Genomic DNA, 144,179 nt, shown 5'->3' on the forward strand with positions numbered 1-144,179 from the left:
CAAAAAAGACTAGGGAAAAAGAATATAGTGTCAAAAACAACAAATCAAAACAAATTAATTTTCGAATTTTTTTGACGAATTTTTGGAGTTATTTTTTTATTTTTGAATAGATAAATTTCAAGACTTAGATTTGTGAAAACAAACCTAAACCTAGCCTCTGATACCAAATGATAAGATTCCGATTGGGGATGAATCTAATCGAAATCAAATGCGGAATTCAAACAACACAAAAGTAAGATAGGTAAGAAATAATAAATGAGAAAGGAAGAAAGAAGTTCTAATTGAATTCACAATCAACCAAGGAGAAGAAAAACTTGAATTCAAAAATAAACAACTCAATTGAAACCACAAATAAACAATCTCAAGTGAAAGCAAAATCAAGAAGTTCTAAATCAACAATGGAAATCAACCCATCACTAATCTAGATGTAGCTACACTAAACTAGACTAACCTAAAGGGAATTCCCCCTTAAACTACACTTTTTAAAGAGTTTCTTCATTCAAGATCCAAAATCTCATTTTCAAATTAAAAGACTACTATTTATACTAAGAAAATAAAGAAGACACTTTCTTCTATAATTTTACCCTTAATGAGATAAGGGTCTTGTTTGATTGTCTTCTTTTGTGAATTCTTGAATTTATGAGATGCTCATTTGCACATATGGCCTCTTTCTTCTTTCAAGAATTTTCACATATTATATGTCTTTATTTGATGTCCATCAAGCTCCACTACAACTTTCGTTTGATCTATGCTATCCACGCCGTTATCACGGTGCAAGTCAAATTCTAGCATACAAAACTGATAGACCAGCAGTAGAATTTTGAAGTTCGACATTTGAAGAATGTAGTATTTTTTGTCCCCAACTGTTTGATTGAAGAAAACAATTTTTTTTTACAAATCGAACAGCTTTAGTCGATCTGGAGGCTTTTCCATTCATCTGTTCTGCCACGATAAATGGAAAAATTAATAGCACTCAAGAATTTGTCAAGAGTATTAGCTAAACCAAGAGAAGCTCATTTAGATGCTCTTTTTTCAGTTTCTCCATCTCAGTTTTATTACTTGTTTATGGAGCTCTGTGTGGAAATATTTCAGGAATAACCACATAAATCTAACACTACCTCAGATTATGAATGGGAAGGCATTTCTATAAACATCACTGAGACACCATGCAAGTAAAAGACATTCAAGGCTGGAGCATTTAGCTAAGCTAGGTCAAGAAGTCTAAGGTGCCGTTTGGCCCAAGTTCCCAAATATTCTTGGCAAGTTATTTTTTCGTGAAGTTACACAAGGCGTTTGGCCACAAATTTTTTCAAATTTTGGTGAGGTTTCAAAAAAATATTATTTTGTATCTGTTAATTCTAAAAACACCATAAGTTTGTGTTATCATTTTATAATGAACATGTTCCGTTAAGAAAATACTTTATAACATAATTGATAACAATCAACAACAACAAAATAACAACATGGACAAGAGCAATATATTAATCAAATTAAAAATAAATTATTCTTTTTTTACAATATTGTCACTCAAACTATTTTTTTCCGGAGAGGTAATAACAAACTATTCTTTTATAAATTATTTCCGCATTGTAGGAACAATCTCTTCCCAATAAATTTTCATTTCTAGATCAGATGACCGAGAAGACGAAGCAATGAAATGAGTTGATAGATAAATATGTAGTTGAAATTAATAAATGATGGGTGTTTTATAAAATATAAAAGTTTGGAGAATTTTAAAATATTTGTCAAGTAATGACAAATTATTTGAACAAACATTAGTTTCCAAGAATTTTTCAAGTTTCAGGGCCAAATGCTTACTAAATTTTTCAGTACAAAAATAATTCATGAACAACTTCAAAAGATATGACATTACCTCACTATGAATAGGGAGACACTCCTACAAACATCACTGAGCCACTATACAAGTAAAAGATATTCAGGCCTGACAATTTTTAAGTACGGATGGTAGGAGAAGACACTTATAGGAAGGCTTTTTGAGTGATTTTACTGTACACCACGTTACGAGGGGTGTTTAGATTGACTTTTTTTAAGTGACTTATAAATTAAAAATCAAAAATTATAAGCCGAAAACACCCAATTTTTGTCTTTTTTTGTACTTCTAAGCTTTAAAAAAGTACTTAGAAGTATTTTTTGTATTACCCAAACACTTTCAAAACTTAAAAAAAACTTAAAAGTTAAAAAATATTATAAAAATAAGCGAATCCAAACACCCACTAAGTTGACTGATATGCGTACATAGCCGTAGCCCGTATGATAGCCCAATGTAATCATTTAAAACAGAACAAAAAACGCCTGGAAATACAAACTTGCCCTTGGTGAAGCACATGTCATTAGATGGTACCTCTAATTTAGAATTCGTATAAGAGTAAAATATGGAGAGTATAACATCCACGACTCTACCTGTGACAATAATATATCTATTTATCAAAAATATATCTAAATATATCATGAGGGAACTTCAAGGAGTGTTAGAGAATCTAGGACATCAAAACTAACAAGAAAGATGGTAAACTAAGAATCTGTAATGAATTGCAAGTATCCATCATGAATTGCAAGGTGGCAGAACATTTCTTCAAATAGTTTGGTAGTGATAAAGTCTGCTTGTATATATCCAAAAAAGAAAACAAGAAAAGAAAAAAAAAATGTTGTATTCCTAATTAAGTAGTACTCATTATCACAACACACAAGCTATATACTAATCAATGCTGCTATACTCTTTACTCAACTGTGGGGCAAATACTTAAACTTGAATCCAAATGCCATTTTGACACCTCAATTTAAGTTTGTTCCCATTGAACGGTATAGTCATACAGTGGGTCAATCTAAAACAATGGGTAAGTACTAAGAAGACTTGCTATAACAATAAAATTGAAAATAAAAATTAAGGCATGTTTGTAATTATAAAATTGGAGTGAGGCATATATTTTACCTTTAGAACATGTAGTCATACTTCAGTTTGTTGGCTTTTTAAAGAAACAAATGTTATATGGACATGTTTACAGCACATTCTGTTTGCATGTTTGATATGCCTCTGTGTTCCACCCCTGAGTTCCTGCCTTGGCATTTTGAATCCGTAGACTGGCTGACAATTGTTGAATGAGTTTTTTAACTACTATATTTACATACTGCTGTTATTGGGCTTACTTATTGGTTTCCATTTCTCTTTAGTTATAGCTATTTAAGCATTTAATGATCCCTTGAACGGTTCCGCTCATTATTGGTAGGTATCAAATTTTAGAACTCAATTGACGCAATATGTATGAAGAACAGTTATTTTGAATAGTTTATCACAAGGCAACCACCAAAATGAGATTTTTCACATAATAAACCTGACTATGGGGACAACAGGCCAAATCGCACAAAGGAGAAACCATCAATAACCAAATTCGAGCAAGATTCAACATCAAACAGACGAAGAGAACTCAAATCAAAACATGAAAGATAAATCAAGGAAAAATCTTGATCAGGTTTAAAAAGCCTCACAGAAAGATAGACGGAAGGAAGACAATCTAGCAGGGCAAACCTTAAATATGCCCATTTGATTTCTTTAATCAATCAAGCAGAAGCTTGCTCAGCACTTTCATCAAACACTCCATCTACAACCTGAAACCATCATAATTAAATCCGACCAAAAGACAAGATAAAACACAGTAAGAGAACAACAAATCAAACCACCAGACCCAAAAACAAAGCAATCACTTAAGAGAACACGCAAACGATAAACCCAGAAGATGAAGGAGATGTGTACCAGCGAGGAGATGAAGCAAAAGCAAGTAAAATCGATGAAAATAATGAGAAGTGTTTAAGGCGTCTTTATCTATAACCAGACTATTATGCAGAAAGCAGGGCACCAATTGAACGAAGATAAGGCAAGAAATGACTATATTGCCCCTGTGAGGAAGCAGGCATGTCGACCACCAACAGCTTGCTTGTAGAGGCTTCTATATAGTAGTAGTTTTGTTCACATTGTTAACTATATATCGTGTAGAATCCCAAAGAGGAAAGGACTTCCATTTCGTTGACAAACTGTTGGTCAAAAAACCTAGAGATGAAGAATCTGGATCCACAAAAGATGGTCATCCACTAACAAGCAGTTTCAAAGCCAGAATCAATCTCAAAATAGCTGCAAGAATCAAACTGTTGGAGAAATTAATTAAATAGGCAATTAGGTTATTGGATAAAAAGATGGAAGGGTTCCACACCCAGTTCTAAAGCCTAAAGCTAACATTTTCTGGTAGCAGTCTAAGATTACATAACGGCTCAAAATTACTGTGAATTATATTTTCTACATCGGAAAATGATGTGCATTGCTTTCTAATATCCACTGTGAAGCTATGTTTACAGCAGCTTCTGTCCAGAGAGACAAACCAGCTCCCATATCTTCACAGTCCCATCATCACTAGCCGAAGCAAGAAGCCTCCTATCCTGCATGATTGACAGAAGAACGTAAACAGACTGCAGCATTTGTTTAACCAAAGAGAATCTTGTTTTCATACTGTGAGGGACATAGAAATGAAACTCAAATATGCAATAATTCATCCTTCTAGCCTCTACATAAAACAGTTTAAGACTGAATATTTGAGAACACAACTGAAGACAAACATTTCGTCTCCTTGAAAACCCTTCCAACAATCATTGCAGTGCCTAAAATATTTGAGATCCCCAACACGAATTGTCAGCTCTGATACATTTACACATTGGTCTACGGAAAGTGAAGAAACACTGAGGTTCACAAATATTTATCAGGTCCAAAGTTAAATCCTATTATGTGTTCCCAGTATGTCAACATTGTAATGTGTAATACCATCCCACCGCACAATAACCCAAGGCTCTATTTAGAATTGTGGATTTGAAAGTCAAGAGTCAAACAGAATACTGGTCAGACATCAAATTCATACATCACAGATAAAACATGATCTTAATAAGCTTTTTTCAATGTAACATGTCTGAATTTAGGTGACACTTGTCTTAAGTACAATAAGACTGCTATACGAAACAAGCAGGTTACTGCAAGAGCAAGCAGCAACACAGGATACATTGGAAAGGCCAGACATTAGTTACACTTCAACATGGCAATTAAACAAGGGATTGATGGACAACAGATTATCATCCCTAACACACTGAAGAAATTTTCAGGTGATCTTGGCTTCTCGTAAAAAATAAATCATCTTGCAGCAGAGACTAATACAGAGTTACAGCAACAACAGAAGAACAAGTAAATGTCAAAAATCCGGTCATTCTGATATTCCATTGACTTACCCCAGAGTTCCATTGCACAGAATTTACATCCATTTCATGAGCCTTCTCTTTCTTTAGAAGTAGTTTAAATGTAGGTCCCTCAACCTGCCATCAGACGTATCGTTATTTGGATAAGGCAGACACAGTATAATTGTTATGCCAAAGAAAAGTTGGAAGAGGTGATAATAGAAGACTTGCAGTAGTTATATATAGACAACATTAATATGACCTTTTAGAATTATAATACAGTTAATGGAGGTCAGTTTTTCAGTTTTTTCAGCTGTCTCGAATGGATTTTCTACTCAACCTGATTAAACATATTTTGTTTTCCTAACAATGTATCAAAATCTAACAAAGATATTCAAGTGGATAGATGATTGGGCCAGAAGAACCAAGTCGGGATCCAAGTACTGTCCTAAGCAGTTATCAGGATCCTTTACTGTAATCTTCTCTTTTCTCCCCATTTTTTTTATACATTGCCGGAGTTTGTGGCAGCTTGCCGGCACCTCGACTAGTCTATCAGGCAGCCTATTCAACACGCAAGAACATGCTGCCAAGGTAATCCAGCCCAGCAAGCCTGGAGTCAATGGGAACACACCTAGTGTTGTAGATGGGATTCGAACCTGAAATCTCCATGTTGTTATTCCCATTTCCCATGTAACTAGGACATTGTCATCTGCTCATTAGCCTGAAAAACTTGAAAATTGTAAAAAAAAAAAAAAAATTGTGGTCCTCTGAGCTATTTCTTTTCTTATATGACAGATCCACCTGAATTGTATTTACTAATTAATGATATTTAAACAGGGAGCTTGAGGTAGCCAAATGAAGGCTCACCTCTGTCGGTCAATCCACAGAGACCCAACAACTAGAAAAAGAATAAAAAGGAAGCCACTGTAGTTACTTCCTTCCCAAGAAATAAAGAACCCACAAAAACTCAAGAAGTCAATACTTTTAGTAAGGAACCACATAGTAGAGAGTGAACCAATGACTTTCTTGAAGAACACCCGCTCCCACAAGAAATTGAGTGAATAGGAGAAGGGTTGAGGAGAACAGAGCATAAAATTCACCACTGTGCTAGATATCAGTGTCGGAGCCACATGTATTCAAGGGGTGTCAATTGACACCCCTTAGTCGGAGAATTACACTGTGTGGCTAGGTTAAAAAAAATAATTTATGTACTTGTACCATATATCAACTCCCCTTGGCTTCTTCGTGGGTTTACTACTTTAAATTTTGACATCCCTTAGTGAATTCTTGGCTGCGTCACTAGTAGATATCAAATCTGGAATACATGATTATATTAAAAGAAATAGGGATAACGAAGGTTTTTCAATACCTCATTGTCATTATTCTCAACAAATAAACATATAGCGTCATCAGCTGCTCCACTGGCAATTATTCCTTCCCTGACATTTTAGCATATTAAGTATGTTAGCCTGTAGGATTACAGGGAAGAAAAGACAAATTATCACAACTACAAGCCCTCATTACTGAAAATTTCATATAATGTTGACAAAAGCCCCAGAGGCAATTAAGGTAATAACATGCATACAAGTCCTGATAAAAGAGATCAAACACAATATCTAGACAGACAAGACACAAGCTATATAACTCTTGATTATAGAAAAAAGATGTAATAGATTTTATTGATCCCCCCAACCCAACAACACACTCTTTTTAAGAAAAAGGTCAAAAGAAAACCTTATCAAAGAAAGGTAATATTAGGGATTTCAAAAAGGAAAAACATACATTAGCATGAACATGATAAGAAAATAGATATAGAGCCTGTTTGGATTGGCTGAATTTAAGTAGCTTTTAAGCTTCAAGTGCTGGAGTTAATTTATATTGCATAAAAATAATTAGTTATGATAAACAAGTTAACAAATTAATCAAAGCAAAACAGTTTTTAAGCTAAAATAACACAAAAGCAATAAGTTGGGCAACCCCAACTTATTGCTTTTGGTTTAAAAGCACTTGACTTAAAAGTTACTCTGAATTTTGCTAAACACTCCAAAAAACTGAAAAGAACTTAAAGCAACTTTATGCCCATCCAAACAGGATCATAGAGTAGCTACCTTGACCAATGAACTGAGAAAATTGTCCTATCATGATATCCAGATAGAGTGCAGACATGTTTCCTGACAAGCACAAAAAGGAGATGGTTGCTAATCAGGAGTTGGCAAACATAGTAACTACTGAGAAATGTTGTAATAATTAAGTGAATGAAAGTATCCTCTCTATAACAGTTTAAGCTTTTATACGAGATGGCCATTCGACTTTAACATGGTGTTCAAGTCTCACCACCACCCATTATTTTTTTTTTAAAAGAGAGAATTTCCACACACTTGGCCATGAAAAAGAATCAAGCCCGCATATTAAGGACATAATTAATTAAATAAAAGCATGCTTTATCTAACAGCTTAAACTTTTAGATTAGATGGTCACACACTTCAACAAGAGCAACTACATCGAACATGGTTCACCAATCGAATGAGGACCATTCTTGGCGTGAGGAAAAATTTAAACAAACCAATAAATGTTGTCTTAACTGAACAAAAATCATTGTCCACCTAATGCATTAATTGATATTCAAATTATATATACCCTTTCTTTTGGAAACAAATCAGCATTATTTAATATTTATACAAAGGGGATTTACTGGAGTCTACATGTCTAAGTAGAGGCTGAATCGTGTAAAACTGAGCATGTTGTTGCTTAATTACATTGCCCGGGGATAAATAAGGATGGCTCATTAAGGCACCCCGCTACAGTACCTTATACGAAAAAATATCTTTTAACGTTTTGGTTTAGCATATAAAAGCAAATACTTCTAAACTACAAACATTAACAAACTAGAGGAAGATAAAAGTCATGAAACTGTAGAGATCATACACCAGTTGTCAAACAAGAGCCATAAAGCTTTAATATCTTGCATACTTGATTACTAGTAGGCGTTCGGATATGCAATTTGGAGCTCAAATTTGAAATTTTTGATTTGATATTAACGTTCGTTATGGCATTTAAACAAACTTCAACTTCAATTTCAAATCATGATTTCAAATCTTAAACTTCTTAAAAGTAGGATTTTACTTCCAAGTTTGAGATTTCAAATTTTAAAAAAATTTAAAACTTGATCCATAAGTTTATATTTTGCAAAACAAAAACATAATTTTAAATTTTGCAAAATAAAACTCATGCTCGACGTGAAGAGATTGTCCATACCATACAAGAGGGGAGGATTATATTAAAAATAGCTAGTTCTTACTATTGTTGATTTATTGGACCAACGGATTTTTGTAAAACCATGTGTATTTTAACATTTGTAATTGCAAGCATTTATTTTATATATAAAAGGAACACAGAGATATATGATTTATTAATGCGGCTCTTCCAATACTTTGTTTATGAACTATGGTTTGCTCATTTGGGAAGATTGTATAAGTGTTTGGGAAAGTTTTGATAATTTTTACAAAATTGTGGGGCTATCATGTTTACGAGAAAAAGTACCAACTTTTGAGATCCAAATTGCATGTCCAAACAAAATTTGAACTTCAAATTAACCTGATTTCAAACCAATCATGGACAAACGGCCCTTAGTTCACAAGGTGCAGTTTGATACCAATCCTGATTTATGTTGTGCCACTCCATATCTTATGGATGAATCAACTATATAGGATAGCATTATGCTTAGAAAAGGGAGGATAATGTCACACTTACCAAGGTGCATTTTGATGCAAATCCTGCATTTTGTCGATGTCACTCCATATCTTAATGGTAAGGTCATCACTGAAAGTCACAGAATTCAATGTAAAGTCTATTTCAGTAGCAACTGTAACAACAATCCTATTCAAGATACACCAGAGACTTCAGAGCATATATTTTAAAACAAATTCAGCAAAAAGAGAAACATACCTGCAAGAAACCATTTTGCCTCCACTAGAATCGAAAGAGAGAGACCAGACGGTAGATGTATGTCCACTGAAAGTTCAACCATGTAGTGACATAAGCTCCCAAAACATCTTAAAGCAAAATTACTAAGTCGTATGTCCATTCCCTAATAGGCCACATGCTGATATTTTAGGACAATGAGGAAATATGAAAAAACAGTAAAAGAGCAGTCAAGACAGCACAAATTTGAGAGCGGAACTCTTAAATGCCTGAATCATTCCATTGACATGGGAACATATGGACCCCTTTTAACTGTCAGTAGGATGAGTGCAAGAGTATACACAAAAGTTTTTTTCAAGTGAATTCTGACACTCTAAAACAGCAATCCAACATATGACTTATATGAAGTTTCCACTTTCCAAAATAGTCGCACAATGAAAGGTTTGTCGGGAGAAGAGATATATTTACACACTATCTAGACACAAAAAAATGAACTATATATCACCAAAAGGGAAAATAACCGAGGGATCACAAACATCTTTTTAATCCAATCAACTGGTGGTGGCCAGAATTACTGAATAAACCTTAAACCATTTATCATACAACATTATTCTCTGTCATTTCTGAGCAAACTCGTAAGAGAAGCTCGAAAGAAGATATTTCAACTTTTCAGTATCCACATAGTCTCCCCACCCATAAATAAAAAATTCCATGAAATCAAGGATTATTTAGTAAATGAATGTCACAGCTAACTCTTCCTGTGTTTCTTTACATCAAGAAAGGACTCTCGGCTTGTTGACACAATTTTCTTCAAATCCTCATATATGCAAACTTCTTTAGGACTGTAAAATTAGGTCTTGGACTCACACCCTAAAAGCTAGCTCGAAGAGAGGAGGACTGTCCAAGCCTTATAAGGAGTCCACCCATCTCATTAATCACCAATGTGGGAGTTTAGTCATTTTTTAACGCCACAACTCAACCTAGTGCTTAGCATCTGGTGCGTGGGCAATTTTAATTTCGGGGATCCAACATTGGGTGAGATGGGTCCTGCTCTGATACCATGTAAAATTAGGTCTTGGCCTAACTCACACCCCAAAAGCTAGCTTGAAGGGAGGAGGATTGCCCAAGCATTATGAGGAGTCCACCCATCTCATGAATTACCAATGTAAGACTTTTGAAGTTGCTGAAGAGGTATATACAGAGCAACCACCAGGATTTGTTGCTCAGGGGAAGTCTATACTAGTTTGTAATCGCCATCGATCCCTCTATGGTCTCAAGCAGTCTCTCAGAGTATGGTTTGGTCATTTCGAGTTGTTGTCCAACATTTTGGAATGATCCGAACAGAAGTTGATCACTCTGTATTCTATAGGCATTCATCTCTTGGCAAACATACCTTTTTAATTGTTTATGTTGATGATATTGTTATCACAAGAGATGATCATGAAGGTATTGCTCAACTCAAATAACACCTCTCAAGTCACTTTCAGACGAAGGATTTGGGCAAGCTGAAATATTTTCTAGATATTGAAATGGCACAGTCTGGCCATGGTATTGCTATTACACAAAGGAAATATGCCTTAGACATTTTGGAAGGCGCTGGTATGTTGGATTGCAAACATGTGGACAGTCCCATGGATCCAAATACTAAGCTTATTGCAGGACAGGGGGAGCCTCTAAAAGATCCTAGCAGATATCGAAGACTTGTTCGCAAACTCAACTATCTTACGATCACGCAATCAGACATCTCATTTGTTAATAGTATAGTTAGCCAGTTTTTGCAATCACCTTGTGATAGTCGCTAGAATGCAGTGATTCGCATCCTGCGATATATCAAAAGCTCTCCATAACAAGGTTTATTGTATGAAAATAAGGGACACACCAACATTGTTGGATATTCAGATGTAGATTGGGCAGGATCTCCTCCTGACAGGCGGTCCACTTCAGGTTATTGTTCTAATTGGAAGCAATCTAATATCTTGAAAAAGTAAAAAACAAGTTGTCTTAGCTAGATCAAGCACAGAGGGAGAGTATCGAGCGATAGCACTAGCCAGTAGCGGAGCCATGATTTCTGTGAAGGAGGTTCGAAGTATAAATAAGTAAACACGTAAAAATTACAAGATGAAAAATGGGGCAATTGGGAGGAAATAGTAATCTTAACCCCCTAAATTTAACTTGCCTTATCATGTCACGTTGAGGTTCTTCCTACTTTTTACCCTGCTCCATCAAGCCTTTTTATATTTCTTCTGCTTTTTTTTTGGTAGTGTTCTACTTCACTTTGAACTTTTTTTAAATTCTGAATTAGTACCCATTCAATCATATGTTATTTTAAAAATCACCAAGATTCTTTAAAAAGGTGCAAGAATTGAGTTACTAATATTATAATGTATATTCAGAAGATAAATAACTGACATCGTCGATATTTTAGTTCATTTAATTCAATTTACTAGGTTAGTCATTTGTAAAAAAGACAAATGATCAATAAATCAAATAAGTTTAGTTTAGTTTTCATTTTTTTAGAATCAAATCGAAAAAAATAAGAAAGAAATACTATAAATAAAGAAAAAAATCAAATAAATAGATTTTGTTAAAAGAATATTCACGACTTTTAAATTCCTTCATTCGACTAATTTTAATTTACTTTATTTTATATAATATTTTTTCCAACTCAATTCAAATTTAATAATAATTCATCATTTTTTAAAAGAATTTCTACGAGTTAGTACATGGGAAGAGAGTTTTGTAGAAGCAAAATGAGCAATATGAATAAGAAGAATAAAACACAAAAATTATCAAATATGTGTAATAAATTTAAACAAAGACAAATTGAGAAAAAAATAGCATAAAGAGAAAAACAATGAAAAACAAAAATAATAAAGTTTTACATTGAACCCCAAAACAATGAGGCCTTTCATTAGGTTGGGAATCTGAGCCCAAAACCTGAGCCCATCTCAACCTTTCCAAAGCACAAAAAAGGTGGAAAAATATTGCATACAGTGGGAATCGAACACGGACCATTTCGGTCAGCAACGAACCTCTTAGCCGCTGAACCATGTGTCTCCTTAATTTTAAGGGAGTTCATTTTGATATATATACTCATAAAACCAGAATTGACCTTATATAAACATTGTAATTTTTCGTCGAGAGAGTTCGGTTGAATCCCCTGATCTCCATGTAGCTCCGCCCCTGGCACTAGCTACATGTGAGCTTATATGGTTGAGACAACTTCTACAAGAATTGAAGATAGGAGCAGTTGAACCGATTACATTGATTTGTGATAACCAAGTTGTACTACATATCGCTTCTAATGTCGTGTTTCATGAAAGAACGAAGCGCATTGAGATAGATTGTCACTTCATTCAAGAGAAAATTGAGTCCTGATACATCGCACGAGTTTTGTCAACTCAAAAGATCAGCTAGCGAATATTTTCACAAAATCACTCTGAGGATCCAAAATTGACTATATTTGTGGCAAACTAGGAGCATATGACTTATATGCTCCAACTTGAGGAAGAGTGTTAATTATGGTATAATTGGATAGTGCAGATATGAGAATATCTAAATATGAGAATATTCCCTAATCCCTTTAATTAAGCAGTAGGAGATTATGTAATATTTTATTAGTTTCTTTCGTAATTTACTTCATCTTCTTTCTGTTAGAATAGCAATAGGAACAAGAACAAGAATAATATATACAATCCTACTTAAAATATGAATAGGAATAAAAATAGTATATAGAATCCTACCTAGAAAAGGATTGTATTGTAGTGTCTTAATAGAAAAAGGAGTCTAATGTAGTGTCTATAAATAGGTCTCAATGTAATAATGTAGACACACAATTCAACAATATTCTTCTCCAATATTTCTCACATGGTATCAGAGCCTCTACGATCTTGGTATAGAATCAAAGAGCTTCCGCTGCCAGCGTACGGCTATTAACCATAAATGTTGTCCGTCTTGCCAATGATTATGTTAGCAAAAATTGGGTCACCGTGTAGCTTTTCGGTAACTATTTTCTCATATCTAATTTGTCTAGCATCGTGTCATTTTTTCGATGACTACTTTCTCATATCCGATCTGTGTAGCACTATCCATCTTTACGGTGACTACTTTTTTATATCTAATTTGTGTAGCACCGTGCCACCTTTCGGTGACCACTTTCTCATATTTGATTTGTGTAGCATCGTGCATCTCTCCGGACTACTTCTCATATTTAATTTGCATAGTATCGTGCATTCTTCCTGACTACTTTCTCATATCTGAGTTGCATAGCACCATACGTCTTTCTAGTGACTTCTCTGATCTGATTTGCATAGTCTCGTATGTCTTTTCGGTAACTCCTCAGATCTGATTTGTGTAGGATCGTGCCATCATTCCGACCCTACCCATAGAATTCTTTCACAGTAGGGTCGTGCCATCATTCTAACTCTACCCATATAATTTTATTTCTCAAATTGTGACCACTTTCAGCCATCTAATCTAAGGGCGGAGCTATGTGGAGTTGAGGGGGTTACAATGTATATATAAGGTCAATTTCTGATTTTCTGAGTATATATATTAAAATGAACCCCCTTAAAACTAAAGAGAGGCATAGCTCAGTGGCAAAGGGGTTCATTGTTGACCAAAATGGTCCGAGTTCAATTCCCATGGCATGGAATATATTTGTATCTGTTTTTGCTTTGGGAAAGGCTGAGAATGGGCTCAAGTTTTAGGCTCAGAATCCCAACCCAATGAAAGGTCTCATTGTTTTTGGGTCCAATGTAAAGCTTTAATTTTCATTGTTTTTCTCTGTATGCTATTTCTTTTTCTCAATTTGTCTTTGTTTAAATTTATTAGACACATTTTTGATAATTTTTGTGTTTTATTCTTCTTATTCATATTGCTCATTTTGCTTCTACAAAACTCTCTTCCCATCTACTAACTCGTAGAAACTCTTTTAAAAAATGATGAATTATTATTAAATTTGAATTGAGTTAGAAAAAATATTATATAAAATAAAGTAAATTAAAATTAATCGAATGAAGAAATTTAAAGTCATGAATATTCTTTTAACAAAATTTATTTAATTGACTTTTTTCTTAATTTTATAGTATTTCTTTCGTATTTTTTTCAATTCGATTCTAAAAAAATGTAAACTCAACTAATCTTATTTGATTTATTCATCATTTGTCTTTTTTACAAATGATTAACCTAGTAAATTGAATTAAATGAACTAAAAATCGACGATGTCATTTATTTATCTCCTAAATATACATTATAATATTAATAACTCAATTCTTACACTTTATTAAATAATCTTAGTGATTTTTAAAGTAACATATGATTAAATGGGCACTAATTCAAAATATAAAAAAAGTTCAAAATGAAGTAGAACACTACAAAAAAAAGCACAAGATATATAAAAAAGCTCGATGGAGCAGGATAAAATCAGGAAGAACCTACATGTGGCATGATAAGACAAGTTAAATTTAGCGGGTTACGATTGTTATTTACCCCCCCCCCCCCCATCTTGCTCCATATTTTATCTTGTAATTTTCACGCATTTACTTCTTTATACTTCAAACCCCCTTCACAGAAATCTTGGCTCCGCCACTGATCAAATCTAATACTCCGACGCATGAGCATGTTCCACCAGTTTTTTAGTGACTTTCTTGTTTAATATAGACTCATTTATTGATTCCAAGACGATTCATATATTTTATACCATATTTTGAGCACTTTTCGGCGACCGCTGCACTATGAAGAAGTCTATATGGAGCAACCATCTAATTCTGTTGCTCAGGGGAAGTTTAGTAGCCTTTTATGTCAATTATATAATTCAGTCTATGGTATGAAACAGTCTTCTCAAGCTTGGTTTGGGAAGTTCAACTTAAGGAATTTATCACTCTGTGTTTTATCGACATTATGCATCAAATTCAGTATTTCATGAGAAAACTAAGCACATTGAGATTGACTGTCAATTTTGCGAAGTCGAGTGATCAACTTGCAAATATCTCACTGAGCCCCTCATTGATCCTCGTATTAATTACATTTGTAACAAGCTAGGTACATATGACTTGTATGCACCAGCTTGAGGGAGAGTGTTAGAATAGGAATAGAAATAGGAATAAGAATAATATATATATTCCTACTTAAAATAGGAATAGGAATAAATAGTATATAGAATCCTACTTAGAAAAGGATTGTATTGTAGTGTCCTAGTTGAAAAAGGAGCCTAATATAGTGTCTACTAGGTCTCAATGTAATAATTTAAACATACAATTCAATAACAAACTTCTCCAATATTTCTCACACTTCCCTTATTTACATTATCTGTAACAGTTATTTAATCCCATCAACTTGAGGGAATGATCAAGCAATTCCATTCCCAATATCTCTTCTTTTTCTTCTAATTTCTTAAGGACAAACATCACTCTAAGAAACTCAAAAAATTTGGAAACGTGGGCCTAAACAAGTCCACGTGCTCTAATGCATGCAAGTATTCATCCATGTTAAGACACCTATCCAACTACTTCTCCATCTCTTTCCCCCAAATATTTACCGAAAAAGGATTCATAAGTAGTTGTTATGTCCTTCCAGAGCTGGGTAAGTGATCTTCAAGGGAAGTTCATATTGAATCTTATGATGAGATCTTCTTAAATGATGGAGATCTCTTATAAACTTCTTTGTAAATTACCAAGCAAGATTTCAGAAGTTTTCATCTGAAGCTTTCACATATGCAGTAGGCATAAAATGGCTCGCAGAATATTAACTATAGGTCTGAAATCTCATACAGATTAACAAGTATTTCCCTATTTCAAACCTCGCATCCAAGGCGAGAATCATACCTCAAGGATCGTACACAGGGCCGCTTGCAGCCAAAGCAAGAATCATACCTTGCATCCAAATTGAGAATCATACCTCTCACGCCATCACCACTCTTGCTTACGTGCATGCCACTATTCCACAATTATCAATTTAACAAAGGTCTCTTTTTATATACTTACATAAGATCTCACTTTAACAAGGCTACCCAATCCATACATGTTATTTCATAACCTCTAATGGTAGAACTTTATTTCCTTTTGCCTAATTATCAATCTAGGGCCTTTCGAAAACAACCTCTTAACCCTGCAAGAGGTAGGGGTAAGGTCTGAGTACACTCCACCCTTCCTAGACCTCACTTGTGGAATCACACTGGTATGTTGTTGTTGTTGACTAATAACCAATCATTTAAGAGTTTTTCACGTATACAGATTCATGAACCAAAGTCTAAAAGAATAAATGAGTCAACATCATATTGCTAGCACTTATAATCATAAACATGGAATTATGACATATACCGGAACTCATCCATATCTTCCACCTGTAATCTTTCTTTATTAACCAAAATCATTTTTTAAAACAACTTCTAAAAATAATCTAAAATTTTCACTTCCAAATAGCACCTCTCCCTTATGTTTTCTGATGAAGTCCTTTCCCATCTGTTTATTCCTAAAATATTTAAAACCTATGATCCCACATATTCCGCAAATGATCACTAGAAAGTTCTCATTCTCAAAACTTGTTAATTTTGGACAGAGGGGGCACGAATAACCTAAATTGAATTGGCTACATATTACACACTAAGAAAGTCACCTCATTTCAATAAAATACGATTAATCTACATAAAAGGAAAGGCCTTACTACACTAAGAATCCACATTGATGAAAAAATTTAAGTGTTCAATTTTTTCTCCTCTAGCAAATACAATAAATTCAAGATTCACTTTTTTTATAACGGTGGTCTAAGCCGACTTGTGCACACCTCGAATAGTCACCGGGTACTTATCGCCTCCTGCCAATACAGGTGCTAGGGAACTCTACTTACTAAGACTTTGCCATTTGGAAAAAATTATCAATTTTTTTTTGAAACTGGTAACATGTATTATTCAGCATTAAGGGTATGCTGGCCACCTCCAAAAGTGTGCTTAAATTATCTAGTGTTTTTTGAATGGGATATGAATCCTGATCTCCAAGATTTTCACCCACTCCACTCCATTGACTACATGACCAAACTCTTGGGTGCAATTAATTTAAGATTCTGTTTTTCCCAATAAAGACTCTTACCTATTAGATTCACCCAAAGTTTGAATACAATGCCAATCATCACTATCGCCATTCTCTACCCAAACCTGCAGTTTCAAGCACCACTAGAGATTAGATATTATAACTTACATATGAAAGAACAACAAGTTGACTACCAATTCTATACCTTACATGTAATAGGGGTATGAAAAGCATGCTAGAATCTCTCTAAACAAAAACAGAGAGAGATGGGAGGCGGGATGAAAAGTTAAACCTTAAACATACCTTAATGGTGTTATCATAACTACATGAGAACAAAGTATCCATAGATGGATTCCATTGAACCATCTTAACATCTTGTGTGTGTCCTTGTAACACTGAAACACAGTCAAACTCATTTCCAGGCAACACTTCCCATATCCAAACCGACTTATCTCGTCCACATGTCGCGAGCAGTGAGCCTGAATTATTCCAAGAAACGCTTTTCACTTCATTGTCATGACCCTGAACATTATCCATGTAAGAAAAATAAGAAGGCAGACGAGTTAAGTAGATTTATTGCTCATTAAAGGAAATGAAAAAGTCAAATATAAAAGTTAATGTAAATTAGAATCACAAAGCAATATCAGACAAATTAAAGGATTCCATTTAAGCACAACTCCACAGGTAACAAATTTTCTTATTCTATTGACAGATTTCTGAAATTTATGTTGTGATATGCATAAGATATTAACAGACAGACGATATTAGTTTTGCCTACGTTGTGGAGGTTATTGTTAGAGCTGAGGTAATGAAAATGAAAGAGAGATGGAAGCCAAAAGGTAACTGTACCTCCAAAGTGGACACACACTCAAAGTCAACCCCAACATTTTCCCAAATAGCAGTGGTGGCATCAAAGCTAGCTGTTGCCATAAATTTGCCCGACGGTGACCATGCACATGATCTAACAGTCCGTGTATGTGTTTCCTCCAAAACAGCCTGCGAAATTTTCTTCAAATAGTCACTACAGCTTGGTTTTTATTCTTATAGGTTGAATGATCATTATAGCTAGAGGATGAAGGTCAATTTAATTTCTCGAGCATGGAAAGAGTGCTAGAGGAAGAAGAAAAAAGGAAAAAGGAAAAAATGTACACCTTGCTTTGTGACTACACAACCCCATGTGTGCTTTCCAATAAATTTAGTTATAACTATCATAAGTAAATAATAATTCTTAAAAAGAGAAACTTGCCAAATCTCAAAATCAAGATCAAAGAATTAAAGCAGCATCCAACACAACAGATTTGAAGCTGATACTCTCACAAGTAACTCCTTTGTCAATATAGTTCCAGTGCATATAAACTTCTTTCCATGCGAAGAATTAATTTCTAATACTTCATAATTTTTCTTTTTTCTTGGACAAAACTGATACTTCATAGTAATCAAGTTAATAACAAATTTTAATTTACTAATTACTAGAGAAAAATTGGATTCTAATTGCAGCTCCACTTTGTATCCAGATGATCGTAGTGCACAATTCCAGATTGTCAAACACTAATATTAACTTTCGCTTTGATAAAGTATTAGTTTGCCGTGCTATATCAACCAGAAAGTGATATATTCATGCCAATAATGTTTTGTCTATTCCAACATAGAATTTCTTTCCTACTACTAATTATAGCATTGATCGGAATTTCAAAATTAGCAAAAGCTTCGATTATGCTTATCACCAGACAAAAACCAAACCTGACACTGGAAAGAGCCTGTGGAGTTCTCTTCCCAGATTCGTACGGTTTTATCGCCGCTGCAGGAAGCGAATACAGCTGGAACGCCATTGATCCCGGTAGCCGGTTTCCAAGCAACGCTCCAAACCTTGTCGGTGTGGCCTTCAAGCCTCTGAATCTCTCTCAGTTCAAAATCCTCGTCCCCGAAATTCATAGCAAAAACGGTGGAGCTGTGGTTGCAAACCTCTGTGTTGCCCAATTAAGTGGCGGAATAGACAGGTCGGATAGTACACGCGCCGCCGTGATTGGTAGAGGGTTTAGAGGACCGCGGAGTTGCAGCACTATAATTTTCGGCTTCCTCTTTGGTTGATGCGAAGAAGAGCTTCACTTGGTCGAATCTGTTTTTAAAGCTTGCAATAAACTAATAATTCACGCCGCTGTTTTCAATACTTTTCTTTTTCCTACAATTGATTATTTTCTTCCCTCTCTTTTGGTTTTGGTCAAGAGTGTGTGCAAAAAATCTAGGCATTACTTTGAAAAATTAGTTGGTTCTATACACACTTTATTTGAATGATTATTAGGTATTATTTTATAATTAGTTTATAAAGGTTAAATATATTTTAAAATAATTAATGTCACTATTTGATAAATATTCGAATAATAAATAATGTAATAAAAAAGAGAAATATAAATTAAGTTACGATTCTGATATTATCTATTCAGAAAAATTACTTAAAAAAAATTCCTGCTACAACAATTTGAAAATACTGATAAAAAAGACGAAAACATAAAAATTGATATGAAAAGTTTTACTAATTGTCAATCTAATTATCATAGTTTCATACTAAATTCAAGGATTCTTATAGCAATATTATTGGTTCAACCAACCATACTAAATCTACTCAATCATAAGTTACATAACGATCTTTTTGTATAAATGACTATATAATAAAAATAAATAAATAAATAAAAGTATGTTTGTAGTTTAATTAAGTTATGCATGAAATTCAAAAGTTAGAGATATTTTTTTTTATATTCAATGCTTGTAGCGACACTCTTCTAATGTATATTTATGTCGCATAAGATCCATCAACATTAAAATAATTATATTTAAACTATTATTCTTATAGAGAGAGTTGCTAGAAGAAAGAATTAAGTTGCGATAGTGAAACATTACCGTTAAGGTTATACTTTTACAATAAAAAATAAAAAGATTAAATACGTATCATAAAATGAGATGTAAAAGATAAGTCTTGATATCATTTAGGGACTTGTGTGATACTTACCTACTCCAATCATATAGAGATTATTAGAGAGTGACAAAGAAATAATTTTTTTTAAAAAGAACGTGTGCATGCAGTGTTGAATGTATAGAAAAACTATCAGAATTGGATAATTATTTTTTTTTAAATATACCGATTTCATAACTAGCTTACTATTCATTTCATTCATTTTTAGTTGTCATGATTTTCTTTTTGAGAGTCAAATAATATGAACTTTGACTAATATTTTAAGAAGTATTTTTTTGAACCGTGGATCGCCCATGAGGACCGACCCGATCCGAAGTTTTCTGAAATGAGATAAGCACAAAAATTAAAATTTGAAAGGGGTGGAAACAGTTACTGTGTAACTGTTCCAACATACACAATGTATCCCCTTGAATTTTTTGTGCTTAATCTCAAAAACAAAAGGACAGTGAACAGAAAAAAAAAGAAAAAAAAAGAGAAAAGAAAAAAAGAAAATATTTCTCCTTGAAATACTAATATTAAGACATTTGAGAAAAGACATTTAGTTTGTGACTTAACACTTTGTTTTCTTCTGATACAAAGTCAGATTTGGAGCAACTTTTTGAATTTCATTCTATTGGAGCAATCAAAGGTACACGAATCTTGTACCAACTATTGTTAAAGTAAAACATTAGTATCAGAGTCATATTAGGAAGAAGTGGATGTTCCACTACTTTTTCTTCCACTTATTTTCCCTTTTCCTTCCCACCCTCCATTGTCCCCCTACGTACCCTTTTTCCTTTCCTATAAATTGAGTAGTTTTACAGTGTAAATGGATATAGACAGATACATAAAAACTTTCTCTCATCTATTTTGCTTTCCTTTCAATTACTCTCTCCTCCTAATATTGTTAAATTAGTGTATTTTACAACACGTTATCAACACGAAGTTTTAATTTTCAGAAAATTAACTTTTATATCAGATATATCTACTGAAGAAAATTAATTTTCAGTTGTCTTTGTTATTTTAAAATTTAATTTTCATCATGTCAAACTTGTCAAAATTGGAGTTTGTGGCACTTGATATTTCTGGCAAAAATTATTTGTCATGGGTACTTGATGCTGAAATCCACCTTACCGCTAAGGGTCTTCGTGATGCAATAATTGAAGGAAATACAGCATCAAATCAGGATAAAGCAAAGGCTATGATTTTCCTTCGTCATTATCTAGATGAAAACCTGAAAATTGAATACTTGACAGTGAAAGATCCACTTGAATTGTGGAAAGACTTAAAAGGGAGGTATGACCACCTCAGGACAACGGTATTGCCAAGGGCTCGTTATGAATGGATGCACTTACGGTTTCAAGACTTTAAAACTGTAATTGAATATAATTATGATGTATTTAGAATAACTTCCTAATTAAAATTATGTGGGGAAACTATAAATGATGAGGACATGTTAGAAAAGACACTAACTACTTTTCATGCCTCTATTGTGATATTACAACAACAATACCGTGAAAAGGGTTTTCAAAAATATTCTGAATTAATCTCATCCCTTCTGGTGGCTGAGCAACATAATACCCTTTTAATGAAAAATCATGAAGCCCGTCCCACTGGAACTGCTCCGTTACCGAAAGCAAATATGGTAAAAGCACATAGCTAGTCTGAAAGAAGACAAAATAAAAATCATGGTCACAATAATGTGTATGGGCGTGACAATGGCATAAGACGATTTGATAATCATCGTGGTGGTGGTCAACATAAAAGGGAGAACAATATCAGTTCTCAAAATGCCCCTTCAAGAAGTAATTGTCATTGTTGTGGCATAAAAGGCCACTAGAAAAATGAATATCGGACGCCTGAGCATTTTGTAAGACTTTATCAAAATTCTTTCAAAAGAAAGGCAAATAGAGGTGGTGCCTCTTCTTCTAATGCTCGGATAGAGTCACACTTGACGTTCGAAAATAATGTTGAGGCAAGGCCTTTGCATAATGATAATATTGAAGCAAATCTGGCCTTGAGAAATGATGATTTTAATGACCTCAATGATATTACTCATTTGGAGGTTGAAGATTTTTTCAAGGATCTTAATTGATGTTTAATTTCATGTTTTTCAATATGTTGTCATTTTTATGTACTTTGAATCATCGCGTTTTTACGTTTATGTATTTGAAATAAATAAATAAATAAAATCAGGGCCACATTTTTATGATAATTGTATATTGTTTATTACAATATTGTAATTAATTACTATTGGTGTGCTATTATTTAATCTTAATATCATATTATTATTAAATAATATTCGCTTTATTTAATGTCATTATACTAATTGTTTATTCTTGTTAATATTTTAGACATTAATATTATATAATGATTATATTATTTTTGCCAATAAACAAATTATCTATACATGATGAATAATATTTTATTAATATTTTATAATTTTATTTATTTTATATTTATTTTTAATACTTATGTATAATATTTATTTAAGGTTAATAAGTATATTTTGCTAGAAACATTTTGAATTCTAAGTTCATTAAACTAATTCACTAGTAAATTACTAATTTATATAAAATTATGAGTACAAGACTAGTAGTGCATAACTGGCGTGACTAAATCACCTAATTCACATTAACATATTGACTCAAACTTTGCTAAAAGCAACATTGAAACAAATTACCACATACTTCACTATTTTATTATGTTACTAAATGTTAATATATCATATCTTTTAAATTAACTTATGTGCATATTGCTTTTATTACTTATTTTTTATAATGTATTTTATTTTATGAAGATAAATAAGTTCTTCAGTCTTCAATTGGATCCAAAATGAATAATGGAGATATGTGCCTTTTGGATAGTGCCACAATTCATACAATATTGAAAGAAAAGAAATATTTCTGTCATTTAATATGAAAAAGACCTATGTCAATACAATATCTGGTAGTACAAAATTAATTGAAGGTTCTGAAAAAGCGGCCTTATTACTACCTGGAGGAACGATATTGATAATTGATAATGCATTGTATTGTAGTAAGTCTTAAAGAAACTTGTTAAGTTTCAAGGTTATTCGCCAAAATGGCTATCATATTGAGACTGCAAATGAAGGAAAGGTTGAATACCTTTATATTACTACAATAAATATGGAGAAGAAAATTGTGCACGAAAAATTACCTGCACTTTCTTCTGGGTTGTACCATATAAATATTGGTACTGTTGAATCACATGCCATTGTAAATAAAAGATTTACTGATTCTAATGATTTTATCATTTGGCATGACCGGTTGGGCCATCCTGGTTATAATATGATGCGCAGAATTATTGAGAATTCACATGGACACACTTTAAAGAATCAGAAAAATTTTCACTCTAAGGAATTCTCTTGTGTTGCTTGTTCCCAAGGAAAACAAATTATCAAACCATCAGCAACTAAGGTTGGGATTGAATCCCCTGCGTTTCTGGAACGTATACGAGGTGATATATGTGGGTCAATTCACCCTTCATGTGGACTATTTAAATATTATATGGTCTTGATAGATGCATCTACAAGATGGTCACATATGTGCTTATTATCAACTCGCAACATGGCTTTTGCGAGATTGTTAGCTCAAATTATAAGGTTAAGAGCACAATTTCCAGATTATGCAATAAAGACAATTCGTCTTGATAATGCTGGTGAATTTACATCTCAATCATTTAATGATTATTGTATGTCGATTGGAATAAAAGTTGAGCATCCGGTCGCTCATATCCATACTCAAAATGGTCTAGCAGAATCATTGATTAAACGCCTCCAATTGATAGCTAGACCATTGCTAATGAGGACAAAACTTCCTATTTCAGTATGTGGGCATGCTATTTTGCATGCAGCAGCACTTGTGCGCATAAGACCAACAAATTATCATGATTTTTTCCCATTACAGTTGGCTTTTGGAAGGGAGCCAAATATATCCCATCTTAGAATATTTGGGTGTGCGGTATATGTCCCAATTGCTCCACCGCACCTCACAAAGATGGGTCCCCAAAGAAGATTGGAAATATATGTTGGGTATGAATCTCCTTCTATTATAAAATATTTGGAACCTATGACTGTAGATTTATTTACGGCAAGATTCGCTGATTGTTATTTTGATGAATCAGTGTACCCAACATTAGGGGGAGAACATAAGCAGTTGAAAAATAAGATAGATTGAAATTCATTGTCACTATCTTATTTAGATCCTCGAACAAATCAATGTGAGCAAGAAGTTCAAAAGATGATTTATTTGCAGAATATTGCAAATCAACTGTTGGATGCATTTACTAACCTTCCATAGGTTACTAAATAGCATATCCCAGCTGCTAATGCTCAAGTTTGAGTTGATGTCCCGGTAGGACAACTTGTTCAGGCAAATAAGTCTAGGCCACGCTTAAAACGTGGAAGACCAATTGATTCCAAAGACAAAAATCCTCAAAAAAGAAAAGGAATAAATGATCAAGATGATTATAATTTGGAGGAAAGTGCTCAAGAAGAGCCTAGAGACACAACAAATGGTGATACCACCAAGGAGGTCCAAGTACCTGAAAATAATGAGAATGAAGAAATCTCAATAAGTTATGTCTCGACAAAAAAATGGTGGAACCGAAATGATACTGTGGTCGATAATATTTTTGCTTATAATGTTGCCATTGAAATAATGCAACAAGATAAGGATCTTGAACCAAAATCTGTCGATGAATGTAGACAGAGAAATGATTGGTCAAAATGGAAGGATGCAATTCAAGCAGAGTTAACTTCACTTGAAAAACGTGAAGTTTTCGGATCAATAATCCGAACACCTGAAAGTGTCAAGCCAGTAGGGTACAAATGGGTTTTTGTGCGTAAACGAAATAAAAAGGGTAAAGTCGTAAGATATAAACCACGACTTGTAGCCCAAGGTTATTCGCAAAAAACTGGCATTGACTATATGGAAACATATTCACCTGTGGTGGATGCAATTACCTTCAGGTATCTAATGAACTTGGCAGTTCATGAAAAAATTGAAATGCACTTAATGGACGTGGTCACTGCCTATTTATATGGCTCATTGGACCACGAAATTTTTATGAAAATTTCCGTAGGGTTCAATGTGCCTGAAGCATACAAGGATTCTCGAGAAAATTGCTCAATAAAGCTTCAGAAATCTTTGTACGGGTTAAAACAATCAGGGCGAATGTGGTACAATCGTCTTAGCGAATATTTGTTTAAAAAGGATATAAAAATGATCCAATTTGCCCTTGTGTCTTTATGAGAAGGTCTGGATCTGAATTTGTCATAATAGCAGTATATGTTGATGATTTGAATATTATTAGAACTCCAGAAAAACTTTCAAAGGTAGTAAAATGTCTGAAAAAGGAGTTTGAAATGAAAGACCTTGGAAAGACAAAATTTTGTCTTGGTCTACAAATTGAACATTTTACAAATGAGATATTTGTCCATCAGTTAACATATACTGAAAATATTTTAAAGAGATTTTATATGGATAAAGCACATCCATTGAGTACTCCAATGGCTGTGAGATCTCTTGATATTAATACAGATCTGTTTCGACCTCATGAAAATGATGAAGAACTTATTGGTGCTGCAATACCATATCTTAGTGCAATTGGTGCATTAATGTATCTTGTCAACAATTCTAGACCAGATATAACTTTCTCAGTAAACTTGTTAGCAAGATTTAGTTCTTCCCCAACACGAAGACACTGGAATGGAATTAAGCATATATTGAGATACCTTCGAGGTACCATTGATATGAGATTGTTTTACTCAAATGACTCCACGTCACAATTGATCGGTTACGCAGATGCGGGATATTTATCTGATCCCCATAAAGATCAGTCGCAGACAGGCTATTTATTTATATGTGGTGGTACAGCTATATCATGGCATTCAACAAAGCAAACTATGGTTGCCACTTCCTCAAATCATGCAGAGATAATAGTCATTCATGAAGCAAATCGAGAATGTATTTGGTTAAGATCAATAACTCATCACATTCAAGAAACATGTGGCCTTTCTTTGACAAAAGACGCTCCAACAATATTGTATGAAGACAATGCTGCATGTATAGCCCAATTAAAGGGAGGATACATCAAAGGAGACAGAACAAAACATATTTCACCAAAATTCTTTTTCACTCATGATTTTCAAAAGAAGGGTGAAATAGATGTCCAACAAATTCGTTCAAGTGATAATTTGACAGATATGTTCACCAAAGTATTGTCAACTTCAACCTTTGAGAAAATGAGATGCAAAATTGGAATGCGTCGTCTTCGAGATATTAAGTAATGTTTTCATTAGGGAGAGTAAAATACGCGTTGTACTCTTTTTCCCTTAGCCAAGGTTTTGTCCCACTGGATTTTCTCTGGTAAGGTTTTTAATGAGGCAGCACTCAAGGCGTATTATCAGATGTGTGTACTCTTTTTTCTTCACTAAGCTTTTTTCCACTGGGTTTTTCCTAGTAAGGTTTTAACGAGGCACAACATTTATAGGGGTTCAGAATAACAACATATGTATATTATTTCTTGTAAAAAATAAAATAATTTTTGAGGCACATTACGCGTGGATATCCAAGGGGGAGTATTAGAAAGAAGTGGATGTTCCACTACTTTTTCTTCCACTTATTTTTCCTTTTCCTTCCCACCCTCCATTGTCCCCCTACGTACCCTTTTTTCTTTCCTATAAATTGAGTAGTTTTACAGTGTAAATGGATATAGACAGATACATAAAAACTTTCTCTCATCTATTTTGCTTTCCTTTCAATTACTCTCTCCTCCTAATATTGTTAAATTAGTGTATTTTACAACAAGTCATGGTTTATTGCTCTTGTTTGAAGATTAGTTCTTGAAATTTATCACTGCAATAAACGTTAATATCAGTGTGAAATTTTTTTTTTAAAAAAAATAAAAATTGCATGACTATTATTTATACTCACCTTTGAATCCGGTTAAAAATCTGAAAAATGTCTTGAATTCCTGAATATTTTTCGTAGAAGAACACAAGCTTTGAACATTTTTCTGTATCTTTATAAGTAAATAAATAATTTAGATGATGGACTGAAATGGAGTAGTATTATAGAATGAGGAGAAGAAGAAGAAGGAAGAAAGAGATTTTTTTTCATTGAAAAATGTTAACAGTTTTATTTATGGCTAAAAGTAAAGTAGTCATTATTTTTTCCTTTATTGAAAAATGAGAAAACTTGATTTTTCTTTCTTTATTCTTGATTTTGTGTAGTATAACTTTAGTTCATGTACTATTTATCTAGTAGTACTTGTTTATTTGAGATACGTATGTAGAAAAAACACTTTAAGTTTTTTTTTCAAATAAAAAAAGTGTTGTTATACTTGTTATTTTTTTTTTGGAATACGAAATGGAGAAGGAAAGGTACTTCTATTATTTTTTTAAAATACTTAGTCAATATTAATTGTAATAAACGATTTTCCATGCACAGGAGAAGGTGCATAATTTATTTTTTTATTGTGCTCTGCATAATGTGTATATATTAATGAAAAGGAGATATGTAGAAGTTCACTTTAAATGATACACGGGTTTTTTTCATATATGTATATTTGACCAATTGTTGTGACTTAATTTTGGTATAAAATATTGATATAAAATTGGTCTTGAAATAATTTTTCTTCCCTAAGCCTTAAGTTTATTTTTTGATTTTGCCTTCTACTAGAAATTTGTGACATTCGTTGTCACATTTAATGATTTTAACCATATTTCTGATTTATTGTTCCCATTTCAGATATGGCTGAACGGAAACTTGCCCATATTGCTCCAAGTGGGAGTGGTACTGATAGAGGAGGAAAAAGAAATTGTAGAAGATTACGACGTAAAAGGATCAAAATAATAAATATTTTAGATTCAGAGCCTGAAGTCATAAGAAATGACTTAAGGATATTGCAAAATCAAAACAGAGATATAAGATCCTGTGAAAGGGAAGGAAGAAGGCTTTATGAAGAGTTCAAAAATATTAAAATGAATTCGTTTGACCAATTATCAAATTTTCTCAATCTATTTTGGAATAAAATTAATGAGATATATGACTGTTACATATATATTGAGGATTGGGTTGGATTAGATATTCTGTATAGTTCATTACCAGATTATTGGAAGAATGAACTGGCAGATATCTATCACGATTTTGGTCCTAATGAACCACTTTGAGTAGGGTTGTACAGGGCAAACCGATAAACCACACCAAATCGACAAACCGAACCAAACTGGAAAAAAAAACCGACTAGTGGTTTGGTTTGACTTGATTTGGTATTTGGAAAAAAAACCCGACCATTATAGGGTTGGTTTGGTTTTAACTAAAAAAAGTCAAACCGAACCCAAACCAACCCGATTATAGATATACTACTTTTAAATTATGTTATACATAAAAATATTTATTAAAATGTAATTTATAAATATTTTTTAAATTTTTTTCATAATCTTTGTTTTCTTTCTTACATTTAGATTTGGATTTGAGAAGCTCATCTAAATAATATACAAAAAAAAAACCTCATCTTATAAAGTTATATTATAAAGTTAAAACTTCAAACAGTGTTCTGCCTCCATCTTATATGTTGATATTTTGTACTAGAACTCTTTTTAAGAAGTACTGCTCTGTGCTTTTTATTAGATACTATGAAAAACCCGAAAAACCCAAAAAACCCAAAAAACCGAAAAACCCGAAAAAACTCGAAAAACCCGAGAAAAATTGATATCGAAAAACCCGACTTTTATTGGTTTGGTTTGGTTTATAGATTTAATAATCCGACACAAATGGTTTGGTTTGGTTTGTAAAAAATTCGAACCAACCCGGTCCATGTACACCCCTAACTTTGAGGTTCACATTGGCTCTTGAAGCTAGATGGCCAGCGTGATCCCATAGAAACAAAATCTAGTATTTGATTTCTTGTTATGTTTTACATATTCTGTAATGAACACATTTGTTTATATTTAATTTGAATATATGTGTTTTTATTCTATTTGTATTATTGAATGATGTAAATTTTTAGACTGAAAAATTCTTGTGATTATAGTCTTTAAAGTATTAAAATACAAATTAAGAAATTTATTTCTTATTTTGGTTAAATATTTAGTTAGTAGATGATAATTGGATGCTTACATGTCTTTTTCGATTCTATACTAAATATTGTTGACACCCAATTTTGATCGACCGATAATTACTTTTCGGATTGCTATCTTAATAAATAAACATTTTTAAAATTATTTCTTTATCAAATAAATAAATTTATATTTAGTTTTATCCAATAAATTATATGTTATGACATTCATAACTTATAATATATTTTTTTTTTGATATTTATTAATATTATTACTTTTATCTTTATCAGTTTTATTCTTAATTTAAAAAAATGAGTTTCGTACGTTCGAATATTTTTACATATATTTTATATGTGTGCATTTTCTTTATATTAAAAAAAAGTTATATATTACTTAACTAAGGTTATTTTACAATTTACTTATTCATATTAATGTGTACATATTTCATATCTATTTTAATATATCTTATATACATGTGTTTATAAAGTTATTACTTAATTAAATTTATTATATATTTTAGTTAACTATATTAATTATACGTCTATTTAGTACGTATTATATACATACGTACATCATATATGAATATGCATATATTTACATAGTATATACATAAGTAGCTACTTTAATGTTAATTAATTTAGATGATATTTTACTTGACAATTAATTGTAATTATTGCTTAATTAAATTTAATGTAGTCTATTTTTAATCTCAATTTCTTCAATCTCAATCGTAGATTGCATTTGATCGGATGACTCCCATTCGTTCTTATCTCTTCCCCACCCCAAAAACCCTAAACTATCTTATCATTCTTATTTCTAAAAAAAAAAGAGACCTGACTCTCTCTCTAACTTTTTTTTCCCACCTAACTCTCTCTATTCATCTTCTTCTCCAAAGAGAAGAAGACACACACAAGCCGCCGCACCTCCACCCTCACCACCACCGCGTCTTCTCTCTTCCTCACTGCGCCACCACCTCTCCTCCTTCTTGCTGAGCAGCACAACGCCACCAGCTGCACGAGCTGCCACCAACAGAAGCAACCACGAGCAGCTCCGATCGGCAGCAACGCCTCCGACGACGAGCAACCAGTTCCGCCAAAAATCCCTCCATCGTCCTCGTCTCCAACACAGCGAGCAACGAGGCTAACAACAGTCAAACGATTCTTCAAGGTTTGATATTTGGGCATATATATTTTGGATCTAATCGTTTCAAAAAAAAATAAAAAATCGGATCTACAAGATCCGTCCCAGGTACGTTCTTGTGATACTCACTTGCTCTATAAGAGTTTATTCAATGTGTTGTTTTCTGTTGAAACGAGCTTTTAGATTTGAAATGGGTACTAGTATGATTCAACTATAATTTAGCTTAACTTGTTAGTGTTTTCGTGTAAGTTAAGTTGATGCCATGTATGACTTTAACTTCTATATTTTGTCCTCTATCATCATATTAAGATATTTGATGGGTTAACTATGAAGAATTTTAGTATGACTTTGTATCTTTGATTATTATTCCGTCACTTCTATTTTTTTTTATATTTTATTTCTCTTCCAAATGAGTTTTTCCGATTTGAGATCCACATGCTTCTTTAGTATATGATGGTTTAAAGTTTCATTTTTTTTAGTTTATAAATTATTATGGATTGTGCATCGTTGAAAATTATTTGAGTTTAAGCATATGTGTTGATGAATATTTATTTATTTCTTACATGCGTGCAATGATATGTAGTTTGGTGTTAGTGAATTTGTGTGTGTGTTTGGTGGTTTTACTTTTTGTAAAAATTATTTGGTTTATGTACTATTGGTGTGCACATGGTTGTCAAGTTGTGTGTTGTATAAAATATTATATGATGTGATTGTGTACTTTTGTTAGAATATTGTTTTTTTTGTTATTATTATATATTGTGGAAGATGAATAAAGTGGTTGATGTTTGTTGTATTATGGCAGTTAGTTTGTATTTTGTATTGATATGTCTATTTTGATAAAGTTGCTGGTAACTGGTAAAGTTGCTGCCATGTGACCAGGAGGTCACGGGTTCAAGCCTTGGAAACAGCCTCTGGCAGAAATGCAAGGCAAGACTGCGTACAATAGACCCTTGTGGTCAGGCCCTTCCCCGGACCCCGCGCATAGCGGGAGCTTTAGTGCACCGGGCTGTCCTTTTTTTTATGTCTATTTTGATAAGACATGCCATGTGTGTGATGTGTGGGCATTTTTTTTTCATGATATTAATTGTTCATATTATTATTTGTATGTACTACATTTAATGGTAGTTTTATTTATCAGTATTTTCACATATGTTGTATGATGGTTATATGTATGTTATATGGAGGATTGTATATTATGAGCGTGTGTATTAATTGCTAACATATAACAACTATGTCTGCATTTATAAATTTAGTACGATTGATCTTGCTGCTTTATTTGGATTAAAATAGATTGGTACTCCACTATTTAAGGTTTGTTAATTAATTTACCGTATTTAGTTTGGGCATAGTTTAATCTCAGTACATGTTTCCCTTAATGGACATTACTTCTTTTTTAGATTGCTTATGGAAATTGTAAGCATGATACTATTTATAATTTGACTATTTCTCTAATTAAGTTTGAGTAACTTCTTGTACAATTATTGATAGTGGGTCCCTTTGACATAACTTTTGACTTTTTGAAACATCTTTTTGAATGAATTTTGTATCAAATCTAAAAAGAAGATTTGGTTTTGATTTGGTGGAGAGAATTTTGAAAATCTTGTCTATCTTTTTGAAATAGAATACACCCCGCTTGACTTATTGGTCAAAAGTTGAAATTTTAAATTGGCTAATGGGTTTTGTTGATTTCATGATCTTTTACCCATGGGGTATCACTATAAGAGGAGGACACAGACAGAGACAAAGGAAAAAAAAACAAGAGAAAAGGAAGAACACGACCTAATTTCACTTTTTCTTTTAATACCTCATATTCATTAGAATACAAGGAAGTTGTTAACAAAATACTTATTGTTTTGAGTTCTTTCTTTTTCCTTTTTGCTACTTCAACTTGTTTGGATCTCGGATATTGCTACCGCTTTTCGTTGACATAAAACTCATATTAACTGGTTAGTATTTTTTTTTTTTTATTATTTTTTATTGTGCTGTCTTTATTTTAGGTTCTTACATATTATATCTTGTCAAAATAAATACATGAAGTATCCAGGTTAGTTCCCACTTTCTTTGATATATTGGTTTATTATTTTGAAATGTGTTCTTGTTCTATTTGTTTGCTTTGTTGTAGCAAAATTATATAATCATGATATACCTCTATATATATTTGTATATTGGTTATGTTTTCTTTATGATTTAGCAGGGTTTGAACTTCAAAGTTCAAGACACGAGGAGTTGTGAACGAAAGTTTAAGATGTCATTATTTCGTTTACATTTCGTATTATTTATTCATTTACCTTTTATTTTAGTTTGTAATAATCTTGTAAAAACTATACTCTACATAATAATAAACATTTGGGGACTGTCTAAAGGGGTTTGGGGGTAGATAGGCCTTCGGAAATGATGGAAATCGACCCGAACAGAAAAATGACAAACTTTATATATTTTGTCTTTCGATTAATAAGCCGGCGCTGATCCGAAGATGATAAGAATGTAGATATTTTTATGTCCTTTAGACTTTTAAATATTTTTGTTTGTATATATTTGGGGGTAGTTTAATATTTTTAAAATTTATTGATTTTTTAGGCATCACTAATCTTATTAGAAGTTTTCACCCAAATTATATTTATGACACATTACTTATTCAGGCATCTACACTTATTTATTATCTTATTTATTTCTTTATTTATTATCTTCTTATCGTGTCTACAAATAAAGTAACTAGTTCTAATACTCGACATTCGTATTAGTTACCACAAATTCAGGTAAGCTTATTCATCCATATGATTTTAAACATACATCTATATTTCAATACATAAAATTTTCATATGTTTAAGTATATTATTTTTACCATATAAATAAATATATATTATTATTAAATTTTCTCCATTCATATTATAGACATATATATGACATACCTTTTATTTGCACAATTTTCTCAAAATTAAATAAAACTCTTCTGTTTAATATTTTCTAAAGTGACAAATGAATAAATATCTCTAATTATTTTTCTAAAACTAAGTTTAAGCACTATCTTCAGATAGACTCTGAGGGATATCTAATACCTTTCCTTCGGAATAACTTGAACCCCCTTAATTAAGATTTATTGGTTTTGTAGATATTTTTAAATAATTAATTGTTTTCTAATAATTCTAAATTATGGTGATTCATTAAATTAAACTATTTTTAAATAATTGAATTGATTATTTTATGAATCATCACGGCATTTCTCCTTATTTGCAAAAAAATAGTGATTTAACACTTATTATAGTTACGTATCTGAGTTCATCATATAATAAAATTTTATTTTTTATAGTATATATAAAGACAATTTTATTTTTTATAGTATATATAAAGACACATACTTTTAAATTATTTTAATAATTATTTATTCTTTACTAATATTTCACCTAGCGTTTGTATAAGTATTCAGAGATATCTTTCGAAAATAATATTTAGAAGTGTTTTTCTTTTCATATGGTAAAAAAGTTATGTTTTTTTTTCAAAGAACATACTTTTATTATTGCATAAAAGCTACTATTTCTTCTATACATTTACATTATTTTACTCATATTTTATACATATAGTTGACAATAACATACATTTTCTTGATTCATATTTTTTTATACATATATTTTATATAATTTTAATACATATTCTTCACATATATATGTGTTATACTTGTAAATAATAATTTTATCCCTCACTCATTGATAAATTAAGTCTAGTCGGGTATTACATTTTGTAAATTTTGAAGGGTGCCTAACACCTTTCCTTTGGAATAATGTAAATCCTTTTCTAGAATCTAAATTGGTTTTTCAAAGATTGAAACGTGAGTCATACAGGTCATGCATCAAATAGGTTTTCCTTATTTTCCTTAATAAATTAGGTGGCGACTTTATACAATAATCAATCCTTTTAGAGTCCATATGTTGTGCTTTATCTAACCTCGGTAAAAAATAGTGCATAACAAATATGAAACCTCATGAGAATTGATTTGCTTGAATGTGTATGTCACATGCATAATTGTTTAAAAATACTTGCTTGATTGTCTCTTAATTACAGACATGGCAACAAAAAGTATTATTGCTGACTTGAACAAAGGTGAAAAATTGAACGGTGACAATTATGACATCTAGAATCCTAAAATATGGTATGTACTGAAAGAGCAAAATGCTCTCGAAGGTACAAACCATGTTTTGAACCAACCATAAGAGGGTAACACTTCATGACACAAAAGAGACCTTGAAGCTTATAAAACACGTGGAATAATAGTTAGTTCTGTTGTTGATGACCTTATACATGTATGTGAGGAATTCCCAACTGCTCATGCTATCTGGGCACATCTGCGAGGAACATATGGGGGTACATCTGTGATCCGCCTCCGACAGTTGACTATCAAATTTGACACTTACAAGAAGCGTCATGATCAAAATATCAAACAACACCTAAGAGTGATGTCAAACATGATAGCCCAACTCAAAAGTGTCGGTCAGGTTCTCTCAGATGAACAACAAGTTCAGGCAGTGATCCAGTCTCTTCTCAATAATTGAGACATTTTAAGGTTAACTTAACCCATAATGATAATATAAAACCCTTCTCTGATGGTGCCCGCCATGTTGAACTTGAAGATGAGCGGTTTAGTGCTGCTAAAACTACTGTTAATGTCTTTGTGGCAGAGTCAAGTGGTACAAAGTCTTCAGGATTCAAGCGCAAAAAGAATTGTAAAAGAAATAGGAAGAATAAAGAGATCGGAGAAGGACCCTTTAAGAAACAGAAGAAACCAAATTCCAAGAAGGAAAAATGATTTTTCAAGAAGAGAGACAAGAAAAAATGAAGTGCTACAATTGTCAAGTTCTAGGGTATTTTGCTCGTGAATGTACCGAGCCAAAAAAGAAAGCATTTCTAAACGCATCTCTAAGTGCTTCGTATGTTTCTAGCACTTCTTTACAAACTGATTCTTATCCTATGTGGATTGTAGACTCAAGATCCACCGACCACGTGAGTCGAGATCGAGAAGTATTTTTGAAGTTTCATTGAGTTTCACCTGGATCAAGGTGGATCTATGTAGGAAATTGTCACGCCCCGGGAGGGTACCCTAGACGTAACCGGCACTCAGAAACCATTTCTGGCTCCCAAGCGAACCACATAGCCTGATCACACATCCGTTCATTCATTCATTCAGCGGAAAATTTAAAAATAAAGAATAATTTAGCGGGCAACTCAAATCACCCATCCAACTCGAAGAATAAAGGCCATGGGCCGACCGATCAACTAAAATATTTGTCATCTAAAAATAGTTTGACAAAAATAACTCAAGGAAAGAAATACTTAATCGACGCATCACTATTTAGTCTATGAAGCCTCTATCACTACTATCTAATTGGTGCCAATGACATGTTCATGGCTAACTCAAATAAAAATAAAAAGATCTAACTCGATGTAAGAATACACAAATGGTGTCCTCCGAATGTATGGGAGGACTCACCAATACGCTGAGTGCAAATAGATTCCCAATAATGCTCCTATTGACGATCTCATAAACCTGTCTCTGCATCATGAAACGATGCAGGCCAAATGGCGTCAGTACGTGGAATGTACTGATATGTAAAATGGCAGAATGAAACATACCTTAAGGAAGAGTAACGTTGGTTCAAATATCTCAACTCTAGAAGATAAGAGGGACTCAAATAAAGCGTCGTAAATCTAAAGTAAGGATACAGTTTAGACAGAGACCAATCATATACCATACAATCCAATCCAATTATGTATAATACAGTTCAACCAAATCATTTACAATTCGATCCCTTTCAATCATGTATGATCCGATTATATACACTCAACTCAACAATCAACTCAATAATCAAATTCAATCTAGTCACATACCATTCTATTCAATCCAATCACAATTCATCTATTCTAATCCGACCATATACAATCTACTCAACATTCAACTCAACAATCAGCTCCAAGAACTCAACTCAGTAAATATGCAAATTAAATTATGCAACGTTTTACAATTCAACTCAAAGAACTCAACTCAATAAATATGTAACAACTCACTCAAGTGTCCTAAGTCTAATAAGAAATAGTTTAGACAGGACCAACTCATAACCCACTCAACTCAACTGACTCGGAGCACTATGAAGACCTAAATGGGAGTTTCTCTTATCCGACAACCATTACTTATGAGCCAGTGATAGTACAACAATCAGACGTCGTTGCCATATCCGTCCATACCTTGCCAGGGCATGAACGCCTCCCTAATCATGGATACCATCGATTAGTCAAGTCCTATCATTCAGGACAATAAAAATGGGAAACATCCGACTTTAACGGTTCGATCCCGTTGGAAGCATCCGACTTTAACGGTTCCATTCCTACCTACGTTGGCGGCGTAGTTTTCTGGGGTTCGAGTATGGACTGTACTCTCACCCGCCTCGATGCTCGATACTCCTCCCATGACTCCATGCTCATAAAACTCCTCCAATCATCTCAAACAAGCCCTCACGGCTAGTTTCATGTGGAACATTGCCACCTCATCAACTCTGTTCTTATTTCAACTCAATCAAGCCTCATTGGACCTTCTTTCAAATCGACTCATCTCAAATCATCAAACTCTTCTCTTTAAAAATTTATACAATCTCAACTCAATGAATGCAGAAAATATTATGTACATTAAAATATAATTTCAACTCCTCAACTCAAACTCAAAATAGATACTTTAATGTAAAAATACTCAACTCATTTAAAGGCTCCTCATACTCAACTCATACTTAAACTCCTTTCTAAATCAAAGATGAAACTAATAATTCTTTAGACTCAAAATAGTGTATAAATAGTTTATGCAAAAAGGTTCACAAATAATTTATTTAAAGCTCCTCCTCAAAAGATTATTTATTTTCGAAATATTCCTAAGACTCCAATCAACTCAAATTATGCACATCATATACCATAAAATCACATTAGACTCCAATCCACTTCATCACACAACATCCTCATCAACATAACCTCTTCATTTACGTCATCGTCAAATATCATCATTCACATCGTCATCAAAAATCATCATCATATATCATCATTCACATCATCATCAAACATTATCATCACATCATTGTCAAACATCCACTCCGAAATCCTTATTTTAGTCCTATATTCATTTTATAGAAGCAAAAGGGACATTCTTAACTAACCAATTCATTCTTTTCATCAATACATATATACACACAAACATCCACCTCAACCTCAAGACATTTATGACAAGAAATCTCATCTTGGGTTCATGTGAATGAAACATGAATCCATACTCTCAACAAGACTCAACTCAAGAATATCGTCAACATCTATAAATCTATATACAAAGGTACATTTGAAATCAATAATATAAAAGATAACTATTTAGTAACTCAAGTCATTAAAAACATCAATCAACTACTAGTACCTAAAAACATTCTATAGTTTAGGAAAACTTTCAAGAAAACCTTCTTAGAGGGTTCAACTCTTTCACAACTCCTATCCAACACATCTATGGGCATATGGAAGAACTCAATCCATATTTTAGGTTAGCCTTACATACCTTGTGAAGACCTTGAAGAGACCTTGATGTTAGACCTTCAATGGGAGGCTTGAATTCTTGGAACTCTTAAAGGCACCCTTTGTTGGACAAGGATTTAGAGAAGAAGAAGAAGAAGAAGAAGAGAGGGAAAATATTTAGGTCTTTTTAGAGAGAGAGAGGAGCTAAAAATAATGGTCCAAAATGCTCAAGGATGGTGTATATATAATTTGGAAAAAGTCCAAGTTGCCCCTCTTCCAAAAATCTGGAAATTTGGGCAAAAGTCTTGCTGGCGCTATAGTGGCGTGTCGCGCCACTGCAGCGCCAAGCCAAAATAGGCTTAAAACTCTGCACATCTAATAGCGGCGCATCGCGCCAAGCCCCAAACTTCTGAGGCTGTTTTCTGGCGCTATAGTGGCGTGAGGCGCCACTGGAGCGCCAAGCCTGAATTTCGCCCAGGCCTGAAATTCCTGCAGTACTAGTCTGTAGTAAAATGGCCATAACTTTTGACTTCGAACTCCAAAAATTGTAATCTTAGTGGCATTGGAAAGAAGAGTCAAAGTCCTTTAAATTGGTAGGTCGTGGTCCACCCAATTCTTTATATCCTATGAGATATGGTCGTTTGAAGTTGACCCTTAAACTAACTCGTCCGAAAACTTAATCGATTGGAGTTCTTTGGACTCGACTTGGTGTTAGAGATCCCTTATGACCCCTAAACACATCTAACACACTTCAAATACTTAGGAATTAATCCTAACTCATGTGTAGAATTACAAGTCCTCCTGTCCGAGTCTACACTCACGTGAAGAAATGTTCGAATCTTAGCGAAAAATTTTGGGGGGTGTTACAAAAATAATGCTAGACTATAAGTCAAAGGGATAGGCATTTGCAAAGTAGACTTGCGTGGTGGCCGATCTTTGATGTTGCATGACGTCTTATATGCTTTAGAGATTCGACAAAACTTAGTATCTATGTTTGTTCTTCTAGATGTTGGTTTTGATTTGTTTTTCAGTCGCAATGATATTAGAATAGCTCTAGATAATGTTTTATATGATTTTGGACTTCATTATAATCGTTTTGTCGTTTTAGGTTGTAATCCTTCAACTTATGACTATTATGTTGACTATTGTGTAATGACATGTGATTCTATTAGCAATGATATTGATGTTATTATATGACATGCAAGATTAGGTTACATAGGGCAAGATCGAATGAATAGATTGGAAAAGTATGGACATTTAGGTCCTTTCTCTAAAATTGATATGCCAACTTGTGAAAATTGTCTTGCTGGAAAGATTACACGTAAACCATTTGGAAATTCTAAAAGAGCTGAATTCCCACTTCAATTAATCCATCCTGATATTTGTGGTCCAATGAATATGAGATCAAGGTCTGGTGCCACATACTTCATTACATTTATTGATGATTTCACGCGTTTTGGTTATGTTCATTTGATTTCTCATAAATCTGAAGCACTTGAGTGCTTTAAAAGATATATGAATGAAGTTGAAAATCAATTAAATAAAAGAATAAAGGCTTTAAGGACAGATCGAGGACATGAATATCTTTCAAAATAATTTGAAGGATTATGTATTGAAAATGGCATTATTAGATAACTATCTACTCCTTATACACCTTAACAAAATAGTTTAGCTGAAAGAAGAAATAGAACATTATTGGACATGACAAGATCAATGACTATCTCTTTCTGGGAGATACATTATTAACTGCGGCTTACTTATTGAATAAAGTGCCTTCTAAATCAGTATCATCCACTCCTTATAAACTTTGGACTGGTCATAAAACGAACTTGAATGATCTATGACCTTGAGGTTATGCTGCATCTATTAAAGACCATTTTGGTGAGTTTGGTAAACTAAATTTAAAAGGAAAGAAATAAATCTTTATTAGATACTCAGAACGCTCCAAAGGGTATGTGTTCATTGATGAATTGAAAGATGGAAGTATTACTGTAATGGAATCACGAGATGTCAATTTTTTGGAAAATGATTTTCCCAAAAATGGTGAAATATATGAAGGTGAGCCTCTCTACGAAAAGTTGAATTTAGAATATCAGATAATGTCTTCGGACATACTTGATAGATTAATGAATCAAGAAATGATTCGTGGTCCAAGTGAGAGTTTTGAATCTCAAAATCCTATAAAGGAATCTGAACTTTATCTACGTAAGAGTACAAGAAAGAGTGTACCTAAACAATATTATGAGATTGAGGATTATGTTTTCTTGGTATCTCCGACAGAATTAGATGAACCTAATTCTGTGAATGAGGCTTTATTGAGCTCTAAAAGGATAAATGGTTAAAAGCGATAAAAGAAGAATTAAAGTCCATAAAAATCAACAAAGTCTGGGATCTAGTTAATCTTCCTCAATAACGTAGAGCTATTGGGAATAAATGGATTCTCAAGGTTAAACGCAAATCGTATGGGTCAATAGAAATACACAAAGCACGATTGGTGGTAAAAGGTTTTACTCAAGAAGTTGGAATAGATTATGAGGAAACTTTTTCACCAGTTATGAAGTTTACCTCTATGCGATTACTTTTTGCTATTGTTGCACGTTTAGATTTAGAATTACACCAAATTGATGTGAAGACCGCTTTTCTCAATGGAGAACTAAAAGAGGAAATCCACATGGAACAAGTAGTAGGTTTCGTTGTTAAAGGCCAAAAAAAGAAAGTTTGTAAATTGAAAAGATTAATTTATGGCCTAAAGCAATCTTCGAGGCAGTGGTACTTGAGATTTCATAAAGAGGTGATTTTATTTGATTTCACCATGATCGATGAAGACCATTGCATCTATATAAAAAAGCCTGATGGAATGTTTGTAATTCTTTCTCTTTACGTGGATGATATTTTATTCGTCGAAAATAATTTAGAATATGTAAAAACTGTTAAGTCATGGCTTTCAAAGTCATTTGATATGAATGACATAGGTGAAGCAGACTATATATTGGGTGTTAAGATCTAAAGAGATCTTTCTAAGAAATTCTTGAGTTATCTCAAGAAACATACATAAATAAAATATTGAAACACTTTCGAATGAATAGTTGCAAGCTTATGGATACTCCTGTAGCAAGAGGTGAAACTTTAAGCCTAGAAATGTGTCCAAAGACTAAAAAAGAAAAGAAAAACATGTCTCGAGTTTCATATTCAAGTGCTATCGGGAGTTTGATGTATATAATGTGTACTTGCCCAGATATTTCTTATGCCGTGAGTCTGGTTAGCAGGTATCAGTCTAATCCTGGAAGAGACCATTGGAAAGCAGTGGAGAAAATATTCCGATATCTGAAGGGAACTGTAGATTATTCACTGTGCTATAGTGGATCTGATTTATTCCTGAGAGGTTACGCAGATGTTGTTTGGGCTGGAGATCGGAATGATAGAAAATCAACCTCTGATTATGCTTTCTTACTTAATAGTGGTGCTATTTCATGGAAAAGTAAGAAACAAACTTGCACAACTCTTTCAATCATGGAATCTGAATTCGTAGCTTGTGCATCTGCAGTACAAGAAGCTGTTTGGTTAAAGAGACTATTTGAGCATTTAAATATTGCAAAGAATTCTAAGGGTCCCTTGATTTTAAATTGCGATGGTCATGTGGCTATCTCATATACAAATGATCCTAAATATCACAGCAAAACCAAACGCATTGACATCAAGTATAACTTTGTGAGAGATATAGTAGTAAGTGGAGAAATAAATTTACAATATATTCCTACTCGTGAAATGATAGCTGATCCTTTTACAAAAGCGATATCCAGAGACTTGTTTGAGAAACATGTTGAGGCTTTAGGTTTGCGTAGAATATAATAATATTTATTTATTATAAAACAACTTAGTTGTTATAATATTCTCATCAATATGGACTATTGAATTTATATTCATATCTTATATATATGTGATAATGTTATTTGAAATAAAGTGTGTTGGACAAGTCGCGAGATGGCTCTCTCACATAAGCAATCGTCTCTTACATCAGAGAATGTGAAGAAATATTTTTTACTACCATGATATGACTTGCTTTATATACCAGATAAGAGTCTCTCTAAAAAAATAAATTTGAGGATCATTGAAGAGAGAAACTCGGGGTTAGACATCTAGAGGTGTTTAGATCAAGGTCTGTACGATGTTGGATAATTAAAATAATGAAAAAATGCACCAGTATAAGGTGAAAACATCGTGGCACGTGTTTTCATACCACGCGTATTAAGTGATCAATGGGTTAATGAAAGAATGGTTCCTTGCTTCTTCATTGTGTGAGATCCCGAAAAGTTCAATGAACTTTTCATTAGAATACCCTTTGACCTTTTACTGTTTCTTGAAGTTTCGATTGGTGTTATTAAGAGTTATTAAGAAGAAATAGCAGGGTGACAGGGTAAGGGGGTGGGGGGGGTTGAGAACCTGAAAAGCCTTTTCATTCGTCTCATGCTTTGGTTCTTCCATAGTTTTGATCACACAGTGATGTTCTGGATCTGCACATAAGTGTCGTTAATTTGCCTGGTTGGATGCCATATGCATTTTCTTCTACTTTTTACTTTTGTACGCCCTTTCGCAGTGCTAGAAAACAGCAGCAATATTCTTGAGATTGATATTTCTAGTTATTGGGCTGTTCTCATGGACAGGATCAAAGTTCATTTGGACATTGATACTTCTACGTTCTTTCCATATTAGTTTTCCATTCACCTGTTCTATTTATCCTTAGTAGTTTTATCATTGAACTAGATAATTTTGGTGCTGGTAAGTCCTTTCCACTTTATCATGTTCCCCCAAAAAAGTTTCATGTTGTCTTCAGTTGTTCTATACCACTTTATCTAAGTTGATTTTCTTTTACAGGTAGAAACTGGTATCATTGAAGATGCAACTTTTCTTAATGCAGTCGTGAAGGTACTTATGTGGTTAAATGACAATATTCTTTTGATGCTTATTTCCTTTTAAGGCCTCTTCTTTGAAGCTCAATATTTTCTCTTTCACTTTTCTAATTGTTTACTGAAGTTTATCGATTTATCTCTTTATCTCTTTCTGCGATTAGTATTTGTGGAGAGTTGAACCTGTAACTCCTACCAAGTATATCCCTTAGCTCCTACCCACATTCTATTCTGACCCTTACTATTAAACCTGTAGCAAACTGTTGATCTCAGCTCATCCTTGCTCAGTGATCTCTTCATTGCTGTGTTTAGGAGTTGAGACTAAATTCCTGTTATCTGATGTCCAAGCCATATATGGTTATGTACGCATAGGAAACAACATAATCTGATATAAATATTGTATGCTAGTCTAAAAAACAAACTGTTGGTGGCTCCTTTTTGTATGTTTAGTTAGCTCTTGCAATTGTTGATAGTTGACCTTCAATATTTTAGCATTAAGGTCTAAAAGCCAGCCCTAACTTCTCAAATATTTTAAAAAATTAACTATACTATAGTTTTATGTACCGTGAAATATCAGAGATATTGGAAATCCATTGAGTTTATGAACATATTGGAAGCATAGAGGAGAATGATGATAACTCACTAAACAAACTTCAATTCAATCTGTCAACGATTGCAAATTTAATGAAGTGAGTGAAGGACAGCAAAGATATATCGATATTATTGAAGACATAAAATGTAGACTAAGATTCCTTTAGATCTATTATGGCAAAATTCCAAGCTGCTCTATACTTCTTGTCACCTTAAACACTTATAAATGCTTGAGGTTCTCAACATGTGTTTCTTCACCTTGCTTGCATAGAGGTTTTGTTTGCGTAGGTCTAAACTATAAATAGTATTCTATGATTTCTCCCATTAAATATGAAGCTATTTCTTACAGTCAAAAGAATTGATGTCCAAATCGTTATATTTGCATTAAATATGTTTAGGCTCTATCATTTAATATAGTTTAGGCCATGTTTTATTCTATTGAATAGTTTCCTAAGATGATTTCTGTGAAATGATATTGAAAAAAATATGTTTAGGGCTTAAAAGAAAGAATTAAATGGATATGAACAAGGAGTTACAGATAGATCATGTGAGGTGGATGGGCTGGTCAATTTGATTAAAAATAAAGAACTCATAGCTATATTTATAGAGCGGGTCAGGGCTAATATAGGGTAGGCCAATTCCAAAGCTCACCTAGACCAGTTCCATTCCTATTAATAGTTGGTCTATACATAGCCAAAGATTTTTTTGTGAGTCTACAGTCCTAAAGTTTAGGGCTGTCCGTGGGATGGGACCTTGCTCAACCTGCCTAATCCCTTCCAGAAAATAAGGGCTTGAATCATCTGTTTAGCCCTACGGGGACCGGGTTTGGACAAAAATCAGACCCTGCCAAAAAACATGATTTGGTCTTGAACAAAAACAATAACCTTCAGCTAGTCCATGACTGGCCCTTTATGGCCATTATTTTGATATTAGTCATATCAATTATTTATGCATTTGAAAGTAATTTGCATTTTGATATTTATTTAGATTGATTTAAAAGGTTAATTGGTAAGAATGATAAAATGTTAGATTACTTTGAAAGTAATTTGCATTTTGATATTTTATTTAGATTGATTTAAAAGGTTATTCGGTAACAATGATAAAATGTTAGACTACTTTGTGTCTGTTTACTTGTTATTATTGTGTGCTCATAGTTATTAACTTGTTTAGTCTAAATCACATGCATTCTCAAATAGAATAAGCTTATTTTGTTCGAATTAATTTATTTTGATATAAAAGTTGATGATTATTAAATAATATGATTGTTAAATTTGATGATAAAATTGGGTAGAAGTTTTGATGGGGACCATTTGCTTCCCAAAACTAGTCCTTACTCGAATTTGGCTGGCGTAGACTTGACAATAAGATTATGAAGCTTGAGTGGGACATAGGTTTCTGAGCCATTAAAGATATATTGTCTTGTGCCTCTTCAACTAAATGGTTTAGTTCTTCCAGTTGGAAGATAATGTAAATGTACCATGTGAAACTAACTACTGACTTCTATATACTTCTGCTGTTAAGTTGTGTAGAGTGCAGACCTCCATCAACAATAAATGTCTTCTTCTTCTTCTTTCTTTTTATTTTTTTTAAGCATCAGAAAGGTATATCATATGTCACATATATCTGCATGTACAGTTGGATTTTGATAATTTTATAATGCAATGGACTCACTTTTTCCCTCTCCATCATGTTTATCTCTAGGTTTTCTGTACACACACTGCTCCAGATTATTCCCTCCCGTGGCAGAAGCAAAGACAATTTGCAAGTACTGGAAGGCATGCAATTCCAGCTTTCTCTCAACTTTAGTACTTCCTTTAAAAGTTGTGAGAAAAAGTAAAATTTCTTGCAAAGAGTAGTTTTCGATTGGGCCTAAATGCTTTGATTCTCATTATATTGCCAATTATACATAGAAGACAGAAGTTGCTAGGGGATTGGTGCATACAAATATTGTGCCTATTGAAATATCTACATATACAGATTTGCACATTGACTTATAATATCAAATAATCTCAAGAAAATTTCACTCTCCATCCCATTTTATACGCCAAGTGTTTGATTATACAGAGTTTAAGATATTAATTTGACTTAATTGTTATGTTAGTGGTAGTAGAAGAAACTATAGGATAGCAGGTTGAAAGTTAGTTTCATGAGGAAAAAACCACATCAAGATTTGTAACATATATAATTGGATGATTTTAAATTCCTTTTAGTTTAATGAGGAAAAAACCACATCAAGATTTGTAACATATATAATTGGATGATTTTAAATTCCTGAAAGTTGTGCTACTAGAATAAAATAATAGTTAGTGTAATGATGTCAAACATTTTAGGATGTCCCAAAATGGAAATAGTGTCATCTAAATTTGGGTGGAGGGAGTATTGACTATTGAAGCATTAACTAAAGTTTTTCTTAGCATATGGCATATATCATGATAGGATGACCTTTGAAAAGAATTTCAGTAGAAATAATTTACATATACCAGCAGAAAAAGTATACAACAACAACAACAACCCAGTGAAATCCCACAACATGGGGTCTGGGGAGGGTAGAATGTACGCAGACCTTACTCCTACCAAGGTAGGACGGCTGTTTCCTGGAGACCCTCGGCTCAGTAAAAGTATAAATGCATAAAAAATGTTAGATAAGAATAGAAAATTAAAAGATTTATGAGAAAAACAACAAACAAATAACGAATAGATAACAAATAAATACAAATAAATAAATACTAATAACAAATAACGATTAAATAAATAATGAAAGCGTCACAGGTAAAATTGAGTAATCAAAGCATAGAAAATAATAAATAATAACAGAAATAACAGAAATCAGAAGTCAAAGCGCAAGAGATCGTAATGCACTACTACACCTATGAATAGAGAAGAATAACGAGACTATGAACTAGCCTTCTACCCTAATGTGGGTCCTCCACACCCTCCTATCTAAGGTTATGTCCTCCGTAAGCTGTAACTGCGACATGTCCTGTCTAATCACCTCTCCCCAATACTTCTTCGGCCTACCCCTACCTCTTCTGTAACCATCCATGGCCAGCCTCTCACACCTCCGCACTGGGGCATCTGTGTCTCTCCTCTTCACATGTCCATACCATCTCAGTTGCATTTCCCGCATCTTGTCTTCCACCGAGGCCACTCCTACCTTGTCCCGAATAGCCTCATTTCTAATCCTGTCGCTCCTGGTGTGCCCACACATCCATCTCAGCATTCTCATCTCAGCAACTTTCATCTTTTGAATGTGAGAAGTCTTAACTGGCCAACACTCCGCCCCATACAGCATAGCCGGTCTAACCACCACTTTGTAGAACTTGCCCTTAAGTTTTGGTGGCACATTCTTGTCACATAGCACTCCGGAAGCGAGCCTCCATTTCATCCACCCTACCCCAATACGATGTGTGACATCATCGTCAATCTCCCCGCTGCCTTGCATGATAGACCCAAGATACTTGCAACTACTTCTCTTTTGGATGGCCTGAGCACCAAGCCTAACTTCAACGTCAACCTCCTGAGGTGTCTCACTGAACTTGCACTCTAAGTACTCTGTCTTTGTCCTACTCAACTTAAACCCTTTAGACTCCAAGGTATGTCTCCAATCCTCCAGCTTAGCGTTAACTCCGCGGCGAGTCTCATCGATCAGGACTATGTCATCCGCGAAAAGCATACACCATGGCACCGCACCTTGAATTTGTCGCGTCAATCCATCTATCACCAAGGCAAATAAAAAAGGACTAAGAGCTGATCCTTGATGCAACCCCATCACCACTGGGAAGTGCTCTGAGTCCCCTCCTACTGTCCTTACCCTGGTTTTGGCTCCCTCGTACATGTCCTTGATCACCCTAATGTATGCCATAGGTACACCTTTAGCCTCCAAACATGTCCATAGTATTTCTCTTGGGACTTTATCATAAGCCTTTTCTAGGTCGATGAATACCATATGCAAGTCCCTCTTCCTCTCCTTATGCTGCTCCACCAGTCTCCTCATAAGATGGATGGCTTCTATAGTTGAGCGTCCCGGCATAAATCCAAACTGGTTCTCTAAAATAGACACGTCTCTCCTCACCCTCATCTCTACCACTCTTTCCCACAGTTTCATAGTATGGCTTAGTAGCTTAATACCTCTATAGTTGTTGCAACTCTGGATATCCCCTTTGTTTTTGTATAGAGGGATCATTATGCTCGACCTCCATTCTTCGGGCATCGTTGCCGTTTTAAAGATGACATTAAATAACCTAGTCAACCACTCCAAACCTATTGAACTCGTGCTCTTCCAAAATTCCCCAAGAATCTCGTCAGGTCCAGTTGCTCTTCCCCAGCGCATCCTACGAACGATACTCTTAACCTCCTCGACCTTAATACTCCTGCAATACCCAAAATCGCAACGCCTCTCTGTATGTTCTAAATCTCCCAACACAAAGTCTCTGTCCCCTTCCTCATTCAAGAGTTTATGGAAATAGGACTGCCATCTCTGTTTAATGAGGGTCTCGTCTACCAATACTTTTCCATGCTCGTCCTTAATGCACTTCACTTGGTCCACATCGCGTGCCCTTCTCTCCCGCGCCCTGGCTAGCCTGAACAATTTTCTATCCCCACCTTTCTCTTCTAGTTCAGCATAAAGGCGTTCAAAAGCTGTTGTTTTTGCCGTCGAAACCGCCGACTTCGCCTCCTTTCTCGCTATTTTATAAAGTTCCCTATTCGTCCACTTCTCCACCTCATCTGTGCTTTCTATCAACTTTGCGTACGCCATCTTCTTTGCTTCCACCTTTTCTTGCACTTCTCCATTCCACCACCAGTCTCCTCGATGCCGACTACGACTACCAGTCTAGACTCCCAACACTTCCCTTGCCACAGTCCTAATACAACTAGCCGTCCTATCCCACATACTGGTCGCATCCCCATTACTATCCCAGGCCCCCATGGCCTTCAACTTCTCTCCCATCTCCAGGGCATTTGCAGTCGGGTTGTAAGGTTGTCTATCGGAATGACCTTACAGTCTTTGCACAGACCTCTATCGACCTTCCTCAGGAGTAAAAAGTCTATCTGAGTCTTAGCCACCGAACTATGGAATGTTACCAAGTGGTCTTCCTTCTTTGGGAAACTCGAATTGGCTATGACCAACCCAAAAGCTCTTGCGAATTCCAAAAGTGAAAGGCCTCCTACATTTCTGACCCCGTAGCCAAAGCCTCCATGCACATCATCATACCCTCCTGAAATAGACCCGATGTGCCCATTGAAATTCCCTCCCACGAAAAGCTTCTCAGTAGGTGGTATACCTCCCACTAACTCGTCCAAATCCTCCCAAAAGCGCCTCTTATCCTCCTCTCTTAAGCCCGCTTGTGGCGCATAAGCACTAATAATGTTGAATGTGCTCCCTTCAACGACCACCTTAATCGACATCATCCTATCGTTGACTCTCCTAACCTCCACTACCTGATCCCTTAGATCATTGTCTACTAAAATGCCTACCCCATTCCTATATTTCGATCTACCTGAAAACCAAAGCTTATACCCGTCTACCTCCCTAGCTTTAGAACCTACCCATTTGGTCTCTTAGACACAAGCTATATTTTGGTTATTCTATATCATATTTGTTGTTATAAGGGGTTGGAAATATTTTTGTATAGACGAGGGTTTTGGTGTTACTTATACAGACAAAGTTAATTTTTGTACTGATGAGGGGAGCATTCGTGTGCATTCCTGCTATTTGTAAAGATTTGGAATAGTTATGAGATATCAATTAGTGGAAAAGATTGGGTGCTCTTTGTAAGTTATTTTTTTTTAAGAATAATGTTTTTGAATGATGATCTCTACTTTTTGAATACAGTTTGTATGTTGAAATTATCTCCTTCATATTAATAAAATGAATCGGATATATAACAGTGGGACACTTAATTTACTTTTGATTATTTCTACAATTGATTAACTTCTTCCATTAGCTTACTTACTCCTCACCAGTGGCGGATCCAAAATTTTAAATATGGATGTTCAAAATTTAAATAAGTAGACACACTAGCTAGTCGAAGGGGGTTCGACATCTACTTTATATGCATAAAAAATTATTTTAACCATACATAAATAATATACTTTTCTGCCGAAGGGGGTTCGGATGAACCCCTCGGCATAAGGTGGGTCCGCCACTGCTCCTGACCATCTTTTATTAAGGGTATGTATGCAAAAATTCGAAGGTGTTACTCTGAAAAAATGGTTTTCTTGGTACACAATTAGTTGGTTGTAAAAGAATATTTAATTGGGCTAATTTCAAATATATACAATAAGGTAATTAATTTATAATAAATATAGTCATGTTTCTATTTACACAAAAAATAGTAGATATTTTAGGAATCACATGGTGTAGAGGGCACATTACCATTTTTCCTACCTTTTTTCAATTTACAAAAATCCCTTAAAACCATGATAATTCGGATACATTAATTCAGTAATTCGAATACATTAATTCAGTAATTCGGATACATTAATTAAGGTTTTATGTATCAACATGTAACATTTAAAGCATGATACGTTGAACATAGATATAATTTATGAATCAACATTAATGTATCCGAATTACAGAATTAATGTATCTTGATTACTGAATTAATTTATCCGAATGGAATGAAGGAATTTTTGAATTTTTTAAAAATGGATGAGAGTAATGAAAAATATGGTAAAATAAATGAATGTAATTAGATATTTTTTCCCAAAAAGAGGTTATGGCCCAAATTAGCCCAACTGCTGAGCTCAAAATCAGCCCAAGGCATTAGGCATTTTTTTGCTTCCTTTCCTTTTCTTTTTAATTTTGCCTTCCATTGCAACATTGATTTTTTTTTTTTATTAAAAAAAACTCTTTTTGTTGTTTCTTACCGCATTTTTAAAAATAAAAAATATCATGTTTTCAAAACTTTTTTCAATGATTTTTATTGTGTATATGTAATGTATCGATATTTTATAAATAGTTATGTAGTGTATATGTAAGGTATCAATATTGTATAAATAATTATGTAGTGTATATGTGATGTATTGATATTGTATAAATAATTATATAGTGTACATGTAATGCATCGATATTGTATAAATCGTGTACAAATATATATCAATATCATATAAATGGTATATAAATATGTATATATAATGTACAAATAATTATGTAGTGTGTATGTAATATATCAATATTGTATAAGCGTGCATCAATATTGTATAAATGATGTAATAAACACGTATATATGATGTATAAATAATTATGTAGTGTATATGTAATATATTGATATTGTATAAATGTGTATAATCATGTATCAATATTATATAAATAGTTATGTAATGTATCGATATTTATTTGACTATCATGCATTCTCACCTTAATAAATAAAAAAATAAACAAAAAAATAAAACGACATAAATATTCATTTTTTCCACAAAAGAAATGAAACAATTATAAAAGAAAAAAGAATAAATAAATCCATGATTTTTTTTAAAAAATAGCATAACAATTTTTTTTTTAAATAAGAAAGTAAATGGCCGAAGAAACATTTGCAGCAACTAGGGGTGTGCATTTTTTGGATTAAACTAAAAAACCAAACCAAATTAAATCGAATTTTAATTTGGATTTTTTTTTGGTTTGGTTTCAGATTAAAAATTTATTTTTTTTTGATTTTTTGATTTGGCTTCAAATTTAGAAAACAAATCGAAAAATCGAAAAAATCTAATTATATATATATAATTACATATATAATATTTAGGTTAAGAATTAAAGTTATAATTAACCACGTTCATCCCCATTTTTTAGTTAGACGATTTTTATTAGGGTTAGTAATTTAACATACTAGGACTGAGGTTATAATATTTTTAAACTAGAGTTAGTTTCATTATGATTTAGTTTAGATTTTATGTTAAGATATTTATTGATATAATTTAAGTTATTGTGCTCTAAAGTCTTACTCGTGACTTATATTAGAAAGTATATTTAATAAATTTAATATTATTACTCTTCCTTGTATGTAATTTTTATTTATTTTAAGCATACAAATATAACTTTGATTTTGCTATTAATTTTTTACATAACCGAATAGCCGAACCGAAAAAAGAAAAATCGAACCAAACTATATATTTTTTTTGGTTTAAATTGAATACACTTTTTCAAAAATAAAAATCGAAATCGAATAACACAAAATCGAATCGAAAAACAGCCGAGGGTCATTGGCTATTTTTTTTGATAAGACAAAATATCATGACCAATTTATTTGTAAACAAATTTGCAAATGGCCACCGGTGTAATTATCCCTATTTAATTTCCACGTACAGTTCACCATTATTTTGAACAATGTTTAATCAGTACGCATTTTTCTGAGCTCGTCCTTTGAATCTATTCGATCCGCCTAATTCAATTTAATTCGTCCAATTTGATACCCTATTACTCTCACATGTGTGGTTAGAAATGCACATGTCCTATATAGTCAACCTTACTAATAAATTCATCTAAAACCCAATTTTCTTAAGTGACAGTAGTGGGTATTTCTTATCAGTTTTCTCTTTAAGTCTACACCTACCTGAAGAAGAAGAAGAGGAGGAGGAGGCCAATATGCTGAGATTATCTTCAAGGTTAGTTCTCTCTTCTCACTCTCATCAATCTTTCTAACAACTTAGTTGAGCTAAATTCAGAATAAGTATAATCTTATTATATGTATAAAAAAGCAATTATTTGGTTGAATTTATAGGACTCATTCTAATTCTTCTTCTAACTGAAATCTGAATACAGCTAGTTAGACAGGGGGAGGGGATAAAAAAGAAATTGTAATTGAAGTTAAGTTTTAAAAAATGTATTAAGAAATTTAAAAATTGTGGTTTAACTTGAAAAAAGGTGAAATTTTGTGAAGGAAAAAGATTTTTTGTACTTACAAATTTGATACTTGTTTTCAATAAAACAAAATTAAAAACATTCCAATATATAATCAAAATTATTTTTAAAATACTTCCAAAGAAAAAAAATTCATGAACAAACAGCTCCTATATTAGATATTCTCTCTCTTCTCTGTTCTTGTAATTGGTAATTGTCAAATTTATTAGGCGTTTGACTATAAACAAAATATTTGTGTTGGTAATTTTTATAATCAAACGGTCCTTAATAAACAAAAACAGGATCATTCAATTCAATAATTTAGGATTATATGAATCCTGGCCCTGCCAATGACGTATTCGGTTTTGTTTTCATTTTCTCTCGTATTGCGCACCTTATCTCTACCTCTCATTTTTTTTTGTTTTCTTCTGTTTAACTTTGAACCAACTGAACTCACAGAATTATACAATTGCAACTACTCCACTCACATTGAGAGGTGTGCTCTCTCTCTATTTAATTGATATATAAAATACTTACTAACATTATGAGAGTAAAGGAATATACTGAGTGGTTTGGTTTGAATACAAACTATGATAAGATAAGTTATGATGAGATTAATTATAATGGGATATTGTGATAAATTTATTTCTTATTGAGTGTTTGGTTTGTTGTATTCAAAATAATATGCATTTTATAAATATTAAGAATAAATTAATTATTTGTTTACAAAAATATCATTTATGAATGTAAAAAGTGATGTATAAAAAGAGTTTAAAAGAGATATTTTTATCATTTACCTACTTTATTACGAAATAAATTATTCCAAATTTATCAATTAAATTATAAATTAAATAACACTATAATTTAATTCTAAAATTATTTGATATTGTCCTTTACCCCAAACGATCCCTTAATGTCACAAGACCGTTGATCTTCTTGGACCGACAAAAAATGACAAGGGGTCATTTTGTGTTTCTTGAGCACATGTATATTATAATACTATTTGAATTGACAACATTACATGTCAGGTATCATAATTTGTGTATAAAAAGACAAAGAGGACGATAATTTTTTTTTAATCATATACATATGGATTTAGGGGTCATTTGATAGACTGTATTAGTAAAAATAATATATGCATTAATTTCATGTAGCTATTATACTTAGAAAATTTGAAATCAGATTTGTGGGATTGTTAGTAGCTATGCGTGCCTGAATATGTTGCAATCTAAAATTCCGGCAACAAGAGCAGCCGTTGGAGGGCGGCTCAATAAGACCAATAAGATTAGTAGCCTAAAACCAATTTAAATGAAAAGTCTTGCATTTTCTGCTCGATATTTTTAAAAAAACTTATGAATTTATTATAGGTAAATATTTGACTTCTTTCTTTTTTAACTAATGTTCTTGGATTCGAATTTCAGAATGAAAAAGTCTTGATAAAGAGCATTTTTCTCATTACTTGCCCTGCATGTCTCAAAATTAAATTAACCGAAAAATTCAATATAAACATCAAACACCAAATAAAAATAAATAAGTTGGGTCCGCCAAAAATTTGGGGCCTAAAGCCTTCGTTTTGATTGCTCGACCCTCTTGCCAGTCCTCAGTGCTATGATTACAAAATTCTTCTTTTTATGTAAAAATGAGTTGTTAATTTGTCCAAAGTTAAAAAGAGAGTTAATTTTGTGAATGTAAGGAAACTAGAAGGCAAAGTGGCGCTGATCACAGGAGCAGCAAGTGGAATCGGAAAAGAAACTGCCGCGAAATTCATTAACAACGGTGCCAAAGTCATAATAGCAGATGTACAAAAGCAGCTCGGCCAAGAGACGGCTTCCGAGCTCGGACCTAACGCCTCCTTTATGGTCTGCGATGTCACAAAAGAATCCGACGTCTCCAATGCGGTGGATTTCACCGTGTCCAGCCACGGACAACTCGACATTATGTACAACAATGCAGGTAATAAGAGGCGAATTCAGCATATGAATAACCCACATATAAAAGTACTACTCTTTTTACCAGCTTACCTATTCCTAATATTTATCAGACAGACTAATTCGTACTTTTTCTGTTTCAATTTAATTGTTAAATTTTGACTTTTACATAGTTTAAGAAAGTAAATAAAATTTTTGAATTTTGCGGGTTTATTTCTAAACTAAAGATACGTACAATATATTAGAAATATCTTTTAATCTCGTAGTCTTAAACATATTATGTGAAAAATTAAAATTAAAAAGTTATCAAAAAAAATAGACAAATTAAAACAGAGGATCGAATTTAAACTAATTACAAAATTTTGTACCCCTCTCTGCTCGTAGGTATTGCTTGTCGTACCCCACGGAACATAGCCGATCTTGACCTCGATACATTCGACCGGGTCATGGCTATCAACGTCCGAGGGGTGATAGCAGGAATTAAGCACGCGGCTCGGGTGATGATCCCACGGAAAACTGGTTCCATATTGTGCACAGCTAGCGTCACGGGGGTGATAGGAGGTCTAGCTCAGCCCACATATTCGACAACCAAATCCTGCGTGATCGGAATCATGAGATCCGTAACAGCAGAACTATGCCAGCACGGAATCAGAATCAATTGCGTATCGCCCTTTGCAATTCCAACCTCGTTCTATATGGATGAGATGAAAATGTACTACCCGGAAGTGGAATCTGAAGTTCTTGTTAATATGTTACATCGCACGAGTGAGTTGAAAGGAGCCTACTGTGAGCCAATTGATGTGGCTAATGCTGCTCTGTTTTTGGCTAGTGATGATGCCAAGTATGTTAGTGGCCACAATTTAGTGATAGATGGAGGTTTCACATCCTATAAAAGTTTAAACTTCCCCATGTCTGATCTAGAATAGTACACCTTCCATCGTTTCAATTAAAGTGTGTTAATTTGATTGGACACAAAGTTTAATAAATAAATAAGAAATTTTTGAATTTTGTGATTTTAAATTAAAAATGAGTGCAATCCTTTAAATCTCGTGGTCTTGAATTTTCCATATGAGATGTTGAAATTTGAAAATTTATATATTTTTTTTGAACAGACTAAAAAGGAAAAATAAAACATTTAAATTGGGACGGACAGAGTAACACTCTACAAAGGTGTTACTAGAAGTCGGGTACTTAGATAATTTTCAAATGCCCATTGCAACTCTTCTTCGTCATCAATAGTGTTTCAGTTGGCAGATGATTGTCCAAGTTTGTTCTAATGGGAATTCAGGAAATTGACATTTTATTTGCAAATGCGTGCTGATGCGTGTTATGATGAATTTAAATCCTTTCTTTTCTCTATTAATTCATTATTATTGAATAGAGTTGTACTCCTTGTTAGCCAAAGATATTGTCAATAAAAAACTGTTGCAAGTTGACAAAAAAGAGACTAGACCAACTCTTGACTTGTAGAAATTTGCCATCACCACAGCCCACAGGAGGTTGTAAAGTGGAAAAATATATTTTATTGATGTTTACATCAAATTTATTTAATCATAAAGAATGCTATCGAGGAATAAGGGTCGTTTGGTAAGAAATATTATGAGAAATAGTTTATGTATTATGTATGATATTATTTAATAATATGTTTGTTAGGAATTTTGGGCCTGTGTATAACTAATTCATGGATTAATTATATACCTTACATTGTATTAACTAGTACCTTTCATTTGGTGGTTTTAGTAATAAATAGGTTTAATACCATGGAATTAAGCTACGTAAAGATAAAAGTATCCCTCAAGTTCTTTTAATCATTTTATTTATTTTCTTGATTTTATGTTTTTAAGAAAATTTATTTAAATAAATTAGCTTACAATTTTATTAGTTAGAGAGAGTTGTTTGTTGCTAAATAAATCAAAATACAAATCAATACAATATTTGAAATGTGAGTTGTTTAACATTTGCTAATTGAAAAGACAAATATATTACTACATGACGTTTGCGATTTTAATTGAATGTATTATTTGTTGATATATACGTGGTTTTCTAATTATTTGTATTTTGAATAATTTATAAAATTGCATACATATTAAAACTACAACTTGCAATTTTTAGGTGTAAACGTAGATGGTTTATTCGATTTTACAACCGTTTACAGTTTTTCGATTTTCAAAGTAGATGGTCTATTTTTTTAAAATTGAAAATTGATATTTTGTGAGTGATCAATTTATTAAGATGACAATTATTTATCCTCAAATAATTCAAGTGAGAAAATAACAAACATAACAAAAAAAATTTCTTCTCCTAGTTAGTTAGAAGACCAAAAAATAAAATAAAATCTAATCTGGCATTTATATATCTTGACTCAATTACATAAAATAAAAAATGTCATAACAATTCAAGGATATAATTCCTAACACAAGATTAGGCGGGAAGCAATAAATCAAACACATAATAAAAAATAATCCATGCATTACTAATTCTTGTATTACTAATTTATGCATTATCAATTCCTGAATTATTGATCCCTACATTATTAATTTTTGTTCCAAACAACTCCTAATAGTTGTATTTGACCAATCAGTTTCAAAAAATAACCTAAGTGCTTGAGCCGGGGTCTAAAAGTGTTTCGGGTGGGGGGAATTTCCCCAGATTTAATATATCTTTCTCCGTTATCAATAATTAAAAGGACTAAAAATTACTATTTCTCGTAGATTAAGTAATTTTCTTCTGAAGAAGTTTTCTGAAATAAATTTATGTTTAAGTAATTATTTCTAGAAGCTACACGCTGTCACAAATATTTCAATTGAATTGGTAAAAAAGTAATAATAATTATTTTATATGAAAAATTAAAAAGCTTTATAATATTTTAGTGAAAGTTTATTTTCCAATTTGCATTTCCTAGTGAGCTCCAGTGGAAAAATCATGTTGGATTTTTTTTTATTTCTAATAATGACAACATATTTTAATGGCAAATTATTTTTAAGAAAAGAAGAAGAAGCAGCAGGAAAGGAATACCAATAATATATCTGTCTAAAGTTTATCAATATTAATTGTAATAGTTTTGATTTTTTTTTATAAATTTGACTTAAATAAAATAGGGATAATTACCAAAACAATGACCATTCTGTGTATATTCATGTATACTTAGTGTATATTTCAGGTATAAAATATATTACAATATATATTCAGTGTATAACTTATGTTTAAATAATCTATATTATATAGTCAGTATATACTTTTTATGACTTTTGCAAGATATATCGTATAGTCATATTTCCTGTATTTTTTGACTATTTTTTTATGTAAATAAAATATGACTATATTTTTTATAAATTAATTAATTTATTATATATATTTGAAATTGATATTCGCTCTATCTAACATTATTTAATTTAACACAGTATTTATGATATTTTATTTGACAGCGGAGGGAGTTGTAAAAATAGGGATGCAATTCCCAAATTATAAGGAGGCGCCAAAGTAGTAGTTTTATTACGGATAAGGAAAGAGTCCATTTTCCTTTCTTCAGTCTTCTCTTCACTCTTCTCCATTGCATTAGTAATATGGCAGTTGTAGCTGCAACCTGCTGGTTCTCTGCCGGCACCGGCACTTCAATCCCCTTTCTAACTTCTCAGCGCCTCTCAACGTCCCTAAGACCTCCTCCTCCTCCTTTATTTATTCCTAAAGCTGTAAATCAAAAGTCATCATCTTCTCCTCATCACCCCCCTTCACAGGTGAATTACAAGTCCCATTTTCTCTATTTCCAGTTAAGCATTGTCTTTATTACTATTTAACTTTAATTTCGACTGTTCCCTTTCTTTTCCCCAATCTCGGGTCTTTTTTTTGTAATTCCTAAAACTGTTCAAAATTTTCTCTGTTTCCTTTTGTTCTTTCCATTGCCCATTGGTATGCAAGAATGCAATTCATAGGAATTACTGATATGATAAATCTCGAGGTTAGTGCAAAAAATGATGAATGAACATAAGTTCAGGATTTTGGGTTCCATACAAGTGCTAGTGTTACTATGTTTTTGTTTTTGGGTAATAGACGCTATAAAGATATAAGCATTATTCTCTTGTATGATTTCTATTATCCAAAATGTAAAGAAATATGACTGATGGAAAAATGTAAGATAATTAGAGAAGTTGGAATTCACAAATTTTATTACTCTATCACTTGAATGAAAAATGATATAACAAGTGAAAGAAATACCCAGTTGTCATTATTGATGGCTCCTTCCAGTAAGTTTGATGATTCATACAGCCTGAATTGCTGTTATGAGTTCGTGTTTTTCAATACTTGTGGCAGTGCTGCTTGTCACATTACTATATCCTAATTTAGGAAAAAAGTAGTAACTTTCTTTATGTTCATGAGTAAAGATTTTATCTAACAAGCAAATGATGGATTCAGAAAGCAGTTGGTAAACAGAACTTCCTATGGAGATCAAAAGAGGAAAGGCATTTAGCAAATAAGGATGGCAGAAGCAGTAAAAATGAAACGGGACGATCTCAGTCAACTGCATTTAAATTTTCTGGTCTGCAGAGGAAAGGATCAGGGAAGGGAGCCCCATTTGAGTCAAAAGAGCAGCAGGTACGATGACAGTCGTAATACTTCTTCTGTTTGTGTTGTCTTGGTGTCTGGTTCTCTTTCTCATTTATGAGAGTTATTAAGAAGAAATAGCAGGGTGACAGGGTAAGGGGTTGGGGGGGTTGAGAACCTGCAAAGCCTTTTCATTCGTCTCATGCTTTGGTTCTTCCATAGTTTTGATCACACAGTGATGTTCTGGATCTGCACATAAGTGTCATTAATTTGCCTGGTTGGATGCCATATGCATTTTCTTCTACTTTTTACTTTTGTACGCCCTTTCGCAGTGCTAGAAAACAGCAGCAATATTCTTGAGATTGATATTTCTAGTTATTGGGCTGTTCTCATGGACAGGATCAAAGTTCATTTGGACATTGATACTTCTACGTTCTTTCCATATTAGTTTTCCATTCACCTGTTCTATTTATCCTTAGTAGTTTTATCATTGAACTAGATAATTTTGGTGCTGGTAAGTCCTTTCCACTTTATCATGTTCCCCCAAAAAAGTTTCATGTTGTCTTCAGTTGTTCTATACCACTTTATCTAAGTTGGTTTTCTTTTACAGGTAGAAACTGGTATCATTGAAGATGCAACTTTTCTTAATGCAGTCGTGAAGGTACTTATGTGGTTAAATGACAATAATCTTTTGATGCTTATTTCCTTTTAAGGCCTCTTCTTTGAAGCTCAATATTTTCTCTTTCACTTTTCTAATTGTTTACTGAAGTTTATCGATTTATCTCTTTATCTCTTTCTGCGATTAGTATTTGTGGAGAGTTGAACCTGTAACTCCTACCAAGTATATCCCTTAGCTCCTACCCACATTCTATTCTGACCCTTACTATTAAACCTGTAGCAAACTGTTGATCTCAGCTCATCCTTGCTCAGTGATCTCTTCATTGCTGTGTTTAGGAGTTGAGACTAAATTCCTGTTATCTGATGTCCAAGCCATATATGGTTATGTACGCATAGGAAACAACATAATCTGATATAAATATTGCATGCTAGTCTAAAAAACAAACTGTTGGTGGCTCCTTTTTGTATGTTTAGTTAGCTCTTGCAATTGTTGATAGTTGACCTTCAATATTTTAGCATTAAGGTCTAAAAGCCAGCCCTAACTTCTCATATATTTTAAAAAATTAACTATACTATAGTTTTATGTACCGTGAAATATCAGAGATATTGGAAATCCATTGAGTTTATGAACATATTGGAAGCATAGAGGAGAATGATGATAACTCACTAAACAAACTTCAATTCAATCTGTCAACGATTGCAAGTTTAATGAAGGGAGTGAAGGACAGCAAAGATATATCGATATTATTGAAGACATAAAATGTAGACTAAGATTCCCTTAGATCTATTATGGCAAAATTCCAAGCTGCTCTATACTTCTTGTCACCTTAAACACTTATAAATGCTTGAGGTTCTCAACATGTGTTTCTTCACCTTGCTTGCATAGAGGTTTTGTTTGCGTAGGTCTAAACTATAAATAGTATTCTATGATTTCTCCCATTAAATATGAAGCTATTTCTTACAGTCAAAAGAATTGATGTCCAAATCGTTATATTTGCATTAAATATGTTTAGGCTCTATCATTTAATATAGTTTAGGCCATGTTTTATTCTATTGAATAGTTTCCTAAGATGATTTCTGTGAAATGATATTGAAAAAAATATGTTTAGGGCTTAAAAGAAAGAATTAAATGGATATGAACAAGGAGTTACAGATAGATCATGTGAGGTGGATGGGCTGGTCAATTTGATTAAAAATAAAGAACTCATAGCTATATTTATAGAGCGGGTCAGGGCTGATATAGGGTAGGCCAATTCCAAAGCTCACCTAGACCAGTTCCATTCCTATTAATAGTTGGTCTATACATAGCCAAAGATTTTTTTGTGAGTCTACAGTCCTAAAGTTTAGGGCTGTCCGTGGGATGGGACCTTGCTCAACCTGCCTAATCCCTTCCAGAAAATAAGGGCTTGAATCATCTGTTTAGCCCTACGGGGACCGGGTTTGGACAAAAATCAGACCCTGCCAAAAAACATGATTTGGTCTTGAACAAAAACAATAACCTTCAGCTAGTCCATGACTGGCCCTTTATGGCCATTATTTTGATATTAGTCATATCAATTATTTATGCATTTGAAAGTAATTTGCATTTTGATATTTATTTAGATTGATTTAAAAGGTTAATTGGTAAGAATGATAAAATGTTAGATTACTTTGAAAGTAATTTGCATTTTGATATTTTATTTAGATTGATTTAAAAGGTTATTCGGTAACAATGATAAAATGTTAGACTACTTTGTGGCTGTTTACTTGTTATTATTGTGTGCTCATAGTTATTAACTTGTTTAGTCTAAATCACATGCATTCTCAAATAGAATAAGCTTATTTTGTTCGAATTAATTTATTTTGATATAAAAGTTGATGATTATTAAATAATATGATTGTTAAATTTGATGATAAAATTGGGTAGAAGTTTTGATGGGGACCATTTGCTTCCCAAAACTAGTCCTTACTCGAATTTGGCTGGCGTAGACTTGACAATAAGATTATGAAGCTTGAATGGGACATAGGTTTCTGAGCCATTAAAGATATATTGTCTTGTGCCTCTTCAACTAAATGGTTTAGTTCTTCCAGTTGGAAGATAATGTAAATGTACCATGTGAAACTAACTACTGACTTCTATATACTTCTGCTGTTAAGTTGTGTAGAGTGCAGACCTCCATCAACAATAAATGTCTTCTTCTTCTTCTTTCTTTCTTTTTCTTTTTTTTTTTAAGCATCAGAAAGGTGTATCATATATCACATATATCTGCATGTACAGTTGGATTTTGATAATTTTATAATGCAATGGACTCACTTTTTCCCTCTCCATCATGTTTATCTCTAGGTTTTCTGTACTCACACTGCTCCAGATTATTCCCTCCCGTGGCAGAAGCAAAGACAATTTGCAAGTACTGGAAGGCATGCAATTCCAGCTTTCTCTCAACTTTAGTACTTCCTTTAAAAGTTGTGAGAAAAAGTAAAATTTCTTGCAAAGAGTAGTTTTTGATTGGGCCTAAATGCTTTGATTCTCATTATATTGCCAATTATACATAGAAGACAGAAGTTGCTAGGGGATTGGTGCATACAAATATTGTGCCTATTGAAATATCTACATATACAGATTTGCACATTGACTTATAATATCAAATAATCTAAAGAAAATTTCACTCTCCATCCCATTTTATACGCCAAGTGTTTGATTATACAGAGTTTAAGATATTAATTTGACTTAATTGTTATGTTAGTGGTAGTAGAAGAAACTATAGGATAGCAGGTTGAAAGTTAGTTTCATGAGGAAAAAACCACATCAAGATTTGTAACATATATAATTGGATGATTTTAAATTCCTTTTAGTTTCATGAGGAAAAAACCACATCAAGATTTGTAACATATATAATTGGATGATTTTAAATTCCTGAAAGTTGTGCTACTAGAATAAAATAATAGTTAGTGTAATGATGTCAAACATTTTAGGATGTCCCAAAATGGAAATAGTGTCATCTAAATTTGGGTGGAGGGAGTATTGACTATTGAAGCATTAACTAAAGTTTTTCTTAGCATATGGCATATATCATGATAGGATGACCTTTGAAAAGAATTTCAGTAGAAATAATTTACATATACCAGCAGAAAAAGTATATTTTGGTTATTCTATATCATATTTGTTGTTATAAGGGGTTGGAAATATTTTTGTATAGACGAGGGTTTTGGTGTTACTTATACAGACAAAGTTAATTTTTGTACTGATGAGGGGAGCATTCGTGTGCATTCCTGCTATTTGTAAAGATTTGGAATAGTTATGAGATATCAATTAGTGGAAAAGATTGGGTGCTCTTTGTAAGTTATTTTTTTTTAAGAATAATGTTTTTGAATGATGATCTCTACTTTTTGAATACAGTTTGTATGTTGAAATTATCTCCTTCATATTAATAAAATGAATCGGATATATATTAATTACCATAGTTTAGAGTTATTTTGCTACATCTGACAATGCATGTGTTTCTCTGTGGTAATTAAGAATCTCAAGTAAGTCAATGCATGTGTTTCTCTGTGGTAATTAAGAATCTCAAGTAAGTTTCTTTAAGAAATTATAACTATTGGCTATTAGAAATATTAAGCATGGGACATGGAATGAAGTTGGTTCCTGTTAATTACTTATGAGGAATTGTTGGTTTGTACAATAATTCACTGTTATGTGTGTATCTGTTACATCTTTAAGGAGAGGAAGTGGGACTGCCCACAATTCTGACGTTTGTTTTCTTTGTACAGTGCTTTCATGATTGGTGACGGGAAACTCCTGACAAATGCTCATTGTGTTGAACATGGTACCCAGGTAAAGGTTTACCTTTGCTATGTAGACAATATTCCTATTAACTGACTTCTATGTGCCTGTTTTTGTCTGTCCCTTTCTTCTTTGAATGGAAGAAACCCTGAAGTTTTCTCAATATGCTTTTATTAGAATAACAATTTTTTATCATAACAGAAATTCTCTAGAAAACTTTTTTCTTCATTTTATAATACAAAGCCCTTAAACTAAGCAAATGGTGTCATGAGAATTGATTATCAGGACCAATAAATCATAATATTTCTCTTTTTTGATAACCAAGAAATCCTCAAGGGCTAGTGGCGCAAGGTTTGGAGTTCGGTGGATAATGGGCCAACCCTTTATCCTCCTCCAATTAAATGCTAGACTATTGTTTGTGGCAGGGTTTGAACTTATGGCGTGGGCTTGACCCATACATCACACGTTGAGTACCTTTTTGTACCAATGAAGAATTATCTTCTGTTAAATTTGACAAGATTCTAGATGAATTAATGTGAATATTTGGTAGGAAGATAATTCTTCATTGGTACAAAAAGTCAAGGTATTAACTTTGTAGGTAGAGATTTCGTTGAAGAGTGAGCTATCAAGGTTGAGAAGGTTATCACAAACGATAACGCTACAGACATGTTGACCAGCATAGTCCGGCTTGGCAAGTTTGCACACTGCAAGGACTTGGTTGGAGTATGCATCAACTGATGCAGCTCTGGGAGAACAACTGCTAGGTAGAGCTAGTGTGTTCAACAAAGGTTTGATTCTTCTTGTTTCTTACAACAGAATTGCCCAGTAAGTTTAGAAGTTTTTGCCGTAGTTGTTCATATGCATGCTCAAAACGCAAACCAAGGTAGAGATTGAAAGAGTTGGTTTGGTCTTTGTGGCGTCAAACCCAATGGAAGATTTGAGTTTGAAGACACAATCAAAATTTGTTGAGAAAAAGTTGAAAATGGAGAATCTTGCCAAGGTGGAGGTTTGTTAAATTTGACAAGATTCTAGATGAATTAATGTGAAGATTGGGTAGGAAGATAATTCTTCATTGGTACAAAAAGTCAAGTAGTAACTCTGTAGCTGAAAGTTTTGGTAAACCATAAAATGGTTTCACAAGTTAAACCTTGACATTTTGACACAGAGTGATGTCATGGATGACATCAAGAACAAGAATTCATTCATATAAATAGGTAACTCTTGATTCATTTGAAACACACATCTCTAATGCTTTCTCATATTCTAAGGCATTTGATCTTCTTTCTCTTTTGTAGCATTTCACTTGTATTTCTTTGGAGTGAAATAAATATTGGTTGATTCTGTCTGAGGATTAGGCAAAATAAAATAAGATTTTGCCGAACCTCGTAAATTCCTGGTGTTCTTTTTTCATTGTTGTCTCATTTATTAATTATTAGTTGCCTTTAGATATGACAGTTGTGATTTTATAACTCTCTATATATTCGGCTTCCGCAACATCTTTTTACCAAATCTTCACATTAATTTATTTAGAATCTTGTAAAATTTAACAAATCTCTACCTTGGCAAGATTCTCCATTTTCAACTTTCTCTCAACAAAAACTTTTGATTGTGTCTTCAATCTCAATCCTCCATTGGGTTTGACCCCACAAAGACCAAACCAATTCTTTCAATCTCCATCTTGGTTTGCGTTTTGAGCATACATATGAACAACTCCTGTCAAAACTTCTAAGCTTACTGGGCAATACCGTTGTAAGAAACAAAAAGAATCAAACCTTTGTTGAACACACTAGCTCCACCTAGCAGTTGTTCTCCAGAGTTGCATCAGTTGATACGTACTCTCACCAAGTGTGCAAACTTGGTAAGCGGGACTATCTTGGTCAACATGTCTGCAGCTTTGTAGTCTGTGATAACCTTCTCGACCTTAATAGCTCCCTCTTCAACGACATGAAATCTGACATCAATGTGTTTGGTGCTCTCATGAAATCTTTGATTTTTAATCAAATGAATAGCACTTTGACTATCACATGTTAGAGTTGATTCCAACTGAACCAAACTCAATTTTGCCACCAAACCTTTCAATTAGATAGCTTATTTCACTGCTGCTGTTGCTGCCATATATTCTGCCTCTGTTGTAGACAAAGTGACAATCGACTGTAAAGTCGATTTTCAACTAACGTCATTGCCAACGAGAGTAAAAATGTATTCATTTGTGGACCTCCTTCTATCAAGATCCCATGCATAGTCATAATCCACATAACCGAGAATTGAAATACCTTCACTTTTTCGAAATGTTAGGCCAACATCAGAAGCTCCTTTGAGATATTTTAATATCCACTTGATAATTTCCCAAGTGTGCACACCATAGCATAGGTAATGCTACCAACTGCTCTAGCATAAGGAGCCTTTGGCATTTGATCTACCCCATCCTCAGACTGAGGCATTTTGTAACTCTGAAAGCTTAAAATGAGAAGATAATGGTGTTCTTACGGGCTTGCTCATATGCATATTGAATCTCTCAAGAACCTTTTCGATGTACCTCTTCTAAGCAAGATGTACAACACTGTTTTCTCTTAAAATCTCCATTCCAAGAATTTTCTTTGCAGCTCCCAAATGCTTCATGTCAAATTCCTTGCTCAACAATTTCTTCAAAATATTTATCTCTGTGATGTTGTTAGCAGCAATAAGCATATCATGAACATACAACAATAAATAAATCATAGAGTTACCAAACATCTTGTTATACACAAAGCTATCAAATGCACTCCTCGAGAATCCATGTATAGTCATGAATGCATCAAACCTCTTGTACCATTGTCTAGGGGATTGTTTCAAACCATACAAAGACATCTTCAGTTGACATACATGATTTTCTTTTTCTTCAGTTAGGAAATCTTCAGGCTAATCCATAGAGATTGTCTCTTCTAGATCACCATGTAAGAAAGCAGTTTTGACATCAAGCTGTTGAAACTCCAAATCAAATTGTGCAACCAATGCTTGTAGCACACAAATTGAGCTATGTTTCACGACTGGAGAGAAGATATCGTTGTATTCAATTCTCTCCTTCTGACTGAAACCTTTGCAATCAATCTTGCCTTGGACCTAGCATCTTCCACTTCTGGAATACCTTCTTTCTTTCTGTAGACCCATTTGCATCCAACTGTCCTCTTCCCTTTGGCCTTTCAACTAAGACCCATGCCTCATTTTTGTGCAGAGACTATCTCTTCCATCATGGCTAACCGCTATTGTGCAACATCCTTGCAAGAAGTTGCTTCAACGTACGAGGAGGGCTCGAGGTTTTTAATCTCTTCTTCTGCAACTATGAACACATATGCAATCAGATTTGCTTGCTCTATAAGACGTTCTGGTTTCCTTATCTGCCTTTTAGCCCTTCCTTTCACAATTGTGTATGGTTCATTGACAACAAGTTCTTCAAGATCTGCATTTTTTGACTCATCAACTTAAGTCTCTTGATCCTTTTCCTTGGTAAGCTCCACCGATAGCTCTACCTGCTAGTTGTTCTTGTTTCCTAATAACTCCACAGAAACTTTACGAGGATCAAGTATAGAGGATTCATCAAAGGTAACATCTCTACTAATTATAAATTTGAGTAAGACAAACACCAAAGCTTGTACCTTTTTACTCCATCTACATACCCTACGAATATGTCCTTCTTAGCCCTTGTTTCAAGCTTTCCTGTATTAACATGATAATAAGCTAGACACCCAAATATTCACAAGTATGAATAATTAGAGGGTTCACCTGACCATCTCTCATTTGGAGTCTTAAAGTCATACGCTGATGGTGGAGATCGATTGACAATATAAGAAGTAGTGTGAACTACTTCAGCCGAAAACACTTTGGATATTTTGGCTTGTAAGATCATTCAACGAGCCTTCTCAAGAAGAGTTCTGTTCATCCTCTCGACAACTCCTTTCTGCTGTGGTGTGTGCCTGACCGTCTTATGTCTTCTGATCCCATGAACCTTGCTGAAATCATTGAACTCTTCACTGCAAAACTCCAAGCCATTGTCTGTGCGAAGATACTTGATTTTTTTCTCTATTTGATTCTCAACCAAAATCTTCCATTCTTTAAATGCTTCAAAAGCATCACCTTTTGCCTTCAAGAAATGCACCCAAACCTTTCGTGAAAAATCATTAATGAATGTGAGAAGATACTTCTTTCCTCCTTTCGATGGAAGCTTAGAGGGACTCCGTAAATTTGAATGGTTGTAGTCTAGCACCTCTCCCATCTTGTGCTTGCCAGTGCTGAAGCTGACCTTCTGCTTCCTTAGGACACAATGGTCACAAAATTCAAGTGTGCTGATCTTCTCACCATTCAAAAGGTTACGTTTGTTCAACATCTCCGGTCCTCGTGCACTCATATGGCCCAGTCTCATATGCCATAATCATGCCTTGTCGTCATCAGATAACTGCACTATAGATGCATTAACAGAGCCAACAATGGTGTTTCCTGCTAGTGTGTAAGAGCCATCCTCTAGCTTGGCCTTCAGCATGACTAAAGACCCTTTATTCAATCACATAGTTTGGGCTCCTAGAATATGGCGCCCTTGGGGCTTTCTATTTGATTGTATCGAAACGGATACTCAATTTAAAGTGAGTAAACAGAATTTAGTCACTTTCATAATACCTTCTCGCTTATGTACATGTAGCCTTGTTTATCCATAGTACCAAGGGAGTTCAAATTCTTCTTTCGATCAGGAACATGCCGAACTTCTGTAATAGTCCTCATGATTCCATCATGGCAGCGAACCCGAACTGAACCAATGCCAACTATTTTGCAAGTTGCATTATTGACCATTACTACGATTCCTCCACTTGTCTTATAGCTGCTGAACCAATCTCTTCGGAATGTCATATGTAGGGTACAACCAGAGTCTAACACCCATTTGTTGTCATAGACTCCACTATTGCATAATGTAGTTAGCACATATTCATCATCAGACTCATGTACCTGCTCAACAATGGATGCACTCGCCTTTTCGTTGGACTTTGACATAGGTTAATCTCGTTGAAAATGTCCCTTCCTGTGACAGTCCCAACACTCCGCATTCTTCTTGTTCACACGAGACTTAGATCTGTGCTTTGATTTGCTCCTTCCCTGTTGGCTAGTATGGCCTCTCATAAAGAGCCCTCTAGCTTCGTCATCTTTGTCTCCTTCAAAATACCTCCGCATATCACAAGAGTGCTTGCCGCACTTGCTTAGGAGTGATAGACTCCTTGCTATACATCATTGAATTCTCAATATCACGATATTTTGAAGTCAATGAAAATAGCAAAACACATGCAAGAGTCTCCTCATCTTCTTTACTTCGGGCAGTCTGTAACTGCATCACAAGTTTATTGAATTCATCTAGATGGTCTTGCAACAAAGTACCTGACTCCATCTTAAATGTGTGAAGACGCTGTTGTAACAACGTCCTTGTTGTCACCCGATCCTGGTATAACCCTTCCAGCCTTTCCATAACTGTTTGGCTGTCTCCTCGGTACTTGTACTCACTTCACAAAGCACGTTAGGTGCAAGGGACAGTTGGATTACACTCAATGCATTTCCTTCAATCTTCTCCTTGTTGGAATCCGATGTGTCATCGAGGTACTTTCCGTCAATAGCATGGATTGAACCTTCCCTCTGCTGTAACGCCATCATCTGGATTTTCCAGATATTAAAGTTGTTGCCCCCACTAAATGTATTAATTTCAAATTTCATGGAACTCATTGTTACTTGTTCTTCCTCTTCGACTACAAAGTATTTGGAAATACAGGAAATCAAAGTAATTCTTTTTTGATGTGGAACTTTAGACTGTGCTGCAACCACAGAGCATACTTAGACATAACCTTGGCTCTGATGTCAATTGTTGCGTAAGACGAATATATAAAGAGTGATGAAATCACAACTGCTACATCTAAAGGCAACTAATAAATAGTAAATGAGACAACAATGAAAAAAGAACTCCAAGAATTTACGAGGTTCGGCAAAATCTTATTTTCTTTTGCCTAATTATCAGATACAATCAACTAATATTTATTTCACTCCAAAGGAATACAAGTGAAATGCTACAAAAGAGAAAGAAGATCAAATGCCTTAGAATATGAGAAGGCAAGTGAGAGGTGTGTTTCAAATGAATCAAGAGCTACCTATTTATGGGAATAAATTCTTGTTCTTGATGTCATCCTTGACATCACTATGTGTCAAAAATGTCAAGGTTCAACTTGTGAAACCATTTTATGGGTTACCAAACTTTCACCTACAAAGTTTATACCTTGACTTTTTATACCAATGAAGAATTATCTTCCTACCAAATATTCACATTAATTCATCTAAAATCTTGTCAAATTTAACGCACTTTTCTCTCTCTAATAACATGATAGGGGGGTTGGGACTACTCATTCTAAAGGAACTAGATATAAAAAGAAAGTTGAGGCATTTAGCTTAGCCCTAGAGAATGTAATTTAGCTTTAAAGAAACTTAAAGAAGTCACATTTGGGTTATCTACCCCCCCCCCCCAAATAAAAAAATAAAATATATCCCACCTAATCCACATCACCACGTCAAAATCCATCCTTTTGGCTAATTTGGACAAATCGTCGCCCATTTTCGAGCCCTACTTTTATTACTCAGTGTTCTCTAAATACATATAACTTGCTAGTCATAAGTGGTGGAGACCTCTTGCAAGTTTTGAAGTGTTTTCTTAACCACATCGTTATCAATTTCTTTAGTATATGTAGATTTAAAATGCACTTTTAGCTGAAGTGTCTGTTTGGTGGCAGGTTAAAGTGAAGAGAAGGGGAGATGACACTAAATATGTTGCCAAGGTATGCTTTTCATGTTAACTTGTAAATGCCTATATTACCTCGTAATCTTCTTGAAAATCTTATATTACCTCGTAATCTTCTTGAAAATCTTCTTTTTTTATTGGGTAGATATCTTAAGGATGCAAACTTTGTGAGGTAGATAAAAAATGCCCTGCCCTACTGTTTGCTGATCTAAACCAAGACATTCTACTTGGGGTCTGGTAAGCGGAAATGTGACCCACCCCAATTTCCCGGTTTATCATGGGGTCATTGGGTTAGTTTAGTAGTTGATAATGTACATTTCTTGTCTGTTGGAACTTAAATTTGAAGCTTCCAGCTAATTTCTTCAAAATGGCATTTGGTATTATGATTACATCTATAAGTTGGAAAGTTTATGCTTGTGGAAAGTAAGATGTTGCTAGAGAATGAAAACTACAAGGAATCTTCAAGAAGCAAGGATAAGGAGAGGGAGAAAGGGAAGGATCTGGGAAAGGGTCGTGATTGTCACCATTGAGATCGGAGTGAGAGGCAGAGGACCAGATATAGAGATGATGATGCTGGATTATCATCATATGCACAAAGATTATGACATAAATAGAGATGAGAGGCACAGACAGAGATCAAAATCTTATGATAGGGAGAGAGAGGAAAGGCATAGGACACATGTCTAAATCCTATGACAGAGTTAGAGAGGAAAGGCATGGACGCTGATCTCACTCAGGGGGAAGATATGGACATAGATTAACAACACGATCTCGCTCACGCTCCAAAAAGTAGCTTGTCCCTTATATAAATTTAAATTGTTTTTTCGGGAGAAATTGAATTAGGAATGAAGAAATTTCGGACAAGGTGGGAATGACTAGTGTTGTGGACAAGATGAGGGAAGTGAGATTGAGATGGTTCTAACATGTGAAGAGGAGATGCACAGATGCCCTAGTGAGGAGGTGTGAGAAGTTGTCCATGGTGGGTCTGAGGAAAGGTAGAGGTAGGAAAAAGTATTGAGGAGAGGTGATTAGACAAGACGTGTCATACCTGCAGCTTACCAAGGACATGACCCTAGATAGGAAGATATGAATGTCTAGGATTAGGGTAGAATGCTAGTGGGTAGTCGAACGTCGTCTAGTTTTCTTTATCAGTATTATTATTATTATTACTCTTTTATTATTTCGTTCTTCGATTTTTATTATTATCTATTGTTCCTTTGCTTCGGTTATTTTACTAGTTTTTGTTGCTACTGTTCTTTTCTCCATTATTTTCATCATGGCTTCTTTGCTATTGTATTTTCTTTCATACCTACTTTGAAATGCTTTACTTGAGCCAAGGTCTATCGAAAACAACCTCCCTATCTTCACAAGGTAGGAGTAAGGTTTGTGGGCACACCACCCTCCCCAAACCCCACTTGTGGAATTACATTTGGTATGTTGTTGTATTGGATGTGAAAATAGTTATCAAATGGATTTGTTTTACTCTTTTTAATGTGGGTTAATAACAAGCTAAAATTACTTGCCTATTGCTTGAGACTTTGAGTGTCTACCTTTGTCTTCAAAAACTTAAGTTACTTAGATTGATGCTTGTGATCTCGAAGGGAGATATCTGGACCTGGAGCTACTCGTCTTGATCTTTATTATATTAGGATGCGAGGAAGGGGAAAGAAGGTGATAAACAAGAAGAGGAAAGAAGAATGCTAAAGAAGTCTCTATAAGTACTTCACTTAGCGTTTCTATAGTCTTTCTTCCCCCTCTCCCCTTAAAGAAGAGTTTTTAAAAAGAAAATACAGAAGAATTCTTCCTACAAATAAGGTTACTGTAGTGAAAAAGAAAAGAAAGAGAGATTCCAAATAAGGAAGGTCACTCTAGTGAAAAAGAAAAGAAAGAGAGATTCCAAATAAGGAATTCGAATTAGAAGACAAAACGGATAGAAATGCTGATGAGCATAATGGTGCTGAAAAAGGATGGGCGGCGGAAACGCAAAAGCTAAGGGAGGAAACAAAGAAGTTCAGAGAAGAGCAGGCGGTGGAAAGGTTAAGGGAGGAAGAAAGGTTAAGGTTAGGTAACCCCTTTCTTGAGAAATAGCCGGATTAAATAAAAACACATCATGGTGTGGTCAAGTTTTCTGAGTTGAGACTGTGCCTGAGCTTTTGGTGCTACTGGAAGACGTTAACTTCCCCAAATCCAGTAAACGAGATATTCTAACTACTGCTTAGAAGTTTCTGTTTCCTCTGGGTCTTGTGCTATTTTTTATTTTTTGAAAAAAGGACTATGGTGTTCTAGTTATCAGTGGATCCATTCCTTACCCTCTGCACATACAAGAACCATCTGCGCTGGAGCTCCTGAAAATTTTCCAGTTTTAAACAATTGATAAATTAATTAAATAGGTCCCTCCTGGTTATCAAAAAGATTAAGTAGCCCCCTTCTATTTTTTTCTTTTGCAAGGTGTAACATTTAGGTCTTGGGCCTAACTCACACACCAAAAGCTAGCTCAATGGGAGGAGGATTGTCCAACCTTATAAGGAGACCACCTATCTCTTTAACCACCAATGTGAGACTTTTTCATTCTTCAACATAAGGAAAATAATAAATTGATTTTGCAGTCTTGACAACCTGTAAGTACTTTAAGACAATGCATTTAGTGATGCCTGCTAAATGTTAAGACTGTAAATGGAACAAAAGGATGCTATTCCTTAACAAGATCTCTTTTATGATGTTGAGAATCATAGGCTAGATGAGTATAGGCTAGATCATTGGAAAATTAGTTTCTATAGATGGAAAGCAGTGTCTAACTTTATATAATGTAATTGGTTTTTGGTTCTAGGAGTATCCTTAACAAGATTTCTTTTATGATGTTGAAAACTGGAAGCTAAGTGAGAGATGACTACATATAGGGCAGTCTATTGAAAAGATTAGTGATGAAAAGTCGTGTCAAAAGTGCTTAAATGTCATTGAGTTTTGGTGTTTTATTTCAACATCTATTGAATGCAGGTTCTAGCTAGAGGAGTAGAGTGTGACATAGCCTTGCTATCTGTGGAAAACAAGGACTTCTGGAAAGGAGCTGAGCCCCTCCGCTTTGGACACTTGCCTCATCTGCAGGTGCGTCTCACATTCCTCTTTACAGATCAGTTCCGGTGCCAATTATATGCACGTCTTTTGAAAGATTTGCTTTCTAGTTTATGTTAATCTTGTTACATATAACGTTTGCCAATCAAACTTGATTTTGGAGGTATATATCTTGGATTTGCCAATTTCTGTATTTGATTGAGATTGTTTTCTGATATGAATGATTCTGTGGTCTTATCATGCCAGCAGTTTGGTATTATTGTTGGTTTTTTTAAAAGACGGGGCAGCAAAAAAGGGTTAAAATGATTCTCTTTGGATTGAAATGTCTTTCAATTGCTTTTCAATGATTTTATTAAGCATTGAGGGGCTTTAAATAGCCAACAGAAAATACATAATTTGCATAATTTATTTAAACTAAACAACTTATTTTGGTAAAAATTATTGCAGTAACTAAAAACAAATTTCAACACTCCTCCTTTGCTTTAGTTACTGCAATTAAAAAAAACTGCTCCTCAATTTTTGCTCTAGCAGTTGATGCTGAATTTTTCTTGGTTATTTTTGAACTTGCACATTTTTTGGATATTGATCTTTCTCTTTTCCTTTCTTTTCTTATGTTGACTTTGTGCTTTAAAAACACCTTCCATGATATTATCTTGTGTAGAAGTTCTTTTGAAAGTGCTTTTATTTGGACAATTGTAGGATTTGCAAAGTGTTTTTGTAAGTATTTTCGATCCATCACAACAACACATATGACATAGGTTATAAAATATAATTGCATTTTCGCTGATCAAATCTGATAATTTTTGTCAGTGAAACTTTTTTGGGCATTCAAGGAGAGATTGCTGCTTGACATCGATATTTGTTGAAAATAGCCTTATGCTTTGTAAAAAAGCATGGGTTGAAAATGGTAGTCCTGACGGGTTAAAATGGGTAGCCTTGACGGGTTAAAAGGTAGCCCTTACGGGTTAAAAAGATGGCCCTTACGGGTTAAAAAGGTTGCCCTTACGGGTTAAAAATGGTATGGTAGTTCTTTGAAAGAACTCACAGATCCCGTAAGATCAATAAAGCTCTTAATACCACTGTTGGTATTTTTAAAAGATGGGTAGCAAAAAAGGGTTAAATTGATTCTCTTTGGATTGAAATGTCTTTCAATTGCTTTTCAATGATTTTATTAAGCATTGAGGGGCTTTAAATAGCCGACATAAAATATATAATCTGCATAATTTGAAATTTAAAATAATCTAAAATATCTCAACAACTCTAACAACCTAACTAAAATTCAAAATTCAAATTCATTTAAACGAAACAACTTATTTTGCTAAAAATTACTGTAGTAACTAAAAGCAAATTTCAACAATTATGTTAGGCTTCAATTGAAGATTAGTAGTTGACACATAGTTTTCCTTGGATTAATTATTCGGTAACAAGTAATAATAGTAAATCTACATGAAATTTGGTAAATATTTTCTCGGAGAACTTGCTGAATTTTAGGGATAGTGTAAAACCTCTTATTGCCATATTCGTATGTGTGTGCGCGTGCGTGTGTTTGTGTATATAAATGTCATTTGAAGTTTGCTGAACTGTTTTCATATTCTTAAATTGTCGTATTCAATTGAATCTCAGATGAATTCTCGACTTCTTGTTTAATACCCAAACTTAAATCTGTCTAGTACTGTTGCAATCTACATAGTTATTATTCTTAAGCTGGAAGTTATTTCTGACTTGCAGGATGCTGTAACTGTTGTAGGTTATCCACTTGGAGGAGATACCATTTCTGTGACCAAAGGGGTGGTATCAAGAGTAGAGGTTTGTGTTTGTGTTATTTGATTTTCGGATTAATGTTGCATAAATTTATATGTGTTGCCAGGCAGTGACTGAATCTTTTTATCTTCGTTAAAAGTTTGTATTGCTCTACTCACCAGTGCTACTCTTGATACCATTTCTGTGACCAAAGGGGTGGTATCAAGAGTAGAGGTTTGTGTTTGTGTTATTTGATTTTCGGATTAATGTTGCATAAATTTATATGTGTTGCCAGGCAGTGACTGAATCTTTTTATCTTCGTTAAAAGTTTGTATTGCTCTACTCACCAGTGCTGCTCTTTTGTCTTTTGCTGGGTACACCATCTCAATAAGCGAGTTATGATTGCTATTTCTCTTACCACATCAATATTGAAAGTAATGGTCTGCTAGAGTTTGAAGAACTGTGAAGTCTTTACTCTGGAACCTCCATAAATATTACATGATTTCACAAAAATTATTACATGGTATAAAATCAATAAAGAGATACCACACGAATTGTTGCTTCTCCTTCCAAAACTAGAACATATGCTTAAGGCAATTCGTTGACCTAGTCAATGGGCTATTGACATTTCATCAATGGTCTCCAGCAATTTAGCATGTTGATGGAAGCTAGGGCACTATGGTGAATATCCATTCTTCTTTGTGATAATTACTTTTTGTTCCTTTCTAATTTTCTCGTATGTTTTATTGTTTTGTTTCTTATATTGGCCACTCTTAGAGGTTGTGGTTACAGTTAAAGTTTTGCAAGCTTGTAGTGGCTCTCCTATTCTACTTACAACAACAACAACATACCCAGTGTAATCCCTCAAGTGGTCCAGATGATTTGTGTTAGCAGCTTCCTTGAAGTTGGTTCTGAGATGATATGTGAATAGAGGAAATTTTTAGAAAATAAGACAATTTTCCCTTTTACTCCTAATGATAAGTACGACAATATAGTATTTTGTCCTTGTAAATGTCGAATACTTGTGCTAACTCATATATTGGTGTTCGTCATTAGGTCACATCATATGCTCATGGATCATCTGAGCTTTTGGGCATTCAAATAGATGCAGCAATAAATCCTGGTAAATATGGACATTGATGATTGCTGTTCCTCTATAACACTAAGCATGCCCAATAAATTTGCTCCTATTAATCTAACCTGTTTATACCTTATATAAAAATCTAACTTGTTTTACACCTTCTTGCATGTGCTTGTACGAGGATCACGGGGTTGTGCTTTCTCGCTTTACTGTAGTTATTGCTACTAATAGCAACTGTTTTAGGTAATAGTGGCGGTCCTGCATTCAATGATGACGGAGAGTGCATAGGGGTGGCATTTCAGGTAGTTTCTTGTCCGAATTTGATAATGCTATTGTCATGTTACTAAATTCTAGCTTCTTTTTGGATTTACCATTCGGTCTGTAAAATATAATGTAGATCAGAATTGCAGCTTTTGCTTTTCAAGTTTCAAATTGTTTCTGTCTACTTAATTGCCCTAGTTCTTCATTCTACCCTACTGTTATAATCATTGGTTGCGAAAGGCAATTTTTGAAGCTAGCCCGAACATTTGCCTCAAGGCAGACCCATAAATACTACTATGGGGCAACCGAGGAATGGTATTGACTCTAAAGCCATACGCTCATCAGTAGTACTTTTTTTACTGATTTGAATATTTTCTTGATACATGTTCTACTTTACAAGTTCAAATTTCCTGAAACCAAATATTATATGTTTTGCTCTTTGATCAGCACATGAATCCTTTGTCTTGTGCATTCCCTCCTGAAAAACATTTTATCATCATGCTGCTTCTTCGACAAACTGTTGAGTCTTCTCTGGATTCTCATATTTTATATCAGGTTCTTTTGGAAGTTTGTGCTTTCTTTAGGATATATGTTTTCACAAGACAAGTCCTTTAGGTTTACAGGTCAGATGATGTTGAGAATATTGGTTATGTTATCCCAACTACGGTAGTGTCTCATTTTCTGGAAGACTATGAAAGGAACGGGAAGTACAGTGGTGAGTCTCTCTCCTTTTTTGGAAGTATATATTCTAAGTTGGGGAACTACCTAAATGTCTAGGATTCTGCTAACTTTTTTCCAATTTCTTATTCAGTTTGGTATACAAGAATTTTGATTTTCCAAAATGATACCTATTGACTACTGGGTGAATCACAGGGATAGAACTTTCAATTCAACCCGCTTGGGTTTGAAATCTGTGATCAGGTTTTTACATGCGCCAACCTAAATATCTGAAATTCTATTGAAGTTTGGAAAGACAACTGACCTATTCAGAACCTGTAAATGTTGACTATAATTGGTGTTTTTAACTTACTTTGTGTCCGACATTGATTGACGAAATAGGTTATTATATCCTTAAGGTTTTGAGCAATCGTTGCCTATGAGTTAGCCTTTTAGGTTGAATTAGGCCCAAGGTCTATTTTCTTTACATTGTATCAAAGCCAGACCTACCCGTATTCTTGGTTTACTCTATTGTTGAGTCCTCATGTTATATTGTTTAAACTCCCGATGTCTAGCTTTAGGCGTGGGGGGGGGGGGTGTTAGAGTGTCCTACATTGAGAGAATGTGATGTTGTCATTGTATAGTCTTGGATAGTTCTCACCTGAACTAGATTTTGGGGCTAGGTTAGGCCATAGATCCATTTCTTAAAATGCTTTTGAGTTGAATGTTACAGATATGCCCAGTTCTAAACTTTGAATAGAAGTTGTTTTGAAACTTAACCAACTTGCTGAAGCTGCTTCTCATAGACTCTCATGTGAGAATCAAGTACTTTGTGCTTGTTGTCAGCGTGTCATAGTGGGTAGGTTGCAAATGAGGGACCTAAGCATTTCAGTTCTGAGCCATGGACATTTATGTTGATGCTTCTTGGTTCTGCAAGATAAGCAAGGGTGTGTTTATGAGGGTTTTTTGCTAAAGAATTTCAAAAGTCGGTACTCCATGTGCCCCTTTCTATACAACACTATCACAATTAGGCCAAGAAAAAAGTTTTATCTTTTACTAAGATGTTTTATTTCTTAAATATTTATAATAGAAAATGATTTTGATTAATATTTCCTTTTTAAGCATTTCAGTTCTGACCATGGACATAATTCTCAAAAAATAAAATAAAATCTCAAAAGGTTCTGACAATGGACGTTTGTCTAGCAGCAAGCTGTGATGCTTCTTGGTTCTGCAAGATAAGCAAGGGTGGGTTTATGAGGGTTCTTTGCTAAAGAATTTCAAAAGTCGGTACTCCATGTGCCCCTTTCTATACAACACTACCACAATTAGGGAAAGCAAAGAGTTTTATCTTTTTCTAAGATGTTTTATTTTCGTAAATACTTTTACTGAGCCGAGGGTCTCTAGGAAACAGCCGTCCTACCTTGGTAGGAGTAAGGTCTGCGTACATTCTACCCTCCCCAGACCCCATGTTGTGGGATTTCACTGGGTTGTTGTTGTTGTTGTTGTATTTATAATTATAAATGATTTTGATTCATAATTCCTTTCTATGCAGTTTCTTAATATTTAACTTTTCATCTAAAAAGATAGAAGAATCGTGTCTGAATGCACACTGATAATAAATGATTTGATCCTCTTTCTCCAAATGCCTTTGTTATTTTTGATACGGAGCGAGTATTTAAAATGTGATAGCTAAAGGACCACATTTGAGATTCAATTTCTGAGAGAGAAGGGGTGGGAGGGCAGGATTGAGCGGGGCCATTATTTTTCCTCGATGCCTTAAATCTTAATTCTTAAGCACAAAAGTAAATCTTTCTTTTATGTAGTGGTTTGTGACCCCTCAAAACAATATAGAAACTAGCATTACTTAATTCTTGCTTGTTCTTACGGTTCCTTCCAATTGATGGCTGTTTTATAATTATGTCAAATGTAGGCTGAAGTTTTAACCTGTAACTTTCAAACTTTTATTTGGTGAAATTTTGTACTAGTTACTAATTTGTTGATTTTTTATTGTTGACTGCAACCCATTCATTCATTTATGTGGAGCGTATTTTTGTTCTCTATTATTTTGGAGTATATCTATTTATAAACAACATTATTGCATTGTGAATTTGGCATTTAGTTGTTTTCGGAAGCCTGAAGATTATCTCCCAGCCAAATATCTAGTTAACCAAAAAAAGAAAAAAGAAAGAATAATTCATGAGCCAAGTTCAGCAACATCTTTACAGAATTGCCTTAACAACCTCCTCGCCCCCACAAAGCCTCTTTTGTTTCTTCTTTTCTTTTGCTAAAGCTGCAGCACAGTACAATAGTTTATCTAATTTGTTAGTCTCATCCTTATGCGCTAAAGAACTACCAGTGCTCCATATGATTTGTTAGCTTCTTTTCCCTAGATTTTCAATAGCTTATCTAACAGTATTGTGATTTCAGGTTTTCCTTGCCTTGGGGTATTGTTGCAAAAATTGGAGAATCCAGCACTACGTGCTTGCTTGAGAGTTCCTTCGAACGAGGTCTGGATTTGTACCTAGATATATGAAGAATCCTCACTAGTTGCTAAGCTTTTTATAACAGATATCTTTCTTTCTGGAGTTCCTTATCCTTTTCTCGGTAATTCTCTTTTATGGAGGAAGGGAAAGGGCAGGAGGGGGGAGGGGCATATTAGAACCAAATGAAACCATTTTTCTTCTTTATTTAGCTGTTCGTTTGATCTTGTTTCCCAGTAGAACTGTACAAGTCCTCAAACAACTTTGTTAATACTAGAGTGGAAATGATTACTGCAGCAACATGAATTGTGTGAGAGAGGAGGAAGGATCCAGTGGCTAAATTCCTACAAAGAGACAGCAAGGGACTTGTCGTGGCTAGAATTCAGTAAATCTTTGTTTAGGGTCTTATATATGAGAAAAAAAGTGGATGATTGAATAAAAACACTCATCTCCAGTTACACAGCCAGTAGCAAAGTAATTTAAAGAAAATAGAATAAGTGTCATTAGGCTGTTAACTTGGGAAAATTGAGTTCATGGTAGGGATTGAGCTGAGCAAAGGTAGCTCTTCTTGATGATGAATCCTCCAGGCCAACATCTTTCTACACATAACTGAGCTGTCTTGAATGGAAAAGTTGGAAATACCCTGTTTGAGCAACATCAATAATATCCTCTTCTGCGACGTCTCCAGATCTCTTGAAGGAACCGTTATGAGCATTCAAGTCTCTAGCTGTGTCTACTCCTTCAAATTGGTCAATCATGGTATTAGGTGATATAATAGCCTGTCAACTGAATCTATTTATCAGATTTTCTAATTTATGCCTCATCTGAAAGCAAACCTATTTTGCATTTGTCAACTGAAGATACCTTGGCAGATCATGTGTTTGAGATAGTCAAATATAATGTCTATTGATAAATTTATATGGAGAGGTCAATCACTAATCTCTAGACGCCCTTGTTTAATACATGCTGTGTAATTGGTTTTTCAGGGTGTACTCGTACGGAAAATCGAGCCTACTTCCGATGTTAGCAATGTCTTGAAAGAGGTACCGTCCATTTATTACTGTTCACGAGTCTTTTCTAACTTTCTAAATATTTTGCTGTTATGCGTGATTCTGCTCTAAGACATTTCAGTGCACTCTTTTATTCTGTTTTACTTATTAATGTCCTCAAAACTTATAACTGGGCGTTAATGGATGGAAGGACCATGAGAAGAAGAAATGTTTTGAATGGGAAGGGAGAGATTGATGTGTAGCTGAGAAGCATAACATTGAATTGTTTTTCATGAAAAGCTCTCTGAAAGTAATTGCTTATAATAGAAGTCTTGAATCATTATTGGCATAAAACTGTAGCATGATAGTTTCTACATTATTTTGCTGCTTCTGCATTCATTTCTGTTAATTAGCTTAACGTGTTAACTGTTAAGTGCTTGTCCTGATTTTCTTACCGTATTTGGATTTTCTGTTTTCTTGAAGGACGGACAAAACATTTACCATACTTGGTTTTTATTTTGCCGAAAAGGAAAATATAATTTTTTCATATTTGGCTAATCCTTTTCTTGAAGAAAAAGGTTTAGCACTATGTAAATTAATGATCCTTCCTCCTCCTTTTACAACATCCATAGTATAGTCCTTGAGAAAGTCTTGTTTATGGGGAGAACATAAACTCTTTAAGAGTGAATTTTGTGAGTTAATTCTCTCGATATTTTTGTATTCTTTTATATTATTGAATTGCTCATATATAGGTCAATTGTCCAAACACATCAGATTCCCGATCCATATATTACGGGACTCTAATCCCATAGATTATGGGACACCATTCTGAAAAATACACTTTTTATGGAATGATACTTCCTAATTCCACTATTTATGGCATTACAATAATTACCAACAACTATTAGTATGGATTAGGGATCCTGTCGTTCCGTTTGTATTATGTCATTAACATTGATAAACATGTGCTACAGATGTAATTTCTGCAATTTATAATTAAGCTCTCATTTAAAAGTGAAGATGGATTCCATGGGAATGACTGATAGACATGAGTATCCTTTCGGAATTTGGGGAGCGTGGTGCACTATAGATGTGTTTCTACAACTCATAACTGATCTCCTCATGGAAAAACGAAGATCACGCTATGAGAATGTGAGATTGGACTGGAGTATCCTTTATGAGTTGGGGAATCATGTTGCAAAAGGATAGAGGTTTCATCCCAGGACAAGCTTAATAACTTGGAGACGAAGAGTATAGTGTATATTTGACCATTTTAGTTAGTCCTACCTACTTCACATCTGTGTGTACCTGTCTCTTTGGAAGGTTTAATTTTTCCATTATCATTAGGATGTTATTTTGATATTGTCACATAGTTTCATGATACCTGGTTCATCTTTTCAGGGCGATGTGATTGTTGGCTTTGATGGTGTTCGTGTCGGGTGTGAAGGGACAGTACCATTTCGATCAAGTGAACGCATTGCATTTCGCTATCTCATCAGTCAAAAGTAAAACTTAATTACTTCCAGAGAACTTATATAATCCTCAGGGAAATTCTATGTTGACAAAAAATATTCACTTCATTTTCAGTTTGAATGGCTAACTTTGGAACTGCTTGTTAAGTGATAATACCAATTTGTAAGACACTGCTTTGGTGTTGCTCTGTTTTCTGCATCATTTGATTTTTCTTTGACTAGTGGGATCATTGTTGTTGTCTATACAATCAGGGTTAAATTGGAATTTCCTTGCTCTTATTCTATTTCTTGGTGACCTTGAACTGTATATTGGTTGATGCACATAACCCACTGAATCCTTAGCATAATTTGAGTTTCCTCATGCTCCTTGACCCTATTACCCCCTTTTTTGTAAAGTTTGCACCTATTCCTGTTTATATGTTAACAAGGGCCTTGTCCTCTTCAGGTTCACTGGTGATGTAGCCGAACTTGGTATTATTAGAGCTGGGGAATTCCTGAAAGTTCAAGCAGTTTTGAAGCCACGTGTACATTTGGTATGTCAACGGACACTTAGTTTCTTTATTGGCGTCATCACTTGAGTCACTGTATAATTGATTTAAATGTGTTGCTCTCATCTGGAGGTTCCTTATCACATAGAAGGCGGTCAACCTTCATACCTTATAGTTGCTGGCTTGGTGTTTACACCACTATCCGAACCTTTAATAGAGTAAGTTTTACTATATATCCTTTCATTTTCTTAATGATGGGGACAGCATTCCCACATTGCTCAAATATATTCTGGTCTACCAATTCTCAGCCCTGAAAGCAATTGTTTGTTCTTTTTTTTGTTAGGGAAGAATGTGAAGATACCATAGGGGTGAGTCTAACAAATGGATGCTGCTCACAAGATTAACAAGCATTCCCCTTTGATTTAAATTAACTGGTTTCTTTGAATTCTGTTAGCTAAAACTATTGATAAAGGCTCGATACTCTTTTGCAAAGTTCGAAGGGGAACAGATTGTCATACTATCACAGGTATGTTAAGATAAAATTTCAGCTTTTGACAATCAATCTGTGGCTGCTCTGTCAAGAAAAGAAAAACAGAAGAGAATCTGCCACCTGCTGTTTTGCATATATGAATTGAAAGTTTGGTAACACCAAGTGCTGAGCCAGAGCTGGGAGGACAGGACAGGAGCTAGGGAAAATAAAGCTTAGGGAAAAATATGATGTCGTGGAAGTGAGAAAAATGGGTAAATAGGTTTTAGCGTAGTTCACTAGTTTTCCCATTGCCACCTCTTTTATGATGCTGACTGGTTAAATCTAAGTAAGGAACGCTATGTTGTTGATTGTTATTTTACTTACAGGTCTTGGCAAATGAAGTGAATATTGGGTACGAGGATTTAAGCAATGAGCAGGTAAGTTAATTTTTCCACATCTATTTTGTAATCCTATCCAGTTGCATCAAGAAGAATAATTGGGGTGTACATCAAATTTTCATTTTCAGTCGTTTATATATCTTGAATGAAATCTCAAATAACAATTTCTTGTCAGGTCTTAAAGTTGAATGGGACTCGAATTAGGAACATTCACCATTTGGCTCATCTAGTAGATTGTAAGTGTTGAGATAGATAATCATTTGAGTTTTGTTACTTTAACTCGGTCATTAAAATGCTCATATTTTGTATATTCACGCAGCTTGCAAGGATAAGTATCTAGTGTTCGAATTTGAAGACAACTTTCTGGTTGTTCTAGAAAGGGAGGCAGCCTTGTCTGCGTCATCTAGTATTCTTATAGACTATGGCATTCCGGCTGAAAGATCATCAGATCTCTTTGAGCCATATATTGATTCCATCGGACCAGATGAAGCAACCGATCAACACGAGTTTGGTGATAGTCCAGTTTCTAATTCAGAATTCGGATATGATGGGCTTCTTTGGGCTTGATCATGACATGTGAAGTTCAATCTAAGCTTCTCATTTGGAACTATTGTTCCTTCATACTTCACACGAAAAAGAAGACAGATGATCAGGCAACATTGACCATGCAGACTCTGTATGGCAGGTGTTTAGTTTTCCGTCTCCTTTGTCAAAGTTTTTGCAAGATTCGCCTCCAACATGGATCATGTTCTATACAAATGAAGTGAACATAAAAAATTTCCCGGAGGTATGTACGTAGGCACACACATTCACGTGTAAGAAGGATGTAGTCTCTCTTTAGAGAAATTGACTTGATGTAATCCATAGGGTGTGTAACACTTTTAATATGATTCATTACTTCTTATTTATTTTGTTAATTATGTTTTGTAATTGACACGATTCAATTTTGGCAACAATTTATAAAGGAGATGCCCCTTTGTTTCACAAATAGCTCTATTTATGTAAAACATCATTCCAAGGGGAAAAAACCCTTTTAGAAACACTAGTTTCACATTAGCACTTTTTAAGGTCTAGTTAGTTTATTTGGCTGGGCTTGGTTGGTAGAAATAGTGTCTTTTCACATTCTTTTTCTTGTCTAAAAGAAGAGGCTATTATCTTAATTGTGGCCAACGTGGGTTAAAAGTGAAAACTGGATGCATTTGCAATAGTCAACATTGTTTTCTCAACAAGACATTCTTTCATCTATATAGTTTTCAGTTAAAATTGCGCAACATGCTCAACCTTTTTTGGACAGTTTTCATGTGTGGTTGGGGGTTCAAAGACCACGTAAAATCGCAATCATATTGGTTGAATGATATGATGTTATAGGCATATAATGTCGTTGAATGTTTAAATGGATGTTTCAAAAGTTAACAGCAAGGATGCAGTGTAGTGGATGGGGTTGCTCAGTAAATTTGGATTAGTCGAGCTCTAATATGGATACCGAATTAACAATCATGTAGCTTTAAACAATCTTGTGGTTAGAAATAACTTTCATCACTTATATATGTAGAGTTTTCCAATACATATATTCTCTCTGTTCATATTACTTGATTCATGTTGACTTGGTATGACATTACTGAAATTCCTTTTTGGTGATTTCACTAAGAACCAAGACTCACGATCTACTAAGCTTTATATTGATTCAAAGTCAATTGCGAGTGACATGAAATTTGACTACGTAACAAGTAGTACACACATGTGTTAAACATATACTTATGAAAACTTTAAGAAAAAATCATACCACACATCTATTTAAGGGTTTATATTATAACTTATAAATGGATTTTTGTGCAATTACTATTTATAAATTATTAATTATGGGCTTTAACTGATTGTTATAATTCAACTATTTAAATTAATTATTTAAACATATTAAGTTTTTTCACAATTAATAAGAAAGAGAAGATAAAAAGTGGTGCATTTTCAACTTTTCCTTTTTCAACTTACACATGCCTCCCCCCTCCCCCTCGTGTCTCTAATACAACTACCTCCGTTAACTTCTTTGTAATTTTTCTTTTTTCAATTTGTTCAATGATAGTCAAAGAAAATACCCTCTGTCTTCCTCAAGATTTCTCCAGTCCCCACCATTTTAAAACCACCATTTTCAATTAGTGTATAGAGGAGTTCTGTATGATGAAGAAAATCCAAAAAGTTGATCATACACCTCGGAAGAGTCCTCGATTTACAAATGATGAAGTTACAGTAGAGATTGAGCCACAAAGTTTTAATATATTAACTCAAACACCAGTCAAAAAAATGAGAAGCGAGGTAACTAGGACTGTTGCCAGCAGATTTGGTGGACCACGCATATTAGGAGAGCAAGCTCCGGACACCACCAATTTTCCTATGCCAAGGCCAAGACGATCAATTTTCAGATGAAGGATATTCTCAACTGGTACTTTTATTTTGTTGTTTTACTAGTCCATTTCCTCTAATGGTAGCATGTTTTTTGATATAAACAATCAACTATAACTTTTCTTTTCTTGGGTTAGTACATTTTCCTTCATTCGTAGTATGATTTTGATGTTTAAAGAATCAACTGTTACTTATGTTTTACAATTATATGACAATAATTTCTTGAAATCATTCTTTCAGTTTTCTTACAGGTTTCATATTGGAATTATAGTCCACATGACATTATTAGAATTCAGTTTGCATACATGTTTCATATTGACATTATAGTTTAGCTCTTTTTGTAATACCCCCCAAAATATTTCCCTAAGATTCAGACCTTTTTTGTATTCGTGTAGGGTCGAACTCTATTATTGTGAAGTATATGCATGAGTTGGGATGAGTCCCTGAGAAATTGAAAGGTGTTAGAGGTGATGTGGGGTCACAAGGGACCCCTAGGACCAAGCTATAAGTCCAAAAGATTCGTCGTGGCTAAGTTTAGGATGAATTCGTATAAGGAGTCGACTTCTAACGACTCTATCTTTTGAAAGACGACAATCGGGGTGGCCCACGACCTAGTAAATTAAAGGTCGTCGAGTCTTCTTTCCAACGCCACCAAGAATGTAATTTTTGGAGTTTGAAGTCAAAAGATATGACGATCCTAAGACGAACTAGCACGACAGGAATTTCTGACCTGGGTTGCAACTGCTGGAAATCTGGGCTTGGCGCCGTAGTGGCGCGCCGCGCCACTATCGCGCCAGGAACAAGCCTCAGTAGTTTAGCCTCTGGCGCGGTGTGCCACTATGAGATGTGCAGGGTTTTCAAGCCTATTTTCCAGAATCAAGAAAACTTGGGCTTGGCGTTGTAAGGGCGCGACGCGCCACTATCGTGCCAGGAACAAGCCTGAGTAGTTTGGTCCTTGGCGCGACGCGCCACTAACAGATGTGCAAGTTTTTAGCCTATTCGACTTGGCGTCGCAGTGGCGCGACGCGCCACTATCTCGCCAAGAGTGTTTTTGGCCTATTTTCCAGATTTTGGAGAAAGGGCAATTTGGGTATTTCTCCAAATTATATATACACAGCCTTGGGATGTTTTTGGGACCATTTTTAGTCCCTTTCTCTCTCTCTAAAAGCCCTAAAAAATTTCCCTCTCCTCTTCTTATTTTCTAAATCCATTTCCAACAAAGATTTCATTCAAGAGCTTCAAGAAATTCAAGTTTTCCATTGAAGATCCAACAACAAGGTTTTCTTCAAGTCTTCACTAAGGTATGTAAGGCTACTCAAAATATGGGTTGAGTCCACCCATGTGCCCTACACTTTCTTTGAGGTTAAATGTTCATAAGAATGGAGTTTCTTGATAGGCCTATGTCCAAATGAGTCTTGTCATCCATCAATGTGATTCTTGATATGTTGATGTTGTTGAGACAAGAAATTTCTAGAAAGAACCTTCATGTGAGTATGAGTTGATGAAGATGAGTCGTTAAACATGCTTTATTGGTTTTCTTAACTATGTGGATTATGACAAAAATACTAATTCTCTTAAATATGTTGTTCACTTTAAATTGTTGGTCTAAAACCTTGGAGTTGTGATGAGTTCCAAAGATGTGTTAAATGGATAGATAAATGGTTGGATATGTTTGTATGATGCCATAAATGTATATTTAAATTTACTCTTGAATGATATGATTGGAATCGATCGAATAGTATGATTGGGAGATGTTTGATGGTGATAGAGTTGATGAGTTGACAAGGTTCTAAATGAGACTTGTCGATATGATTTGATTGAGTTGATTGGATGGAGTTTTATGAGCATTGAGTCTTGGGAGGAGTATCGAGCATCGAATTGGGTAAGAGTATAGTCCATACTCGAACTCAATAACTACGTCGCCAAACATAGGAGGGGATTGAACCGTTAAAGTTGGATGCTTCCCCAAAATTATTGTCCTGACATTATAGGACTTGGTTGGATTGGATCCATGATTGGTTGATTCGTTCATACCCTGGCAAAGTATGAACGGACGCGGCAATAACGTCGGTTTGTTGTACTATCACTGGCTCATAAGTGATGGTTGTCGGATAAGAGAAACTCCCATATAGGTCTTGATAGTCCTCTGAGTCGGATTGAGTTGAATGGTATGTGATTGGTCCCGTCTAAATATATTCTTGTTTAGACTTAGGACACTTGATTGAGTTGTTATTTCTTTTGAGTTGAGATTTTCGAGTTTGTTTGATCCTTCTCTGATGTTGTTTCATTCGGCCATTTTACATACTCGTACATTCCATGTAGTGATGCCATTTGGCCTGCATCATTTTATGATGCAGATACAGGTACTAGAGATCATCAACCGGCTCACCGTTGAAGATCCATACATTCCCAGCTAGTTGGTGAGTCCTCCTAGTTTCCGGAGGATACCGAGATCTCCTTTACAGCTTTGTTTGGTTTTCTTTAGTTTGACGGTTGGTAGCTATGGGCTTGTCATTGACACCTCCTAGATTGTTGATAGAGGCTTCATAGACCGGAGTGTAGAAATGTTGGATTGTTCTTTTGAGTAGTTCTTCTATAACTGTTGGTTGATCTGATAATTATTTGGCCTTTGGCCCTAAATTATGAATAGTACTTCATTGATTGAATCTTTTGCTGAGAGAATGTGTTTGAATGAATGTGTGACTGGACCAGGTGGTTCGCTTGGAGGCCAGAAATGGCTTTCGAGTGCCGACCACGCCTAGGGTACCCTCCCGGGGCGTGACAAATATGGTATCAGAGCCTAGAGTTCAAGAGTCCTAGGGAGTCTATGAAGCCGTGTCTAGTAGAGTCTTGCTTATGGGTGTGTTGTGCACCACACTTATAATCAGGAGGCTATATGACATTAAGAATCATTTCACTTATTTCATACTCTGAATTCGTGCGATAGAGTTAAACGCTATAAACTTCCTTTCTAATTCGTGCGTTTATACATTACAGATAATGCCTCCTAAACGTACTGCTAGCCAGAGGAATGCTGATAACGCAGAGATGCCACAGTCAGAGGTACTCCCATCGAGGGATAGGGGCCGACCTGCGAGGTATGCGGAGGCATCTTAAATGCCTATTACTCCACCTGCACCAACTTTGGAAGCAGACTTTAGAAGAGCGATTGCCATGATCACTCAACTATAGCTGCCTAAAATGGTAACCAGAGTTCGCCAACTCTTAGCTCTAGTTCCCAAGAGTCGTCTGCTGCCACCAAAATTAGAGACTTTCTGAGAATGAATCCGTCGGCATTCACGGGGTCTAAGGTTGATGAAGATCCCCAAAATTTTATTGATGAGATATGGAAAATCTTGAAAGCTATGCATGCTACGGAGATTGAGGGGGTTGAGTTGGTGTCCTACCAGCTCAAGGATGTGGCAAACATATGGAATAACCAATGAGAACAAGGTAGAGGTGAGGATGCTGAACCTACTGTGTGGGATGAATTTGAGGGAGTCTTTCTTGACCACTTCTTTCCCCGAGAATTGAGGGAAGCGAAAGTGGAGGAGTTTGTGAACCTGAAACAAGAAGGCATGACTGTTAAGGAGTATAGCTTGAAGTTCATCCAGCTGTCCAGGTATGCTCCAGAGATGATCCCAGATGTGAGGTCGAAGATGAGGAAATTTGTCTCTGGTTTGGGAAAGCATGTGAAGAAGGAGTGCAAAGCAGCATTGTTAATCTCCGATATGGATATTTCAAGATTAATGGTGTAGGCTCAACAGGTGGAGGATGAGAAGAGAAAAGACAGAGAGAAGCATTTGAGCAAGAGGGAGAGATCAGCTGGGCATGATAATGAACAGAGGAAAAACAAGGGCAGCAGGTCCTTCTTTTAGAAGAGGCCTTCCAATTATGCCTCATCTACCGCCAGTGCACCTATGCCGTAGAACATGTATGATCGGCAAGGACAGAGTCGCCAGAATTTCAGACCCAGGGTTCTCAATCCCAGGCTAGAGTGGGTCAAGGTTCGCAAGGGAAGCCACCATGCGTCAAGTGTGGTAAGCTCCACTTGGGAGAGTGCAGAGCGGGAAGGGTTGGTTGTTATAAATGCGGCCAAATAGACCATTTCCAGAAGGAGTGTCCAATATGGGGGAACAGAGACCACTATTTTACCACCGCACCGTCAGCTAGAGGTAATCAGAGAAGCACTATTTCAGGTATGAGTGGAGGTACAAACCGCCTATATGCCATGGGTAGTCACCAAAATTAGGAGAACTCTTCAAACGTCGTGACGGGTATGATTCGAGCCTTTTCTCTTGACTGTTATATTTTGATAGATCCGGGTGCCACACTATCTTTTGTGACTCCTTACGTGGCAAGTAAGTTTGATAAAATCCCTGAGTGTCTCCTTGAGCCTTTCAGTGTAGCTACTCCTGTCGGTGATTCTGTCTTAGCTGAGAGAGTCTATAGAGATTGCACTATGTCAATTCATCACAGGGATACCTTGGCTGACTTAGTTGAGTTAGACATGGTTGATTTTGATGTGATCCTTGGCATGGACTGGCTTTATGTCTGTTATGCCTCTATTGATTATAGGACTCAGATTGTCAAGTTTAAATTCCCGAACGAGGCTGTCATAGAGTGGAAGGGGAGTCCTGTCGTGCCTAAGGGTAAGTTTATCTCCTACCTTAGGGCCAGGAAGTTAATCTCAAAAGGGTGTATTTATCACCTTGTCCGAGTGAAAAACGGCAGTATTGAGTCTCCACCTCTTGAGTCGGTTCCGATTGTCAACAAGTTTCCTGATATTTTTCCTGAAGACCTGCCTGGAGTCCCTCCTGATAGGGAGATCGACTTTGGGATTGATGTCCTTCCTGATACCCAACCTATCTCAATCCCTCCATATAGAATGGCTCCGGTTGAGTTGAAAGAACAGTTGAAAGACTTGTTAGATAAGGGATTCATTAGGCCGAGTGTCTCACCATGGGGTGCTCCGGTCCTATTTGTGCGAAAGAAAGATGGGTTACTTAGAATGTGTATTGACTACAGGCAGCTAAACAAGGTCACCATAAAGAACAAATACCCTCTCCCCAGAATAGACGACTTATTTGATCAACTTCAGGGTGCCACTTGTTTCTCAAAGATAGACCTAAGATCGGGCTACCATCAGTTGAAGGTGAGGGAGTGTGATATCCCAAAGACAGCTTTTCGGACCCGCTATGGTCACTTTGAATTCTTGGTGATGTCCTTCGGGTTGACTAATGCCCCCGCAACTTTTATGGATCTTATGAACTGAGTATTTAAACCATATCTTGATATGTTTGTGATTGTATTCATAGATGATATTTTGGTTTACTCCAAGAATGAGGAGGAGCGCGCCCATCATCTTAGAGTCGTCTTGCAAACTCTAAAGGACCAAGTGTTGTATGCAAAATTCTCCAAATGTGAATTTTGTCTTGCATCAGTGGCTTTTCTAGGCCACATTGTATTTGGAGATGGTATTCAGGTTGATGCTCAGAAGATTGAGGCAGTGATAAATTGGCCCAGACCCACGTCCCCGAAAGAGATAAAAAGCTTCATGGGTTTGTCCAGCTATTATCGAAGGTTTGTAGAGGGATTCTCATCCATATCATCACCATTGACCAAGCTGACCCAAAAGAAGGCTAAGTTCCAATGGTCCGATGCTTGTGAGAAGAGTTTCCAAAAATTGAAGACCAGGCTAACCACTGCTCCTGTTCTAACTTTGCTCGATGGAACAGAGGGTTTTTTGATCTATTGTGATGCATCTAGAGTTGGTTTGGGTTGTGTGCTGATGCAGAAGGGAAATGTGATAGCCTATGCTTCAAGACAACTTAAGGTTCATGAGAGAAATTACCCAACTCATGACCTTGAGCTGGCAGTTGTGGTATTTTCTCTAAAATTTGGTGCCACTACTTGTATGGAGTGCATGTTGATGTGTTCACCGATCACAAGAGTTTACAATACGTCTTCAACCAGAAGGAACTCAACCTGAGACAAAGAAGATGGTTCGAACTACTCAAAGACTATGATATGAGCATCCTCTACCATCTAGGTAAAGCTAATATTGTTATTGATGCTCTTAGCAGGTTGTCTATGGGTAGCACTGCCCATGTGAAGGAGGGAAGGAGAGAATTGGCGAAGGAGGTACATAGATTAACCCGATTGGGAGTTCGTCTTGAAGAGAACAATGAAGGTGGTTAATGTTCAAGATGGGTCTGCATCCTCACTCGTAGTAGAGGTAAAAGAAAAGTAAGACCAAGATCTCGTCCTTCTCCATTTGAAGGAAGTTGTTCACAAACAGGAGGTGATGGTTTTTACCAAAGGGGGAGATGGTAAGTTGAGGTACCAAAACAGATTATGCATACCAGATGTCGATGATATTCGAGGAAGGATTATGGACGAAGTGCATAGTTCCAGATACTTTATTCATCCTGGCTCTACAAAGATGTATCACGATTTGAGGGAAATCTATTGATGGAGTGGGATGAAGAGAGATATTGCGGAGTTTGTTTCCCAGTGCCCGAATTGTCAACAGGTTAAAGTTGAGCATCAAAGGCCATATGGGTTAGCTCAAAATATAGATATCCCGAAATGGAAGTGGAAGATGATTAATATGGACTTTATCACAGGTCTGCCGAAGTCTCGAAAGCAATATGATTCAATTTGGGTGATTGTGGATAGAATGACGAAATCAGCTCACTTCTTGGCAGTTAAGACTACCGATACTGCAGAAGACTATGCAAAGTTATACATCTAGGAGATTGTCAACTTGAGTACAGCCTTTCATCCCTAGACAAACGGCCAAGTGGAGCGCACCATCCAGACATTGGAGGATATGTTGAGGGCATGTGTGCTTGACTTCAAAGGAAATTGGATTGATCACTTACCTCTCATAGAGTTTGCATATAATAATAGCTATCATGCAAGCATTCAAATGGCTCCTTATGAAGCTTTGTATGGAAGGAGGTGTAGATCGCCAATTGGATGGTTTGAAGTTGGTAAAGTTGAGTTGATTGGGCCCGATTTTGTTCACCAAGCCATAAAGAAGGTGAGAGTTATTCAAGATAGGCTAAAAATAGCCCAAAGCCGCCAAAAATCTTATTTGTGCATTTTGAGTTTGGATAGTAAATTTTTTTTTATTTAAGAAATTGATTGGTTGATTGACTGAATTCTGATTGTAATTTGTGCCCCGAGTCCATTCTTGGTTTACTCCTCATTCGAGGACGAATGATCCCAAGGAAGAGATATTATAACACCCCCCAAAATATTTCCCTAAGATTCAGACCTTTCTTGTATTCGTGTAGGGTCGAACTCTATTATTGTGAAGTATATGCATGAGTTGGGATGAGTCCCTGAGAAATTGAAAGGTGTTAGAGGTGATGTGGGGTCACAAGGGACCCCTAGGACCAAGCTATAAGTCCAAAAGATTCGTCGTGGCTAAGTTTAGGATGAATTCGTATAAGGAGTCGACTTCTAACGACTCTATCTTTTGAAAGACGACAATCGGGGTGGCCCACGACCTAGTAAATTAAAGGTCGTCGAGTCTTCTTTCCAACGCCACCAAGAATGTAATTTTTGGAGTTTGAAGTCAAAAGATATGACGATCCTAAGACGAACTAGCACGACAGGAATTTCTGACCTGGGTTGCAACTGCTGGAAATCTGGGCTTGGCGCCGCAGTGGCGCGACGTGCCACTATCGCGCCAGGAACAAGCCTCAGTAGTTTGGCCCCTGGCGTGGCGCGCCTCTACGAGATGTGCAGGGTTTTCAAGCCTATTTTCCAGAACCTAGAAAATTTGGGCTTGGCGCTGTAAGGGCGCGACGCGCCACTATCGCGCCAGGAACAAGCCTCAGTAGTTTGGTCCTTGGCGCGACGCGCCACTAACAGATGTGTAGGTTTTTAGCCTATTCGACTTGGCGCCGCAGTGGCGCGATGAGCCACTATCGCGCCAAAAGTGTTTTTGGCCTATTTTTCAGATTTTGGAGAAAGGGCAATTTGGGTATTTCTCCAAATTATATATACACAGCCTTGGGATGTTTTTGGGACCATTTTTAGTCCCTTTCTCTCTCTCTAAAAGCCCTAAAAATTTTTCCTCTCCTCTTCTTATTTTCTAAATCCATTTCCAACAAAGATTTCATTCAAGAGCTTCAAGAAATTCAAGTTTTCCATTGAAGACCCAACAACAAGGTTTTCTTCAAGTCTTCACTAAGGTATGTAAGGCTACTCAAAACATGGGTTGAGTCCACCCATGTGCCCTACATTTTCTTTGAGGTTAAATGTTCATAAGAATGGAGTTTCTTGATAGGCCTATGTCCAAATGAGTCTTGTCATCCATCAATGTGATTCTTGATATGTTGATGTTGTTGAGACAAGAAATTTCTAGAAAGAACCTTCATGTGAGTATGAGTTGATGAAGATGAGTCGTTAAACATGCTTTATTGGTTTTCTTAACTATGTGGATTATGACAAAAATGCTAATTCTCTTAAATATGTTGTTCACTTTAAATTGTTGGTCTAAAACCTTGGAGTTGTGATGAGTTCCAAAGATGTGTTAAATGGATAGATAAATGGTTGGATATGTTTGTATGATGCCATAAATGTATATTTAAATTTACTCTTGAATGATATGATTGAAATCGATCGAATAGTATGATTGGAAGATGTTTGATGGTGATAGAGTTGATGAGTTGACAAGGTTCTAAATGAGACTTGTCGATATGATTTGATTGAGTTGATTGGATGGAGTTTTATGAGCATTGAGTCTTGGGAGGAGTATCGAGCATCGAATTGGGTAAGAGTATAGTCCATACTCGAACTCAATAACTACGTCGCCAAACATAGGAGGGGATTGAACCGTTAAAGTCGGATGCTTCCCCAAAATTATTGTCCTGACATTATAGGACTTGGTTGGATTGGATCCATGAATGGTTGATTTGTTCATACCCTGGCAAAGTATGAACGGACGCGGCAACAACGTCGGTTTGTTGTACTATCACTGGCTCATAAGTGATGGTTGTCGGATAAGAGAATCTCCCATATAGGTCTTGATAGTACTCTGAGTCGGATTGAGTTGAATGGTATGTGATTGGTCCCGTCTAAACATATTCTTGTTTAGACTTAGGACACTTGATTGAGTTGTTATTTCTTTTGAGTTGAGATTTTCGAGTTTGTTTGATCCTTCTCTGATGTTGTTTCATTCGGCCATTTTACATACTCGTACATTTCATGTAGTGATGCCATTTGGCCTGCATCATTTCATGATGCAGAAACAGGTACTAGAGATCATCAACCGGCTCACCGTTGAAGATCCATACATTCCCAGCTAGTTGGTGAGTCCTCCTAGTTTCCGGAGGATACCGAGATCTCCTTTACAGCTTTGTTTGGTTTTCTTTAGTTTGACGGTTGGTAGCTATGGGCTTGTCATTGACACCTCCTAGATTGTTGATAGAGGCTTCATAGACCGGAGTGTAGAAATGTTGGATTGTTCTTTTGAGTAGTTCTTCTATAACTGTTGGTTGATCTGATAATTATTTGGCCTTTGGCCCTAAATTATGAATAGTACTTCATTGATTGAGTCTTTTGCTGAGAGAATGTGTTTGAATGAATGTGTGACTGGACCAGGTGGTTCGCTTGGAGGCCAGAAATGGCTTTCGAGTGCCGACCACGCCTAGGGTACCCTCCCGGGGCGTGACACTTTTATAGAATACAATATTCAAAGTTTTATTATAATTCATTTTTCATACAAATTTTATATGCTATTACAGTTCAGTTCTGATATTGGATACCATATTAATACATTGTTTCAATTAAGTTTCTTGTTATGTTACCACTAAGAATTTTTCAACTATTATGCCAGTGTGGTACCAAAAAAAGTTTTCTTTATTTTATAGATTTTTACATATTATTATACTTAAATTTCATTTTATGATTTAGATTTCATGCACCATAATACACGAATATATTATTAAGCCTACAAACGGGATACAAACTAAATTAAATTTCAAATTTAAGCTAGGTTCATACCAAACTTATTATGTCCAACAGTCAATAAATAGTACGATACAAATGAGATTAAACAAGTTTCACACACAAAAATAAAATTTACATGACATAATTAGAATTCAGTTTTCATACAGGCTTCATATTGACATTATAGTTCAACTCATGTATAGAATACAATTTTCAAATTTATACGAGAATTCAATTTTCATACAAATTTCATATGATATTACAGTTCGGTTCTTTTATAGAATACCATATTCATACATTGTGTCAACTAAGTTTCTTGTTATATTACCACTAAATATTTTTCAACTCGTATGCCAATGTGATACCAACAATAGATTTTTTGATTTTTACATATTGTTATACTTAATTTTCATTTTAAGAGTTAGATTTCATACACAATAATACACGAGTATATTATTAAGACTACAAACGGGATACAAACTTAATTAAATTTTAAATTAAAGCTAAGTTTATACCAAATTTATTACGTCCAACAGTCAATAAATATTATGATACAAATGACATTAATCAAGTTTCATACACAATAAAATTAACATGACATGTAGTTATCTATTACTAGGGTAGTATGAGAAAAAAAAGTTTAAAAATTTTGATTTGCATGACCAAGTAAAATGAAATATCTATTTTGATATAAGAGCCAGATAAAATGAAACTGAGGGAGTATGTACTTTTTGAAATGGAACACTTGGTCCGCAAAAAGGCTCGAACCAAATTAGAAATTGCTCATCAAATTGCTTACGTAAACGTGAAGCACGGGACATATATATATATATATATATATATATATATATATATATAACCAAAGAAAAGAGTTGACATATATATTGACTCTGACCAAAATAAGTCTATGTAAATTGTTAAGAGACAATAATCTTACCCTTATATTACAGAGAAATTTTCTCATATTTTAATTTAACTAACCAACATTCACATTCCTTCATGTCTAAGGCTCTAAAAACTCTCACTCAACAAAAGCAACGAATGATTATTCAGAGAAAAGAGCTGATATGTGTGGCTATGTTTTGAGCATCAAATGCAATCCCATAAAGTCCTCTTCTTGATAGCCCCACACAGAAGAGTCCATTCTTCCCCTTCCAATGTTGTGGAAATTCTGGCTTTGGTAGTCCATCTTCATTCAGAAGATAATCATCTCCCTACACATCAATTCCATGTCATTACTCATCCTTTAACTATGTCATTTTTCCAAAAATAAAACAAAACTAGAGTAACAGAGGAAAAAGACACAACAGAGTACAAGACAATTTTATTATTAGAATATAAAACAACATAAGTTACCTACCTGAAGCCAGTTGTGAGTAGTTCTCATGAAGCCAGTAGCAAAGACAATAACATCAAATTGATGAGATTTACCATTTTCCAGCACAACATCATTTTCTCTTATGCTTTTCATTGCAGGTAACACCTGTCACCATCATTTTTGCATGAATAATAATACTCCCTTTAACACAGATTGAATTTCGAGGGTTAAACAGTTTAAATTTAACCGTAAATTAAGTTACCTGGATTTCACCGGACTTGATCTTTCGATGAGTTCCCACGTCAAAGACTGGATACTTGCCATACTTTATTTTAGAAGCAAAGGGTCCCTCTTCTGGCCTTTTTACCCCATAATACTTGCTTATATCTCCATACATTAACTTGCTTAACATTACCATTATGGTGTCCACCACTGTGTATCCAACCTTATACTTCAACAACATCAGCCCCAAATATCCCATTTCTCTTGATATCAAGTGCATCTGTAAGATACAGACGAGGTTGGCTCAAGGGTAAGACCACTAAAACAATTATCAATGTTAAATCTTGGTTTACTCGAGTTAAAATGATATGGCGAGAAATAGTAAAAATAAAATTAATTAATTAATTACCGGGCTTCGAACGATGATGGAAGTGTTAGCACCATGATTAGCAAGATCAAGTGCAATTTCCATGCCTGAATTACCACAACCAACAACCAGGACACTTTTACCCTTAAACTTGTCACCATTTTTGTATTGAGTAGAGTGAAGAGCCTCTCCATTGAAATTTCCCAATCCAGGGACATCAGGGATTAAAGGGTAACTAGCTTCTCCAGTAGCCACAACAAGAAATTTACAAAAATACTCCTCCATTTCACCAGAATTACCATTTCTAACCTTAACATTCCATTTTTTTGTGGATTCATCAAATTTTGCAAATTCAACTTTTCTGTTGTACAAAGGGGTGATATTAAAATAAGAAACATAGTCATCCAAGTATTGAATGAATTGTTTTTTGGGTATATAAGTAGGAGAAGAAGGAGGAAAAGGAATGTAAGGAAGATGACAAAATTGTTTGGCCAAATGAAGATGAACTCTATCATAAGAATATTTTTTCCACATAGGAGAGTAACAATCTTCTTTTTCAAGAATGAGATTTGGTATAGACAATTTATTTAGGCATGCAGATGTGGCAAGGCCAGCAGGGCCTGCACCAACAATGATAACCATAGGTTCTTCATCAAGTGTTGCCATGCCTAAATTCAGAAGAAAATTTGTTGGTGTTGACAGAAAAAAAAATATATGAGGGATTTATATATAGATGGAAATTAAATTGTCAAGTACTAGCTGACAAAATTGGATTCATTAGAAATTTATTTATTTGTTGACAATTTGAATGTTCATTTATAGTGCTTTTATTATTCTTTTCCTTTATTTGCTTAATTTGGTAAATTGTGTTAAAATTGAATCTCTGTAAATATCTAAAATTGATTTCATTTATGGTGACTTTATTATTATTTTTCTTTATTTACTTGATTTGATAGATTGTGTTAAAGTTGAATCTATCTGAATTTATCTAAAATTGAAAATATCTTTCATTTAGATTCCACTATAAATATTTTTACCTTTCCCTACTCCAATTTTATTTTTACCTCTCAAAATTATAAAATTATATTTTAATACTAATTCTTAACTACTAATTTTACGGAAATGTGCTTTGCACATTTGTCCTTGATCATTATCATAAAATTTCTATATACTTAAAAATTGAGTTTCAAAATGGAAAATGCGAAAATTAACAATATGAATTTTAACATTTACATTTTATTGATTATTGAAGGCAATTTTAAGAATGAATAAATCTAAGAAAATAGACTCTAGGCTATTGTCATCCCTGGTACAATAGCAAGATTGTAATCTCAATAAATTCAGACATTTCAAATTTCAGTGCTTTAACACATGTATATTTTGAAAAATGCTTCTGACAGATCTGCTGGATCACAGACTTGAGAGTTAATGCCACCTGGATCGAGGATTAATTGACACCTCCGTTAGGACCATCGTCCATCTTGGACAATTAAATTATTTGAAATAAACAAAAATATTTTTCGTTTATAATATGGTTCAAAAATGTCTTTATCATCAATACTTTGATCCAGAAATATTTTTTTGTTATTTAATGGATCAAAAGTGCTCATATTGTTACAAAATGAGTCAAAATTGCCCTTTTTCGAATAAATTTTTTTTTTTTAAAAAACACAAATCTTGTTCCTTATAAAAATATTACTTTTAAGGAGCTCTATTCTTATTTTTATTTTTTTAAACCACTTTAAGTAATAAAAATATAGAAAAATATTTTATTCTTCGTAATTTCATTTTTATCAATTAAAATAGTATAATTTTACGTACTCTAAGTTTTAATGGATAAAAAAGGACAATCCGGTGCACTAAATCTCCCGCTATATATATAATATATATAAGATCATAATAAATGCATAATTAATTTTTATTCAAATAACGATAAAAAATAATTATAATAAAATAAGAAATATTTTTAATTTTTTAATTTTTTCTAATTGAAGTAGAATAAACATTTGCTAATAAAAAAGAAAAAAATGTGTTCAAAAAGAAAATAAATAATATATTTATCTGAAAAAGGACATTTTCGACCCATTAAATAACAATAAGGACATTTTTGGATCAAAGTATTGACAATAAGGACATTTTTGGACCAAATTATAAACGAAGAATATTTTTATTCATTTCAAATAATTTAAGGACATTGTAAACATTAGAATTATATTGAATTTAAATCCGTAAATTAATTTAGACTATATTAAATTCAAGAAAATAGTCCAAATGATGTGGCAATCCAAGTCGAATTAAATGAACCACTAAAATCACACCACATGTCAAAGTTAGGTGGCAATCCAAGTCAAATTAAATAAGCCACTAAAATCATGCCACATGTCAAAGTTAGGTGGCAATCCAAGTCAAATTAAATAAGCCACTAAAATCATGCCACATGTCAAAGTTAGGTGGCAATCCAGGTCAAATTAAATAAGTCACTAAAATCATGCCACATGTCAAAGTTAGGTGGCAATCCAGGTCAAATTAAATAAGCCACTAAAATCATGCCACATGTCAAAGTTATGTGGCAATCTAAGTCAAATTAAATGAGCCACTAGAATAATATCATGTGTCTATGTGACATGTTCTGACCAATCAAATTAAAACTCTTCAACAAAGAAATCTGATTGGTCAGTTCAAACCAACCAATCAAATCACACCTTCATACCACTCTCTACAACTATAAATAGGGGTCCTCATTATTCTGAGAGAGGGTTTTTTTGAAGAACAAGAAGCAAGAGAGCTCGTGGATCAAAGACCGCAAATTCTCTACAAAGCTACAAAGTTCAAGTAATCAAATTCAAGTTTAAGATCAAGAATGAAGAAGAATATATCAAGAAGATCAAGATCAAGTTACTTGTTCATCTTTACTGTTCGTCATAACCATACAAGTGTTCGTGACGAATAATTCAAATCCAAATTCGAAGACGAAGATTCAAGATTAAGCTATTCAAGCCCTTGACTCTAAATCAAATTCAAGTTCAACGTGTTTCATATTATTTGAAGAATCAGAGGATTATTATATAGATTGTAACTCGCATTATATTTTGAAATCAAATATTACACTTTGTTACTCCAATTTTCCGGTCTTGATTATTTATTTTTCTTGGCTCGAAAATTTGTTGTTTACAAATTTTGGCACGCCCAGTGGGACAATCGCTACCTCTCATCTCTTCACATCGATCATCAAACTTCAAGACCCCTTAAATGGCATCTAAGAAGTTTGACTCCAGGACTATTATTGCTAAGGCTATTGATTCCAAGTTCTTCTTTGAGGTGGAGAACATACTGGATGCTACTATGGGAAGTTTGGGACCCATCACTAGGAACAAAGCAAACTTGCTAGGACAACAAGCACTTCAAGTGCCGTCCGCATCAGTTCCTATTTTTGATCTTCTATCTTCAAAGGGGGCAAGATTCTTTCCGAATGAATTGGAAGAAGGAGAGAATATAGCTGATATTGTTGAAAAGACGTTGGCTCGACTTAGTCCTTTTAACATGAGGAATTGCACTATTCAAGATGAAGATGATGTCTTGATCATTAGATCTGCCTCAATCACTCCATGTAACTTGTTTCAGACAGATTTCAGTTTGAGGGAAAATCCATGCTTTGTTCTATCATCCATAACGGCCATCCAAGCGATGATGACTAACACCTCAACTGTTGAAGAACAACTGGCGAGTTTGACGAAGGCAATTGAAGGTCTAACAAAATATGTGCAAGATCAAGATAATCGAATTGTCAAGTTGACGGACAGAGTTGAGAACGTTATGGAGGGGGACTCAAGTCATGCACTTGGAAAACGTCCGATGATACAAGAAAAGGGAGATTCAGTTACAAAGCAAATAAATGTGGGTGATGAGCTGCAAGTATCTGTTGAAGGAGGAATTCCCATTCATCAACTGAAGGACTTCATTATGGGTACCATCAAAGATAAGTATGACGTGTCTTCAAAGTCATTATTTACATATGCAAAGCCATACACTTCAAGAATCGATGTTTTAAAGATGCCTACAGGATATCAACCTCCAAAATTTCAACAATTTGACGGAAAGGGAAATCCAAAGCAACACATTGCCCATTTTGTTGAAACCTGCAATAATGCTGGAACATATGGAGATTATCTGGTCAAGCAATTTGTGCGCTCCTTATAAGGAAATGCCTTTGACTGGTATACGGATCTCGAGGCAGGCTTTATTGATAGTTGGGAACAACTTGAGCATGAATTTCTTAATCATTTCTATAACACAAGGCGTACTGTGAGCATGGTTGAACTCACAAATACACGTCAATGGGAAGATGAACTTGTCATTGAGTTCATCAACCGATGGAGAAATGCAAGCCTCAATTGTAAGGATAGGCTTAGTGAAACTTCCGGAATAGAAATGTGCATTCAAGGAATGCGTTGGGGACTTCGTTATATCCTACAGGGTATTAAACCCAAATCATTTGAGGAACTAGCCACACGTGCTCATGATATGGAGTTGAGCATGTCTTCAAGCGGGATTGAAGGACCACTTATTTATGGGCCTCACAAGGGAAAAGATAAAATGGAGGTAAAGAAAGGAGGAAAATCAGCACCTAAGTTTGGAAATAAGGAGTCGATGAATGTTAATGTCATACCTTTGAAAGTGGCTACGAATCTAAGCAAGAATCAAAGGGTGAAGACCACAACTTTTCAGAATAACGCAGGTAGAAAGATGACTTTGAAGGAAATGCAGGCAAAAGAGTATCCTTTCTTGGACTCAGATGTTCCAGCAATTTTTGAAGAGCTTCTAGCGTTAAAACTCTTTGAGCTACCTGAAATGAAGCGTCCAGATGAGGCTGGGAGGACTAATGATCCAAATTACTGCAAATATCACCGTTTGATGGGCCATCCGATCGAAAAGTGTTTTATCTTTAAGGAAAAGATCATGGACTTGGCCCGTGAAAGAAAGATATTACTTGAAGATGAGAAGGAGAGTTCAAATCAAGCCTCTGTCACTTTTGGTTCACTCGACCCCATAGTTCTTTGAAACTTTATCGAAATACATGATAGTGGTGATGACATAGCCACATCACCACCAAAGATGATTAAATTTGGCGACTTCAAACCAATAGATGTTAACGCATCATTGCTTGTTCCTTTGATGAATGAAGTAATAAGGGAAGATAAACCTCTAGAGGAAAACCAATCTTGTGGTGCTTATACTGATGATGAAGGATGGATATTAGTGACACGACGAAGACGTTGTAAAATGAGCTTGCAAAGAGAACCGAGTAAGCAAGTGACTAGAGCAAAGATGAAGAAACTACCTAAAACTCAAAGGGTAAAGAAGAATGTGAAGAAGTCAAGAGTTGGGGGAAATTACTATCAAAAGCAACGTCCTCCGATGACATTAAAGGAATTCTTGCCAAGTTGGTTTCGTGAAAACATTTCTCATCATGACACCAAGGCCTCGTGTTGTAACATTGATAGAGAAGAAACAATGGGAGAAAGCTCATCACCATCATTACCTCCATCCCATAAAGGCCCTATAAAGCCTCACTCTGAAGAAGCGGACACTTGTGATGCGAAGTTTACATTCACTAATGATGATCTTCTATTGGGTGAAGTGCTGCATAATCATCCTTTATATATGGTAGGTTTTGTGCTTGGACATAAAGTGAATAGGATCATGGTGGATGATGGATCTGGGGTCAATATTCTCCCTATTCGTACTGTGAAGGAACTTGGAATCCCAATAAATGAACTATCTGAAAGTCGTCTAATGATTCAAGGATTTAACCAAGGGGGGCATAGAGCCATTGGTACTGTCAAATTAGATATAACAATGGGAGATATGCGTTCGAGTGAGTGGATGCATGTTATTGACTCAAAGACCTCGTATAATATCTTGTTAGGAAGGACATGGATACATGAGAACAAAGTGGTGCCGTACACCTACCATCAATGTTTCAAATACTTTGAAGATGGGGTTCAAAAGAAGGTAGTTGCTACTGATGAACCTTTCACCGAGACAGAAGCACACTTTGCTGATGCAAAATTCTACTTAAAGAACCATGCTTCAAAAGAAGTCAAAGTTGATAATGCGATACCTGCTGACATTACAAAAAAGGTTGATGTAGCACCTGATAATGCGAGGGTCATGATTGAAAAGAGTAAAACGCTTTCAGACATGAGTAAAATACTTAAGATAAGTGAGGCATCTTCAAGTAAGAGAATGATTTCTATTTCTCACTATGTCCCAAAGACAAACAAAGTCAAGATCCTACCTTCTGAGTTGTAGAGTAGTAAGTTGACATTCCCTATCAAGTAAATTGATGCAATCAAATCACCTTCAAAAATGATACAAGAATTTGTCAGACCATCGAATCATGATTCACATGAATCACTCCCTAAAAATCGTACAAATGAGGGTTTTGACCCGAATGCATATAAGTTGTTGGTGAAAGCAGGATACAATCCCAATGAAGCTACTAAAGTAGGGAAGCTTCCAAATGAAGTTATTGAAAGGGCAAATCATGGCCTAAATCCAACTCAAAGGATGATGATAGAGAGAGGGTTTGATGTCAAGCAATCGTGCGAAGGCTTGGGTTACAAACAACCATCACCAGTCCGAATCTCTATAAAAAGGATGAGCATCAACTACATTATCCCCGTGGAAGAATCGATGATGTTCAACAAGAAGCCTTCTGTGTTTGATCGACTTAGTGGCATGACTCCTAACGTTTCTGCATCTGATCGGCTAATAGAATCAACTCCAAAAATTTCAGTGTTTGATCGATTGGGACCAATGAAGAAAAAATACAAGTGCCAATGAAATTATAGAATAATGGAAGAACGGGTATATGCTCGGGAGCATAATTCACCCAAGAATTGGCCCAGTTTGATCCCTTCTAGAATGAGGCGGGAAACAAAACTTGTAGTTTTATGTGGAGATGTCCTGAGAGCAAGAACTCACACCATAGTTCACACTAGGGAGCGAGATGAAGATGAAGAAAGTGTGGGATCATCAAATCACATCACAATTTGTGCTGAAGAAAGTACTCCACTATATGCAAAAATTGATGATGGGTTTGTTGATATTCATGCATGCCATCACATATCTTTTAATGATGGTGATCCTCAAGAAGATGCGGATGCTGAAGATGCACCACCTGAACTCGAGGAAGGGATAAAGAATACTATTGATGCATTGAAGGAAGTAAATCTTGGGGTTGATGATGATATAAGGCCTACATATGTAAGTGATTCACTAGATGACGATGAAGAGAAGAAATATATTGAGCTGCTTATGGAATTTAGGGATGTATTTGCTTGGAGTTACAAAGAAATGCCAGGATTAGACCCTAAAATTGCAGTTTATCGTCTCGCTGTGAAATGAGGCACTCATCCTGTTAAACAAGAGCAATGTCGCTTTAGACCTGAACTGGTTCCTTTGATCGAAACTGAAGTTAACAAGCTCATTGAAGAAGGTTTCATTCGTGAAGTCAAATATCCTACATGGATTTCAAGCATTGTACCTGTAAGAAAGAAGAATGGCCAAATACGAGTTTGTGTTAACTTTAGAGATCTTAATAATGCATGCCCTAAGGATGAATTTCCTCTTCCAATCCCTGAGCTTATGATTGATGCTACAACTGGATACGAGGCAATGCCTTTCATGGATGGTTCATCTGGATACAATCAAATTCGCATGGCACCAAGGAATGAAGAACTTACTGCATTTCGCTCTCCTAAAGATATATATTGCTACAAAGTAATGCCTTTTGGTTTAAAAAATGCTGGAGCCACTTATCAACGAGCCATGCAGAATATTTTTGATGACATGCTTCATAAAAATGTTGAGTGTTATGTCTATGACTTAGTGGTGAAATCAAAGAAGAGTTATGACCACTTGCAAGATTTGAGAATGGTGTTTGAACGACTTCGAAGATATCAACTCAAAATGATCCCTTTAAAATGTGCCTTTGGAGTTACTTCAGGAAAGTTTCTCAGTTTTATTGTTCGACAACGAGGAATCGAGATTGATAAAGATAAGATAGATGCTATTTTGAAGATGCCTGAGCTAAAAAATATTCATGAGTTGAAAAGCTTACAAGGAAAATTAGCATATCTTAGGAGGTTTATCTCAAATCTAGCTGGGAGATGTCAACCATTCAGTCGCCTTATGAAGAAAGATGTTCCTTTTGAATGGGACCAAGCTTGTACCAATGCTTTTGAGAACATAAAGTCTTATCTGATGAAACCTCCAGTACTTGTAGCTCCTATACCTGGAAAACCATTGATTTTATACATTGCAGCACAAGAAAGGTCAGTAGGAGCACTTCTCGCACAAGAAAATGATGACGGGAAAGAAAATGCCCTATATTACTTGAGTAGGATGATGACACAAAACGAGATCAAGTATTCACCTATTGAGAAGTTATGGCTGGCACTCGTATTCTCAATTCAGAAGATGAAGCATTACTTCCAGGCTCATATTGTACAACTTGTCTCTAAAGCGAATCCTATCAAGTTTGTCATGTCCAAGCCTGTCTTAAGTGATAGGCTAGCAAGGTGGTACCTCCAGTTTCAACAATTTGAGATTGTGTACATATCTCAGAGGGTAGTAAAAGGACAAGTGCTAGCAGATTTCTTGGCCAATCATTCAATTCCGAATGATTGGGAGTTATCTGATGAAGACGCAATGCTAGTAGAAATTCAGCCACCTTGGAAGATGTATTTTGATGGTGCTGCACATCGTGAAGGAGCCGGTGCTGGTGTGGTATTTGTCACTTCCCATGGAGAAGTTTTTCCATACTCCTTCACTCTAACACAAAACCGCTCCAATAATGTTGCTGAATATCAAGCACTCTTACTTGGGCTTGAGATGGCCATTGATATGAAACAATTGCAACTACAAGTTTTTGGGGATTCCAAGTTAGTGATCAATCAAGTCTTGGGTAATTATGAAGTAAAGAAGCCTGAGTTAATTCCATACTGCAATTACGCTCAAAAGATGATAGGGTGGCATGGAGAGGTGACTATTCAACATGTCCCAAGAAAGGAAAATAAAAAGGCTGATGCATTGGCAGCTTTAGCTTCTGCATTAGTATCTCCTGATGAAATACAAGTTGTGGTTTGCCAAAGATGGATAACTCCGCCTCCAAATGAGCATGAAGAAGAATTTTGACAAGTTATCGCCACTTCGGAAGCTGAAATTGACGATTGGCGACAACTAATAATAGATTATTTGTGTTATGGAATATTGCCTGAAAACCTTCGAAGAAGAACAGAAATCCGACGACGAGCCCCTTGTTTTCTTTATTATAAAAATATACTTTACAGGCGGTCGTTCGATGGAGTTCTCTTACGATGTTTGGGGGCAGATGAATCTACTAAAGCTATGCAAGAAGCGCATTCTGGAGTATGTGGAGCGCATCAGTCTGGACCAAAACTTCATTTTCACATAAAAAGGATGGGATATTACTGGCAAACCATGGTGAAAGATTGCTTGGATTACGTCCGAAGATGTAAAGCTTGCCAATTCCATACGAATTTTATACATCAACCCCCAGAAGTATTGCACCCAACTATTGCCTCATGGCCATTTGAAGCTTGGGGTTTGGATGCTGTTGGACCATTGCCTAAGTCCTCTGGTGGACATTTGTACATCCTGGCTGCAACTGACTACTTCTCAAAATGGGCAGAAGCTGTTTCTCTTAGAGAAGTAAAGAAAGAGAATGTCGCCAACTTTATTCGAGTTAATATTATCTACCATTTTGGTATTCCTCGATACATATTGACAGATAATGGCAAGCCATTTGATAACAAGTTAATGACGAAGATATGTGATCTTTTTGGCTTCAAGCAACGCAATTTCTCTATGTATTATGCGGCTGCTAATGGTCTCGCTGAAGCATTTAACAAGACACTCTGCAACTTGTTGAAAAAAATTGTTTCTAAGTCTAAGAGATATTGGCATGAAAGAATGGAAGAGGCTCTTTGGGCATATAGGACTACGTATCGCACGCCAACACAAGCGACTCCCTACTCTCTTGTTTATGGAGTTAAAGCAGTTCTTCCACTTGAACGTCAAATCCCGTCATTGTGCCTTGCCATTCAAGAAGGGCTCACTGATGAAGAAAATGCTCGGTTGCGCCTCGAAGAATTGGAGGCTCTTGATGAAAAAAGACTAGAGGCCCAACAAAGTCTGCAATGTTATCAAGCTCGTCTAGCTCGATCTTTTAATAAGAAAGTTCGTCTTAGATGCTTCCAAGTGGGTGATCAAGTTCTTGTTGTAAGAAGGCCCATTATTACTTCTCGTCGGTCTGGAATCAAGTTCTCCGCCAAATGGGATGGACCATATGTGGTACAAGAAGTATACTCAAGTGGCGCTTACAAACTGGTTGACTCAGAAGGATTGCGCATTGGCCCCATTAACAGAAAGTTCATAAAGAGATACTATCCTTGAAGAAAAGAAACACCCTCCTTAAGGTACGAGTATAAACTGCATGTTACTCCTGGCCCATAAGAGTATAAACTGTGCACGGCACCCAAAAAAAAATATAAAATAAAAATTGTCTGCTAGGTTGAAAATCTCGAAAGAGGCGTCCTAGGCAAAAGTTAGGACACAAAAAAAAACAAAAAAAAACAAAGCAAAAAAATAAAAAAAAAACACAAAAAAAACCAGTCTCTTAGAACTACGTTATGACTTGATCCTCTTCACTGAGGTACGCAGGCGCTTAGAATTATATTCTGAGTTCAGTCGCATGAGTATCCAAAGAACCCATAGTCTCTCTTGACCCTCTCCGCCATAGTCCATGAGTTACATCCTAATTTTAGTCTCATAAGCTCAAAAGAAATGGGGCATACTATTATTTGAGCATCACAATGTTCTTGTATATTGTCATATATGACGTGTGAATTAAAGAGGGCCAATCAAGATAGAATTTGAATTGACTTCAAAGAAATATTCGTACAAATCCATAAAGCTATTAGCTGTGATTATTGTACATGTTATAGTTTTTTTTTGGATTCTCTATGCTAAGATACAAATATTTTCTTTTAATAAGATCATGCAAATGTGAATCTGTCAGCTTTTCTGTATGTGAAATTCATTTTTGAAGTTTGCTTAGAACTATCCTACAGGACTTGAACTATAAATTTTGGATATGTTAAGAAGCTTGGTTTCTGATTAATTGAGCCTATCCTGCCTTGGTGCTCTCATACAATGATATATCTCTTGTACTATCGAAACACAAAAGGTATCACAACTCTGAAGAAGAGGAAGTCAAATCTCTAAAGTAAATCATGATTCAATCTATAAAAAAAAATGTTAGCGCTTAAATTAGTAATTCAATAATCATGGTAATGAATCTCAATAATGGACGATTATATTCTTTGAGCAAAACCTATGTCTGACTCAGATGGTGTAAAGTCTTTGCCACAAATCATGTAAATTCTTTGCCTTAGACGGTGTAAAGTCTTTAGCTCGGACTATGGAATGTCTTTTCTTTGCCACAAATCATGTAAAATATTTGCCTTAGACGGTGTAAAGTCTTTAGCTCGGACTATGGAATGCCTTTGACTCAGACGGTGTAAAGTCTTTGTCACAAATCATATAAAGTCTTCGCCTTAGACGGTGTAAAGTCTTTAGCTCAGACTATGAAATGCCTTTTCTTTGCCACAAATTATGTAAAGTCTTTGCCTCAGACGGTGTAAAGTCTTTAGCTTGGACTATGGAATGCCTCTGACTCAGACGGTGTAAAGTCTTTGCCACAAATCATGTAAAGTCTTCGTCTTAGACGGTGTAAAGTCTTTAGCTCGGACTATGAAATTCCTTTTCTTTGCCAAAAATTATGTAAAGTCTTTGCCTCAGACGGTGTAAAGTCTTTAGCTTGGACTATGGAATGCCTCTGACTCAGACGGTGTAAAGTCTTTGCCATAAATCATGTAAAATCTTTGCCTTAGACGGTGTAAAGTCTTTAGCTCGGACTATGAAATGCCTTTTCTTTGCCACAAATCATGTAAAGTCTTTGCCTCAGACGGTGTAAAGTCTTTAGCTTGGACTATGGAATGCCTTTGACTCAGACGGTGTAAAGTCTTTAGCTCGGACTATGAAATGGCTTTTCTTTGCCATAAATTATGTAAAGTCTTTGCCTCAGACGGTGTAAAGTCTTTAGCTCGGACTATGGAATGCCTTTTCTTAGCCACAAATCATGTAAAGTCTTTGTCTCAGACGGTGTAAAGTCTTTGACTTGGACCAATAGAATGCCTCTGACTCAGACGGTGTAAAGTCTTTGCCACAAATCATATAAAGTCTTTGCCTTAGACGGTGTAAAGTCTTTAGCTCAGACTATGGAATGTCTTTTCTTTGCCACAAATCATGTAAAGTCTTTGTCTCAGACGGTGTAAAGTCTTTGACTTGGACCAATAGAATAAAAGTTTATTGCATATGAAGTAATATTTTCATTTGCAAAAAAACAAAACGAAAACAAAACGAAATAATATATATATATATATATATATATAAATGTACCTCATATGTTGATGAACTCAAGAGGATATGCGAAAAGGAGTATCAAAACTGTCAATACCAATGATGAAAATAAATAGAAGGAGAGAGTCTATTTATAGACAAGTAGTGATGGTGAAAGAGTCCTTCTTCCAAAGTAATTGTAATTACTTTTTGGGTAGGACTCTAGTAAAATGATACAAATGTATTCTCTCCAAATCCTAATTGAATGTGAAATTGTGAAAATTTGGGCTATCCATATTCTAAAAGGAGTGTGTCCTTTCGGAATTCTAATTGGATTTGGAAGACAGAATAAAGGGTAGGCATTTGCAAAAAAAAAACAATGAAAAAAAACTGTGTTTTACCCTCCCAAAAGTCGTTTACAACATCATTGCGGGTACATATGTATAACGATGCGATTTTTTTTTAATAAAAAAAAACGTACCTCGTGTATTGTTGAACTCAAGAGGATGTGCAAAAAGGAGTATCAAAATTGTCATTATCAATGATGAAAATAAATAGAAGGAGAGAGTCTATTTATAGACAAGTAATGATGGTGAGGGAGTCCTTCTTCGAAAGTAATTATAATTATTTTTTGGGTAGGACTCTAGCAGAATGATACAAATTTATTCTCTCCAAATCCTAATTGGATGTGAAATTGTAAAAATTTGGGCTATCCATATTCTAAAAGGAGTGTGTCCTTTCAGAATTCTAATTGGATTTGGAAGACAGAATAAAGGGTAGGCATTTGCAAAAAAAAATAAAATAAAAAATGAAAAAAAGGGCTCAAATAATAATAATAATATATATATTCCAATTGGAGTCTCATCATTTACTCCAACTATGTTACTCCAATCGGAGGAACATATTAATTTAATATGTTCATAATGCATATTAAATTGCACGACATACTATTATCGTTTGATCGATACTTCAAACCTAGTCTTTGTATAAAATACTTCGACGAGATTTGAAGTAGGGGACATTTGTAAACATTAGAATTATATTGAATTTAAATCCGTAAATTAATTTAGACTATATTAAATTCAAGAAAATAATCCAAATGATGTGGCAATCCAAGTCAAATTAAATGAGCCACTAAAATCACACCACATGTCAAAGTTAGGTGGCAATCCAAGTCAAATTAAATAAGCCACTAAAATCATGCCACATGTCAAAATTGGGTGGCAATCCAAGTCAAATTAAATAAGCCACTAAAATCGTGCCACATGTCAAAATTAGGTGGCAATCCAAGTCAAATTAAATAAGCCACTAAAATCATGCCACATGTCAAAGTTAGGTGGCAATCCAAGTCAAATTAAATAAGCCACTAAAATCATGCCACATGTCAAAGTTAGGTGGCAATCCAGGTCAAATTAAATAAGCCACTAAAATCATGCCACATGTCAAAGTTAGGTGGCAATCCAGGTCAAATTAAATAAGCCACTAAAATCATGCCACATGTCAAAGTTATGTGGCAATCTAAGTCAAATTAAATGAGCCACTAGAATAATATCATGTGTCTATGTGACATGTTCTGACCAATCAAATTAAAACTCTTCAACAAAGAAATCTGATTGGTCAGTTCAAACCAACCAATCAAATCACACCTTCATATCACTCCCTACAACTATAAATAAGGGTCCTCATTATTCTGAGAGGGTTTTTTTGAAGAACAAGAAGCAAGAGAGCTCGTGGATCAAAGACCGCAAATTCTCTACAAAGCTACAAAGTTCAAGTAATCAAATTCAAGTTCAAGATCAAGAACGGAGAAGAATATATCAAGAAGATCAAGTTACTTGTTCTTCTTTACTGTTCGTCATAACCATACAAGTGTTCGTGACGAATAATTCAAATCCAAATTCGAAGACGAAGATTCAAGATTAAGCTATTCAAGCCCTTGACTCTAAATCAAATTCAAGTTCAACGTATTTCATATTATTTGAAGAATCAGAGGATTATTATAGAGATTGTAACTCGCATTACATTTTAAAATCAAATATTACACTTTGTTACTCCAATTTTCCGGTCTTGATTATTTATTTTTCTCGGCTCGAAAATTTGTTGTTTACAGACATTTTTGACCATTTCCTCATGAAATTATACCAAAAAATGGTTAACTTGAAAACACGAAAAACAAATAAATTTAAAAGAACAATAAAAGTATTATCAGAAGAGATAATACTTCGTCATCATTTGTGGTTCTTCCTTTCTCTTCCTCTTTTCAAACACTTTATAACATAAACACCAATCCATGCAATTTTGTGTTCACCTCTTCCAGAAGACAAAAAGACTTGAACCTATAAGAATGTTTGATCAACGTTTTTCACTTTAATTTCATGCACCTTCTGATCATTCATTTTCCTAAACCCTTCCTAGTAATTAACAGTTTGTTTTAATGTAGCATATTTTAGAAAATTAAAAGAGTTAAAGAGTGACTTTAGAGATATTTAACTTCGGAGAAGGGTCTAAAATACCCCTTAACTATTTTCAAGATCGATTTTAACTCCATTTTCAATGAAATTTCATGTTTGAACTTTTCTAAGCATGGGTCAGATATTTTTCAAGAAATATTTCAGATTTGAGTTGGAATTTCGGACCTGGGTACTGGGAGTTTTCTCAAGAACATGAACTTTTAGTAAAATTGATGATTGTGGACTGATTTCAACTTCATTTTTGAAATGGTGTTTGCCATTGGTTTCCAAATTCTTTGGGTATTCATGTTTTGATTTTCAGATTTACCCTTAGTTTTTGAAATTGGATATTTGGGTAAATTACGTTATCCAAAATGTTGATATGGGTGTTGACAATTTCGAATTTTTATTGGGATTCTATTATTGAATAGATTGTGTTGATTCGGAGACCCGACGAAGAGGGAAGACCCAAATTTCGGAGTGATTGTGTACTTGAATTGAGACAAGTGAATTTCTAAACCTTTGTTAAGCATGTAGAATCTTGTGCTCCTTGTTACGTGTGTTGTGAGTAATGAAAATCGGTTATGGTTTTAACTTGTGTATATTGAATGATTCTAGTGATGATAAAAGGGGTAATAAGAGACAACTTGATGATAATGATGTAACTTCCCCAATTATATAAGCTAATATGTGGACTTCAAGAGGGTATTTCTTGATGATATGAACAACTCCTACTTCACGATTTCTTGACTCGAATTTTGTTACGTAAGAAAAACTTGATTTCCTTAAATTGTGACTGTATTATAAAGGATTATCTTAGGTTATTTAGTAAATGACGATGACATTTTATCCTTCTAATAATAGTAGACAAGTTGTGATATTTTTGAAGTTTGGACAGCCACCTTTGTTATATTGTTTATTAAAGTATATCACACCTTTTGTCAATAGAAAGTCTTCCCCTTAGGATAAAGAACATATATAATTTTCATAACCATTTAGTTCACAAATATCCCAAGAAAAGCTGGTTTTTTAGAGCAAAAAACCGAAGACTCACCATACACTTGGTAAGTGATCAAATTTATTTTGAAATTGTGTTGATGTTAATAATTTTAGAATATCTCGTTGTGTAGAGTTTTGAATAAATATGTTTTGGAAAGATAAAATACATACCTACAACTCTTATAGTTATGTTGGAATCTATTTCTATTATTATAGATTCAAAAAAGGGGACTCAATATAGGACAAGTTCTTAGTGATGACAAATTTGAGGAGAGGTTCGATAAGGTATAGCATATATCAGTGACAGGGACCTGTTTTCTGAGTGCTACAGGTTGAAATCAACGTTTTTCTGATACAGTTACCTTAGTTACTGGTTGAATCTTCATCAACCATTTAGCATGTATGTTGTTCTGTGATAGGAAGAAGCGTTTTGGTCGATTTGTGTTCGATGGAAGTGTCAATGATGACTGCGAAAGACTTATATTAAGTAAGCTAAAGACGCACTGTCGATAGAGGATATGGTGAGACAACATTTTTAACCTGCAAAGTTTATTGTTTGTCACGCCCCGAGAGGGTACCCTAGGCGTGGCCGGCACTCAGAAACCATTTCTGGCTTCCGAGAGAACCACTTGGTCTCATTTCTTATTTATTCATCAGCGGAAGACTTAAGAATACTAATGTGGGCTTGTCATAATCAAAGGAAAAATAGATAATTCTTATAAGAAGTAGTTTCTAAGGAGAACTACTCCGATTACATCATCAGACTCTGTCTATGAAGCATCTAATACTCTTAGATGGTGCCAATGACATGTCCATGGCTACCTCAAAAGAAACATCACACTCAACAATAATAAAAGGATAAGGAGTTCCTTCGAATACAAGAAGGACTCACCAAATAGCCGAAAAGAAATGATCTTCAACGATGCACCTGTTGAGGATCTCTAATACCTATATTTGCATCATAAAATGATGCAGGTCGAATGACGTCAGTACGTGGAATGTACGAGTATGTAAAATGGCAGGAAGGTAAGGACAGATATCAATAAACTCCTCTCGAGAAAACTCAGCTCAAAACTCAACATTATCTCAACATCAATATGTAATGCAAGTTTAAAATATAAAAATAATAGTAATAAGCAATGCTTACTCAGTTGGGAGTTTCTCTAACCGACAACCATCACTTATGAGCTAGCGATGATACAACGAAGCGATGTCGTTGCCACATCCATCCAATACCTTGCCAGGGTAAAGGACATCACCATCTTGGATCCACTCATCAAAGTCCTCTTTTTGGGACTTAAGAGGCATAGCCTCCATCCTACGCTGGCTACGTAGTTCTGGGATTTGAGTCAATTAAACTCTTACCCAACTCGGTGCTCAATACTACTCCCAAAATATGTGCTCATATTAAACTCATCATCTAGTCTCATTGGACTTTAATTTAAATCATCAAACTCATCTCATTTCATGTTCATCAATCATTATACTTCCAAAAACATCATTTACATCTCATCAAAACATCTTGCTCAAAATATCATTTTCTCAAATTCATTCAAATTCAACTCTTTTGCTCTTTCAAAACTCAATAAAATACATATATAGTATTAATTCATATAACTTTATTTTTATCAATGAAAATAATAAAAAGCCAACATCTTTACTCAAAACATGTGTAAAAATATTCATGAACATCAAATCAATTTGGATTCATGGGAAAGTAGCCATGAATAATAATTCCAATAATATGAGAGATAAGAATAATAATAATATTAATGCATAAATATATCAAACTCAATAGAAGAAGAATTATTTCATTTAGAATTCAAGATTTGGATAAAACTCAACTATAACTCAATTATAATGAATTTAAATATTGGGCGCATGGACGAACTCAATCTAATGCTATGAAAGCCTTACATACCTTAAATCGGAAGTTTTACTTCGAATTAGAACACTCTTGGACCCCTAGCCTTTTCTTCTCGCCGGTTTGTTTTGTGTACTACTCGGAGTATAAAAATCACCAGAGTAGTATTTTTATACTACTAAAACTAAAACTATATTTGAGAAGAAGTATATAGAGAGAAGAAATGCTTAAGAAAGTTTGATGAATAAAATGAGGAAATAAGGTGGGTATTTATAGGTGGGAAAGAGGGACCTAACAATAAATAAAATAATTATAAAAAAAAATCAGAAAATTTAATGGAATATATTGATGTCATGGATGATGTTAAATGGAGGACAATTTATGTCATGAATAATGTCAAATGTATCTAGATGTTTCCATGGTAGGTAAGATGAGTTCTTTTTAACAGAATACTCTTTTTTGAAACTGCGTTTGAATAAGATAAATTCCTTATTAGGATTTGGTGTCTTCATAAGAATTGTAGATATGGAAGTCTAGTTTCATATCGTTCAAGAATCAACTAATTTGGAGCAACCTACAGTGAGATATGAATTTTCTTCTATAAATACTCAATTCCGTCACAGCACTATATCTTGCAAAGATTAATTTATTTGATCTACTTATACTACGAATCTTAAGATGTGTTCTTCATGAAAGTTGTAGGTAATGATGTTGTGGTTACTCAGAAATTTGAATAACCTAATTTGGACCAACCTATGAAAAGTTATGCCCAAAATACAGAGAATGTATTATTTTCGTCGAGAATTAAAATACCGACATACAACATTTTAGAGGTTGTTACAGATGAGATCCGTTGCCCATAACGTACTTCGTTGAGCATTGTCTCAGATCAAAGTGTGTGGAGATCCTTAATGAGAATTCTATCAGAAAAAAGAAACCCAGAGGAAATTGACGTGGACGTATTCATTGAATACATGTAACATCATAGGAAATTATGACCTTGAAACTATTGAATTGATTGTGGGAACTTTTCAGGATATTACTTTGTCTAGTAGCATTTCCATTGCAATATATTTGTTGATTCAAATATGTTTAATGATTCAGATAGGTTGAGCTACTCAGAAATCAAACAAAAGTTAAATTCTTCAATCCCTCACATGTGAGAATTATAATATTCTGAGCTCTCAATGCTCGTTAGAGTGTGCTAATTTAATCTAGAATTCAAATTAATTTAATCCATTTCATCAACTCCCATGTATACTTTATTTTGTACTAATTTACTCTAAATTCAATTTAGTTTAATTTGAATTTAAGTAGACTAGAATTAATGTTTAATATTCATCACAAAAGTATTCATAATATAATGGACAAATAATTAATTCAAATTGCATATTATATTCGGTAGTAAAGGTTTTTTTTCTTTTTACTAATTTTAAAGATTCAACACTAAATACTACATTGACTAATTTTCAATTGAAGATTAAACATTCAAGAGTCTATACTCGAAATTCAATACTAAGCTTACTACTAATCTTAAATTCTCCTCCTCACATTACATAGAACTACATCTCATAATTAATTTAACAAACCAACATTCACATTCCTTCATGTCTAAGGCTCTAAAAACTTTCACTCAACAAAAGCAACGAATGATTATTCAGAGAAAAGAGTTGATATGTGTGGCTATGTTTTGAGCATCAAATGCAATCCCATAAAGTCCTCTTCTTGATAGCCCCACACAGTAGAGTCCATTCTTCCCCTTCCAATGTTGTGGAAATTCTGGCTTTGGTAGTCCATTTTCATTCAGAAGATAATCATCTCCCTACACATCAATTCCATGTCATTACTCATCCTTAAACTATGTCATTTTTCCATAAATAAAACAAAACTAGAGTAACAGAGGAAAAGGACACAACAGAGTACAAGACAATTTTATTATTAGAATATAAAACAACATAAGTTACCTACCTGAAGCCAGTTGTGAGTAGTTCTCTTGAAGCCAGTAGCAAAGACAATAACATCAAATTGATGAGATTTACCATTTTCCAGCACAACATCATTTCCTCTTACGCTTTTCATTGCAGGTAACACCTGTCACCATCATTTTTGCATGAATAATAATACTCCCTTTTAACACAGATTGAATTTCGAGAGTTAAACAGTTTAAATTTAATCGCAAATTAAGTTACCTGGATTTCACCGGACTTGATCTTTCGATGAGTTCCCACGTCAAAGACTGGATACTTGCCATACTTTATTTTAGAAGCAAAGGGTCCCTCTTCTGGCCTTTTTACCCCATAATACTTGCTTATATCTCCATACATTAACTTGCTTAACATTACCATTATGGTGTCCACCACTGTGTATCCAACCTTATACTTCAACAACATCAGCCCCAAATATCCCATTTCTCTTGATATCAAGTGCATCTGTAAGATACAGACAAGGTTGGCTCAACGGTAAGACCACTAAAATAGTTATCAATGTTAAATCTTGGTTTACTCGAGTTAAAATGATATAGCGAGAAATAGTAAAAATAAAGTTAATTAATTAATTACCGGGCTTCGAACGATGATGGAAGTGTTAGCTCCATGATTAGCAAGATCAAGTGCAATTTCCATGCCTGAATTACCACAACCAACAACCAGGACACTTTTACCCTTAAACTTGTCACCATTTTTGTATTGAGTAGAGTGAAGAGCCTCTCCATTGAAATTTCCCAATCCAGGGACATCAGGGATTAAAGGGTAACTAGCTTCTCCAGTAGCCACAACAAGAAATTTACAAAAATACTCCTCCATTTCACCAGAATTACCATTTCTAACCTTAACATTCCATTTTTTTGTGGATTCATCAAATTTTGCAAATTCAACTTTTCTGCTGTACAAAGGGGTGATATTAAAATAAGAAACATAGTCATCCAAGTATTGAATGAATTGTTTTTTGGGTATATAAGTAGGAGAAGAAGGAGGAAAAGGAATGCAAGGAAGTTGACAAAATTGTTTGGCCAAATGAAGATGAACTCTATCATAAGAATATTTTTTCCACATAGGAGAGTAACAATCTTCTTTTTCAAGAATGAGATTTGGTATAGACAATTTATTTAGGCATGCAGATGTGGCAAGGCCAGCAGGGCCTGCACCAACAATGATAACCATAGGTTCTTCATCAAGTGTTGCCATGCCTAAATTCAGAAGAAAATTTGTTGGTGTTGACAGAAAAAAATAATATATGAGGGATTTATATATAGATGGAAATTAAATTGTCAAGTACTAGCTGACAAAATTGGATTCATTAGAAATTTATTTATTTGTTGACAATTTGAATGTTCATTTATAGTGCTTTTATTATTCTTTTCCTTTATTTGCTAAACTTTGCTTCTGCTTCTTCCCGTGGATTCTCTACCCAAAGGGAAGGGATATGGGACATAGGGACTCAAGCCAAGGTCTTTTTTGGTAGATTATGTTAAAGTTGAATCTATTTACAGATATTTAAATTTAATAATATCTTTTATTTATGGTGACTTTTTTTTTTTTTTTAATTTGTTTAATTTGGTAGATAGTGTTAAAGTTGAATATATCTGAAGATATACAATATCTTTCATTTAGATGCCTCCATTAAAATTTGTACAATATCATTTAAATATTTATAGTAGAATTTAGAGGAAATACATCAAATCTTTTAAAATGTTGCACAAGTCACTAGCAATGCTTGAAATAGTTTAGAAAATATGTTGTTTGGTCCCAAAAAAAATTTGGAAAAAACTTGAGAATTAGTATTTTGGCCATATAACTTGTCATTACTTGACAAATATATTTAGCAAACATCTCAAGTTCTCAAGTTCTAGAAAAAACTAGAACTTGAGCCAAGTTCTAATATTTGGAAAGTTTTAAAAATTAAAAATTACCTCAAACTTCAATATTTTATAAAAATACTTATCATTTATTAATTTCAACTAATATTTATCTACCAACTTACTCCATTAACGTGGTCAACCAACACTATTAAATAACATCTATAGAAAAAAATACTCTATTACTATCTCTTCCGAAAAAGAATAGTTTGAATGACAAGATTGAAAAAACAAGAACAACGTTTTTGATACAATTAATGTATTGCTCTTGCCCATATCGTTATTTTGTTGTTATTGATTGTTATCAATTATGTTATAAGTTTTTTTAAACAGAATATTTTCATTATAAAATGATTATACAAACTTATGGGTACTTTAATAATTTTTAAAACTTACGGGTATAAAATAATATTTTTTGAAACAGTCAAATATTCTTGGGAAAATTTGTGGTCAAACACATGGTGAAAATTTTTTTGGTCAAACACATGGTGAAATTTCATCAAAACTTCACCCAAAAATAATTTGCCAAGAATATTTAAGAATTTGGGACCAAACGCTAGCTTAGGTGCCATTTGGCCACAAATATTTTTGGAAAAAACTTGAAAACAACTTGAGAACTAGTGTTTGGCCATATAATTTGCTATTACTTGGCAAATATATTTGACAAACATCCCAAGTTCTAGAAAAAAAACTAGAATTTGGACTAAATTCTAGTATTTGGGAATTTTTAAAAACCACTCCAAACTTTTATATTTCATAAAAACATTCCTCATTTATTAATCTCAATTAATATCTATCTACAATCAACTCCATTAAAAAGAACAACTTATTTTAATGGGTTATAATTTATCCTGAATTAGTGACAAGTTTGAGTGTGTAATTACTGTACTGCTCTTGCACATATTGTTGTTTTGGTTATTGTTGATTGTCATCAATTATGTTATAAGGTTATTTTTTTAATGGAAAATGTTCATTATAAAATGATAATACAAACTTATGGGTAATTTTTATAATTGTGAGTTTAAAATCATATTTTTTTGAAAAGCCAAATATTTCTCTCAAATCTATGGTCAAAACCATGTTTGAAACTTCACCAAAAAATAATTTACAAAAAATACTTGAAAATTTATGACCAAACACTAGCTTAGTTTAGTAATGTAACTTTAGAACGTTTCTTTACCCCCTATTCTAGTTTGAGTTTAATTTAGGTAGACTATTTTTTTGTTTGACTTGATAATTTCTCTAATTTTCACATCAAACATGAACGTGAGGAGTCTAAAAACAACCACCTCCCCCGTTTTCCGTCCCCCAATTTTACTTTTAACTCTCAAATTTATAAAATTATATTTTACATATTCCTTCATTATTCCACACTATTCTAGCTAGGCATGTGCACAGATCGCTCCAACCCAATTTTAGACCGATTAGAAGCAATTTGAATAATACAATTTAGCTATATAATTCGAATTCGATTTAAAAATTCAAATTATAAAATATTGTGTTTTTTTGGTTTTGAAAATGATTAAGTGTATTTACAATTTGAACCAATCAAAAAATCACTAAAACATATTAATACCAAAACATGTGGTTGCACATTTGTGAAATAAATCTGACAGAAAGTTGAAGTATTTATTAATCATACATACAGGAGTATTTATTTTGAGAAGGAAACTAAATCAGGTGTTTTTTTTAGTGTGTAGAAATATATAAAGCGTGTCTCGATAAAATATGTTATTATGTTTGCAAGCTAGGAGTACCACAGTTCATTTATTTGAAACCCTCATAATCCACAACCTCTGTCAAAGACTTTCTCCTTTCAATGATTATTTTATGGTGAGTACTTTGTTTTTCACTGTGCACAACTCGCAAACCACACAGAAAATGTAAGTCGTACTAGGCAAACCCTATGCGATGAATTCATGATTCAATATCAGACGAAGGCTAGATTCGATTCCAGGTCTCCCACATGGGAGGACTACCTCCCAATCACTCAACCATGTACTTGCGGGCGAGTAGCACAAATTGTAAGTTCTTATTTTGTCATTTATATACTATTATGTTTTCAAGTTTATGACTTTTTTTAGTCAATATCTTAGTGATTTAAGGTTGAAATTTTAAGCTATCGTTATTTTTTGTTATGTTTGCTCTAAAATTGAAATGAAAACAGTTATTTGTTTAAATATTAAAACCGAACAAATCAATTTGTGAATCCAAATTGAAATAATGAAAATGATTCAAATTAGACATAGAATGAATTGAATTTGGATGAGAATTTTGGAAATTCAAAATTCAAAATTTTTATTTATTTCTCATTTTTTTCTTCTTAAGGTAGAAGACGGGTGAAATTGTTTGCAAATTTCCAAGACCCCACAGGAAAGAAAATTTCTATGGGCGGGGGTGTGGGGGTTGTATATTATAGTAAAAATTATAAGGAAAATGAAAAATTGGAGTCCGTCTTTTGCTTTTACATTCAGTTTGAGTGATTGTTATGTATTATTTTATAATATATTGTATTGTATTATTTTGATAAATATAATATTGGAATGAATTATATTATATTATTTTATATTATTATATAATATCATACATCATAAATTTAAAAGATAAGCTTTAAAAAAAATTAGGATATTAGCTAAGGATGTGTATAATGCAAGATAGTCAAATACTACAAAATGTGTTTTAAACGCATAGTCAAAAAGAGAACAAAATGCATTTTAAATGCGTAGTCAAAAAGGGAGGTGTAATACGCTGATTTTATGCGGATTTTACGCGTTTCTAGTTTTCTATAAATAGAGGGCTTCTTGCCCTCATTTAGATTATCTCACAAAAAAATACAATTCAAAAGAGTAAGAACACAAAGAGAGTTATACACCAAGATAAATATTGTAGTCTTGAGTGTCCTCTTTAGTGAGTTGTTCCTTTTACAAGAGAGAAGTGTTAATTGTTGTTTTCTCCTTGTATTTTAGAGAAGTGTACTCCCATATTATCATAGTAAGATCCTTCTACCCTGTAATTTTTTCCATCTATCTGTTTAAGAAGTTTTCACGTAAAATTCTACTATCTAATTTATTTTTATTATTTATTATCATATCAAACTTTAGTTATACTGCTTTTTTCCCCCAACAGTGGTATCAGAGACCTCGATTATTCTGTCTGTTTTATGCGAAGGTACTATCTGTGAATAGTAAATTTTTATAAATAATAAAATTCGATAAAAAGTACTATTCACGTGAATAGTAAATTTTAGTGATGGTACAGTTTGTCACGATTGTTCGAAAAAATATTCAGAAACAATCTAGAAGGGTTTGAAGTAAATAACAATGTCGAGTACAACAAAGTTTGACGTTGAGAAATTCAATGAGACTAATTTCTCATTGAAACACTTTGGTAATGCTCCCAAATAATGAATCAGAGCACATGGAGCCATTTCCTTATCTAGAGCCATGATACATTCTGAAATATTGTAAAGGTAAATAGACTCTTTTCGCCCCCTTTTCGATGTCTGCCTGAGGACCTATGTTGGGATTCCAACTCAGCACCTTTTGAGTGAGATTTTGAGAAGCCTCCGCAGAGCTGAGCTTTAGGGGGTAATACTTTTTATGGTCTTGCGGGGCTTATTTATTGAAAAAGGGGGAGTGAGGGGAGGGGGAGGAAGAATGGAAAGCCTGAACTTTATTGATGGCCTACGTGCCTATGACTTCGTTTCTCAGGAAATTCGCGCAGCGGAAGATCCTGAATTTGAACTGGCTTTCCTTTCGAACTGAACTACCACGACTATCGCTAACTGCATCGGAATGGTACTTGATTCATAAAGAATGATTTTTTTGAAGTTATAATAAAAATAAGAGTGATATTGAGAAAAGACTATTACTTAGCTACAATTGAAGGCAAGCTCACAGACTTTACTGATGACAGCAAGTGGAATGACATAGATAGCAACGCAGTTGCTGATCTACACTTGGCACTAGCTGATCAAGTGTTGTCTAGTGTGGCTGAAAAACGGACGGCGAAGAAAATATGGGATACTCTTACGGGATTGTATGAGCTCAAGTCTTTGCATAATAAAATCTTCTTAAAAAGAAGATTGTATACTCTTCGAATGACAGAGTCCGTGTTGGTTACTGAACACATTAATACTTTGAATACTCTATTTTTATAACTTGCAATAACGGATTGCAAAATAGAGGAGACTGAACGTGCAAAGCTTCTACTTCAAAGTTTGTCTGACTTGTATGATCAACTCATCATCAACCTAACAAATAGTATAAATAGTCTAGTTTTCGATGAAATTACAGTCGCTGTCTTATAAGAAGAAAATCAGCGCAAAAATAAGGAAGACAGACAAGCAAGTTCGCAGCAAGCTGAAGCTTTGATGATGGTGAGAGGAAGACCAACGGAACGTGGCCCCAGTGGGAGTCGCAATCATGGTAGATCTCAATCAAGAAGTAAGAAGAATATCAAGTATTACAACTGTGGCAAGAAAGGACACTTCAAGAAAGATTGTCGGTTCAAGAAGAAAAGTAAACACCCTGAGTCATCAAATGCTCAAGGGAATGTTGCAAGCACCTCAGATGATGGTGATATTTTATGTAGTGAAGCAATATCAAATAATGAAGGAAGAAAATATTTCACTAATGTCTGGATCATGGACATAGGAGCAACATGGCACATGACTTCCTGGAGAAAATGGTTCCATCAATATAATCCTATCTCATGAGGGTCTGTTCATGGGAGATAATCATGCTTTGGATGTTATTGGTATTGGGTCCATCAAAATAAAGATGTATGATGGCACGGTATGCACCATCCAGAAGGTACGACATGTAAAAGACTTGAGGAAGAATCTATTGTCTTTGGGACAATTAGATGATAATGGATGTTCATATAAGTGTCACGATCCAAGACTAGGGCCTAGACGTGACATGACGAATGAGAAACCCAAAAGTACCTCAAATAAGCCTCTTAGCATTCTTTTAGCCTTTCATAGGTAATGACAATAAATAAACAAGCAGAAATCATAATAGTAAATCTTCAACTTACATATGTACAACAATACCTCTAACTTTTAGATTTAACAGGGCTAAGACAAGTCCCTAACTCACCCTCAATCATAATAGAAAGAAATGTCATAACAAGTGTCTAAAGATCTCATCATATCATAAGCTAAAAAGATAAAGGAGTATTGTTCCCGGAATATGGGAACTCACCAAAAGTAATCTTCAAATGTAATGACCCATTAGGTCATTTTGAGAACTGGAGCTTTTTATTTCATAAAAGACTCGTCCCGTAAATTTTTAATGAATACTTTGGACTATTCAATAACTATGGTTATGTAGTTGAGGGATAATTTTAGATAACTAATTTAATTAATAGGATAAAGTGATAATTTATTAAATACCATATACAACCTATCTCATATTGTTAAAATAAGTTAGAGGTATTTGTCACTTTTAATACATAAGAGTAGAAAAGAAAAAAAATGAAGAAGAAACGACCTGCGAACGAAAGTGCGGCGGTGAACAACGCACAAGGAACAACCGATCAGGTAAGAAATTATAGCCAAAATTTGCTTTCTGTATGCACTTATTGGTAGTCACGTGAACATGTAATAACTATGTATATTATGAGGTGAAAAAAGAAAAAAGAATATTGGGGTAAATTGTTTGGTTGAAAATTGAGTAAGAAATTATTTTCATTATTAACTAATGATAGTGGCTATGATTGGATAAGGATTGGGATAGGAGGGGTGAGATTGAAGTGGTGGCAGTAGTAACATTCTGAAATTGGTTTTCTTGATATGCCATTAGTTTGAATCAGTTGGCTTCGTTTTAAAATTTATTCTTTTAATTTTTACATTATGATTCAAGTTTTGATATATTGAGATAGGTAAATAATAGGTGTTTTGTAGTTATATGAATATGATTAGATTTATGTAGTTAGAATAAATTGAGGCCTAACCCTAAGTTTGAGATTGAGGAAATTAATTATAGATTTGGGTGAGTTGTTGGGTCTAGGTTAAACATATATATAATATTAGTATTACGGATTCGTTGCTTACGAATATTGTATAAGTGATAGATTGGAAATATGAGGCATCGAATAAAGGAAAGACATTCGTGAATTAACTTGCTTGGATTCAGTTTTTTGGTTGAGGTAGGTTATGATTTTTATTATATCATAGATAGACTCTTAATAGTGATTGATAGCCATTGAGTAATGCGTGAAGTTCACTATGCATTTAATTATTGTGGTTTGGATGGTTGGTATGTTCTTGTGATTTGTCTGAAATTCCAAGACCGTGAAATCCATAATCTTGAACTTGCCCTATCAAAAATTGATGCCTTGAATAAAGAAGACTTGATAAAATATTGCTAATGAAGTGGAATATAATAATAAAGAATGATAAATTAATTATATTTGGATCGGGTGTCACATTCCGACATGATATATTTTGATTGAGTGTCACGTTCTAATACAGTATTATTGGATTGGGTGTCATATTCCGACATGGTATATTTGAATTGGGTGTCACGTTCCAGCACGATAATATTAAAAGAAAACAAATTAAAATAACTTAATATTACCCAATCTTCAATAACTCATTTTCCAAAAGAGTGTGATGTGGAGGCTTGAGTCCTCATGTGTGATCTTGATATTGTTGACTGGTTATGTAATTGTTCATTGGTTGCCACCTGTTAAGTGTTATTGTTGATTTCCTGCTATTACCTTATGCATGTTGATTTCTATTTTTAGTCGGCCGATGATACCTACTCAGTATATGTTGTCCTGTACTGACCCCTACTTATATTTTTTTTCTTGTTTTATTTTATGGAGTGCAGCGAGTGTTCTACCGACTTCGACTCGACCTCATCTCTAGTCAGTCTCCAGTTCATAGGATTGCATGGTGAGCTATCCATCTAGATGGCGATAGAATCTCTTTTCATAGCATGACGTCCTTAGTTTTCGGACACGTTATGTTATTTATTTATTTCGTGTTTGATAATTTGAGACTTAATTTTAGAATTTAGATGTCCTTCATGTGATGACTTTCAGATTTTGGGAAAACATATTTAATTGAGCTTCCGCGTTATTGTCATATTTATTAGTTGGGGTTTGTATCATTGGTTCTCCCACCTAGGAGGTTAAGTGTCGGTGCCACTCATGGCTCATTTTGAGTCTTGACATCAAATAAAATCTCAACTAGCCATGTGGAGGAGAACGAGGAGGAGCATTGATCCCTACATGGTGATATCATATAGGCAAAAGAATATGTGTTAGTACTTTGAATGTACTAAGTATGTAAGCATGCATAAACATTGAGAAAATATTAAAATATTTATGTAATATGAAACATAATGCAATGCATGTATAATTAATCATATAGATATCCTTTAAAATATTCATTTTGTGGAAAAATGACCATAACTGACATTTAAGACCATGCGAGCTATTACATGGAATCCAACATAACCCCTACGTTGGCCGAGGAGATTACTTGCCGCATAGAACTCCGTCAATTTCATTCATTTCCATAACTTTAACTTTAAGGGCTATTTGTGGATCCATTAGCCTAAGCCTATAAGGTCTCCTATGTTGGCACATAGTTAATAAGACAAAGGGTTGCTACTAGTATTTCCTTACCGAATCTCACATCAATGACTCATTCGGTGCTAAATCAATCCCAGAAATAGTTTAATACTTCAAAATAGTCATAGTATATAGCTTGAAAATTTAAAATATCATATTCGGTAGAATAACTCATTAAAACCTTTGGTAATTCAAATGTGCAAAAATTATCCTTATTGCATAAAGAATCCATCATTCATATCATTTCATCATTCTTTCATTTCATAAGACTCCCTTTTGATCATAGACATTTCTTTCATAAACATTCATTTGGAATCAAAGCTTTCAAGTCAAACTTCATTGAAAACATAGTAAAACTAGGTGGGTTCAAATCACTTCAACTTTCAAACATGAATGTAAATGAAATTATGCATAAATACTTTGAAATCCATCAATTAAAAATTATGCCTTAAACAATCCACCATGAATTTTAAAAACCTTTAAAGATCTAAATAGAGAAAATACTTGCAAACCATCAATTCATACATATAAAATAATTTTGCATCAAAATAGACTGATAATCATTAGTTTAACCATGATTCATGCTATTAAGTAGAAATAAGAATTACCCATAAGAAAATCTTACTTGAAATCAAGAGATTTAGTTAAAAGAGTTTGGACTACATGGGTGGAAGAACCTATGGATGAACACCCACATACCGTAGAATAAAGCTTAAAGAAAATAAACATAATTTATCATATAATTAAAATACTTTAAAAATGAGAGTGGAAGGAATACTTTCATTGAAGCCTTACATACCTGAAATCCGAAGCGTTACTCAAAATCGAAGAACTTAATAAACACTCTTGAATCCTAGCATTTTCTCCTCGCCGGAGCATTTTGTGTACTACCCAGAATATATGAATCATCTGAATAGTATTTCTACACTACTAAGAACTAAAATTATATTTTGAGAATGAGTAAAGGAGTCTATAGAGAAAAGAGTTGCTTGAGAAAGTTTGATGAACAAAATGATGAAATAAGGTGGGTATTTATAGGTGTGAAGGAGGGAACTAACAATAATCAAAATAATTATAAAAAAAATTAAAAATTTAATGGAAGATTGTATGTCATGGGTGATGTCAAATAGAGGCCTATTGATGTCTTGGGTGATGTCAAATAGATCTAGATCTTTCCATGGTTGGTGAGATGAACCTTCTTTTAACCGAATGCCCTTTTTCGGAGCTGTGTTTGAAAAAGATAACTTCCTCATTAGTATTTGGTGTCTTCATATGAATTGTTGCTCTAGAAGTCTAATTTCATTTCCTTTAAGATTCAACCGATTTAGATTATCTTACAGTGAGATATGATTTTTCTTTTATAAATACTCTATTTCGTCATAACACCATGTCTTACAATAATTAATTTATTTTACCTACTTAACCTCCGAAACGTAAAATATGATCTTCACGAAAGTTATAGGTAATGATGTTTGAGTTATTTAAAAATTTGAATCACCTGATTTGGACTATTCTATTAAAAGTTATGCCCAAAATACAAAAGAGATATTATTTTCATCGACAATAGGAATATCATATACAACGTTTTTTAGGGGGTGTTACAATAAGACTCATAGTGGAGACATGAAAATATCAAAAGGAGAGCTTGTATTGATGAAAGCAGAAAAACTTGTTACAAATTTATATGTGCTTAAAGGTGAAACACACCAAGAAGGAGAAGTATCAACCGCGTCAACAAGTTCATTTGAAGAATTAACGATAATGTGGCATCGTAAATTTGGCCATATGTCGGAATGAGGTTTGAAGATTCTTGCTTAGCAAAAGCTTATTACAGGGCTCAAAAAGGTTTCAGTACCCTTTTGTCAGCATTGTGTTACTAGTAAGCAACATAAACTGAAGTTTAGCAAATCCTCTGTTAAAAGCAAGTAAATATTAGATCTGGTCCATTATGATGTTTGGCAAGCACCGGTGGTGTTTCTAGGAGGAGCAAGATATTTTGTGTTATTTATCGATAATTACTCCAGAAAAAGTTGGGTGTGTTCAATCTTAAGAAAGGCAGATGTTTTTTCGATTTTCAAAGAATTCAAAACGCGGGTGGAACTTGAATCTGAGAATAAGATCAATGGTTTGAGGACAAATAATGGAGGAGAATACATTGGTGATGAATTTGATAACTTCTATAAATAAGAAGGTATTAAAAGACAGCTCAGGTGACATATACTCCACAACAAAATGGAGTAGTAGAGCAGATGAACAAAACCTTTTTGGAATGGACAAGAGTTATATTGGCAACTGTAGGGTTGGAAAAACCATTCTGGGCAGAAGCAGTCAAACCGTCAGTTTTGTGATCAATCGGTCACCATCAACCGCAATTGATCTGAAAACGTCAATGAAGATGTGGACAGGAAAACCAGTTGATTATTCTCACTTACATATATTCAGAAGTCCTACTTATGTAATGTACAACACCCAAAAAAAATTGAAGTTGGATCTGAAATTCAGAAAATACATTTTCTTAAGGTATGCTGATGGAGTCAAGGGGTATCGCTTGTGGGATCTCATTGCCCGCAAGGTGGTAATCAACAGGAATGTTGTGTTTGTTGAAAATAGGATACAAGCAAAAGAAGGTAGCCCTTCAAAAGAAAAATTAGAGACTACTACAGTTGAAGTTGAAGAAATAGAAGAAGCTTCAGTTTCTTTTGAGGCAGCACCAGAGCACGAAGAACAAGAGCAAGCTGAGATCAAAACTCCATAAGTTCGACGGTCAATTAGGAAGAGAAGAGAATCATCTTGGAGATCAGTTTATTCTATGAAGGGCAATGTTGCTTACTGTCTATTAACAGAAGATGGAGAGTCTTCAAATTTTCACGAGGCTATGAAAGGCCAAGAATCATCTCTGTGGATGGAAGCAATGAGAGAAGAAGTTGAAGCTCTTCATAAAAATAAAACATGGGATCTTGTTCAATTTCCACAAAGAAGAAAGGCCATTGAAAATAAATGGGTCTACAAGATCAAACGCAATGGTAATGATCAATGGAGAAGTATGTGCAAGATTGGTGGTGAAACGATTCGCTCAGAAAGAAAGTATAGACGTCAATGAGATATTTTCTTCGGTGGTTCGACTCACAACAATTCGAGTGGTCCTGGCGATGTGTTCTACATTTGACTTGTACTTGGAGAAGTTAGATGTCAAAACTGCATTTCTTCATGGAGAGCTTGAAAAAGAAATTTACATGCTCCAACCAGAAGGTTTTGAAGAATAGGAAAAAGAGAACTTAGTTTGCAGGTTGAACAAATCTCTATATGGTCTCAAACAGACGCCGAGATGTTAGTATAAGAGATTTGATTCCTTCATTATAAGCCTTGGATACAACAGACATAGTTCAGATCCTTATGTTTATTACAAGAGATTTGATGATGACAATTTTGTTATTTTGTTGTTGAATGTTGATGACATGTTGTGGGAAAGCTTCTAAGCCATACTATGAAATTGTGGGAAAGAGTGGTGGAGATGAGGGTGAGGAAAGACGTGTCTATTTCAAAGAACCAGTTCGGATTCATGTCAGGGCGCTCAACTACAGAAGCCATCCATCTTATGAGCAGATTGATGGAGCAGTATAGGGAGAGGAAGAGGGACTTGTATATGGTATTCATCGACCTAGAAAAGGCTTACGATAAAGTTCCACGAGAGATATTATGGAGATGTTTGGAGGCTAAAGGTGTACCTTTGGAGTACATTAGGGTGATCAAGGACATGTATGAGGGTGCCAAAACCAGGGTAAGGACAATAGGAGGGGACTCAGAGCACTTTCCAGTTGTGATGGGGTTGCATCAAGGATCATCTCTTAGCCCATTTTTATTTGCCTTGGTGATGGATGGATTGACGCAATAAATCCAAGGTGAGGTGCCATGGTGTATGCTTTTTGCAGACGACATAGTCTTGATCGATGAGACTCGTAGCGGAGTTAACGCTAAGTTGGAGGATTGGAGACATACCTTGGAGTCTAAAGGGTTTAAACTGAGTAGGACCAAGACAGAGTACTTAGAGTGCAAGTTCAGTGAGACACCTTAGGAGGTTGGTGCGAAAGTTTGGCTTGGTGACCAGGCCATCCAAAAGAAAACTAGTGTCAAGTACCTTGGGTCTATAATGCAAGGCAACGGGGAGATTGATGACGATGTCACACGTCGTATTGGGGTTGGGTGGATGAAATGGAGGCTCGCCTCCAATGTACTATGTGAAAAGAAGGTGCCACCACAACTTAAGGGCAAGTTCTATAAAGTGGTGGTTAGACCGGCTATGTTATACGGGGCCGAGTGTTGGCCAGTTAAGGTCTTTCACGTTCAAAAGATAAAAGTTGCCGAGATGAGAATGTTGAGATGGATGTGTGGGCATACCAGGAGAGACAGAATTAGAAATGAGGCTATTCGGGATAAGGTAGGAGTGGCCTCGGTGGAAGACAAGATGCGGGAAGTGCGACTGAGATGGTTTGGCCATGTGAAGAGGAGACACACAGATGCTCCAGTGTGGAGGTGTGGCCATGGATGGTTTCAGAAGAGGTAGGGGTAGACCGAAGAAGTATTGGGGAGATGTGATTAGACAGGACATGACGCAAGTACAAATAACCGAGGACATGACCTTAGATAGGAAGGTGTGGAGGGCTCATATTAGGGTAGAAGGTTAATACGAAGTCTCGTTACCCTGCCTTATCAGTAGGCGCATTAGCGCACTATGAATTTTTTGTGTTGTGATTTCTGTTATAAGTTATTACTCTTTGTACTTTCAATTTTTTATTATTTTATATGTGTCACTTACGTTATTTGCTTTTCGCATACTGCTTTGTACTTCTTGACGTATCTGACTTCTTCGTATGCTTTTATTGAGTCGAGGGTCTCTTGGAAACAGCCGTCCTACCTTGGTAGGAGTCAGGTCTGCGTACGATTTACCCTCTCCAGACCCCACGTTGTGGGATTTCGCTGGGTTGTTGTTGTTGTATGTTGATGACATGTTGAAAGCAAACCCCAACAAAAATCGTCTCACAAATTTAAAGAAACAGTTGGCTAGGGAGTTTGAAATGAAGGACTTGTGCACATGACTAATTCTTACTAGCACTCTAATCTTCCCCCCCCCCCCAACCCCCAGCCCACCCCACCCTAAAATTGATATCAATGATTTGGGGTAAAGTTTCAATTTACGTTATATTCTCATTTTTATGCCGACGACGTTTGTTTACACGCGAGACCCGATTCCATGTCTCACTTAATTAAATTCTTGTATTTAATCTTATTACATTAAAATTAAAAATTATAGCTATTTTAATTTTCATAAATCATAAGGACTTTTAAAAAAAACATTAACAGCAGCTTTTAGTCTTGGATTTTTTTAAAAAATTGTTTAAGTTGTATTATTTATCATTTTAGTGTCCAAATTTTTTAATATAATTTCTTTTTAAAAAAATGTGAATTGAAAAGCCCCTAAATCAACTTTAACCCGACCCTCTAAGGATCGACTCACCAGGAACTAGTAGTGGTCCAGTTCGGTTCCCCTAAAATTTCCCTGACCAAAATGCCCCCTCGGGCCTACGGCCAGGATAGGCCAGCTGACAACTGAACTAGTTCAAATGACTACTACCCGCAGGCCCGCATCTTGGTTCTGTTCCGTCCCACTTAACAACCCTAGTTTTTATGTAACAAAATAACTCTTTGACTCTTCTTTATTTATTCTTCTATCTAATTTTTAGTTTTCTTAAATTTGTATCACTATCATACCATCATTAGTGAACAAATCATACTAAAACCAGTTATAAATATTCAATGCCACAAGTATACAAAAATCAGAATACACTTATTGCGACAACCTTAAACGTGTAGTTGATGGTTGTGGATATGTGACGGTGATTGATAATAATGGCTAATAATCGTAGTAATAACTATGGATGTCGATGGTGGTAGCGGCAAAAGAGGTTGTAATTGACGGTTATGGTCACGCGGTGAAGTTCGATGCGTGGAGATGGTTAGTCAGTAGTGCTAAAATGTTGTTACGAAAATCTTGATTAATAACTTTGTGTGAGAGAGGAAAAAATATATTAAGTAACATAATATGTCGAGATTAAATAATTTAAATTTATACTTTTATTAAGTACAAACAAATAAGGTTTAAATTACTTATATTATGTAATGAATTTCTTAAATTAAATACTAGTACATGATTTAGATCAAATGTACTAAATTCATTTGAACATAAAAACTATACTCTTTAACTTCACCCCTATTTTTAGGTATATTTAATTTGTAATGAAAATAATCCTTCATAAATTTTAAATATTATTTTCAGACACTGCTATTTATTGACATTCAGTATGCCGTAAGGATTAATCAAAATGGAGCCATGCATAAAAAGTAATACGTATAATTATGAATATAATTTCAGTCACTCACGCCTCTCTCTATTCTCTGTCCTAATCAATTTATTAGACCACATACAGCTATCAAAGATTGACAAATTAGTATTTCTTTCGCTATCAAAGGTTGACAAATTAGTATTTATTTCGTCTTGATTTATGTGTTACTATTCGATCAAACATCAAATTTAAAAAAAAAAAAAAAAAAAACTTTATTATGTTTATTGAATTGTTCTTATTAAAGTCATTTTAATATTTACTTTAAATTAATTTTTTTACAATAAAATATTAAAATTAAATGGGTTTCAATATAAATAAAGAAATAATATTATTAAATAATTATCAAATTAAAAAAAAAACATTTTTTTGAAGACAAACTAAAAAAGAAAAACGAGTACGGAAGGAGAAATCATTTGGATTACGTAAGATACAATTTATCCATGTCTGGGGGTACTCCCAACCTTTCTGTTTCTAGCATTACCAGAAATATTCAAAAAAAAAAAAATTACATTTGTTAATTACTTTTACTTGTTGGATATTTGTTTTTTTGTTCTTGTGAAAATTTTGCCGTTCTTTTTTAGGATAATTATTTAGTAAATGACTTTTTAATTTATTTTGTAATTTATAGACAGTTAATTTAAATCACAGTCTAAAAAATTCTTTTTTTTTATTCTTCATAATGGCTTAATTGGTTTAGAGGATGGCCATCCTCATTGATGACTCTTGTCGCACGGGACTTGTCAAAATCTCTTGAGAAAATTAAATTTGACATAATTTGATATTCTATGAATTGTGCTGGACTTGATTAGATAGGAATACTTACAAGTTATCCAACATTAAATCTCGAACACCAAAACATAAAGAAAATGAAGAGAGACATGAATGATTTGTTATTATCATAAATAAAATGCCTAAGTATAGAATATATCATAGTTGCGTTTAAAATCAACAAATTAAGTTGATCCCATATAAATAAATACCATTAATTTTCTGTTTTTTTCCTCACTATTTTTGGGTTCTTTTGATGTATAAGTAAAATTAAATACTATAGTTATAATATATAGCTGTAGCATATTCAAGTAGTTGGCTCATGGCTGTTATTGCCTGTACGTTTAAAGTAAGAACTTAGAACAAAATATTGTTTGGTGTCATGAGACTCTAAAAATCAAGTGAAATCATGGCATTATAACACCAAAGAAAGATATTAAAGGTGTTCTAATACAAAGTATTATCCCAAATGAGTCATGCAGTGCGTAATCCGAATTTAATCGGGGCTTTAGTTCAGACTCCAGACACCAAGCGGAAAAAAAAAGCTATTATCAGAAATATTGTGTCGTGAGTAGAAGTTGAAAATTGCACAAAATTGTAATTTTAGACAATATTGCACAAAATAATAATAATAATAATAATAATAATAATAATAATAATAATAATAATAATAATAATAATAATAATAATAATAATAATAATAATAATAATAATAATAAGTTTCAACTTTTATATCATGACATTTAAAAGAACTTTATGTTATTGGATGATCACATGATAAAATTAACTATATTATAATAAGTGGATTATTAACTTTAAAAAATAAATCAATCAAGCTAGGTTAAATTCAACGTATATAATTAAGTTAAATTCACTAATCATATCACTTTCTAGTTGATAGTGATACCACTTAATAACACAAAGGATTAAAAAAATCCAAGAAGCGTAGAGACAATGAAGTATTACGTATTGATTAGATTTGGATTTGGTAAGATTAAAGTAACAAACGTATTGATTATTAAAGGAATCAAATACGTACCTTTACTTAACGAAATCAAAATATAAATTCGAATTTTGAACACTTTATGAGTATAACGTAAAATAACAATTAATACACACGTATTAACCATCTTTTAAGAATACCAAAAAATAATCAGAAATATCAAACAAATAATAATCTTAATACCTTGAACTAATTCAACGGAATAAATATGTACTATCAAATGGTGAAGATCACAAAGAATGTAGCGCTCCAGAATGTGGACATAACATAATAGTCAATGTACACATAAAAGGGTGAAAATGATTTGACCTATGAAAACAATTTATGGTTAGATTAGCTTCACACATAAAGAACACATCTGTGCTGCCCCACCCTGTTGTATTGTATTAAGTTCTTCAACTTAAGAAGTCTTTTAATATCCTATTGCATTTATTGAAATAGGATATAATAGTGTTGATATTGTGTAGAGAATATTTTATATATGAGTGAGAATTTGCTACTATATTAGAATTAAAATGCCTGTGCTATAAGAAAATAATATTAACTATGGTTTAAGATTTAGAAGAAGGTGATGATTGATACTTCAACTTTAAACTTCTCGTGTTACTGTTAAGTGTCAATGGGCTAATTTATAGATATTTGTTTTAGATCATAAGTTTCAAAAAAATAAAAAGAAATATTTCTTAATTTTCGTGTTCAGTCAAACATGCTAAAACTCCATTAATGGAGGTTCTCAGTAGTCCATTAATGGAGGAAAAGAGAAGAGAGGGGAAGGAACGATAGAGAGAGAGTAAGGAGAGGTATCTGAATTAGAGAGAGAGAAAAAGAGAAATATCTCATTATCTTTTTTTGTTAAGCTGACTAGTACATGTACATATATATTTCTACTTAATTGTGTATTGTGTACATATACACACCTAACTGAATTGCTAACTAACTAACAACTACTTAGTTAGTTTCTAACAACCAACTAACTAGTTTGGTCAGTTTAAGTACCATTAATTAGCCATGGTAGCTTGACTAACTAGACCTTTAGTCAACACTCCCCCTCAAGCTCATGGCTTAAACAAATCCATGACTCCTAAGCCATTTAGAAGTAGTTGATGTTGTGCTTTGCCAAGACTCTTTGTGAGTAGATCAGCCAGCTGATTTTCAGTATGTGTGAATTCAGTTTTCAGGGTACCTTGACATATTTTTTCCCTTACAAAGTGACAATCTATGTCTATGTGTTTGGTTCTATCATGAAATATTGGATTTGCAGCAATTTGTATGGCAGATTTGCTGTCACACACCATTCTGACAGGAAGATCAACTTGAATGTCAAGTTCTTTGAATAAATCAATCAACCAAGTTACCTCAGCTGCACAGTTTGTCATGCTCCTGAATTCAGCTTCTGCTGAACTTTTGGAGACTGTCTCTTGTTTCTTAGATTTCCAAGATATGAGAGCTCCACCAAATTTGACTAGGTAGCCAGTGACAGACCTTCTGGTCTCTAGGCATGCACCCCAGTCTGAGTCACAATAGGCAAGGAGCTGCTCTGAGGTTTCTAATGGCATGAAGAGTTCAAGGCCTGGAGCTTCTTTGATGTATCTGACTACTCTGAGTGTTGCATCCATATGTGATTTCTTGGGGCAATGCATCTATTGGCTCAACTTCTGAACTGAAAATGCAAGATCAGGCCTGGTCATGGTAAGATAGAGAAATCTTCCTACTAACCTTTGATATCTGTCAGGATCCTTCAGTACAGGATCTTCATGTTCTCCTTTTGGAGCAACAGCTTCATCATACTTGACAGAGGTTAATTTTAGATTTTATTCAAGTAGTGTAGCTGCAGGTTTGGCTCCCCCTAGACCAGTTTCAGCTATTAGCTCCAGTATATATTTCCTTTGAGATAGATGTATGCCTTTGCTGGATCTGGCAACCTCAATCCCAAGGAAAAATTTAAGTTCTCCTAGGTTCTTCATCTTGAATTGCTTCTGCAGGTCACTCATTGTGCAGTCTATCAGTTTATTTGTTGCTAGTGATTAAGAGATCATCTACATAGACTAGTATAATCACAATATCACCCTCAGCTTGTCTAGTGAATAGTGAGTAGTCATAATGGCTCTGAATGAACCCCAGCTGTACTAAAGCTTCTGTTAATTTAAGATTCCATTGTCTAGGAGCCTGCTTGAGGCCATAGAGTGACTTGTGGAGTTTGCAGACCTTACCTTGCTCCCTCTGTCTTGTAAAGCCAGCAGGAACAGTCATGTATACCTCCTCCAAGAGATCACCATTGAGAAAAATATTGTGAACATCTATTTAATGAATGCACCAGCCTTTGGAAGCAGCAAGAGCAACAATGGATCTAACAGTGACCATCTTAGCAACTGGGCTGAAGGTCTCACTGTAGTCAAGACCCTCTTTTTAGTTGTACCCTTTGGCCACCATTCTGGTCTTATACCTTTCAACATCACCTGAAGCCTTGTATTTCACTTTGTATATCCACTTGCAGCCAATGGGTTTCTTGCCAGGGGGCAAGTCCACCACACTCCAAGTGTGATTATCCTGCAGGGCAGTTATCTTCAGTTCCATAGCCAGGATCCATTTTGGATCAAGTGAGAATTCAGAATAGGAGGTAGGCTCAGTTATAGTTGAGTAGGTAGCCAAAGCATGAACATAAGTTGGAGACAAATGAGCATAAGATAGATGATCAGACATGGGATATGAAGAAGAGTTACTATGATGTGCAGTGACAAAGTCCTGAATCCACAAGAAAGGTTTGGTTTGTCTAGAGGATTTCCTAGGAGGAGGAATATTTGGAGTTGGAGAAAGGTCTGAGGAAGATGAGTGAAGGTCAAAATAGGAGTAATGAGGAGCTGGAGGAGATTGAGGTAACAAAGGAGACAATGGCACAGATGGAGGATCAACAGTATGTGGAGGTAGAGTAAGAACTAGAAACAAGAGATTAGAGAAGAATTGCAAGTCTTTGAAAGGAAAAATATCCTCCTTGAACACTATATTTCTATTAACAAACATAGATTTGGAATGCAGATCATAGAGGAGATAGCCCTTTTGTGACATAGAGTATCCCATCATGACTACAAGAATAGCTCTAGGGGCAAATTTATCTGAGATCTTGGGGCAAGCTACATAGTATAAGTAGCCAAAGGTTCTTATATGTGAGAGGGAAGGGGGTGAAGAATGAAGTACTTCAAAGGGAGATTTGTAGTGAAGAAGTTTGGAAGAAAGTCTGTTAATAATGTACACAGCAGTGGTGACACACTCACCCCAAAATTTCATAGGTATGCTAGCTTGAAACCTGATTGCTCTAGCCATGTCTAGGATGATTCTATGCTTCCTTTCAGCAACCTCATTTTATTGAGGAGTGTAGACACATGTACTCTGATGAAGGACACCAAGATTAGAAAGTAGAGATTGGAAGTCATGGCTAAAAAACTCACTACCATTATCAGTCCTGAAAGTTTTGACAGTGGTGGAGAAAAGATTATGAACTTGTGCAAAGAACTTTCTCAACACCACTATAGTATCAGCTTTGGAAGAAACAAGAAAAAACCAAGTAAACCTAGAAAAATCATCAACTATGGTAACAAAGTATTTCATTCCAGAATAAATGGGTAATCTGTAAGGGCCCCAAATATCACAATGAACTAGTTCAAACACTGATGTAGAGGCATAAGAGCTAGTTGGAAAAGGTAGCTTAGTTTGTTTAGCTAAGGGACAGACAGTGAAAGGTAAATGTAGTGGTATGAACTATATCAAGACCAGTGGACTTCTTTATTATGTCTATGGGGGCATGACCCAATCTTCTATGCCACAAAGAGTCAGATTCAGCTTGACTTGCTGGAGTAGAGGAAGTATTTGTTGAGTGTGCATAAGGAAGAAAGGTTGGGACTGAGTTGATGAGATTTTCCTTGAGGATGTAGAGACCTTGATCTTCTCTACCAATCCCCCTGACCAGTCCATTTGAGAGATCCTGAAAAATACAGAAATCAAGAAAGAAAATTGTCATACATTGAAGCTCTTTGGTAAGTTTTGATACAGACAGTAAGTTACACTTGAAGTATGGAACAAACAACACATTACTAATACTTTGACTACCAAGTACTTTAGTTCTCCCAGTGTGTGAGACTGATACTACATTACCAGTAGGGAGGTAAACTTCTTTTCTCTCAGGGCTAGGTATAGGTTGAACTACATCAAACACATCAAGACTAGCTTTCATATGATCTGTGACTCCAGTATCAATTATCCAGTCTATAGGCACATATTTGGAGACTAAGGCAGATAAGGTACTACCTGCAGTATCTCAATCTACTAACAATGTCCTGTCCACTCTGAGTCCTTCAGCTCCACCAACATCAACCTTTTTCACACAAGATCAGTATCAATAAATCATCCAGATACTGGCAAAAGGAAGTGAGAATGTAGGGGAGTATACGGACTTTCTAAAAAAAAAAGCCACGCGGAGCGTGTCACGAGATATATCGCTCTCGGACTTCTTACGGTAAGGACAATGTACCGGCCAGCCAGTGTGGTGGCGAAGTGAATAGAGGTTAGGTACAACGGACTAGAATTCCACAGTAGAAAGAGCTATGCATTGCTCCTTAGTATGTCCCCTATATCCACACACTTCACATACAACTTTCTAAGGCTTCTGAGACTGTGGCTTGTATTGAGGATCATAGTGTCCTCTGTTTGGATGACCATCACCACTTCCTTGTTGATGTCCAAAGTTTCCACTTCTATGAGTATATGCTTTCTGACTGAACAGGGCTGCACTTTCAATAGTCCTGTGAAGAGAGACATCCGAACTGGTATGGACTAGATTTCTCTAACTTTCATGATCTAAGATGAGTGAAAAAGCTTTGTTTAGATTTGGAGTAGGAGTTTGAAGTGTTGACACCCAATTTTGACCATCCACAACGTAATTTTAAAAAAAAAATAATAAAATTTTTTATAATAATAATAAAAAAAACGAAATATTTATATATATTATCATTATTTTAAAAATAATTTCAAGTATATATATATATATATATATATATATATTAAATAATTTTTGAATATAATATATATTGTCATTTATTCAAAAATTATCTCAAAAAGATTTTTTTTATTGTTAAACTTAATATTTTGTTAATTAGCTTGACTTAATTAATAGACTCACCTTTTCAAATTAATTATTTTAATTCTAGCCTTTCTCAATTTTAAACAAATTAAAATAATTAGCTTTTATAAAAATCATGCATATTTTCAAGTTTTATTTTTAAATAATTTTGTCATCTTCATAATATATACAATCTCTATTATTATTTTTTTATCTTTTAGTAATATTTAAAATTGACTTATAAAAAGATTATTTATTACTATTAAATATTTCGTAAATTAATTTATTGTTTATTATTTATATTAACAACGCTTTAATTCTTCTATTGAACACTACATCATGCAAATAATATATATATCATCCCCCCAATTTTACATCTCATTCTATCTATATATTGCACATAAATTAATTTACACATTGTTATAATAAGATAATTTCTCAATTTATGGACTTTACAATTATATTTATTTATTTTTATTTTTCATATATAAACACTCATCCGAATTTTTTAAAATAAAAAAAATAAAAAAAATATATATATAATAAATAATTCATCCATTTTTTAAAAAAAATAAAATATAAATAAAATATATATATTATTATACTCATACTTTGTCCCCCTCCACGTTTCCCTATACTAATAAAAAACTGACGCGTGCCCCCGCCCATCACCATTTGTCATAAACGTGTATATATATATATATATATATATATATTCAAAATCATATTTTAAGATAAAAATAATTTTTAAAAAAATAATAATAATATATATAAATCCGCCGCACCCTTTTTGTCCCCTTTTTTTCAAAAAAAAATATATTATTAATTAATAATTAGTTTTATTCTTCCGATAAAAAATAAAAATAATATATATATATATATATATATATATATATAATAATATTCTGCACCCTTTTTGTCCCCTCTATTCAAAAAACAATATTAATTAATAAATAAATAATTAGTTTTATTCTTCCAATAAAAATAATATATATATTTTAATTTTCATCTCCCTATAAATAGAGGGATTGGACAGAAGGAAAGGGGGGGCTTGCACTTACACGGACAGGGGAAGAGAAAAAAAAAACGCAGACAAAAAAAAATAAACTCTTACACTGATTTTGAATATTTCTTTCAAAGTATTTTTGAATTTGCACTTAGCTTTACTTTTAAAAACGAGGGTAGATTCATGACCAAATCATCCCCGTTCACTGCCCTGCAACAGGTAATATTTACTTCATGTTCCTTTGTTTTTTTCGTTGTCATTATGCTTAAATATTATCCTAAAAAATGCTAGCCTCCTAATTTCGTCACTCTCTTTTTTGTTTGCATGAACACTTCGGGAGCAAAAATGGAGTTTCAATGTAATCTTCATTCCCTCACATAGAGCCGATATCCTTATTATTATTTTTACTATTGTTATTATTATTATTATTATTGTCGTTATTATTATTATTTTTAATTATTATTGCTATTATTATTAGTAGTATATTTTATTTTCTGTTATTACTATTATTATTATTATTATTATTATTTTCGCTATCAATATTATTAATAGAAGTAGTAGTATGTTTATTTTTCTGTTAGTATTACTATTATTGTTATTAATATTATTATTATTATTATTATTATTATTATTATTATTATTTTCGTTATTCATATTAATATTATTATTTTCATTATTAATATTATTAATAGAAGCAGTAGTATGTTTATTTTTCTGTTATTATTATTATTATTATTATTATTATTATTATTATTATTATTATTATTATTATCATTGTTATTGTTATTATTATTATTAGTAGTAGTATATATTCTTATTATTACCGTTTTATTATTATTATTATTATTAGTAGTATTTTATTTACTGCTAGCATTATTATTATTATTATTACTATTATTAATATTTTCGTAATTATTATTATCATTATTATTAGCACATTTTGTTTACTGCTATTATTATTAATATTACTATTATTATTATTATTGTGTTATTATTAGTATTGTTATTTTCGTTATTAATATTATTAGTAGTTATAATTGCATTTTTTTTTACTGTTAGTATTATTATTATTATTATTATTTTCGTTATTATTATTATCATCATTATTATTAGTATATTTTATTATCATTATTATTATTATTATTATTATTAGTAATAGTAGTATATATATTTTTATTTTACTATTTTTATTATTAATATTAATAGTATATTTTATTTTTGTTAGTATTGTTATTATTATATTTTATTATTATTATTATTATTATTATTATCATTGTTATTTTTATGGCTATTATTATTATTATTGTTATTATTATTATGGTATTATTGTTATAATCATTATTATTATTTTTATTATTACTATTATTATTATCGTTATTATTATTATCATCATTATCGTATTTATTATTATTGTTGTTGTTATTTACTGTTATTATTATTATTATTATTTATCATATTATATTTATTATTTATCATATTATTATTATTATTTATCGTATTATTATTATTATATTTTTTTTTTACTACCGTTATTATTATTATTATACTTTATTATTATTATTATTATTATAATTGTTATTATTATTATGGCTATTATTATTGTTATTGTTATTGTTGCATTATTGTTATTATGATTGTTGTTATTATTATTACTATCATTAGTATTATTATTACTATTATTAGTATTACTATTATTACTATTACTACTATTATTAGTATTATTATTATTATCATTACATGTTAAATTTGCTTTTATAATGTGAATATGTTCTCACTAATGCAATAGCTAACATTGTATAGATATTTAGATTTGTGAACTTTTAATTAAAATGAGTCATCATAATAAAAGAAACCTATATTTTTATTTAAGGCTAAATTATTAGTAAAAAATACCGCATTTAAACACGCACTTATTTCATGCAATAAGCAATATTTGCCTAATAATTTCAAGTTCAAAAATCTTTTTCCATGTAATTACTAAGCTTCATTTTCAAAACTTTTGAACAACTTTTTATAGTTTTAATCTAAACCTAAATTTGGCCGGTAATCGTTTTTAACGAATCTTGAAGGATGCCTAACCCCTTCCCTTTAGGATAACTAGAACCCTTATCTAGAATCTCATAAGCTAAGTAGACCAGTAATCGGAGATCATTTTTTAGCATTAAAATTGTCAATTATTTAGGTATCCTAATTTACCTTAAAAATAATTAGGTGGCGACTCCTTAAAATTAAATAATTTAGGAATCATCAATATGTTGTACACCGTTTGACCTCGAGTTAAAATGGGGTATAACATGAAGCAGAATTTGTCCTCGAGCAGCTGAGTAAGATTTATTCAATCCCATTAGGAACTGAAGTAGCCTTTGATACTCGTAATGTTCTTTGAATTTTTTGGATTCATCATAGGCACATCCTGGACAAGGCATGATGGAGTCGAACTCATTCCACAGACTCTTAAGTGTGGTATAATAATTAGTCACTGACAGTGTTCCTTGGCTTACGTTGTGAATCTCCTTATGAAGGTGAAACACATGTGCTCCATTTATCTTATCAAACCTTTCTTTTAAATCACACCACACTTTATGAACGTCATCATTATATACTACACTACTAAGTAGACCTGGTCTAACAGAGTACATAATCCAGGATAAAACTACGGCGTTGCATTTTTCCCAAATATCAAGGTATTCAGAAGGAAATTTCGACTTAGGGTCTACCATCCACAAACCCTAATTTACTCTTACCTAGCATTCCAATACGCATGGACCTACTCCAGATTGCGTAGTTCTCTGAGCCGGTGAGTTGCAAGGAGATTGGTGAGCTTCCTGGAGTATCACTAGGTTGAAGATAGAGCGGATGATTGTGATCTATCACCGGAGTGTTGAATCAAGTTGCCTCAGTGGTGGTGTTTGTGTTTAGGTTGCTGGTTTACATAGATCTAGCTTTAAATCCAGCTGTAATGGCCATTTCTTCAAGCTTCGAGCTCCTTTTTTTGTTGTTGTTGTTTTTTCTTAGCTGCTGACTTCCGATTCTAATGCTTCTTGGCTTTGAATCTCAGCAGTAGATTGCAGCACTTCGTAGATCATAGTGCAAGCTCTGATACCATGCTAAAACTCCATTAATGGAGGTTCTCAATAGTCCATTAATGGAGGAAAAGAGAAGAGAGGGGAAGGAACGATAGAGAGAGAGTAAGGAGAGGAATCTGAAGTAGAGAGAGAGAAAAAGAGAAATATCTCATTATCTTTTTTTGTTTAGCTGACTAGTACATGTACATATATATTTCTACTTAATTGTGTATTGTGTACATATACACACCTAGCTGAATTGCTAACTAACTAACAACTACTTAGTTAGTTTCTAACAACCAACTAACCAGTTTGGTCAGTTTAACTACCATTAATTAGCTATGGTAGCTTGACTAACTAGACCTTTAGTCAAC

At 34.2% G+C, this 144,179-nt stretch overlaps 6 protein-coding genes and 1 long non-coding RNA gene across 9 annotated transcripts; 4 read left to right on the plus strand and 3 right to left on the minus strand.

Moving 5' to 3' along the window:
• Nucleotides 1-4,145: 4,145 nt before the first annotated feature.
• On the minus strand, nt 4,146-19,394 carry LOC129882893 (protein CIA1). Its single transcript, XM_055957379.1, has 10 exons — nt 18,912-19,394; nt 18,021-18,167; nt 17,475-17,693; nt 17,232-17,296; nt 9,172-9,237; nt 8,977-9,045; nt 7,335-7,397; nt 6,596-6,665; nt 5,281-5,364; nt 4,146-4,446 (listed from the first exon to the last, which is right to left on the minus strand). The coding sequence occupies exons 1-10, from the start codon at nt 19,101-19,103 to the stop codon at nt 4,360-4,362; spliced, it is 1,062 nt and encodes a 353-aa protein (XP_055813354.1). The 5' UTR covers nt 19,104-19,394; the 3' UTR covers nt 4,146-4,359.
• Nucleotides 19,395-30,027: 10,633 nt separating this feature from the next.
• LOC129882894 (uncharacterized) lies at nt 30,028-32,923 on the plus strand. Of its 2 annotated transcripts, XR_008765846.1 has the most exons (3): nt 30,028-31,184; nt 31,381-32,289; nt 32,341-32,923. It is a non-coding gene; the product is annotated as an uncharacterized LOC129882894 (long non-coding RNA). The 2 variants fall into 2 exon arrangements; XR_008765845.1 differs by having other exon boundaries at nt 30,028-32,289.
• Nucleotides 32,924-40,688: 7,765 nt separating this feature from the next.
• Nucleotides 40,689-45,375, plus strand: LOC129881773 (secreted RxLR effector protein 161-like). Its single transcript, XM_055955881.1, has 2 exons — nt 40,689-42,790; nt 45,064-45,375. The coding sequence occupies exon 1, from the start codon at nt 40,946-40,948 to the stop codon at nt 41,714-41,716; it is 771 nt and encodes a 256-aa protein (XP_055811856.1). The 5' UTR covers nt 40,689-40,945; the 3' UTR covers nt 41,717-42,790; nt 45,064-45,375.
• A 2,956-nt stretch (nt 45,376-48,331) lies between these two features.
• On the plus strand, nt 48,332-55,153 carry LOC129882895 (zerumbone synthase-like). Of its 2 annotated transcripts, none has more exons than XM_055957382.1 (3): nt 48,332-48,675; nt 53,892-54,151; nt 54,511-55,153. In XM_055957382.1, exons 1-3 carry the CDS (start codon nt 48,593-48,595, stop codon nt 55,050-55,052), a joined length of 885 nt encoding a protein of 294 aa, XP_055813357.1. In that variant the 5' UTR covers nt 48,332-48,592; the 3' UTR covers nt 55,053-55,153. The 2 variants fall into 2 exon arrangements, with proteins under 2 accessions (XP_055813357.1, XP_055813356.1); XM_055957381.1 differs by lacking the exon at nt 48,332-48,675 and adding an exon at nt 51,695-51,963.
• A 2,443-nt stretch (nt 55,154-57,596) lies between these two features.
• On the plus strand, nt 57,597-83,928 carry LOC129882896 (protease Do-like 2, chloroplastic). The gene is made up of 21 exons (XM_055957383.1): nt 57,597-57,860; nt 58,537-58,716; nt 59,276-59,326; nt 61,607-61,680; nt 63,031-63,094; nt 69,829-69,873; nt 72,831-72,938; nt 74,634-74,711; nt 75,702-75,768; nt 75,970-76,028; nt 76,603-76,702; nt 79,072-79,151; nt 80,111-80,167; nt 81,515-81,618; nt 82,031-82,118; nt 82,206-82,291; nt 82,417-82,441; nt 82,528-82,599; nt 82,929-82,979; nt 83,116-83,176; nt 83,260-83,928. Exons 1-21 carry the CDS (start codon nt 57,690-57,692, stop codon nt 83,505-83,507), a joined length of 1,869 nt encoding a protein of 622 aa, XP_055813358.1. The 5' UTR covers nt 57,597-57,689; the 3' UTR covers nt 83,508-83,928.
• Nucleotides 83,929-96,161: 12,233 nt separating this feature from the next.
• On the minus strand, nt 96,162-97,927 carry LOC129881774 (probable indole-3-pyruvate monooxygenase YUCCA10). The gene is made up of 4 exons (XM_055955882.1): nt 97,256-97,927; nt 96,887-97,126; nt 96,667-96,789; nt 96,162-96,520 (listed from the first exon to the last, which is right to left on the minus strand). Exons 1-4 carry the CDS (start codon nt 97,877-97,879, stop codon nt 96,356-96,358), a joined length of 1,152 nt encoding a protein of 383 aa, XP_055811857.1. The 5' UTR covers nt 97,880-97,927; the 3' UTR covers nt 96,162-96,355.
• An 18,521-nt stretch (nt 97,928-116,448) lies between these two features.
• LOC129881775 (probable indole-3-pyruvate monooxygenase YUCCA10) lies at nt 116,449-118,259 on the minus strand. Its single transcript, XM_055955883.1, has 4 exons — nt 117,574-118,259; nt 117,205-117,444; nt 116,984-117,106; nt 116,449-116,837 (listed from the first exon to the last, which is right to left on the minus strand). Exons 1-4 carry the CDS (start codon nt 118,195-118,197, stop codon nt 116,673-116,675), a joined length of 1,152 nt encoding a protein of 383 aa, XP_055811858.1. The 5' UTR covers nt 118,198-118,259; the 3' UTR covers nt 116,449-116,672.
• Between the last annotated feature and the right edge of the window lie 25,920 nt (nt 118,260-144,179).

The sequence above is a fragment of the Solanum dulcamara genome, chromosome 3 (genome assembly GCF_947179165.1).
Source record: "Solanum dulcamara chromosome 3, daSolDulc1.2, whole genome shotgun sequence".
NCBI classification, from domain to species: domain Eukaryota; kingdom Viridiplantae; phylum Streptophyta; class Magnoliopsida; order Solanales; family Solanaceae; genus Solanum; species Solanum dulcamara.

Coding starts and splice junctions, on each gene's coding strand:
- LOC129882893 (XM_055957379.1), bottom strand. CDS start 19,103: ATGAATTTCGGGGACGAGGATTTTGAACTGAGAGAGATTCAGAGGCTT. Junction 6,666..7,334: donor TTCTCAGTTCATTGGTCAAG/GTAGCTACTCTA, acceptor CTAAAATGTCAG/GGAAGGAATAATTGCCAGTG. Junction 4,447..5,280: donor CTGTGCAATGGAACTCTGGG/GTAAGTCAATGG, acceptor TCAATCATGCAG/GATAGGAGGCTTCTTGCTTC.
- LOC129881773 (XM_055955881.1), top strand. CDS start 40,946: ATGAATAGTTGCAAGCTTATGGATACTCCTGTAGCAAGAGGTGAAACT.
- LOC129882895 (XM_055957382.1), top strand. CDS start 48,593: ATGTGCCCATTGAAATTCCCTCCCACGAAAAGCTTCTCAGTAGGTGGT. Junction 48,676..53,891: donor TCGTCCAAATCCTCCCAAAA/GCGCCTCTTATC, acceptor TGTGAATGTAAG/GAAACTAGAAGGCAAAGTGG. Junction 54,152..54,510: donor CATTATGTACAACAATGCAG/GTAATAAGAGGC, acceptor CTCTGCTCGTAG/GTATTGCTTGTCGTACCCCA.
- LOC129882896 (XM_055957383.1), top strand. CDS start 57,690: ATGGCAGTTGTAGCTGCAACCTGCTGGTTCTCTGCCGGCACCGGCACT. Junction 57,861..58,536: donor CTCATCACCCCCCTTCACAG/GTGAATTACAAG, acceptor TGATGGATTCAG/AAAGCAGTTGGTAAACAGAA. Junction 82,119..82,205: donor TGAAGCCACGTGTACATTTG/GTATGTCAACGG, acceptor TCTCATCTGGAG/GTTCCTTATCACATAGAAGG.
- LOC129881774 (XM_055955882.1), bottom strand. CDS start 97,879: ATGGCAACACTTGATGAAGAACCTATGGTTATCATTGTTGGTGCAGGC. Junction 96,790..96,886: donor TCAAGTCCGGTGAAATCCAG/GTAACTTAATTT, acceptor TGATGGTGACAG/GTGTTACCTGCAATGAAAAG. Junction 96,521..96,666: donor CTACTCACAACTGGCTTCAG/GTAGGTAACTTA, acceptor ATTGATGTGTAG/GGAGATGATTATCTTCTGAA.
- LOC129881775 (XM_055955883.1), bottom strand. CDS start 118,197: ATGGCAACACTTGATGAAGAACCTATGGTTATCATTGTTGGTGCAGGC. Junction 117,445..117,573: donor CCATCATCGTTCGAAGCCCG/GTAATTAATTAA, acceptor TGTATCTTACAG/ATGCACTTGATATCAAGAGA. Junction 117,107..117,204: donor TCAAGTCCGGTGAAATCCAG/GTAACTTAATTT, acceptor TGATGGTGACAG/GTGTTACCTGCAATGAAAAG.